At 40.4% G+C, this 143502-nt stretch overlaps 4 protein-coding genes and 1 long non-coding RNA gene across 19 annotated transcripts; 4 read left to right on the top strand and 1 right to left on the bottom strand.

Moving 5' to 3' along the window:
• The first annotated feature begins 25403 nt into the window (after nt 1-25403).
• On the top strand, nt 25404-51710 carry DDR1 (discoidin domain receptor tyrosine kinase 1). 11 transcript variants are annotated; one of them, XM_074264818.1, is made up of 19 exons: nt 25409-25574; nt 33245-33374; nt 33474-33576; nt 33860-34088; nt 34746-34893; nt 35548-35647; nt 36207-36393; nt 36553-36799; nt 37240-37335; nt 37540-37691; nt 39221-39386; nt 40477-40587; nt 41738-41982; nt 44406-44533; nt 45102-45320; nt 46160-46394; nt 47142-47291; nt 47482-47616; nt 51684-51710. In XM_074264818.1, exons 2-19 carry the CDS (start codon nt 33290-33292, stop codon nt 51693-51695), a joined length of 2748 nt encoding a protein of 915 aa, XP_074120919.1. In that variant the 5' UTR covers nt 25409-25574; nt 33245-33289; the 3' UTR covers nt 51696-51710. The 11 variants fall into 11 exon arrangements, with proteins under 11 accessions (XP_074120921.1, XP_074120919.1, XP_074120914.1 ...); XM_074264813.1 differs by lacking the exon at nt 51684-51710 and adding an exon at nt 48032-48591 and having other exon boundaries at nt 25410-25574; nt 33248-33374; XM_074264812.1 differs by lacking the exon at nt 51684-51710 and adding an exon at nt 48032-48591 and having other exon boundaries at nt 25410-25574.
• A 5078-nt stretch (nt 51711-56788) lies between these two features.
• Nucleotides 56789-64714, top strand: GTF2H4 (general transcription factor IIH subunit 4). The gene is made up of 14 exons (XM_074264839.1): nt 56789-57033; nt 58997-59139; nt 59555-59659; nt 59769-59900; nt 60169-60265; nt 60427-60515; nt 60786-60897; nt 61019-61087; nt 61281-61364; nt 62561-62693; nt 62829-62959; nt 63408-63455; nt 63584-63662; nt 64257-64714. Exons 2-14 carry the CDS (start codon nt 58997-58999, stop codon nt 64427-64429), a joined length of 1395 nt encoding a protein of 464 aa, XP_074120940.1. The 5' UTR covers nt 56789-57033; the 3' UTR covers nt 64430-64714.
• Nucleotides 64715-64810: 96 nt separating this feature from the next.
• On the top strand, nt 64811-78174 carry VARS2 (valyl-tRNA synthetase 2, mitochondrial). 4 transcript variants are annotated; one of them, XM_074264808.1, is made up of 31 exons: nt 64811-64971; nt 65297-65406; nt 66779-67007; nt 67092-67173; nt 67288-67388; nt 68584-68699; nt 68865-68931; nt 69027-69124; nt 69288-69369; nt 69551-69670; nt 69869-69980; nt 70663-70751; nt 71156-71246; nt 71660-71787; nt 71950-72053; nt 72243-72324; nt 72651-72727; nt 72827-72896; nt 73019-73124; nt 73341-73411; nt 73534-73659; nt 73851-73955; nt 74138-74206; nt 74347-74425; nt 74520-74647; nt 74742-74894; nt 75812-76018; nt 77020-77131; nt 77300-77475; nt 77672-77800; nt 77911-78174. In XM_074264808.1, the coding sequence occupies exons 3-31, from the start codon at nt 66810-66812 to the stop codon at nt 77998-78000; spliced, it is 3168 nt and encodes a 1055-aa protein (XP_074120909.1). In that variant the 5' UTR covers nt 64811-64971; nt 65297-65406; nt 66779-66809; the 3' UTR covers nt 78001-78174. The 4 variants fall into 4 exon arrangements, with proteins under 4 accessions (XP_074120909.1, XP_074120911.1, XP_074120910.1 ...); XM_074264810.1 differs by lacking the exon at nt 65297-65406; XM_074264809.1 differs by lacking the exon at nt 65297-65406 and having other exon boundaries at nt 64811-65262.
• A 10871-nt stretch (nt 78175-89045) lies between these two features.
• On the bottom strand, nt 89046-90204 carry LOC141540885 (uncharacterized). Of its 2 annotated transcripts, none has more exons than XR_012481602.1 (3): nt 89793-90204; nt 89432-89539; nt 89046-89290 (listed from the first exon to the last, which is right to left on the bottom strand). It is a non-coding gene; the product is annotated as an uncharacterized LOC141540885 (long non-coding RNA). The 2 variants fall into 2 exon arrangements; XR_012481601.1 differs by having other exon boundaries at nt 89219-89350; nt 89451-89539; nt 89793-90194.
• A 2704-nt stretch (nt 90205-92908) lies between these two features.
• LOC141540882 (uncharacterized) lies at nt 92909-97205 on the top strand. Its single transcript, XM_074264848.1, has 5 exons — nt 92909-92974; nt 93070-93990; nt 94262-94333; nt 96029-96141; nt 96440-97205. Exons 1-4 carry the CDS (start codon nt 92972-92974, stop codon nt 96095-96097), a joined length of 1065 nt encoding a protein of 354 aa, XP_074120949.1. The 5' UTR covers nt 92909-92971; the 3' UTR covers nt 96098-96141; nt 96440-97205.
• Nucleotides 97206-143502: the final 46297 nt, after the last annotated feature.

Here is a 143502-nt window from a genome sequence, read left to right as displayed (position 1 = left end):
TCTCTAGAGTAATAAACTGGGACTAGGATGTGATAAGATGCTGCTCTTTTCTGCATCAGCTTCTCCCCAGTGTCTTTCTTTAGGAAAATTATTGTTGTTGCTCAGTTGTGCTTGATTCTTTGAGAACCCATAAACCATACTATCCATGGAATTTTCTTGGCAAAGATACTGGAGTGGCTTGCCATTTCCTTTTCCAGTAAATTAAGGCAAATTAAATGACCTCCGTAGAGTAATACAGCTAGTATCTGAGGTTTACTGACTACAGGCCCAGTGTTCTATCTGTTGAGTCATCCATCTAACTGCCTCAGGGATATAAAGAGAGTCTAAAAGAGCTTGTCTTTTCTCTCAAAGCCAGGAAATGAAGCTCTCTTTTCAAGGACTCTTACCAATTCCATCCCTCACACAGATCAATGAATAATCAATATTCACTAATGAGGAGAGTTTCACATAAATGGTCTTTGGAGTCATGAGTTATAAATAAAAAAGAAATAATCAAATACTTAATATATGTAAAGAAGAAGAGCATTGTAGCTCTGTTATGTCCAAATGCAACAAATATTTGTGAGTTTTCATTATTTGTTTGGGAAAACTTTGGTCTATTCACAATATACTGATAGAGTACTCCTGGCAGAGAGATAGGACCAAATACCCAAACACCCTGACAATCTTATCATATAGAATCTTTTAGGAAGAAGAAGAATAAAGAACTGGCAAAGAATTCAAGGAGTCATTGACATCCCCCCTCTGAACACACAGACACACACCTCCTTCCCACCAGTTCAAATCTATTCAAAGATATTTGCCTTTGGAGACTTTCCATTATCTGGAGAAGAAATTCATCATAGGAACTAATGTGTTCTCCTTGCATGATAGTGTGAGGAATGCCAAAAGAGCAATGTGCACAATTCATTTCAACAATAATAACAGCGGATATTTCTATAGCTTTATGATTTAGAAAACTCTATACATCATTTGAGTCTCTTAACAACCCTGGGAGGTAGGTGATACTATAACCCCTCTTTTAGATGTGCCTCTAACTAAGGGGCAGCTAGTTGGTACAATGGATAGAGCATTGGGCCTGGCATCAGGAAGACCTGAGTTAAATCCAATCTCAAATACATACTATCTGTGTGACCCTGGACAAGTCACTTAGTCCTATTTACCTCAGTTTCCTCATCTATAAAATGATCTGGAGAAGAAAATGGCAATCCAAGAAAACTCAAGACTGAAATTACAGCAACAACAATAAACAGGCTAAGAGTTTAAGTAACTTCCTCACAAAGTCATAAAGTTGATAAATGTCTGAGACAGGATTTAAAATCATAGTTTCCAGGGTGTTTTCAGAGTAAGAAGAGAGGTCCAGAAAGTTAAGCAGGGGTGATCCAAGAGAAGACAGTACCAAGAAGGAAAGGTGGTCAACCAAGGCTAATGTGATAGCAAGAACAAAGAGACAGAGGATTGAAAAGAGGCCATTTGATCTGACAAATACTTCACACTGGTAAACTTGGAGGAATAAATTTCAAAAGAGTAGGAAGTCTAGGAGTTAAGGTTTCGATGTGGTGAAGAACAACTATATAGAAAACTTTCTGGAAGTTTGAAAGTAAAGGGGAGGCAAGAAGTAGGATGATTGAAAGGCTAGAAGGTTGGGAACAAGATAACTTTTTACTATAATTTATGTAATTAAAATAATTTATATAATTAAGAACAGATAAACCAAGTTAAATCTTGGAAATTTATCAATAACAGTATAGTCCATTTGGGAAAAGATCTAAGAACTGAAGTGTTTTTCTCCCCAGTTATCCAAGATTTCCCCTGAGAATATTAGATTAAGTTTGTGTCAGGTTTTCATCTAAATGTTTTTAGTCTCTTTTCAAGACAGAATAATGCTGTATTCAGACAGGTCTCAATGTGCCTAATGAATTGGACTGAAGTCGCTGAAAGAAATGGGGGTTTGTCTTTTTTCCAGCCCAGGAAGGAGTTGGATTATCACATGGCTTGAGGCTGGGAGGCAGAGTTCTGGTGCCTTTGAAGTTCTGAACTATTCTTCAAAAATGTGGAGAAAGAAGCCTGAATAGGGAGCTGAGCTGCCATAGTGAGAAAAACAATGGTGTTGCTACGGCAACTGGGACTGTGGACTAAGCATAGAAATTGGTTTCAGCAGTTCAGCTTCTACTTTATATAGAATAAAGAATGTAGGCTATAAATGCTGGGGAAAATCGAACCTTTAAGACTTGTAGAAAAATTTATTATCTCCAACCTTTCTTTTTCCTCCCTTTCAGTCTCAATGAATTGTCAAATAGGATAGAGTCGAAGACCTCTCATAAGAATGTATCCTTGATCTATGTCCTAATTATGACTTGAGACTTTGCAATAACAAGTTAAGCTATAGCTAAAAGCTGCAGGTGTTTGATTATCTTAGGTAAACATTTCCATCCTGTCTTTCTCTCCATTTTCATTAGCATTTAAGTACATAGCTGTTAGGGGCAATGAGGCATTGCTCTCTCTGAGAGCCTATAGGATCACACCTAAGTATGAAGGAGCACGATGACTCTCCCAAAGCCCCTCAGCTATGAATCATAACACACTTGAAAAAGTTGAGAACCAGCTTTTACCAGTTGCTTATGAATTGGGAATTAAATAAATCTGAGTCAAGAAGGAAGAGGAGAGAGGTCAGAGAATGTAACTGCCTCTCAGTCTCCTTTTATTGTTATCATCTTCTCACATGAAGGGATCTATTCTACTAGTCAGAATTAAATCCCCAGCAATCACTAGCAGATTGCTCTTGTAACAAATGGCGCCTGAACAGGGACACAAGAAGAAACAAAGAAGCAGCAGTGCCCCAAGAGCTGTTCATGAGTAGGATCTTCCCAGGAGAGTTCCTTCATTAAATGTCAAGGAAGGAAAGGGAGAAGAGACCCAGTAAGACTTTTTCAGTCAGGGTAATTAAATGGGCCAACACATCAAAGGGCTGAGCCAGGAGACTGATGAGAGACTCATGAAAAATGTCTGTTCTGACTATAATCCTCTTCCCCATTTGTCACAAAGTTTGCCTCCATGACATCTCACAAGATTCAACATCTACATGTCATATCACCTGGTAGGGCTGGTCCAGTAGGTAAAAAGGGGCTTGGCCTCTGAGGCAGGAGGTTGTATCTTGCAGGAGTTAAAAGAATAATAGGTTCCTTGAGGTGGCAAAGGTGTCTTCTTGCTAGATCTCCAAGTGCTAACTCCAGAAATCTCCCTTCTGTAATTCCACCTACACAGTACTGCTCAGGCTGAGCACGAGTAATTCCAGAAGAGAGCAAGCATAGACAGCTTTGAGCAGAACTCATTCTCTTGCTTCCTGCTACCCACAGAGAGAATGACTGAATAAAGACAGACTGTTTGCACTTCCCAATCATTTATCTCCTGAAGACTGGTATGTAAGATGGAGGCAGCCTAATAGTGTGCCTGGACAGTCCGACGCAAGTGGCAGTCCAAGTGTGGGGCTGAGGATAGAGGCCAGGGACCTCATGAACCAGCTGAACAAATCTAGGGAAGGGAGACAAGACCTTGAGACTCATAGTCAGTCTGGGAAGGAAGATGAGAAAGGTTTTTGTAAGAGTCCTAGATTGAGAGGTGCTGGGGAAAGAGGAGAAAAGTTTCTCTGTTGTTCCCTCTGCACCCCCTTATAGAGGCTTCCTAGATAGAGGTACTTAAGGAAGAACTTCTCATTTGTCAACATGAGAACACTCAGTCTTATTAATAAAAAAGGGGGAATTGTTAGGGGCAATGAGGCATTGCTCTCTCTGAGATACGCCATGTAGCCTGAATATTAAGGGACCAGCCTAAATGTGAAGGAGCAGGATGATTCTCCAAAACCCCCCACAGCTGTGAATCATAATATACTTGAAGGAGTTGCAAATCACCCTTTACTGACACAGATGTTGTTTGCGAATTGGGAATAAAATAAACTGGAAGCAAAAGAGAAGAGGAGAGAGGTGAGAGAATTCAATTACCTCTCAGTCTCCTTGTATTATCATCCTCTTACACCAAGGGATCTATTCTGCTGGTCAGAATTAGATCCCCAGCAGCCACTAGCAGGTGGCTCCGATAATACTTAATAGGTAAAATGTGTTCTGGGGTAAATATTTAGTTTCTGGGTAAATTATAACTTGCTAGGAAGGGGGTGGGGAGGTCAGGAGAAGGAGTGGGGGCTCCTGGATAGGATCTATATAATCTTGTGATATGCAGTTTGCACTCCTCTACTGACATCTTGTCTGTTGAGAGTTGTCCTTCCTCGTGAGATTGTAAAAAATCCCTTTTTGCTTTTTACCTTGAGAGTCTCTGATTTTAATTTGAGTAAGGGTGACTGTCCTACACAGTTTTGGGGGCTTGTTCTGGGATATTTGCTGTTTGTGAGGGGTTTCTCTGTATGGAATCTTTGGACATGCCTTCAGAAGAGTTTTCTTTGGACTTGGCAGGGGAGCTCCCACTCTGATTGTGTAAATTTCTGAAAAGAGACAGTTGGAGAAAACAAAATGGAAGTGGTCTAGCAAAGATAGAGAATTAATTTGGCTCAGGAGATAAGCTAACTGAAAAAATTTTGAAATCAGTCAGGTAAGTTGTACACAACCCAGGTAGGGCAATAAACTAGTGATAGGGCCCTCATCAGGCTAAGGCTTTTATGACCCTGAAAGCAAAACTGACTTCTGCCTCAGCATTAGCCTTACCTCATTTAGAAAAGCCTTTATTCTGTATGTTGATGAATGGTGGAGCCAGGGCTTAGAAGTCTTGACTCAGTCCTTTGGATCAGATTCCAGACTTCTCAAAGCAACTTAACTTGGTGTCCTTGGGATGACCTTCCTGCCTTAGAGCAGTGACTGCTACAGCCCTTCTAGTTGAGGAAACTTCCAAGCTCACCCCAGGCCAACCATTGGAAGTTCTACCTCCTCACAGGGTTCAGAGTACTTTTTGGAAGCCAAAGGCTTGCCAATGGGAAGCTTACCAGGTATTGGGCTCATCTGTTAGACACCCCTTGATTTGATAGCATACCACATTCTCAACCCTGTCATCTTGCTTCCTGATAGTACTCAGTCAGGTGACATCCACAATTGTGAGGAAGTTTATATTCGATTTACTCTAGTCGACCTGACTTGAGGAACATTCCTTTCAAAAACCAAGATGGTGAATGGTTTACTGAAGGGTCCAGTTTTCTTGAAAACAAGGAAAGGAAGACAGGTTACTTTGTGGTGAGCCTTAATAGCACCTTGGAGGCTAAAAGCACTCCCTCCTAGAACTTCTGCTCAGAAGACCAAACTAATTGCCCTCACCAGAGTTTTAGAATCGGGGAAAGGCCCTCTAATCCCTTGTGAATCCTAGGTGACAAGCTGGGAGAAATAATTTAATAGGTGTGTCAGGTCTGCCTAGTGTGTGCCCAGGTAAATCACGAAGAGGCTGTTAACCCCCCTGTCCCAAATCTTCCTCTGGGTGGGGTTCCTGGTTACTATCACTAGTAAGCTCCATACTAACACTTTTGTTTATTCTCTTTTTGCTCATTTTAGACCCTTGTATTTTTAATCTACATGTGAGATTTATTTTCTTCCAGACTCTAAACAATGAACTTCCCATTTCTTGGAAGCCTGAATATCACCTGCTACCTGATTCTGACATTCAGCAATCCCTGGATGCTACTGCCACCATCTTCAAGTCACGTGTCTCCCCTCCTCAGTCTAGACCTCATTAGGCAAGGCCAGCTCTACACACTTTAACAGCCTGAAATAGCTCCAGAAGATGAGACCTTCATCCCTTTGTCACAAATGAATTTGAGGCTCAACTATTTGAGGGGGGAATGATGATGTGCAGCTTCTAGAGGAAATGTCACAATAATCCTGAGACCCCCTGGCCTTAGGAATACTATAATATATATATATATATTATTCTCCCAGATTTTAGAGAAGATATAGTGATAATCCTGAGGTCCCTGGCTTTCAGAATACTATAGTCCTACAAACACTTCTGACTGTCAGATAAAAAAATCTGTTGGTCAGTGATAACAAAGTCCAGGAAACAATAGTAAAATAGACTACCCCTCAAACTTACCTATCAACCATGAAATTAGCAAATAAGTAACATGAAGCTCCTGGTCTCTCTAACTTTTTCCTATAAATTTATCATCTTACTCCTGGTTCTTTGCTAAATTCTTCAATTGGTGTTACAATTGTAATAAACTTTGCCTTTTAACTTGGAAATGGGTTTGAGCCTGCAAATTCTTTTCAGACACCTCATAACACCAGTTTGAAGCCCAACCTTCTGGGGTCTTCTTTGAACCCCAACAACTTCATTAGATAGTTTCCAATTACATGTACCAAAACTTTTTTAAAACAATAATTTTTTAAAAATTTAAATTCTCTCCCTCCCACCTGTTCCTTCTTACTCCTTGAGAAGGCAAGCAATTGATTTTGACAATTCATGTAAGTATTGATTTATTACCTTAAATAGAAAAGTTTGAAGTATATAGCTTCTGAATATAATGATTCATTTGCAAAGCCAGAATTTGCAACCAAACTAGATCATCTGATTCCTCGGTAGTCAGAGATAAAAGAGTGACTTACAGAGCTTATTTTTATAATTGGAAAAAATAATTTAAGATTATATCAATTTTAGAAAACTTGTTTTGAACATAATTCAACTGGAAAAGACAGATCATCCGATTAGTTTACTTCTCCCAAGCTTTCTGAACCCAAATTGGAATTATTGCCAAAATTTGGAATGTGGGCTTGTCTGAGACATAATGCGGTGCTTCTATATTTGGACAATTGCTATATTTAACATTTTCCTGGATTAGAACTCATGTCTATAATTCTATGAATTTTTTTGGAAGCATTTTTTAGTGGTCTCTCGAGGGTGAGGTAGGGGTAGGCTGTGAGTCTGTGTAGCTCATTGAAAAGAACTTAATAAAAAGAAGAATTTGTAGTAATTAAGATATAAGTCAAATTCCCTTCTCCTCAGCTGTCAGAAAGGGAACTTAATCTTCAGTAGAGTCCTATTGAAGAAGGTTGTGCTCTTTAAGAAATTGTATTTCCTTTTGATCTGTGATCCCTTTTAGAGTCTCAAACCATTCCTGGGAGAGGCATATCCTCCCTAGAAAAGTTATCTTTCCAGGATGCTAGAGCCTTTGATTCACTTAGAAATCCTGGTCAAATAGCACCCCTTTGAAGTGTTATTAATTCCAATAGGAGATCTGGCCTGTTCCAGCCCCTACTAGGTCTGACCTGCTTGGGCTGTGCCAGCCCCCCACTAAGACCCCATATAACAGCTTCCTTCAAGGAAAGTGTTTTGCAGATAGATAGCTCACTCAGCTATCAGGATCCTTCGGTCCACTGAGAACTGCATTCTCAGTGCAAAATTCCATTTTACCATAGATCTGCCACGATAAAAGTCACTGGTTTCTATCCCAAAATAAACTTTAATTTTGCAATTAATAATTCGGGAACAAGTGAATTCTTTCACTCCTAGAACCTGGGGCTGATTTAAAGGGGAATCTTAACAACTCTCTTATAGCCACTAACCTCTAGACTACCGGGAATCTAGATCAGGCAAATAGCATCACTATAAAGTCAAACTTAATCCTATGATTATTTTATTCCAATAAGGATTTATTTCCTATTGTAACTTCTCTGCTATCAAATCTTATCCATATATTCGCTAACTATAGGTAATTTAGGCATAAGGGAATATTTATGCTAATTTAGCTATTAGAGTTAGGTCTTCTTAGGAAGGGAAAATTAATACTAGAATAAATTAAATTAATTAATACCACCTGATTTTAAATCATCCTTTTCACAAGGTCATGAAAAACATTTCTACATTAGCCATACTGCAAAACAAACGAAAAAATAAAAAAATAAAGATAGTAAAAAAAAAAAAGTGTGCTTCTATCTGCATATAATTTTCTGTCTGGTGGTAGATAGCATTTTTCATGATGGAAGCTTCAGAATTGTCTTATGTTATTGTCTTGAGCAGAGTAGGTAAGTCAAAGTTGATCATCCTTACAATATTGCTGTTAATGTGTATAATGGTATCATGTTTCTATAATTTCCCTTTGCATGAAGTCTTCTCAGGTTTTTAAAAAAATCATCTTGCTTATCATTTCTTATAGTACAATCAAAATCTTAAGCCACAATTTGTTTAGTGATACCCTAATTCAAAGCTTCTTAAAATGTGCGTTGCAATACTATATGGGATCATATAATAATGAGGTAGTCACAAAATTATTACTTATTATCAGTAAATGTTTGATTTGTATATTTTACATACCTATATACCAAAATTTCTCAGGTGAAAAGGAGTTACAAGTGGAAAAAGTTTAAGAAGCCCTCCCCTAAGTGATGGGCATCATCTCAATATCAAATTATTTGTTACCACCAAAAAAAAATAACAAACTACTATAAATATTTTTGTATATTATTGAGTAACATTCTAGGAGGGATCTTATTAAATTCCTTTTTTTGGAGATGTCCTAGATGAGCCATACTTAAACTTTAAGAGATTTTTCTCAGTGTTTTACTCAGGGAAGAAGCATGATTCACAGAGTTAAAAGAAAAGCCTCATTTCCCTATCTTTAAAATCAAGCTTTCCCCGGGGCAACTAGATGGTGCAGTGGATAGAGCACCAGCCCTGAATGCAGGAGGACCAAATATGATCTCAGACACTTAACACTTCCTAGCTGTATGACCCTGGGCAAGTCACTTAACCCCAGCCTCAGAAAAAGAAAAAAGGAAACGAAAAAAATCAAGCTTTCCTAAGACACAGACCTGATTTAAGTAAGTGAACAAAAAGCTGAGATCCGTTTGTGAGAATACCTACTTCTGCAAGGCTATGAGGTGAGAGTTATTATTTATTGTTAGATCTGTTTAACCTCTTGTTGATGAAAAAAATTTTACTCTGGACCAAGAAACGGGGAAAGTTTTATAGAAGAAGAGGGTCTTAAGGAAGACCTTGAAAAATTGGTAGGATTTAGATTTGGTTAGGGCAAGAAAAACGATAAGAACAGGATAACCACAGTGATTGGGAAAGATTGGATGCTGCAAAACTAACATGGAAGAAAAAGTTAAGCAGAATTGCTCAACTTCTACATTTCTTTTCTCCATCAAAAAGGATATTTAGAGTAAAAAGACTTGAACCAGAAAGGTTAAGAAGTGAGTAAAGGGCAAGATAAATGAACCCATACTAAGCATTTAGTTGCTCTGTGGTTACGTAGTTGGAGTATAAATTACATCCCAGGATACAGCACAAATCTGCAGCTGTGATTGTGAATTTACTATCAATAACCAGAGTGAAATCAAGAATAAAAGAAGGTGTCAAAAACTGAGAAGGAATATCCCAATTTTTTTTAAAGATAAAAGTTGGTTCTGCAAAATGTAAAACAGCAAGTTTGAAGCCTATTCTTGGGTGAAAACCCCAAAGAATCTGTTATACAATGTTTAACAATGTTTAAACAAAAATCTGTTTAACAATAGTGATTGTATGACATTATTTCACTGGACATTATTTCACATAAAACACTTTTCTGTCTTAGTCTCTGTCTCTCTGTGTCTTTGTTTCTGTCTCCCTGTCTTTCTCTATGTGTCTCTATCTATTTGTGTCTGTCTGTCTATGTCTGTGTCTGTCATGTCTGTCTGTCTCTTCCTCCCTTCAGAAGTAACTTTCTGAGGAGTCATTGTCCTCACTGTTCTCATGGAGAGGATACTTTAGATCTGCTTTAGAAAATGGAACAATGACCCACGTGCGCACAAATGTTTGTGGCAGCCCTCCTTGTAGTGGCAAAAACTGGAAACTGAGTGGATGCCCATCAATTGGAGAATGGCTGAATAAATTGTGGTATATGAATGCTATGGAATATTATTGTTCTGTAAGAAATTACCAGCAGGATTATTTCAGAGAGGCTTGGCGAAACCTACATGAACTGATGTTAAGTGAAATGAACAGAACCAGGAGATCATTATATATGTCAACAAGAAGACCATAAGATGATCAATTCTAATGGACATGTCTCTATTCAACAATGAGATGATTCAAACTAGTTCAGTGATGAAGAGAGCCATCTATACTCAGAGAGAGAACTATGGGAACAGCATGTGGAACACAACATAGCATTCTCACTCTCTCTGTTGATATTTGCTTGCATTTTGTTTTCTTTCTCAGTTTTTTCTTTTTCTTCCTTCTTGATTTGATTTTTCTTGAGCAGCAAAATAACTGTATAAATATATTGGATTTAACATGTATTTTAACATATTTAACATGTATTGGACTACCTGCCAGCTAGGGGAAGGAAGGGGACATTTGGAACAAAAGGTTTTGCAAGGGTCAATGTTGGAAAAATTACCCATGCATATGTTTTGAAAATAAAAAAAGTACAAGAGAAAGAGAAAGAAAGGAAGGAAGGAAGAAAAATGGAACAATGAAAAGAGAAAGTTGCTTGGGTGGATTTCTCTTACTTTTCTTTACTGAGTTTCTCCCTCCAGAACACTACTGGCTCATTTGTATTTAAGATGATCAAGACTCATTTAATCTTTTTTCCTGTTTTACAGGTGCTTTAATTATACATTATATATATATATGTATATATATGTACATATATATATATATAAATAGAATCTCTTTGGATTGTCTTAAACCACTAGCTACTAATTATAGCCATTCAGAATCTCATCTTTGGAAGTAGCTGATCATAGCTTCTCTCTCAGCTGACTTTGGGTAAATCAAATACACAGAGATCAATAATACATTGGGCTAACTGTATTTCAGTTTTAATTCACACTTTTAGAGACCAGGTAGACATAAATGCAAAACAGACATTTAAAAAAAACAAAACAAAACAAAACAGAGAGGAATTTTGGATAAGTACATGCTCTCTAGGGAGGGAATGATGGGGGAAGGAAAAAATCTGTCACCATTATAATTTTCACAAATCAGAACATGTACATTCTTTCTGCTGTGGCTCCTTGTGTCCCTGAATTGTGCAACCTCATATTTTTCAAGCATCTCCCCTCATCCCTCACCCCAAATCCTATTCTGGAAGCAACCAGAAGAACTACAGCAATAGTGGTACTGAGTTGCCCACCCATTATGTAGCTCTCCCACCCTCTCTCATCGTTTTAGTGCACTATCATTTGGAGATTGAAGGTATGTGTCATAATGGAAGCTTTTTGAGTATGGATGCTGGCATTAGCCTCTCTATGACTTTTTCCTTCCCAGACACAAACACCTACAATTATTTTTCCCTTTGTAGCCTCTTGATTACTCCTCAGTGCACTTTTTTCTTTTGTCTTCATGGAATTCTGTTCTGCATCTTCCTTCAAGACAAGAAGAGAGGGAGACTGACTTTTTCTGGAGGTAATAATAGCCCCTAGATATCGTTGGATCTGTTCTCTATTCTCTGATGAAGGCATTCATCTCAGTTAACTCTGATCAAAGGGAGTATATTTGAAATTATGTCATAAGAGCATCAGTAAGTGTCACTAGCAATATTTAACTTGGAAAGACTTGGGAAGGGCAGAAATAAGAGCTGGTTTTTTTTTTAAGGAATATTAATAGTGATGACTCACATTTATATAGCAGTTTAAGATTTATAAAACATCCACAAATAGGTGGATGGAAGGATGGACTTGAATTCAATAAGACTTGAGTTCAAATTGGTCTTACACACTTTCTGACAGTTTGATTGTGGACAAGTTGCTTAACTACTGCCCATCTCAGTGTTTCCTCATATGTAAATTGGGAATAAATAATAACACCTACCTCTCAGGATAAAATGAAATATTTATAAAATACATCACAAACCTCTAAGTGATATATAAATATTATTATAATAACCTTGTGAGGTAAGCCATGCCATTATCATTCTCATTTTCCAGAGGAAAAAAAAAATGAGATTTAGAGAAGTTAAATGATATGTCACATAGATAGGAAATGTGAAACCAGGATTTGAACCTTAAAATTCTGCCCCAAATATTTGAAAGACAAGTCCAGTGGAAAAGTAATTAAATGTTCATTTGAGTGCATCCAGAAGGAAGAACTAAGAACTAAGATGAAATTTGCAATAGTATATGAAATTAGAGTGAACTAATGGAGGCCCTAGTGGAGGAAAGCAAATTTGACCTCATAAGTAGCACTGAGGCTTGGTGAGATGAGATTGGAATTTGATTCTGGAAAGGCAATTTTTATTAAAAAATAAAAAAGAGGGAAACAATGGAGGTACCATTGTATTTGCAATAATAATTGCATCTAATGGGTATTAAGGGTTCATGACTTACAATGCTAGAAGAAACTGCTAATTGATATACTATAACTTGGATTGTTAACCTGAGAAGTTTAAAAAAAAGTTTTGATAACTATGTCAATTTAACTGATTACCTTTATAATCCTTTGCATTTTATTTTATGTATTTTAAAGTGTTACCTTGAGAAGGAGTGCATAGGATTTAATCAGGCTGCCAAAGAACATGAGGGAGCAGCTGTTCTCTGAGGACTCATTTTATCCAGAAGGACATCATTAGAGAGTCTCAGATTTTTTTCTTTTTTTTAAAATAATAGCTTTTTATTGACAGAACATATGATTGACCCTTTCAATCACTTCTGTTCCAACTTTTCCCCTCCTTCCCTCCACTCTCTCCCCTAGATGGCAGGCAGTCTCATACATGTCAAACAGGTTAAAGTATATCTTAAATACAATATATGTGTACAGATCTGTACAGTTCTCTTGTTGCACAAGAAAAATTGGATTCAGAAGGTAAAAATAACCTGGGAAGAAAAACAAAAATGCAAGTAGTCCACACACATTTCCCAGTGTTCTTTCACTGGGTGTAGCTGGTTCTGTTCATCACTGAGATCAATTGGGAGTCTCAAATTTCTTGATAAAATTATGATACATGGGAAATCTTGGTGGAAAAAGGAAATTAAGTTATTTCTACATGAACTGTTTGGGAGAACTCACATGGAATCCAAGAACTCACCATTTTCCTTTCTAAGTGATCACATACTATTTGTTGAAAATTTAACATTAGGTTTGCTGCTTGGAGAATGGCCAGTAGATCAGTTTAGATAGTGTACCTGCAAGGTAAAATAGTGGATAAGGAGATCTTTTTGGACAAAACAATATGACTAAGTTCTGCTTACGTTGTAATATTTCGGTAAGAACCTGAGAGTCACTTAACTTCTCAATGTCTCAGGCTGCTCTCTAAGCCTCCAAATTGCATGCCAATTGTCTTTTTATATTGGGAGAGAACATTTCTTCATTGGAAATCCCTTACACTAATTAAATCACTGGTATATTTTTCTAATTAGCCACAATAAAATATACGTATATTAGCATAGCCGCAATTTTATAAAGTGTGTGTGTGTGTGTGTGTGTGTGTGTTTGTGTGTTTGTATACACATCAATGGATTTGTGATATGATTGGGCTGGAGAAAACTGGGGAAGGAGACATAATAATAGCTAGTATTTATACAGCACTTACTCTATGCTAGGTACTTTACAAATAATATCTCATTTGGTCCTCACAAAAATCCTCACAAAAATGGTGCTATTATTTTACAAATGAAGAAACTGAGGCCAGATGAGGTTGACTTGCTAGTGACATAATTAGTGTCTGAGTCTAGACTTTAACTCAGGTCTTGATTATAGGTCCAGCGCTTTATCCACTGGTTCACATAAGTGATAAATGTCTTCAAGTATTTGAATGTATGTTATGTGGAAGGATAATACTTTATCTTTTTGTTTGTTGTTTTTTTCTTTTAAACGTTTAATATGCTTTTGTAACACTGTATTTGTCTCTGTGTATCTGTTCTATAGAAAAGCAGGGATCCTGCCAGTACAGTGCTTTGTATAAGGCGATATGCTTAGCTTTTCGCTTTATTGCTAGATGTAGCTACCTAAACATTATTAGCTTCTCACTCGTTTCTTTTCTGTTACATTATTTTGCAAGAGCTGAAAAAGTTGCTTTGTAATTGTTCTCTGGCGGTTTCGTCGCCTGCACCACGCACAAAGCCATCTGAGGGAGATGAGTCAGCTCTTGGAGAACTAGAACAGAGCTGCCTCTTTTCTTTTGCCTAGTCCCAAACCGCGAAGCTCCATGGTCAGTCCGGGAGGCTGCTCGATATCCGACACGTTCTCAATATCCAGCCGAAGTAGCCACAGCTCCCCTCAATGCCCTAGCTCAGACCATGTTCAACCCATCTCAGAAGCAATTAATTTAAGCAAGGAGCAGGTTTCCCAGGAAACCTGAGATACAATGTATCCGAATCTTCATCTCCCCTTTCCAAACCCAGGCATAGTCACGTTCTATTTCCTTCTTCGCTTTGTGGGTCTCCCCATGCAAGACTCATTGCCTGGGAATTGCTACGCCATCTTGCGGCCGATGTGAGTTATTGCAGGAACCTCAAGAGTTAACGGTTCTGAAAATGTCAAATGAAATTGTTTTTCGGTCTTCGGACGCAGTTCCTTGCACTGCAGAACTATTCTGCGGAGTGGGGGGAAAACAAAGGATTGTGAGACAGAGGCGTACATACTCCAGGGAATCAGATAGGTGATCTACAGTTCTAATGTTAATTAAGGAACTTTCTTCTCGATCTGTGTTCTTCCCCAATTTTCTTCTTTATGAACTTTTAACACAATCCATTAGTATTAGAAGGCTGATAAAGAATGTCGAAGAGGGGCGATGGCACAGTGGATAGAGCACCAGCACTGAAGTCAGGAGGACCTGAGTTCAAATTTGACCTCAAACGCTTAACTCTTCATAGCTGTGGGACTTTAGGCAAGTCATTTAACCCCAAGTGCCTCGGGAAAAAAAAAAGAATGTAGAAGAAAGGGTGCCTTTTGTGTTTGTGTCACAGGATACTCCCATCTTCCCATTCCAAACATTTTCACTGACTGTCTTCCATGTCTGAAACTCTTCTCTTCACATCTTTGTTTCCTGGCTTTTTTCAAATACCTTCCTGCAAGAAATCTTTCATAGTCCTCCTTAATCTTAGTGTCTTTCCTCTGAGATTATCCCCCAATTGATCTGGTATATATCCTAAACATATTTATTTAAAGATATACATAGATAGATGGGTACATGTATGTAGGTATATCTATCTACACATGTATGTTGCAAAAATACAAGTATCTACATATATAGATATGTGTCAAATGAAATAATATTTTAAAGCACTTATTACACAGTGCTTGGTACCTACTACTCTCTTAATAAATACTGATGGACATTTCCAATAAAATGGGGGTGAAGTAAGATTACCCACTATCCCCATTACTATTCAATATCATATTAGAAATGCTAGCTTCGACAATATGAGAAGAAAAAGAGATTAAAGAAATGAGGGTAGGTAATGAGGAAACCATATTATCACTCTTTGCAGATGATATGATGGTATATTTAGAGAACCCTAGAGAATCAACTAAAAATTAGTAGAAATAATCCATAACTTTAGAAAAGTTACAAGATACAAAATAAATCCACATAAATCATCAGCATTTTTATCCATCACTAACAAAATCCAACAGCAAGAGATACAAAGATAAATTCCATTTAAAATTACTGTTATCCATTCCTATTAAAAACACTTGAGAGTATAGGAATAAATGGACTTTTCCTTAAAAGAGTCAGTAGCATCTATTTAAAACCATCACTAAGTATCATATATAATGGGGATAAACTGGAGTCATTCCCAATAAGATCAGGAGTGAAACAAGGTTGCCCACTATCACCATTACTATTCAATATTGTATTAGAAATGCTAGAGTCGAGAAAGAAATTAAAGGAATTAGAGTAGGTAATGAGGAAACCAGACTATTACTCTTTGCTGATGATATGATGGTATACTTAGAGAACCCCAGAGATTCTACTAAAAAGCTATTAGAAATAATCCACACCTTTAGCAAAGTTGCAGGATACAAAATAAACCCACATAAATCATCAGCATTCTCATATGTCACTAACAAAATCCAACAAAGAGAAATTCCATTTAAAGTAACTACTGATAGTATAAAATATTTAGTAATCTCTCTACCAATGGAAAATCAGAAACTATATGAGCAAAACTACAAAACGCTTTCCATACAAATAAAGTCAGATTTAAATAATTGGAAAAATATTAAGTGCTCTTGGATAGGCTGAGTGAATATAATAAAGATGACAATACTCCCTAAAGAAATATATTTATTTAGCACTATATCAATAAGACTCCCAAAAAACTATTTTAATGACCTAGAAAAAATAACAATAAAGTTCATATGGAAAAACAAAAGGTCAAGAATTTCAAGGGAATTAATGAAAAAAAAAAATTAAATGAAGGTGGCCTATCTATACAGACCTAAAATTATATTATAAAGCAGCGGTTACCAAAACCATTTGGTATTGGCTAAGAAATAGACTAGTTGATCAATGGAATAGGTTAGGTTCAAAGGGCAAAGCAGCCAATAAATATAATAATAATAATCTAGTGTTTGACAAACCCAAAGACCCCAGCTTTTGGGATAAGAACTCACTGTTTGACAAAAATTGCTGGGAAAATTGGAAATTAGTATGGTGGAAAGTAGGCATTGACCCACACTTAACACCGTACACCAAGATCAGGTCAAAATGGGTTCATGACCTAGGCATAAAGAATGAGATTATAAATAAATTAGAAGAGCATAGGATGGTTTATCTCTCAGACCTGTGGAAGAGGAAGCCATTTATTATTAAAGGAAAAAATGTTCCTGTCTTTCCATCTTTTTGACAATTTACCAGTTCAGAGGACATCAAAGCTTCTTTATTGCCTCCTACCCCTGCCTCTCCATTATTAGTTGAAGTCATAGGCCACCAAGGAGGCCATTGAGAAGCAGCCACCACAGTCCTATCAGCTCCAGTGTCTATTAATCCTTCAAACTGTTGGTATTCAAAGTAAGGGTCAATATTGGCTGAGTGAGTGTGATAGTCTTTGTAAAATAGGTTTATATTTGGACCTATCTGCGGGGCTAATTCTCAATTATTATCTTCTTTTTTTTTTGACTGTAAGTTCAGATGGAGTAACTGACTATTCCTTGAGCTACACATTGTCCCTTATTAAGATATGTTTCAGTATAGTCAGTGTTAATCATAGTTACATATTTGTATGACTGGGATCACTAATGAATACTGGGGTAGTAGAGGATTTATAATGAGGATTTTTAGTTGTTTCCCTTTTTGATACTTTTGAAAGGGCACTTCACAAACAGCATGAGGGAATAGGCGGTAATAATTGTTTCTGAGTTTTATTACTGTGAGTGTCCCTTGGTGTCTAAAGCTGCATATCTGTTCTTCTATTCCTGATTTATATCTGTCCCTACTTGAGCTGTGATTACCCAAGTTGGTTTTGGGACCTCCTGGGGTCCTCTGACCCCATTTTCCTGATTCTTGTATTCTGAAGCCCAATGTCCCATTGTTTTACATTTTGGACATGGTGTTTTAGGTTGACCCCAATTACCTGCTTTCTTACTTCAGAACTACAGGCTTTCTTAAGAGCCCTGGTTTTTACCACAAGTATAACAATTCCCTTTTGGCCCTTGAGCAGCAATCACATATTCTGACATCAAGTCATCTTGATATACTTGTGAGCCTACTCTGTCACTGCTCTGAATCATTTATTCTATGGTACAATCTCTTCTCAGTCCAACCTTTGCTCTGCGACAATCTGCATTACAGTTTTAGCCTTTAATATCCCATCTACACCTCCGATGGCCTTAGCTACAGCATCCTGTAATCAAGCAACAAAATCAGTGAAGGCCTCCCGTTTTTTGTCTTATTTGAGTAAAGCTTTCCTTTTCACCCTTTTCTACAGGAATTCTACTCCATGCTATTCTGACACATTGGGATATTTGGAGATATGTCTCTTCAGTGAAATGAATTTGATCTCTGGTATCTGCATGAGTCCCAGGGCTGCTAAGTTACTCAAAGTATAACTTCATGCTTACTCCTTGAACAACCTGAGCAGCAGTCAACCAAGTCTGTTCTAAAAATTGTCATCCAGAACACTGCCTGGCCTGGAGTCAACACTGTCCGTGCAATTGCTTTCCAATCTTTGGGGCACGAAATTGCCTGTTTCAAGTTGTAACATAACAAAAGGTGTGTATGGGCCCATATTTATGACCTGAGTCCTTAAGCTGGATTAGAACTTTAAAGGGAAGTGGTTCATGTCTGCATCCTCTCTGCCCTGGGTTATATCCTCTTTAACAGGATATAATTCTTCCCACTCCTCGGTGTGTTCTCCTTGATCTCTAGCCTGTTGCAAAACTTTTTGAAGTGAAGATAAAGAATATAATTGATTATCTTTTGCTTTTTGTTTGCTAAATGTTGCTGTGGTGTTAGGATTCTTACAAGGAATGAATAGAGACAATTGTTTTGATCCTACAAGGAGATATTATGGACCAGAACTTGAAACAAGGTACTGAGTGGAATTGAGGAGACAATGATTAAATCTAATTTAGCATTGATTTAATTCTACAACAAATAATGGTTTTCTAGTGATGAAATGATTGGTGTATGCTCAGTGTACAGCATATAAGCAAGGAGCTCCCACAAGCCCACAGAAGCCCACAATTGTACTCTCAGAGGCGGAGTCTGATTCATTCCCACATCTATCTTTGTGCTGGCTGGAGACATTGAGAGGCTGGAGGCTGAAGGCAAACCTTTGGATTCAGAGACATTGACATTCGGACAAGAGCTCATTGGGGAACCAAGGAGAGAAATAGGCCTCTATTAAAATTGGCTGGACCCCAGAAAAAGATTCAGGATTTTGAAGGATACAATAAACAATCTGAACTTTAATTCCTGGCTGCATTGGGATTATTGAACTGAATTGAAGCCAAGGCTGCCTCCAGAAGCTCCCCAAGAAACCTGCTCCCAGAGAATGATTACAACTTAGAGAAAAAGAACATTATACTGTGGTATTTGTTTTATATTTCTGCTTCTGCTTTTCCTCAATTCTTATTACATCTTTGGGCTTTACATTAGAAGAGCCTTTGAAAGGCTGTAGATCTAGATAGACACAAAAATAGGGCAAGGCTGAAGGTGGTGGTGGTGATGGTGGGGAAGGCCATTCAATATTATCCTCCTCAGGCTCAGGAGAGGGACATCTACTGCTAAGAGATGGGCCTGTCTATGCTCCAACTGTAAATTTCCTGACCTTTTCTGGTTCTGATTTCAGACTTTGTTTAATGAAATTGTTTATAGTAAAATGACATTTTTGTATTTGTCCTGGGCATTGCTTATCATAATTGATGAGCTGTCCACCAAAAACAATCCATCTCTCACAATTATAACAGCCCTCCTCAAGTAACCATGGAGAAACTTTGTAAGCAATGTCTAGAAATTTCCTAATGTCTCTTAATTGAACTGTGCACCCCTGCTCTTTTGTACAATGATATACAGTCCTGACATGCTTCCCTGTCTGAAGGGAGTAGAGTGCCTACTTTCTGCCCCATTAGGTTACTTATCCATCTCCACATCACTCTGCTTGGTCAAGAAACAGCACAGTTTGCAGTTCAGTGGGCTCTTCCTCTGGAGTCCTCTTAGAGGTTGTCTTGACCACAGTAGCAGTGCTTGACCCTGAAGTGGTCACTCTGGCGACATTCCAAGTCCCTGTGGCTGTCTTAAAAGCTCAAAGCATATGAGCCCTTTGATCTCAGAGGCGAGATGAATGAGGCAGGAGACTCATGGAATGTGAAAAGAGCTCCAGTTTGTTATGCCTTACACCCTTTTTGATACACATTTCTGCAAGTGTGATCAGTGTGTAAACAATAGGCAATCCCCAATCACTATTCAGAGAAACAGCTTGTGGGCTTTGAGTATGCATGATATTTGCCAATGGGAGGTGAGCCAATCCAGCAATCTAGCAACTCACTCACAGGCAAGAGGCTTGTTAAGGCATCCTTGCTCACGACATTCTAGCTGTGACCCTCAGACTCACACCTGTTCCCATGATTGCAAATCATTGTTCCTTGCTCAACAAGTGCATTTCTACAAAATGGCAGAAAATTTATTGTGCACCAAAGGTTGAGGTGGTCTTGGTACTCCTTCTCTGCAGAGTCCCATAGCCTAGCAGTTGACTACTTGGTGAATGAAATTAAGAAGGCTTGACTTCTCATACTGTTTGAAATGTGACTTCACATATAATTCTCTGGGCTAAGAATAAAAGAATACATGTTCTCAGAAGAATTAAATAAGATCATAATATTATAGCTGGAAGGAAGGAATATGGAAAATGTGAGGTGGAACCCATGAGAAAAAAAGAATATTGAGAGACTGAGCTAAGCAGGTTATAACAGATTGTTTTGTGAAAGAACCTATATAAAGGACATGATCCTGACATATTGGAAGTACACCATCTAGAATGAGCCTGAGTTATTGAAGGAAGGAAGGAGAGAAGGGAGAGAAGGAAGGAGGAAGGGAAAAAAGAAGCAAGTACTCATTAGATGTTTACTTTGTACCAGGAAAGTTTTATATGCCTAAGCTGTGAGATACTAAATCAACAAGAGAAAAGCCTCTGGTTTATTGAGTTAGCCCTATTTGGAAGATCTGTGGGGGGAAAATGAATAAGAATGACCACATTGAGAATGGATTCCTCAAAAACTGAACTCATAGATTCTACAACAGGAAAGATTCTTAGAGATCATCTAGTTTTAGAGATCACTTAGTCCAATCCTCTTATTTTATAGATCAAGAAATTATCCCAAAGAAGTTAAGTGATCTCCCTTTAATAATCAGAAATTAGGAAGATTGTCTGAGGTTTTTAGATGTAACCAATTCCTTTTCTGACCAGCTTAAATTGAATTTTTCTTGTATCAATCCTTAAATTTCACATCTGTAACTTTTATCCAAAACTTTGAGTCTACCAAAGAATTCTAGGATATTTTCAACATTATAGCCTTCAAATACAAAATCAGCAAATATTAGTTAAGTGATATCTGTGTGCCAAAAACTATGCTTAGGTATTGGGAATATAAAGATAATAGTGAAAGTTTTTTTTTTGGAAACAGAGTATGTTCACATACAGATAGGTAGATAGATAAAGCATTTATTTAGCACATATTGTATTTCAAAGAATATATAGAATATTTAGGGAGGGCTTAGCAACTTTGGTGTGAGAACCCTTCTCAGGGTTGCTCCCACCTTTCACCCAACTCTCACCTATAAATCTAAGAATCTGTAACATGTTGCAGTGGCCATACCTGTAAAGTCCTGATTGTCTCTCAGTTATAATCCTTCTTTGGGAAGAGGTTTCTTTTCTGTATAATTTGTTCCTCTGTGAGCAGGTTTCTTGGGAGGCTTCTGGAGCCTTCCCCTCCAAAAGTGTGGGATTGCTGGACTTGCAAATCCACAAGACATCTTCTCTTTGACTCAATCCAGGCTGCCATCCCAACTCAATGTCGCAGTCTAGACTGTTCTTCAGACTCAAAGTTGCCTTCTTTTATCCTCCAAGAGAATGGGCTTGTGAGAACTCAGGGGCTTCTGGGAAATACTTCAACCAATGAACTTGCTCCTTTTAAAGGTATAAACTCCTTTAAATATGTAAACTCTTTTTCAGAAGTCTAAAGGTGTAAACTCCTTTTAAATGTTTGAACTAAAGGTGTGAATTCTGTGCTAGAGAATTGTTTAGACAACCTGAGTTATCACCTTGTTATGCTAACACATACCTGGATAAAAGCTATCTTGACAGATGGGCTAAACCAGGTGGATAGTAACCAACTGGCCTCAAGCTCATGGATGAGTTAGGAGCATGTCTACTTCAAGCATATGAAGATATTCCCCAATGAAATGGAAAGATGAGAACAATTTATTCCAGGGGTCATGGAGGAAATTGAAGCAGGTGCTGCGGAGCTTGATCAGACACTGAAAATTCTAAGGTCATCCACTCCATCTCAGGCCATTGCCATTTGTCCTGACTTTTGCCTTGCCACTAGACTGTGATGATTCCAGAAGAGAGAGTGAAGTCATAGCATTTGGAACTCAAAACTTCTTTTTTGTTTGTTTATTTTTTCCCATTGGATTTCTCTGTATTTAATATTTTTCCCAGTTATATTTAAAACAAAAAAAATTTTTTTACATTTGTTTTTAACATTTTTGAGTTCTAAGTTTTCTCCCTTATCTTCACCCACAATTAAGAAACTACATGTGAAGTCATACAAAATATTTTCACAAAAGTCAAGTTGTAAAAGAAAACAGTTCTCCCACCCTAATAAAAATAAAAACTCTCAAGAAAAATTAAGCTAAGAGAGAGCTAGAGAAAGAGAGCATGCTTTAATATGTATTCAGACACTATCAGGAATTCAAAACTTCTTTTAAAAAGTTTTAAAATTGTTTTTTCATTTAATTGGGAAAAATAAAATGTTATGTGTGTGTGTGTGTGTGTATTTACATACATACATATACAATTGTATATATAGTACCTTAAATACTACCATATAGGGTTAGAAGGATGGGTTTGGGAGAAAAGAGGATGAGTTCTGGACATATTGAATTTGAGATGCCTGAGTGAATCTGATGCGGGTATAGCTCCCTTTAAGATTCCTTTTCTGATCTCTAACTTCCTTTGGGACTGACCTTTGATTTACAAGATCTGGTCAAAATCACCCTTTTGTATTCCAGCCCCCATTCTAATGATCTGCTCAGGTTTCCCAACCCCCTCCCGGTGGGTTCTGGTCCTCAAGGAATCAACCTGGAACTCCACCCTAGTCCCCTAAATAAAAGAGCCAAGCTGGAATCATCTCTTGGGAGAGAATTGAAAGATGCCAGCATTACAGACTCTCCGTCCCACCACCTCTGCCTGGTGTATTTCTTCCTCTATCTAATGACTTTCACTAACCAGACTTTAACCTTCCAAACCCTACAATAAACTTTTTTTTTTTTTTTTTTTTTTATCAATTTAGGTTTTCGGGCCTGTAAATTCATTTTCAGGGGACTCTCGTGCCGTCACTAGAACTCATTTAACTTTGTATCCTTGCGCCAAATCCAAAGGGGTTGCAGGGGAGCTCCATTTGACTCCCTGTACCCGGAATCTGCCACTAGACCTCAATTAATCCTAATTTTATTTAGGTATCCCTTAGCTAGACCTCAACATTTGGTTATACCTCATCAAATCCAGTTCTAAATGTCTCATAGGTAGTTTGTGATGTGAGACTGGAGCTTAGAAGAGAGATTTGGGGTGCTGATGAAGTCACCAAGTGAAAGAAAGAGAAGCAATAGAAGAAGATCTAGGACAGGGCTTTAGGGGTACACCTAGGGGGCATGATATAGATTAGTAGTTCTTTAATTTTTCCACTTGTGACCTCTTTTCCCCCAAGAAATTTTTATGTGACCCTGGGTATATAGGTATGTAAAAGAAATAAACAAATTGAACATTTACTGAAAATTATTATAATTTCAGAACCTCCGTATTCAGTTGTGAGAGTCCTATGAGGTCTCAGACAACAGTTTAAAAAGCTGGGATATAAATGATAACCCAATAAAGGAGACTGAGCAAAAGTGGTAGAATGACAAGTGGAAGAAAAACCAAGGGAAAGAAAGCAGTGGCCCAAAAATGCAAAGAAGATAGAATGCCCAAGAGTAGAGGGTGATCAAAAGTGTCAAATGCTACCTAGAGGTCAATGAGGACTGGGAAAAGACCACCACATTTGGAAAAAGAGCAGAAGACAACTCAAAGACAACAATCCTCCTAATGTTTCTACTAAGTTTTGTCTTCTCTGGGCAAAAGAAATAGGATATTCCATTGATACTTGGTTGGCATAGTTTTGAATACCTTTAATATAGTGAAATTTCCTTTTGGTCTCTTTTGTACATTTAAAAAATGTTTTTAAAATTACTTTTCTTTTTCTTTCTTCCTTTCTCTGTCTCTCTGTCTCTCTGTCTCTGTTTCTTTCTGTCTCTATTTTTCTGTCTTTCTGTCTCTCTCTTTCTCTGTCTCTCTGTCTCTGTTTGTCTGTCTCTCCCCTCTCTCTCAGCAATTCAATTACTAGCTTCCCTTTCCCTAAAAATAAAAAAATAAAAACACTTCCTTGTAACAAATAAGCATTATCAAGCAAAACAAATGTCCTGAAATATGTTTCATTCTATGCTTGATTCCATCACCTCTCTGTTGGTAATAGAAATAAGTGGTATTCTTTATCACTGATGCTTAAGACTTATGGATGGTTATTACATTAATCAGTCTTTTAAGTCTTGCAAAGTTCTGCTCACTTTGCATCATCATACAAGCTTTTCCAGGATTTTCAGAAACATCCCAATGATCATTTCTTATTGTATTACAATATTACATATACCATAATTTGTTTAAGCCATTTCGTTGGGATCAAGGATTAAGTTCAAAAAGAGATTTTTTTGGCAGGGCAATTGGGGTTAAATGATTTTTGCAGAATCATATAACTAGTAAGTGTTAAGTGTAGGAGACTGAATTTAAACTCAATTCCTCCTGAATCCAAGGCAGGGGCTCTATCCACTGTAGCTTCTAAAGAGCTTCAAAAAAATATTAGTGTACAGATAGACCCTTCTTCTTTAATCTCTTTGAGGAGGAGCTTATATTCTAATAGGGGAGACATCCTACATAGAGGAATAGTGCCTAAGGAGTACTTTTTGACTTGGAAAATACAGAAAACACAATTATAGTTAAAGATATGAGGATAACATTGTCTGTGGGCATTAACAAGTCTACTGTTGACCCCTCAGAATTAATTGACTTTTATCATCTTGTAGTCCCATTTTTCTCACTGTGGTTTTGGGGGCCATGCTTGAACACTATCCCATCTATGTACAATGGATGGATGTTGCAAAGATTCAAATTTTCAATTTAAAGAAAAACTTCCTAACAATTAACAGTTTAAAAGTATAATGGGCTGTCTTGGAAGGAGGAAGGTTCCTCATCCTTGGAGAGCTTTCATCAGAGTCTGGATGCTCACTTGCAGAGAAGTTAAACGGTCCTTTTCTCTCTGACAGTGATTCTGTGAGCTATTATCTCCACTACAAATTACCACCAAATCCAGTCTCTGCTCCTGGACAAAGGCTGCTTCTTTCAGCCTATAGACTAGATTCTTAGCTGCAACCTTATCTGTGCCAATCCTATAGCCTCCCTATCTTGCTAACTGAATAAAAAGGGCCATATATATTCTTAATGCTGTATTTTCCTATCTCTGGCTCTTAAAATATATTTCCCTTTGTCCAAGCTGTCGCTTTGTCTAGCTGTTCCACTCCCATTCCCCATTCAGCCTCCTTTTTTTTCCTGGCTTTTCTCCACCTAACCTAGCCCTCCCCCATTTTGCCTGGGTCTCAGCAGTACTTCTCTCTCCCTGCGGGGGCTGAGAAGACTTGGAAAAGGGGTATGGGACAGGCGTTACCATGACCACTGCAAAGCCGGCCGCAGCTGGTCGGGGCAGCTGCTCCCAGGATCCTGTGCTGGGACTAAGCACCGCCCTGAACCGACAAAGCCAGGGAACTGGGAGGCTCTGGGGCCCCACGGCAATCACCCTGCTTTCAAATCCAGAGTCCAAACAGAAAAAGCCCAGGGGATCCCTGAGCCCAGCCACAGGTCAGAGGTGGGGGAGTGATGGGGGGAGTGATCTGGGGATTAGAAATAAGGACTGCAATTTGGACGCCCCTCTCTAGGAGAGAGGGACAGAGAGTGACAGACAGAATGACTGCCTGGAAGAAAAGGGCAGAGGGGAGAGAAGACTGAGGATGGATAAAGAAGGTAGCAGGAGTGGGTGGGAGGGGAAATGGGACATTGAAAATAGGCACTATGGAATACAGCTTGGGTATGGGGAATTGTGTTGGGGAAAGGGATGGCCATCGTTGGGAGTCGAGGTGGGTAGGAAGCCACCAGGTTGGGGACTTTATGATCTGTGTAATATCATTCTCTACCTCAATATCCTTCATCTTCCTCCCTTTTTTCTCTTAGCCTCCCTGTACCCCCTTTCTTTTTCTAGCCACTCTTTCTAATTCCCCTTGTTCCTCAGCTTATGTTTCTGTATCATAGCTATTGTTACCTTCTCTTCTTCAGCTGTTGTTACCGTTTTAATATCTCTGTTTTGCAACACCCCCCCATTATTTTTCAGTCTTAGGCCCTTTTTCTCTGCTCTCCCTCCAATCATTTGTTTAAAGGATTGTTAAACTAACCTTGCCTTTACATTCCACGATTCTTCTTTGCTTGAAATCCTTCTGTGACTCCCTATTATCTATATAGTTCAATCTTTTTAATGTTCAAGAAACATCCATCTATCCATTTGGCCTTCTTTTATATTACTTCTTTTATATAAATATTATATTCACTCCTCCTAGGAATATTCTATGCTGCAATCAAATTGGCCCCACTCTACATGGCTTGGAATTTTCTACCTCTATGCTTTGATTCACAGGATACCCAGTCTCTTTAATGCATTTTCCTCCGATTAATTCTTCTTTGGCCTTTAAAGTGTAATTTAATTGTTGCCTCTTCTATGAAAACTTCTCTGTTTCCTCCTTTTAGTCCCTGTTCCTCACATCAGGGAGTATATCATATCTTTTTATTAGACTTGTAATTTCCATGAAAACAGGTGCTTTTTGTGTTTACCAGCACATTTCTGAAATTTAATATAATTTCCTTAGCCTTACCGTATTTCTCCATACCTATCTTTCTCAGTTCTTCCTTGCTCCTTCCTCTTTTAATTTCCTTACTTTTCTTTGGGGTCCTCAGACACGCCCCTTCCTTCTTTCTCACTTTTCTGTTCCTCAGCCTCTTCTTCTCATTTTTCTTTTCTTTTTTCTCTCAGTTTTTTACCTTCTCATTTTAGTATCCCTAAAACTCCTCTTCTGTATCTATGGTCTTTATTCTCTTTCACAGTAAGATCAGATCATGGCTCAGTGATTCCAGTATCAGACCTTCCAAGTTTGGTCACTACCACCCCCCTTCTGGCCCCCAAAATATCTTTTATATGAACGTTCCTTTGCTCTCTTGCCCCTCACCCCCAGCTGTTTTCCTACTTCTCCCCAGAGTCAGCTGCATCTTCAGAAGGAAATCTAGCCCATTATAGGAGGTCCATCCAGGCCAATCATTCCTTCTCCTCAATGTTTTCCAATAGGAGTTGGGTGGTCTTCTGATCTGAGAGTTTCCCCCTTCTATTGCCCCCTCCCCTTTAGCTTTTCCAGTTGCTCCCCCTGACACAGCTGTGCTTTGCCCTATGGGCAGTAAATTCATAATTTGCTAGAGCCAGAGGACAGCTTATAAGTCTTCTAGTCTAATCACCACCTAATTCCCCACCTTAGGTGGGGAAACTGAGTTCCATAGCTACTCTAGGTATGATTTACCCAAGGTCACACTGCCAGTTAGTGACAGAACTTTCTGCTACTCCGCATTGCCAATTGAAGCTCACTGCCTGGCAAGATAAGGATAGCCAAGGGCATGGTAACTCCTGGCAAATGAGTCCAATTGGAGAAACATAAGATCCTCTGGGGGGTTGAGATGATGACATCAGAGCTTGTAAGAGGCTAGGGGGACACTAAGGATGGAAAAGAAGACACCAAGACTCTCCATATGGGAAAAATGAAGTCCTGGGGCTCTACTCTGAAGCCATCTGTATTTCTGGGCTCTCTCCGCTCCCGCCCCTGGGAATCTCGGCTCCAGTCTTACATTCCACTTGGCTCCAGCCTCCTTTCCCTTGTCACTTGACTCCGCTCGGCACAGCATACTTCCCCTTCCTACTCTTTCCCCCACCTCAGGCTATCTGTCCCCAACCCCACCCCCTCAGCCTCTTCTGAGGCCCAAGTCTGGGGTATTCTGGAAGGAGTTACGAAGGTAGAGAGCAACTCAGTCCTAGGTCTGCTAGGGGACTGGGACCAGGCTGGGTGTGTAGACTTCCTGGTCCCCAGATCTTCCTTTGCCACCTTGACCCCAGTCTGTCTGGTACTGTCTTATCGTGAGCCCAGGGTCAACACTGGTCTGGAATAGCGAATGTCTCAATGGAGTGTGAGGGGCTCCAACTCCATTCCTGAAACTCTGGCTCTGGCTTTACATCCTTCCTCACTAGTTTCCTTTTACTTGCTGCTACTTCAGCCTGCCAGGTTTGTAGTAGTCATCACCAGTCCCTTAGAAAAGGAGGATGGGGGTGGAGCCTGAGGTGTGATTACCTATTCTAGGACCCAGCCCCTCTCTCCTGCTCAGGTCTTACCTCCCCTCCTCCCTGTCCCTCCCCGTCTGGCCTCTCTGGGAACCCAGTTTCCCCGTCTGCCTGCCAGTCTCTTCTCTGGATTGGTATGAACGCTTTGGGTAGGAAGGAGCTGTTCTCTAAGGGTCTGTATGTCTATTTGTGTTTGTGTATGCTATGGAGTTTGCATTTTGGCATGAGAGTGCCAGCCTTTTTCTGGCTTCCCGTCGGCTTTTCTGTGTCTGTTTTTGATTAGGACTTTATATTTATGTTTTGGGATTTATTATCTCTGTACCTCTTTGAATAGGTGTGAACTTATCTCCAAATACATAAGGATTGAGGGGAATGTGTCATGGTGTCTCGGTGGGGGGTGATATATGTCTTTGGGGTGAAGCTGATTAAGGTGATTGTCCCGGAATGAATCTTCCCCGTTTAACCCGTGTGCCTTTCTCTCTCACCTTTCTCTTTAGGTCAGTTTCAGAAGTTAAGAGACTGCCTTTTTTCTATCACCCTCCGTTCGAACGCAGCCCTTACTCTTCACTTTGTGTTGCTCTCTCCCCGTGCGCGTTTCCCTTTTCATTCTCTCACTCCCCTGGCTCAGGGCTCTATATTTAGACAGTGTTTTACTGGAGGTTGAAATCCTGGGACTACACCAGATACTCTCCCAGAAGCAGTGACTGTTAGGTTTGCTGGTTTCTGGGGAAGTTGAAGGGAACCCAGGGCATTTGGAACAGATACAGAGGCAATTACCTCTGGGTGGGGAATGGTGGCAGTGAAAGTTGGTAGTAGGAGAGTGGGAAGAGCCTATGGTTATTTGACTAGTAGATTGATACTTTTGTCCATAATGGAAGCTATGAGTATGAAGTGATGTTAATTGAGATTATACAGCTAAGGAGAAAGGACACCTCAGGTCCATAGAAGGCCAGGTAGCCAGAAAAGGGACAGGCAGGTGAGACGTTGTACTCCTCCTCTTCCACTGGGTACTTTTGGTGAGCTCAGTTCTAAGCTGGGCCTGCAATAACTTGCTTCTTCCCACCTGCCCTGGGGGCCCCTCCAGCTCTTACCCCTTTTTTGGAACTGAGCCCAGAAAAGAAGGAGCCAGAAAGAAGAGATTACCTCTTCTAGTCTGACTGCCTTTGACACCACAGCTCTAAGTCTGCTGTTTGGGGGAGAAGGAGTAAGTGGAAACAGTGAGAAGAGTAGCAAAGCTATAAACACAGAGTCTTAGAGGGATTGGGGTGAAAATAAATATAGGGTGTGGGCTGGAGTGCAGCAAAAGCCTACTGGAAGGTGGGGGGGGGGGGAGAGAGAGGAAGGGCAGGAAAGGGAAGTGGCCATTATGGCCGAGAAATAGAATCAGTGGAGTGAGAAAAGTGTCCTAGGGAGTCAGGAAAGGGGAAGAACAAAGTGAATCTTGATGAGAGATAATGAAAAGTAGAAAAGTAGGAAAAAAGATGTAAGGCAAGTGCAAAGAATTCTGGGGTGGCGGAGGATTGGGGAACTGCAGATAGAGGTATAAGAGAAAAGAGAGGGAAAGAGAACAGGAAGAAGAGAGAAGAAAAAGGAGGACAAAGAAGGGAGTTTGCTCCTTAGCTCCTGAGAAGCTCCAGATCTAGATACTCTCCCCAGAAAAGACCCCCTAATAGCTGTTCCAGGGAGCCACCTCCTGACACTAGGACTGGAACCTTCCTTTCTGGACTCCCTCTCTTTTCTCCTCCTCTCTCTCCTACTTGGCAGGGCCCAACTACAGAAGAAACTGGGCTGTCAGAAGCACAAAGCCTGGATCTTTCAGAAAAAGGGAGGTGAGGTAGGAAGTGATGGTGGAGGACATCTCAGTCCTGATGGAGAGAACAGAAGCCTGATAGGGTGGGACACCTGAGTTTTAGAAGGGAAGTGGTAGCTAGAGGGAAAGGTTAGGTTTGGGACAAAGGATGCTTGTTGTTTCTACTTGGTATAATTACACTATTTCAGTCTAGCTCTCCTATCCCAACCACTATCCTTCAGGCTAGTTTCCTGTCCTAGCCCTCTGGTGAGAATTTCCTAAGGGTCCAGTATTTGTGCCATGCCAAATAGGGTACATTCCACTGGAGATCTCCCATAAAATACCATTCTCCTTCCATTCCTTCAAGGTAAGAACGATTTTGCTCTCTGGCCACCGCTGTCATGGAATCATAGGATCACATATTTAGAGCTGGAAGGAAACTTGGGCAATGAACACATTAAAGATCATCAAATACAACCCCTCCCTTTTAATAGAAAAAAGTAAAGCATAGAGAGATTAAGAGATTTGCTCAGGATCACATAACTAGTAAGTATCCTAAGGAAGATTTGAAAGCAGGTCTTCCTGCACTGCATCCACCAAGCCACTTTAGGAATCATCTGCCAGGGAATGGTATTTGAACCCTTGGGAGCCAATGTAGTTATCAAATGATAGAGTAGAATGGGAAAAGAAGAGGGTTCAGGATAAAGACTTTAAGGTAGTGGTCCTCAAACTTTTTAAATAGGGGGCCAGTTCACTGTCCCTCAGACTGTTGGAGGGCCAGACTAGAGTAAAAACAAAAGCTCACAGTCTCCGCCCCTCAGCCCATTTGTCATAACTGGCAGCCGCATAAAAGTCCTCTGTAGCCGCATCTGGCCCGAGGGCTGTAGTTTGAGAACCCCTGCTTTAGAGAATGGACATGGCACGATGGCAAATCCTAGGGAGTATATGCTTACCGAAAACTCTTTTCCCTAAACTACTTGCAACAACTCATATACAAAAAAAATCCATATTGGACCTACACCTTCATAAGCTTAATAATATCTACCAATAGCCCAATCATGCTTCAATAATTTGTTTTAGGATGATGGTATAAGCAAATTGCAGTCTCAGAAGTTTCTATCCTCACCCCAAATCCTAGATAAATTATGTGTGGGTGTATAGTGTATAGTGGGTCACTGTACACATTGGCATTTCTGGAAGACTTGGGAATTATTAAAGCAGGAATTATTAGATTTGAGGGAAGAAACCAAGAGAAAAAAGTAAAAATAAGAAAAAAAATGAGGTTTAGTTACTTTTCTTAATCACTTTTTCATTCTCAGTTTTCTCTTCCTTCCCCACCTGTTTCTTGAGCCTATAGTCTACTGTACTGAACTTTATACTACTCTATAAAAGGATTAAAGCTCCTTATTCTTAGTCTTGCTTATATGTATACAAGAGAATACAGGTATTTGAGTATTTATATGTGAGATATTCTCTTGAATTTTATTGCTGTTCATGCATCTATTATTTTGTTATTCCCTCAGTATTTTATTAACTTATTAATGAAATAAGATTTGTTAAGAATATGATCTGTGGTCCATATGAGGGTGTAGGGAGGGGTGCAGTGTCTCTGGATCTGCATGGTTATGATTTATATGGTTATGAGAGGGTTGTAGTGGGGTCATTTTGTTTTTTGACACATGGGGATTGGGGTTAAGTGGTGTACCCAGGGTCACATAGCTAGAGCATGTCAAGTGTCTGAGGCCAGTTTTGGACTCAGGTCCTCCTGATCTCAGGGACTGGTGCCTGTCCTTTTTATATCGGTGTGCCATTGTTCCTTTTGTTAGGGTGATGTAGCAATGTGTCTGAATCTGCAGACCTGTATGCCTATGTCAGGGTGTGATGTTTTCCAGATTATATCTGTATGCATATGCAGATCCACATGTGATTGCCTAGGGTTATATCTATCCCTGTGTTTACAGTATGAATGTGGGACTAAGCACATGTGTGCATGCATATTTATGTGTGTAGAGAACTGTATCAGGGGGTGGATGGATAGGGTGGAAGATGGCAGGGTGTCCTCATCGTAGGATATAATTGGCTTTTGGGTTGATAGGAAGGGTTATTTTGGGGCAGTTCTGTCTGAGAAGATCTAGGTCTGAACTGGAATCTATTCTCTAGAGAGAGATGGAGATTTCAAGATTTTTTATTCTCTGTATATAAATCTGTGTGCCTTTTTGAATCAACCACTCTCTGTATCTTCTTGGCTTTTCATTCTGTGTATCTCTTGGTGTTTTTCTCTCTGCCTTCTATTTTGTGTCTCCCTATCTCTGCTGGGGGCCCTGTCTCAGTCTCTGTTCTCAGTGCCAGCGATGACTCACCCAGGGATGGGCATGAAGGTTACTCAAGGAAACAAGGGCTCTACTGTTCCCAAGGGATGGGGGGTGGAGAATAGGACCCAGGAATCCAATATACAGAACTTGTGGGATTCGAATGACCTGCTCTCCTCTCCTTCACTCTCCTTTCTCCTAACCTATGCTCACCTTAGGAGCCCAAGCATCCTGCTTCCTAGTCTCTGCCTCTGGCTCTCTTCCTACCGTCTCTTCCCCCTCACCCATCTCCTCAGCTGCTGTCTTAGAGCTGTGGGGTCTCAGCTGCCTCTTACATTCCTGCCCCAGGGCATTGTGGGAGCAGCTGAGGAGGGACAAAGGAACTGGGGAGTATCTCTTCTCCATTCCTCCCATCTCCTGGGGAAACTCTTTAAACCCTTCCTCCTATCTCTAGGACAACTGAATTTTCTTCAGTTCTGTATTTCTCCCTCAGAGACAGCTGTTTCTTAAAATAGGGAAGGGGAAATGATGAAGGAACAGGATGTCTGGATCCCAGAAAAAGAGTAAAGAACTAACAAGATAGAATTTTGGCTTGAAGGAAATAGAACTACTTGTGTTCCTAAGAGAAAAAGGTGCTTTCAAATGAGACAAAATACCTGAAGGGAGCAAGAAGCAGGGATCTGGGAGCTTCAAATCTGGGGACAGAATGTTTGAATTTAATAAAGGCTAGGAGTAGAGACTTAGAGGGATGGCTGTCTAGGATATAACAGAGAGCAGAGAAAGTGGGTTCCAAAGGTAGGGATTATATAAAAAAAATCTCACTCTCTCTCTCTCTCTCTCTCTCTCTCTCTTTCTCTCTATCTCTCTCTCTCATCACACACAACTCACACACACACACACACACACACACCACACAACAGAGTCTTTTGCCTCTCTCTCATTTTTGTCTTTTTTTCTTGCTAATTCTTTTAAAACCGAGAATCTCTCAATTCTTTTTCTTTTATTTCAGCAGAGATGCTGTTCTCTCCAACATAAATCTGTGAGATCTGGAGCCATGGAGCTGCTTATCCTGTTGTCTTTGCTGCCTGTGATATCGTTAGGAGTTGGAAATGCTGACATGGAAGGACACTTTGATCCTGGTGAGGAGGCTAGATAGCTGGATCTCTGAGGGGAAAGGATCTTCAGAGGGGAAAATTTAGTGAAATGTATTCCCCTTTCTATATTGTACATTCATCTAGCCAAATGCCGCTATGCCCTGGGTATGCAAGACCGAACCATTCCTGACAGTGACATCTCAGCTTCTAGTTCCTGGTCAGACTCCACTGCTGCTCAGCATAGCAGGTATTCTCATTTCTTGGGTCCGCCCAATCAGGAAACAGAAGTTTTTCTATGATCTTTTTTTGAATGTCTCTAATTTTCCTGCTCTAGACTCTTCTTTTCTTTTGGAGATCCATTTGAAGCTTAAAGACATTTCAGTTGCTTCACTGATACTAAAGATCTCACAGTAACATCATGGAACTAAAGGGCATTTTAATAACTATAACTCTATAACGGAGGAGCCCATCAATACTAAATCTATCCATAGGATTTCCAAACATTAACTCAATTTCTTCCTTCCTCCTAGATTAGAAAGCAGTGATGGAGATGGGGCATGGTGTCCTGCAGGGCCTGTGTTTCCAATGGAATCAGAATACTTGCAGGTGGATCTTCGACGGCTACATTTGGTGGCCTTAGTGGGGACCCAAGGACGACATGCTGGAGGGTTAGGCAAGGAATTTTCTCCTAGTTACCGACTGAGATACTCCCGTGATGGTCATCGCTGGATGGATTGGAAGGACCGATGGGGCCAAGAGGTGAAGAGAGGCAGGGAAATCGAATGTGATAGGAGGGAAACAGATAGTTAATGGAGGAGATTGGGATCATAGAGAGCATACATGCTATCTGGGAGCAAGAGGACAGATTCTGTGTAGGTAGGAGAGGTGGAGAATCAATTGAGTTAGGAAAAGAGGTGGAGTTGGGGAAAGGAATAGAGAATAGAGAAAAAAATTTAAAGTTGGAAAGATTTTAGAGATCATCTAGAGCAGAAGGATCAAACATATCAAACATGCAGGCCAATTGGCACTTCTCAGTTCAGTCCTACAATAGAGCAGGGATCATATTAATTTATGGTTTTCTAAGTCAGTATGCAGCCTGTAGGGATCCTTATGTATACTTTAATAATCTCCATTTCTGTTTGAGTCTGACATCACTGATCTAGATCAATATCTTCATTTTGTAGATGAGAAAACTGACATTGAGAGAGATGAACTGGTTTGCTCAAGGTCTCACAACTAGTTGGAGGGAGATCTATATTTCATCTTTCTATCCAGTGCATTTCTAGCTTGGAGATGGGGGTCAGTGAGAGATAGTATGAGGATTTGAGCCAAGCATCTAACTTTCTCTAACTTTCCCATCCATTCCATCTCTGAGCCCTATGCCTCTTCTTATCTCTTCTTCACCTCCTGCCCTAGGTGATTTCAGGGAATGAGGACACTGGTGGAGTGGTGTTGAAGGACCTGGGACCCCCCATGGTGGCCCGTCTTGTCCGATTCTACCCCAGAGCTGACAGAGTTATGAGTGTCTGTCTTCGAGTGGAATTATATGGCTGCCTCTGGAGGGGTGAGTTCAGCATCTCTCTGGGGAGATAAAACTTGAGTTTCTTTTTAGAGAGTCCCAAAATTATATCCTCAGGAAAGAAGAGTGGTACTAAACCTCTCATTCACCCCTGGGAAAAGGTTGAAATTACCAGTAGCCACATTAATAGAACAAATTGAATGGTTGTGGAAAAAAAAATTCAATTTGTCAATCAATGAGTAGTTTAAAATGCCAACTTTATGCCATTCTGCTATTTGTAAGTTATACAAAGACAAAAATGGACTATCCCACCTGCCTTCAAAGAGCTTATAGTCTTCCAGGGGAGACAACTTATACATATATAACTATTGTACAATGTAATGGGCTGGGCAGCTCTTGTACTTGGTGGGATCAAGAAGAGCTCATGTAGGAGGTGGCACATGGACTGAGCTTTGAACTAGGGATTCTAAGAGGCAGAGGTAAGGAGGGTGATCATTCCAGGTATGTGGGACAAACAGTTTGTGCAAAGTCAGGGAGATAGGAAATGAACAATTGTGTGAGAAGATGATAGAGGTCAGGACACTGGAAGTGTCAATAATGAATGAGTTGGAGATTTGACATTTTTCCCATTCTTGAGAAAAAGTTGTAAACAATGTAAATTTTCTCTCTTTAACCCCAGTTCCTTCCATTTTGTCTCAGATGGACTGCTCTCCTATACAGCTCCTGTGGGGCAGACTATGTACCTGGCTGAGGCTGTGCATCTCAATGATTCAACCTATGATGGACACACAGTTGGCGGGTGAGAGAGGCAGATTTCTAGAGATATAGAATTAGGGCTTTGAAGAACAGAAAGAGGGAATAAAAGCACACAGATGAAATTTAGGACCTACAATGCAGAAATTTAAAGTACTTGGCTATACATGTTTGTAACTGGGATTTTGTTTTTCTTTCATTCTCAGCGTGGGGGGATAGTGGGAAGGATAAAAGAGTTTTTTTGCATTGAAAAAAGTATGTAATTTAAAAAATATTGGGTGCCTGGTTTGAAGGTGAAGGACGAACTTATGGAAGAAGATGGTAAAGGTCAGAGGAAGCAGGGAAGAATATGAGGGTAGGAGGGCTAGGTCTAAGGCATGTGGAATAAAACCTGCCACTTTGGACAAGAGATGAAAAAGCTGTTTGGCCTGGGGAAAGCAGAGATAAGCGTTAACATTTGGGGGATGATGCTAGAATTGGAAATATGGAAATAGAGCTGTAATTTTGGGTTCATAGACTAAAGCTCAAAGAAGGGTGAGAGAGTTTGGAGACATCACATTCTTATTTTAAATACCATCCTCCCCCACTTTTCTCCATGACCCTAGATTGCAATACGGAGGCCTGGGCCAACTGGCAGATGGTGTGGTGGGGCTGGATGACTTCAGGCAGAGCCAGGAGCTTCGAGTATGGCCAGGCTATGATTATGTAGGATGGAATAACAACAACTTCCCCAATGGTTATGTGGAGATGGAATTTGAGTTTGACTGCCTGCGGGTCTTCCAGACTATGCAGGTGAGAATTTTGTGACTGAAAGCCCAGACAGAGAAGTGGGATAGGGAATGGGGGTGAAGAACATATTTAGAGAAATCATCACAGGTAGAGATATGAGGGATAGTATATGAGGGATCTCTGATTTTTGTTATTATCTTGTTTCCTTTCATTTCCACCCAGATCCACTGTAACAATATGCATACCCTGGGTGCCCGGCTCCCTGGTGGGGTAGAGTGCCGCTTCAAACGAAGTCCAGCCACAGCCTGGGAGGGAGAGCCAGTATATCAAGCCTTAGGAGGAAGTCTAAGGGACCCCAGAGCCCGGCCTGTAGTTGTGTTCTTGGGAGGCCATATAGGTCGATTTCTGCAGTGCCGCTTCCGTTTTACTGGGTCCTGGCTGCTCTTTAGTGAAATCTCCTTCCTTTCTAGTAAGTTATAATAACAACCCTTCACTCCCAGATCCATTTATAGTGGAGTAATACTTGCTGTTCATGCCCCCTGCCCACTGTCTCAGATCCTCAACATTCGGCAATTTCTCTTCCCTTTGTCCTGAGATTTTCTTACCCAATGACATCCCACACTGTCCCAAGCTTTCTGCTCCAATTCCTTTCCCCTCTCATTATCTCAGCTAGTTTTTTTGTATTCCTTTATAACTCATCCTATTCTGTGTCTCCTCCATCTCCACCCTAAACTTCCCCAACATCCTCTCTCAGCTGCTCCAGAATTCATTTCTGATTTTTATGTTTCAGAGGAATGTTTTATTTTCATTTAATGCTTCCCTGCATTTTTTCCTCTTCCTCTGTCCTCCCCATAATTACCCTTTTCTCTTTGCCCAACTCCCTCTTCTCTTTCTATTTGTTCTCCCCAGATGTTGTGAATGAATCCTCTCCAGCTTTGGGTAGCACTCGACCACCTGCCTCTTGGTGGCCTCCAGGTCCAGTTTCTACCAACTTCAGCAGCTTGGGTAATATCCCTGCCCTTCCTCCCTCCTTCTTCCTTGAATTTAATCCAACAAATGCTAGTAAAATGCCACTCAGCATTAGATTATGCTCTTAGGATATAAAAACCAAAACCCAAAAAGTACTCTCTTGCTGTAAAGAAGCTTACATTATGTAAGACCACCTTAGTGGTCCTGAACTCTGACTTCGTTCTACTTCTCTCTGCACAGAGCTGGAGCCTCGGGGACAGCAGCCTGTGACCAAAGCAGAGGCCAGCCCTACAGCCATCTTGATTGGCTGCTTGGTAGCTATCATCCTGCTGCTACTGCTTATCATTGCCTTCATGCTTTGGAGACAGCATTGGCGCAGGCTGCTTGGCAAGGTGGGCATGACTTTGGGAGTGTCAGGGATGGGGTTGTGTCTAGGAATAAAAGGGAATGAATGGAGAGGAAGACAAGACAAAAGAGAGGAATGATAGTAACTGCAAGTTTTTATAAAGTGCTTTTCATATGTTTCATTTGGTCCTCATAACAGCCCAGTGAGATAGATGCTATTATTATAGTCATTTTATAGATGAGAAAATTGAGGTTAAGGGACAGGTTAAGGGACTTTTTTGGGTCTTTTTTTTAATAGTTTTTTTATTGACAAAGCATATGCATGAGTAATTTTTCAACATTGACCCTTGCAAAAAGTTCTGTTCCAACTTTTCCCTTCCTTCGCTCCACCCTCTCCCCTAGATGGCAGGTAGTGCCATACATGTTAAATATGTTAAAGTATATGTTAAATACAATATATGTATACATATTTATATAGTTGTCTTGCTATACAAGAAGTATTGGATTTAGAAAGAAGGTAAAAATAACCTGGGGAAAAAAAACAAAAAATGCAAGCAAACAATAATAGAAAGAGTGTAAATGCTATGTCGTGGTCTACACTCATTTTCCAGTGTTCTTTAATTGGGTGTAGCTGGTTCTGTTCATTACTAATCAATTGGAACTGATTTGGATCCTTTCATTGTTGAAGAGGGTCACACCCATCAGAATCGATCCTCACATAGTATCATTGAAGTGTATTCCTGGTTCTATTCCTTTAACTTAGCATCAGTTGATGTAAGTCTCTCCAGGCCTCTCTGATATCATCCTGCTGGTCATTTCTTACAGAACAATAATATTCCATAACCTTCATATACCACAATTTACCCAACCATTCTCCAATTGATGGACATCCATTCAATTTCCAGTTTCTGGCCACTACAAAGACGGCTGCCACAAACATTCTTGCACATACAGGTCCCTTTCCCTTCTTTAAGATTTCTTTGCAATATAAGCCCAGTAGTAACACTGCTGAATCAAAGAGTGTGCCCAGTTCTATAACTTTTTGAACATTGTTCTCCAGAATGGTTGGATCCATTCACATCACTGCATCAGTGTCCCAGTTTCCCCACATCCCCTCCAACATTTGTCACTTTCTTTTCCTGTCATCTTAGTCAATCTGACAGGTGTGGAGTGGTATCTCAGAGTTGTCTTAATTTGCACTTCTCTGCTCAATAATGATTTTCATATAGGTAAAAATAGTTTCAATTTTATCATCTGAAAATTATCTGTTTATATCCTTTGACCATTTATCAATTGGAGAATGACTTGATTTCTTATAAATTTGAGTCAATTCTCTGTATATTTTAGAAATGAGGCCTTTATCAGATAGGTTAAGGGATTTGACCTAGTATTACATAGCCAGAAGGAATTGAGAAGAGTATGAACTCAACTCTTTCTGATTCCCACGCTTACTACTATGCCTAACTGATGGAAATGGTTGGTATGGCTAAGATATAACCTAGTGCGATAGAAAGTAGTAGAAGCCAGTATGTACTTTAACTCACAGGTCCTCTCATTTCACCCTAAATCCTGCCAGGCGGAGCGACGAGTATCAGAGGAAGAGCTGACAGTTCATCTCTCTGTCCCTGGGCATACTGTACTTATCAACAACCGTCCAAGACCTCAAGAACCACCCCCTTACCAGGAGCCTCGGCCCCGTGGGAACCCACCTCATCCTGTTCCCAGTGCCCCTAATGGCTCTGGTATGGCCTTGGGAGGGAAGAATTAATACCATGTGCCTCGAATCATATTCTCATTCTCAATCTCATTCCTTTTCTCTCTCTCTTTCTCTTCCTGTCCCTCTCCCTGTCTGTCTGTCTCTCTTTGTCTCTGTCCTTTCTGTCTGCCTTACTTTTTCTCTCTATGTTTCAGTCTGTCTGTGTTTCAGTCTTTCTCTGTCTCTCTCTGTTTTGTTTCTGTCTCTGTCTTCTCTTTGTTTCTGTCTCTCTGTCTCTTTCTCACTCTTGCTATTTTTCTCATTCTGTTTCTGTCTCTTTCTCTGTTTCTCTAACTCTGTTTCTGTCTGTCTCCCTCTCCCTTTGTCTGTCTCCCTCTCCCTCTGTCTCTATGTGTGTGCGTTTCTGTCTGTCTGTTATCCTTATTGTCTCTGTCTTTACCTTCTACCTTGCTTCTTCTCTATGGCCTCTTTCAGAATGTCAAAAGTCATCTCTTTATTTCTTAAGGTCCATCTGTGTTCCTGATCATGCTTTACACTCCATATTACACTCCCATCAGTATTTCCAATGTCTTCATTGTCTATCAGTTTTACTAGCACTTATCTTCTTCCTTGTGTCTCCTACTCAACTAATTGGGTTATACTGCTTGGTTGTACCTAATGTGTGTCTTTTCTCTCAGCTTGTCCATTCATTGTTCTTAGACTCATCCTATTCTGTGTTTTTTCCATCTGTTTGTCTTATTTTCTTGATCTCTACTCATCCCTTGTTTCCTCCAGAGTCATAACTAGTTTGGGGCAGCTTAGGCTTAGCCTCGGGTATCAGAATTTAGAGGGTATAAAAATTTTAACAGTGGAGAGGCCACATTAGTAATGAGTTATCCCTCCTGTTCAAGAGAATTTCTTATTAATTACTTAACATTATTTTCATATCATTAATTTTTTTTAAAATTATCTCAGGGCATTTAATTCATGCTGCTTACCGAGGGCACATGTAAGTGCTGCTTGTCCCTTGCCTCAGGCACTAAAAATATAATTAAGGCTCTGGTCTCCTATTTATTTGTCCACCCCCTGGTCTCACCCTATCCTGGTGTCTCCCCCATCCCTCCTTCTCCCGACAGTGATGCTGCTCTCCAATCCAGCCTACCGCCTCCTCCTGGCTACTTACGCCCGTCCCCCCCGAGGCTTTGGCCCCCCTACATCTGCCTGGGCCAAACCTACCAACACCCAGGGTAAGCCCCATCATCCCCTGGGCTCCCCACTCCAAACTGGTGTGGGAAAAATACTGACTCCTTATGCTTTCTTTACTCCCAACCATATTCTCTTCTGCTCTCCAGAGCATTGGGGAAGAAAACTCTTGTACCTTTAGCTCTACTGTATTATTTTCTGCCCTTTTTTGAAGTCTCTCTTTAGAGCAATAGAGGCAAAAAATCACTTGGATTAAGTTCTTGACTTTCTCCTTTTCTTTTTTTCCCCTATTAGTATATTCTTTTTAGCTTTTTAGAATTGAAGAGGAAAATGGTTTCACAGCCTTAACTCTTTCCATCACTTCCCATTCCTCATCCTTTGGTTTCTCCTTCTTTTCAAAGCTGCATAGGAGGAGGCTCTACCATCCCTGGCACTATTTTTCTTTCTCTATGTTTCTTCTCTCTGGAGTTTCAGAGATGAAGATTCTAAAATCCTACACCTTCTCTGTCTCCTCCTACTCCTCTGTGTTTGTTTTATTGTCTCCTCCAGGCTCCCTGAGCTTCAAAGAAAACTCTCTAACCTATCTACATTTCTTCTTGTGTCTAAATTCCTTGTTATAGGATTTGTAGAGGAAAGGATTCTTCTATTCTCTGTTTCCTCTTTGTGCCCCCCTGTCTTTGGGGAAAGTGGGTTGGGATGGGAAAGGTTTGGGAGGGACATTGAAATGGTAAAGTCAGAGTTGAGGGGATGGGAGTGGGGAGGACAATTGAATAAAAGGAAAATCTGTAGGGAAATTTAAGATTTAGAAAAATGTGGATGAGTAAAGATAGGTACAGGGAGATCTCTTATGCTGGAAGATCCTTAGGAAAAAATCTCTCTGGTCTTCAGAACTTACCCTGTTCATTGTCACATTTCCCATGTAATGAAGTCAGATTTTCACCCCACCTATTTTTTACTTTAGCCTATCCTTTATGGGTAGATGAAAAACAAGAAAATACAAGGCATAGAGAATGTTTGGGTCCTGTTCACTTGGGGAAAGCAGGAGGGAAGGGGGCTAAGATCATACGTAGGAACCTAGGTACCTTCGTGGGGAGGAAAAGTATGGCTACTTACCTCTGAACTGTGTCATTGGGAATCTGGGGCTGCTTCAGCTTCTCTTAATGCCTCTCTCTTCTGCCCCACCCCTACCTCCAGCCTGCCATGGAGATTACATGGAACCAGAGAAGCCATGTGCCCCGCTGTTGCCTCCACCCTCTCAAAGCAGTGTTCCCCACTATGCTGAAGCTGACATCATCACTCTACAGGGTGTTACTGGGGGAAATACCTATGCTGTCCCTGCACTACCTCCAGGGGCTACAGGTGATGGCCCTCCCCGAGGGGATTTCCCCCGATCCCGGCTCTACTTCAAGGAGAAGCTAGGTGAAGGCCAGTTTGGGGAGGTGAGGAGGAACTCAATTCAGTTCAATTCAGCAAACTTTTATTAAGTTCCTGCTGTGGGTGCAAGGCACTGGAGATATAAAGGCAAAAACAAGAAAAAGATTTGCTCTCAAGGAACTCCTGGGGGGAAAGAGAAGGTACATGGATAAGTAAATACAAGGTAATATGTGGAAGAAGGGAGGGTGGATAATTGGGAGCACTAGGAAAAGCCTCACAAAGAAGCTGACACCTGAGTTGGGCTGTGAAAGAAGTCAGGGATTCTAAGTGAAAGAGGTAAGGAGAGATTACTTCAGTTGTAAAGTAGACAGTTAGGCTCACAGATAGTGCAAGAGCAGAGAGGCCGGAGGTATTTGCCCAGTTTGGGGAACAATTACTAAGCCAATTTGATTGCTATATAGAGTGTCTTAGAAAGAGTAATGCTACCTAAGGCAGGAAAGGTAGTTCTCAGCCAGATGGTGGAGAGTCTTAAAAGAACAGGGCAAGGGGGTTGTATTTTTATCCTTTGGGCAATAGAAAGCCTCTGAAGCAGGGGAGTGGCATTGTCAGACCCATGCCTTAGGAAGGTTGTTTAAGAAGCTAGCAGAGGACAGATTGAACAGGGTTCAAGCAATGAACAAATTAGGGGGCTTTGCTTCAGCCTAGGTAATAGGTGATGAGGAACTGAATTGTGATAGTGGCTACGGAGAGAAAAACCAGATTGTCGATGGAGAGAAAAAACATGGATTCAAGAGAGATATCTGGTTAGAATGGGCAATATTTGATAATTGAGTAAATACCAAGGCAAAGAAAAGGGAAAAGTCAAGATGACTCTAACATTACTTTTTACCTTACCTTTGACTTCTGACCTCTAACCCAAACCTCCTTCCTTTGAGAGCTCTATAATAGCTTTTATTTTTCCCTTTCTTCATCTTTTTTTTTTCCCTTTTTTCATCCTGGGCAGTGGCAACTCTATGACAGATAATGGTGATAGCACCTCATGTTAGTATTGTGCAATTCAATTTTCTTTCTTTTTTAAAAAATAATATGTTTATTTTCAAAATCCATGCAATGATAGTTTTCAACATTCACCCTTGAAAAACCTTGTGTTCCAATTTTTTTCTCCCTTTTTCCCACATCCTCTCCCCTAGACAGCAAGCAATCAATATATGTTAAACTTGTGTAATTCTTCTATACATATTTTCACATTTATCATCTTACACAAGAAAAATCAGATCAAAAAGGAAAAAATTAGAAATAAAGAAAAAAAGCAACCAAACAACAATAAAAAAAAAAAAAAAGGTGAAAATACTATGTTATGGTCCACATTCAGTACCCACAATCCTCTTTTTCGGATGCAAATGGCTCTCTCCATCACAATTCTATTGGAATTGGCTGTTGAAGAGTCAAGTCCATCACAGTTGATTATCACATAATCTTGTCACTGTGTATAAAGTTCTCTTGGTTCTGCTTACTTCATTTAGAGTCCAAATCTCTCCAGACTTTTCTGAAATCATCCTGCTGATCATTTCTTATAGAACAATAATATTCCATAACTTTCATATATCATAACATATTCAGCAATTATCTAACTGATGAGCATTCACTCAGTTTCTAGTTCCTTGCCACTACAAAAAGGACTGCTACAAACATTTTTGCATATGTATGTCCTTTTCCTTTTTTAGGATCTCTTTGGGATACAAACCCAGTAGGATACATTGTTGAATCAAAGATTATACACGGTTTGATAGCTCTTTGGGCATAGTTCCAAATTGCTCCCTAGAATGTTTGGATCAGTTTACAACTCCACTAACAATATGTTAGTGTTCCAGTTTTCCCATATCCCCCCCAACATTCATCATTATCTTTTCTTATCATCTTAGCCTAGCTGAGGAGGTGTGTAGTGGTACCTAAGAGTTGTTTTAATTTGCATTTCTCTAATCAATAGTGATTTAGAGCATTTTTTCATATGACTAGAAGTGGTTTTAATTTTTTCATCTGAAAATTGTTCATATCTTTTGACCACTTATCAATTGGAGAATGGCTCATATTTTTATAAATTTGAGTCATTTCTCTATATGTTTCAGAAATTAGGTTTTTATCAGAACCCTTGAATGTAAAAATTTTCCCCTAGTTTTCTGCTTCTCTTCCAATCTTGGCTGCATTGGTTTTGTTATAATTCTATTTTTGATGAGTTTTGTTATATTTCCACATCTTTTTAACAGCCCAAAGAAATAGTCAAAAGGGGTACTTCTAAAACCATTTTACAGATTGTGATTCAGAAAAGTTAAGTAAATTGCTCAGAGTTACACAAGCAAATAGGTAGAATTAAGACCGTGGCTCCTACTCAGTTCATAATACCAATACTGCTTTTCTTGATTCTACAACCTTTTTGATCCCTATAGTACCTCTTAGTAACCTAGTTCTCTTCTTTTCCTCTCCATTACAGGTACATTTGTGTGAGGTGGAAAGTCCCCAGGATCTGCTCAATTTAGAATTCCCCCTCAATGTGAGAAAGGGCCGCCCCTTGCTGGTGGCTGTCAAAATTCTTCGCCCCGATGCCACAAAGAATGCCAGGCAAGATTCTTGCTTTTTAAATTTTCAGTAATATTTTATTTTTCCAAATACATGCAAAGATAGTTTTCAATGTTTATTTTTATAAGACTTTGTATTCCAAAATTTCCTCCCTTCTTCCTTTATTTCATGCCCCCTTCCAAGACAGCAAGCAATTTGACATAAGTTAAATATGTATAATTAAAAAATATATATCCCCATATTTGATATATTATACAAGAAAAATCAGACAAAAGGGAAAATATCATACACAAAGAGAGAAAAAAACAAATGAACAATAACAAAAAGGTGAAAATAGTATGCTTCAATGCAATCTCCATAGTTCTCTCTACACGCAGATGGCATTTTTGGAATTGCTTCAGGAAAGACTCTTGAATGCATTGTGAGGCTTGGGATGAGTAGGTAGAGGAAGGGCAGAGGCTGCAAGATGAGAAGAAGGAATTGATTCTGAAGAGAAAAGGGAGAATCTGGAAGAAGGAATTCATCAATTTGATTAATTCTTTTATGAGCAGGGAAGTGAAGAGGGGAGTGTCAGAAATTACCCTTTCTAATCTTCTCCTCTAATCTCTAGGAATGATTTCCTGAAAGAGGTGAAGATCATGTCAAGGTTGAAGGACCCCAATATAATTCGACTGCTAGGAGTGTGTATCCAGGATGACCCCCTCTGTATGATTACTGACTACATGGAGAATGGTGACCTTAATCAGTTTCTCAGTGCCCACCGATTAGAGGACAAAGCTATAGATGGCAGCCCAGGAGATGGGGGAGCCATTCAGGGGCCCACCATCAGGTAATCCACTCTAACACTGAAGCAAAAAGGGAACTGATGAAAGTTAGCACTTACCTTTGCCTTCCCCACCCTACCCCCACCATATGCATGCACACTTATACACACACACACACACACACACACACACACACACACACACACACACACATTAACCTTAGGCTATTCCCTAGAGAGGTCTCTGCTAGCACAAGGCAGGGATCACTGAATTAGTAAGCATTTATGATGTAAGGACTTAGAACAAGTTTCTTGATCCTTTCTGTGGCATTCTGGTGAATTCTGTGGACTCCTTTTTAGAATAATATTTTAAAATGATTCAAAGAAATACTAAATTTCAAGTAGAGGTTAATGAAAATAAAGATGTAATTTTTTTCTCATCTAATTTCACAGACCCTCCTCCCCATGTCTACCCCTTTGGAGTCCCTGAACTTATAATTTATAGAGAGTAAGTAGGGTAGAAGATCCCAGACAAGGCTGAGAGATAGTTAAGGTTTCAGGCTAGAGGTCTGCTCAGAAGCTCTTGGCATGGCAGAGAGAAGGGATATTTGGAATTACAAAGGTACTGGGATCTGACCACAGTATTTCCCTGTCATCCCTTTCCTAGTCTCATAACACAAGTTTAAAACTTATAAATAGCAGCCTTCTGTCACTGGGAGTAGGGAGATGGTTTGGCATGAAAATCTCATCTAACCCTTGGAGAGGTGTTAACAATGCTGGTGAGTAGGTTATACCATCTATTCCATGGAAGGGAATGGGGACTACATAATTTGGGCAATGCTCTTTATCCAAGCTGGGGCTTTGGGGACTTGGCTCTCTGATACTGGAATCCTGTTCCCTTCCAGCTATTCAATGCTGCTTCATGTGGCAGCCCAGATTGCTTCTGGTATGCGATACCTTGCCACACTCAATTTTGTGCACCGGGACCTAGCCACAAGGAACTGCTTGGTGGGTGAGCATTTCACCATCAAAATTGCTGACTTTGGAATGAGCCGAAACCTCTATGCTGGGGATTATTACCGTGTTCAGGGCCGAGCTGTGCTACCCATCCGATGGATGGCTTGGGAGTGCATTCTTATGGTAAGGAAGTCCCTTGGTAAGTAGGGAGAAAGTAAAAGGCTGGCAGGAGATGTGACAAAGGATGTGGATTCTGGTTTAGAGTCTGTCACTAATTAACTAAGTAACTTTGAGCAAGTAAGTTCTCTCTGGGCCTCAGTTTTTTCATGTATAAAATTAGGTGGTTCAAATAGGCAATTTCTAAAGTCTCTTTGAGTTTTAACATCCTATTTGTAAGTGTGTGTGATATAATTGGGGTTAAGTGACTTGCCCAGGGTCACCAGCTAGGAAGTATTAAGTGTCTGAGACCAGATTTGAACTCTGGTCCTCCTGACTTCAGGGCCAGTGCTCTATCCACTGTGCCACCTAGCTGCCCCTAATATTCTATTTTCTAGGGAATTAGAGAAAGGGGCTAATTATTGGGATTGATTACAGGGATAGGAGAGAAAAAGTGACAAGGAAGAAAGGAAAGATTGTGAGGCTAAAGTATAAAGCACTGAAGAGATAGAGAGAAGATAGAACCAGAGACAGGACAGGAAAATGGTTAAAAACAAGGGGGAAAGATAAGGATGATAGAAAGGGATGAGGGAGAAAGGATAGAATCCTTGGGAAAGATGGGCCTAAAAGTGAGCAAAGTTTTAGGAGAGAATGGAATCACAGAAAAAATCCTCTTCATGGTGAGAGGAATCAGAAAGATAAAGAGCTAAGTGTGAGGTCTTGGGATCTTCTGCACTAATTCCCATCCTGACTAATTCCTTTCCATTCCTACAGGGAAAATTCACAACAGCCAGTGATGTGTGGGCCTTTGGAGTCACCTTGTGGGAGGTGTTGATGCTGTGTCGAGCTCAGCCTTTTGGGCAGCTTACTGATGAACAAGTCATTGAGAATGCTGGGGAATTTTTTAGGGACCAAGGCCAGCAGGTCAGAAATGGGGTAGGAAAAGAAGACCTGAGTGATGATGGGAGGATGGGATTTATGGTAGAGGGGCAGAGGTTTAGTGGAGAGAATGCCAGATTTGGAGCTGGGCTTGAGACCCAGATTTGCCATCTTCACCTGTGTAATACATTTGCTCAAGCATTCCTTCCTCTCTCCATTCTCTGATATAATCTAGGTATACCTGGCCCGCCCTGATGCCTGCCCTTTGGGACTCTATGAACTGATGCTTCAGTGTTGGAGCCGAGAACCAGAGGAACGACCTTCTTTTCCTCAGCTACACCGATATTTAACAGAAGATGCCCTCAATATGGTGTGAATCTTGGCACTTACTCTTCATTTTCCTATCTACCTTTCTGGTATGGCTCAATGAAGGGGACAGCAGCTATACCTGGAGAAGAGGTTCTCTTGTTCCCATCACCTCCCTCCTAACTTTTTTGTCCATTCCTACATTTTCTGATTCCCCATTCCCATGATCTCTGCTGTGCCTCATCTTATCCTTTCCTGCCTCTTTTCTCTTGAGCACAAAGCTACCCCAATGGAAGCAAAGAAAAAGACCGATTTTAGGCAGGCTGTGTCTGCCGAGGGAGGTGGGGATTATATGATCTCTTCTCTTTTTGGCCTCTTTTTTATCCCCTTGTTTTTCTCCCTGTGTCTGTTTCCTTTTTTGTGGTCTGTCTCCCACTCACCCAGCTGGCCCTGGAATTGGGATTTCTTCTGATCTTTAGCAATCCTCAAAGTGAGGGAGGTCAACAAATTGGATGTGGTCCACTGGAAGACACTGGTTTCTGGAGAGATGGCACTAATCCCCACCAATTCCTCTCTATCACACACTGGACACAACTGGCAATTTGGTGGATAAGGAGGACAAGAATTGGGGATGGATATCCTCTATCACTTCCCCTAGAATTGTCCCTGGGCTCTGTTATTCACCTTTTTTCATCTCCCAAAACACTGGACATGGGGGTTGATTCACCCCTACTTCTCTAATTGTCCTAATTTCCCCTACCCTTTTCCCCCATGTTGTAAATAGTGCTTGTCTGAATCTTTAAGTTTCTTTGGAGTAAATATTTTGACTTTGAGGGAGTGGGATGGGGAGAGGGAATGTATCTGGCCCCTGGGTTAAATGTCTTTATTATTGATATTGCTTTGGGTTTTCTATAATCATTTGGGGTTTGTACATTGGGGGGTGGAGAGAGACACAGATTTTTACACTAATATATGAACCTAGCTGGAAGCAATTTTAATCCCTTGCAGTAGGCAAGCAATAAAGGTTGGATTTTCCAAATTGCTCCATGTCTGATTTTGGGAATAGCTAATCCTCCTAAATTCCTAGGCTTCATTTCCCACAATGTCATATATCTCCCATAATTTCTTACTAAGAGAAGAAAGGAAATAAATATCTACTGAGGCCTTACTATGTGCCAGATACTGTGCTAAACACTTTACAAATATCTCATTTGATCCTCATGACAACCTTGGGAGGTGTGTTATTATTATCCTATTTTACAATTACTGAAGCCACATGAAGTTAAGTGGTTTGTGCAGGATCACACAGCTAGGAAATGTTAGAAACTTCATTTTAATATAAGTCTTCCCGACTCCAGACCCATCACTGCTTTATCCCTTAAGAGAGTTTTTCATTTCCAAGGGACTAAAACTTTTGTGGGAGGGAGAGACAACAAGAAAACAGACTTTATAAAGGAAGATAAAAATCAGAAAATGAAATAATAGAGGGAGGTATAAGAAGCAAATCAGGGAGCTTCCTAGTAGTGCTCAACACAAAGAAGTCCTGTCCACTGTCCAAAGAAGTCAATGCCACTGACTTAACATGGGTGCCAAAATGTAATGTTCTTTAGTTCAGTTTTCTTGGGGTCCCTGGGAGCAGCCTTCCTTTCAGTTCAGTAATCACCGCAAGAATAGCCAGGGGTTAAAGTCCAAATCCTTTATTACCTCTTTGCCTGATGCTGGGCTTTCTGGAGAGCCTTTCAGTCTGGCCTTAGTCTCAGTGGGGGAAGTGCAGGAGGCCCTTAAGCTCCTGCTGCCAGTCCTTTGTCTTCTCTGCCTCTGCCAGCTTCTTGTGTCTTCTCTGCCCTCTGAATCACTCCAAATCAATCCTGGCTGAGGCTCCTAGTTTATATACTCCACACAGTATAAACCAATCATTATATCACTAGGAAACCATTTTTTGTTATAGGATTAAATCAATCATATTTTTTTATTCATCTTAAGTTGTTTAGTAGGACACTGAGAATCAGGATTTAAAGCCTGTGTAAGACTAAGACAAAGACCCATATCTCCCAGTTCCCAGTATAGTGCTCTTTCTATCACTTGTCCCTATTTCTTTTTGTCTTCTCTAAGAAATTGTTCAAGAGGCAGCTAGGTGGTGCAGTGGATAGAGCACCAGCCCTGAAGGTCAGAGGACCTGCGTTCAAATCGGGCCTCAGACACTTAATACTTCCTAGCTGTGTGAGCCTGGGCAAGTCACATAACCCCAATTGTCTCAGCAAAAAGGAGAAAAAGAAAGAAATTGCTCAAGTAATTATCCTGATTATGCTTTGTGATGATACAAAATACTCATTCTATTCTATTGGGCCTGGCATTTGCCTGCTTTTCCCAGGACTGATAAACCAAACCAAATCTTTCCTTGATCTTTTTTGGCCTATTCAAAGTAATAGTCAACATTTACATGCATATTTTTAGATTTTCAAAGCACTTTTAAAAAATTATTTCCTCTGCTTTATTCATATATTCCCTGTGCTTGAAATGTCACCTGCTGAGTTTCTATCCATCCTGTAAAGTCCAATTAAATATCACCTCTTTCAAGCATTTTCTGATTCTTCCACTCCATTTAATTCCCCTTGAACTTTGTTATGAAACATTTATCATGTACTGTTTTGTATTATAATCATCTACATTTGTATCTTGTTCCCCTACACAGTCTCCCAGAACTTGTTACACTTTTACTTTTACTCTAATTCACTGGTCATGGTGGAGGGATTGGAATATTATTATTGCTCCTTATCTTTTTCAGACTCTCTGTATCTCTGTCTCTGTCTCCTTCCCTCTCTTGACATCATACAGTAACTTTCTTTTTCTGTGGTTCATTTAATCCATATTTACTACCTAATCAAGATTCAAGTAGCTGTTAGCTTTCTACTTCTAGGATCCCTTTCTTTTTTCTATTTTTTTTTCTATTGATTACTCGAGTTTATCAAACTATTTACAATAGTTTGTTGTACTTAGCTGTTTATATGTTGTCTTCCTAATTAGACTGTGAACTCTTTGAGATCAGACCCTATTTAAAAAAAAAAAAATTTGTATCTCAGAATTTAGTACAATGATGGGCACATAGCAAATACTTAATAAAGTATCACAGTGGATAGAACACTGGCTCTGAAGTCTGGAGAACCTAACCTCTGACTCTTAAACCTTCCTAGCAGTGTGAGAAAGTCATTTAACCTCAACTGACATACACAACACAAAACAATCACACTGATTTGGTTCTTCCAGAAAAAAGGCTACCTGCATCTTTCCCTCAAAGTTCTCAAGGTACCTCGAAGGAGCTGAGGCATTTTCTGTAAAACAGAATTAAGCCCAAATTCTACTGTTATTCCCAAATACCCATGATTAGCATCCCAGTCTCATTTAACACATGGACAAACTACGCTGAGGGGCCTAATCTGACTGTAGCTGGTTTCTGTAAGATACCTCTTCCCCCAAAAATGGTTATTATGTATTTTGAGATAATAAAACTTCATTCAAAAATGTAAACATTCTTAGCTCAAACACAGTTCAAAAACAAGAAGAGGATCACGTTTGGTCCATGAGCTATGACCTCTGATTTAAACAATTAAGTAGTTTTTAAAAAGGCATATTTGCTGACAAGATATTGCAAAAATTAAAAGTAAAAAATATCTCTCTCTAAATTGTAGCATTATTCTTCCCTGTATCATCTCAGTCTCCAGAGAGGGTAGACTCAGCCATAAAATGTTGATTACAAAATAACACTGGACTTTCACTCTTTAGACCTTAGGAATTTCACAAGATCATTCCATTTCCAATACTCTTCCTAAAAGCAAAAGAGAATAGACACAACAAGGATAAAAATAACCACGCTCATGATTTCATGTCAACTTGGGTAGAGTGAGTAGGCTGTTATCTTTTTTTTCTCTCTTCCCTCATCCCTTCTTGGAGGCTTATAACAGTCCTTGTCTCCTAATTGGAACATAGCCAGGCAGAAAGGAGAAAGAAGCTTGCTTTTGTTGTGTTTTGGTGGTGGTGTTCAGTTGATGTGAGCTCTTCTTGAGCCTATTTGGGATTTTCTTAGCAAAGATGATGGAGTGGTATTGCCATTTCCTTCTCCACTTTGTTTTACAGATGAGTAGCTGAAGTAAATGTGGTTCATTAACTTGCCCAGGGTCACACAGCTGGTAAGTGTTTGAGGCCTAATTTGAATTAGAAGATCAAAGAAATCAGTGGAATAGGTTAGGTTCACAGGACAAGATAGTGAATAAAAATAGCAATCTAGTGTTTGACAAACCCAAAGATCCCAACTTTTGGGATAAGATTTCATTATTTGACAAAAACTGCTGGGAAAACTGGAAATTAATATGGCAGAAACTAAGCATGGACCCACATTTAATACCACATACTAAGATAAGATCAAAATGGGTTCATGATTTAGGCATAAAGAACGAGATCATAAATTAATTAGAGGAACATAGGATAGTTTACCTCTCAGACTTGTGGAGAAGGAAGGAATTTGTGACCAAAGGAGAACTAGAGATCATTATTGATCACAAAATAGAAAATTTTGATTATATCAAATTAAGAAGCTTTTGTACAAACAAAACTAATGCAAACAAAATTAGAAGGGAAGTAACAAATTGAGAAAACATTTTTACAGTTAAAGGTTCTGATAAAGACCTCATCTCCCAGAGAATTGACTCTAGTTTATAAGAAATCAATCCATTCTCCAATTGTTAAATGGTCAAAGCATATGATCAGACAATTTTCAGATGATGAAATTGAAACTATTTCCACTCATATGAAAGAATGTTCCAAATCACTATTGATCAGAGAAATGCAAATTAAGACAATTCTGAGATACCACTACATACCTGTCAGATTGACTAAGATGACAGGAACAAATAATGATGAATGTTGGAGGGGATGTGGAAAAACTGGGACACTGATGCATTGTTGGTGGAGTTGCTCTGGAGAGCAATCTGGAATTATACCCAAAAAATTATTAAACTGTGCATACCCTTTGACTCAGCAGTGCTACTACTGGGCTTGTATCCCAAGGAAATATTAAAGAAGGGAAAGGGACCTGTATGTGCCAAAATGTTTGTGACAGCCCTTTTTGTAGTGGCTAGAAACTGGAAAATGAATGGATGCCCATCAACTGGAGAATGTTTGTGGTATATGAATGTTATGGAATATTATTGTTCTGTAAGAAATGACCAGCAGGAGGAATACAGAGAGGCTTGGAGAGACTTAAATCAACTGATGCTGAGTGAAATGAGCAGAACCAGGAGATCATTATACACTTCAACAACAATACTATATGAGGATGTATTCTGATGGAAGTGGATATCTTCACCATAGAGAAGAGCTAATCCAATTCCAATTGATCAATGATGGACAGAATCAGCTACACCCAGAGAAGGAACACTGGGAAATGAGTGTAAACTGTTAGCATTTCTTTTGTTTTTCTCCCCAGGTTATTTTTACCTTCTGAATCCAATTCTTCCTTTGCAACAACAATAACAACAACAAAATTTGGTTCTGCACATATATATTGTACCTAGGATATACTATAACATATTTAATATGTATGGGAATGCCTGCCATCTAGGGGGTGGAGGGAAGGAGGGGAAAAATTCGGAAGAAGGAGTACAAGGGACAATGTTGTAAAAAATTACCTATACATATGTACTGTCAAAAAATGTTATAATTATAAAATTAATTTAAAAAAAGAAGAAGATCAAAGAAGCAATAGATTCACTGCTATATGTGCTATAGCACATAATTGTGAAGACCAAATTAGCATCCTGGATGCCTTAGAATCATCCAGAGTCAGACTAAGCAAAAGTCCTTGGTCTTTAGGGGGAGAAGTAAAGGAGATGGACGAAAACTCCACAAGCTCTCCACAAGCTCTCCACAACCTCCTCTCTCCTCCTTGTCCATAGCCAAAGTGACCCTGGCTTGTCTTACTCCACTCCCTAATCCCTCCTACAATTCTCTGTATACACCAAAAGATTGAGCCAGCACAGAATAGCGGAAAAGGCCATTTTCCAAGCATATGCTAATAGAGTATTGGCCAATTGATAATTAGCCTTAAGTGCTTGGTTGTCTGATTCCAATGCATCAACTCAGAGTTTCAGCCCTTTACACATAATATACTGTTTTATTTTGTTTTGTCCAGGCAATGGGGTTAGGTGATTTGCCCAAGATAACCCAGTTAATAAGTATCAAGCGTGTGATGTGGGATTTGAATTGGGGTCCTCTTGACCCCTTGTCAGGCTGGTGCTCTATTCACTATACCACCTAGCTGTTTCTCACATTGTCTTGTTAACAAATAATAAGAAGACAGACCTACTTTAATTTGACTTTGTTCATACATATGCTTTTCATCCAATGATATGCTCTTCAAGCTAAAAAGTTAGGGGGAAAAGTTGTAAGGCCAGGGTAGCTTTCTGGAGGAACTCTCTGGAGTCTGAGCTCAAGTCCATGCACACACTCACTCGAGTCTGCTTATTTCAAGTCTTCAGATCTTATATACCTTAGTACAATTACATCACTACAGCACACTGAGCATGTGCCAACTCTAGAACCATTACATCACCGTACTAAGTACTAAGTATATTGTGAACTAGAGAACCATTATCTCATCAATCACACTGAGTAAACACCCTGTTGTATCTTTGCTTCAGGCATAATTTTCTCAGAGTTCCCCAATATCTTCGTTTGGTCCTCTACAAAAGGTAGAGAAGAAAATAAAATCTAAGAAAAAAGGAGAAAGTAGCAGACTATCCCAACCTATTTCCTCATCTATAAAATGAAAGAATTCTAGTACTTTCCAGCTTTTTCATCTAGGACCTTTTGAAACGAATTTGTAGCTCCAGGCACAATGTGTCCAGGAACAAAATTCTTGGATAAGAGGGCAAAGTCACTATTAGTAAACTTTTTTAAAAATCAGGGATAGTGAGAGAGATGCCAGAAAACTTGGAATGGGCAAATATCTCAAGGGTTTTGTTTTTTTTTCAAACTTTCACCTATTTGGTGGATTTGGGGAAACTACAGACTAAATATGACATCATGAAGATTGCAAACTATTAGATTCATAAAAGGCCTTAGTTCAACACCCTAATTTTGCAGATAAGGAATGTTTTTAAAATTTTGAAACATTTTAATGATTTAACAAATTTTTATATTATTTCATTTCCAATTATATCCTTCTCCTTTTCCTTCCCAAAGAACTATTCCTTGTAATTAATTAATAAAAAAGAGAGGAACCAAAAGCATTTCATCAGAACCAACACATCATTTGAATTTAACAGTATATGTGATATTGTATAGCTGTAGTTCTCCCCACATTTGAAAAGGATTGAAAGTATATTTTTTTATCTTTTCTTCAATTATTCACTTTTTTGTTTCCTTTTGAATTGTTGTAGTCATTGCTTATGTTGTTCTGGTTTTGCTTATTTCAGTTGACTCCATTCATTCATTTATCTCTGAATTTTTCTTATTATTTTTGGGTAACATTCCATTGCATATATATGTCACATTATGTCTGGCTGTTTCCCGGTCAGGAGTCTCTACTTTGTCTCTAATTCTTTATTACTACAAGCAGGGCTGCTAGGAATACTTTGTCGTATAGAGAAATTTTCTTTCTCTCTAGCTCCTTGGAGTAAGTGCCTAGTAGTAGGATCTATAATTTAATTCTAAATTCCTTGAGAAAAAGGGGCAGCTAGGTGGCGCAGTGGATAGAGCACCAGCCCTGAATTCAGGAGGACCAGAGTTCAAATCTGATCTCAGACACTTAACACTTCCTAGCTGTGCGACCCTGGGCAAGTCACCAGCCTCAAAAATAAATAAATAAATAAAATCCTTGAGAAAACTTATTAAACTCATGAATTGTGAGCATCTAGAAAAGGAATACTGGTCCTTAGAAATCACTGGATTGTGGATTTAGAGCTGGAAGCGATTGTAGCTAGTCTAACACCTTCATTTTATATGTGAGAAAACTGAGGCTCAGTGAGATTAAATAATTCACTACAAAGTGTCAGAGATGGGATTAACAAAGTCTTCTTGGCTCCAAGCCCAGAGCATATCTCACTATATTATACTTTAAATTATGCCAAAGTTGTTTCATTTGCTTTTTCGATAGGGACAGTTTGTGGTGTGGTGGATAGCTTTAGACTTACAGGTAAGGAAGATCTGAGTTCAAATTCTGCCTCAAGACATTTTATTAGCTGTGTATTACTGGGCAAGTCACTTAATGTCTACCTCAGTATTTTCATCTGTAAAATGGGCTATAATAATAATATCTACTTCACGGAATTGGGAGAATCAAAAAAATGTAAAGTATTTTGTAAACCTTAACGTGTTATATGTAAATGTAGCTTACTTGACAGATTTCTAGACTGGTAGACCAGAATAATGTGTCTTGATTCTGGGAAGACTTTTGATAAGTTTTATCATGATGCCATTGTGGAGGAGAGAAAACCCCCTGGCTAGATTTGGGCATAGAATAGCCGAAGGGAGAAGAGAAGGGAGTCACGTGCCAGGGAATGTTGTCTCAGGTACTCCGCACAACACCCCTCCGAGGTGGGGGCAGCAGGAGAGCAGGTTCCACAGATGTTGTCGTATAAAGGACAGGAGGAAGCGGCGGAGAGGACTGGTTAGGGATACCAGGAGGGTATTTTATGAAGAAAAGTAGCGCTCCTGTCATCTAGGGGAGGGAGTGGCGGGAGGGAGGGGAAAATTCGGAAAAGAAGTGAGTGCAAGGAATAATGTTGTAAAAAAAAAATTACCCATGTACTGTCAAAAATTTATAATTATAAAATTAATAAAAAAATTTAAAAAAAAGAAAAGTAGAGCTGGGGGGAAGCGTTTTTTTTTTTTGTTTGTTTTTAAGACCTCCTCTCCAAGGAGATGTTTACTTTTTAATCATTGGCCAAATTTTGAGAAAAAACAAGGGGGGGGGGAGAGGAGTGATAGATGTCAAGGATTGTTATGTTTGGCGCCAAAATGCTTGGAACGCAGTGAAAGTTATAGAAAAGTAGTGTTAACTTTGATGTCAGGAAAAAACTTCCTAAAAAGTAGAACTAGTGAAAGTTCTGTCTGGGATGGCACTAAACGATTGGGACAAAGGGAAAACGGAACCAAAGGAACCTTCCTACAGTTCCCGGCCGGCCGTCCCAACTCACGGCCGCCCTAGGTCCCACCCAATCCTGCCGAGGGGCCTGCTGGGACTTGTGGTCGGAGGAGCTCTCTCTACGTTTCCAATGAAGGAGCCAGTAGGGTCTGGACTACGATAGTTCGGCAGCTCCGTCCTCCCTCCCCCTCGTCCCTCCTCTCAGCAGCCGACAGTCTCCCGGGAGCTCCCTGCGGTCTGTTTGGGAGTCTTTACTCGCTTTCCTTTCCCCGCCTAAGCCCCTCGGGTCTGCCTGAGCTCGGAGGCGGGCGGTGGGGACGCGGGGGAGGATACGAGGCCCAGGTGAGTGATTGCAGCGAGAATGGCGAGAGCGGAGAGAGCCGGGCCCCCGGAGGGCGTGTGTACTTGCGCGCGGGCGCGGTGTATACAGTGGGCGGTGTTTATGTGCTGATGCGGGGGCGTGTGAAGCGCGTTGTGTACGTGGTGTGTATTGAGGTGCATCACGGGTAGAGTATGTGTAATCTGGAGTTTGTTGTGTATGTGGTGACGAGTGTAATGCTTGAGGTGTCGCGGGGTGTGTGTGCTTTGTGTAACGTTTGTAGTGTAGCGCTGCGCGGTCGGTAGTGACACACGTGTAGGGTTACGTGGAGTCCGTGTAGTGTGTCTAGTGATGCTGGGGGTGTGAGGGGTGGACATGTACCCCACATATGTCATGTGTATGACACTAGGGGGGGCACCGTGCGCCGCCCCCTCGTTATCATTCTGCCACAATCTGAGGTTTATAAAATGCCTCCCTCACACTTCTTCCTTTAAAGTGACTCGTGGTAATACTAACCATGGAATTCAGACCCGGAAGGGACATTAGAGATCATTCAGACTTTATTTGTACCCAGGCACCATTTACGAAGCACCTGCGCATTCACAGAAAGGCCAAAACCCCAACAAAGCCCTGGTCCCGAGCAAAAATCCGCTCCCTGATCCCACAAAGCTCATGGTCTAAGAGAACTGAGCAAACCGGACACATGCAAGACAATTACAAGTAATCTGAGAAGTGATGAGGTGTCAATTACTTCAGGAATGATTACCTTAAGGTCCCCCAGGGGGAGTTAAGTGGTGGAACTGGGGGTCCAGCTCAAGAGACGGACCCATGGATCAAGATCAGTGATTCACTTTTCTCATTTTACACGTGAGGAAAAAGAGGTGGAGTGACTTGTTAGGGCTTTGCAGATAGTAACAGAAGGAGGATCTCCGAGCTCTCAGACTTCACGTGTAGCACTCCTCCTTCATGACTTTTTAAGTAAGGCCGTAGGATGGAAACGTCTTAGAAGAGAACTTTGCTGGGAGTTAGGGGTCCCATAACAGAAGGTTTTATCTGCCACTAACTGGCTGTGTGATTTTTGGGAAAGTCACTTTCCTGACCCTCATCAGTCAGTTGGACGGTGGTCTTCGGGTCTAAGAAATGAGAAGGAAATAAAAGGCTCAGATTCTAGTTTGGAAAATATAGTACAGTAGGAGTAGGGGAAAATTCTGCCATAAAAGTAGCAATGGAATGATAAGGAGAAGAAATGATTAATCTCAATTTGATTATTTAGGATAAGTCTTACAAGTATTTGGGGCAGGTAGATGGTGCAGTGGAGACAGCTTGGATCTGAGTTCTAATGTGGTCTCAGATACTGTCCAGGTGCATGAGACCCGGGGCAAGATACATAGGGTTCCATTGGCCTAGTTTCCTCATCTATAAAATGCTCATCTTACACATGGAAAATGAAAATCCTAAACGCCGTTGTGGAGAGTTGGACATGACTGACTCAACAACAAACACATGTATATCTTGTTTTTAAAATATTTCACATGATAATGAAAACATTTCTGAGAAGCTTGTAATGCAGGTATCCTTGTCCCCATTTACAGATGAGGAAATTGAAGTGGTTTGCCCAAGGTCACACATCTATTTAGGTCTGAATTCAAATCCATTGTCTATCTACTGTTCTTCATGTTACATTATATCATATCATATCATATCTTCTCAATTCTTTTTCCCAGAACAGTCAGAAATAGTGGTCTACAGAAACATAAGATATCTGGCAACTTGCTAGATGAGACTCAAAGAAGACAGAGACTACTGAGGAAGATGAGTGGGTGAAAGTTAGTTTTAACAGAAATAGGGGATAATGTGGAAAGGAGAATAATATGGGAGATGATAGAGATGATGATGTTTGAATGCTGGGCTGAGAAAGGTGATATATTGATTGTTGATCTTTATGGTGTTGCAAAGATTACTCACATACCTCTCCTCTCTTGTCAGATGATGGAGGGGACTCTACCTCGGACTGGGCTGAACCGGGGACAACTGCAGTGTCGTAACCTGCAGGAGTTTTTGAGGGGTTTGAGTCCTGTAGTACTAGACCGACTCTATGGTCACCCAGCCACCTGCCTGGCTGTCTTTAGGTAAGAGGCAACCTCTTTGACAGAGACTCAAAAACTACTAATTGTGAAGGATTCGGAGGCTGCTGCTGAATCACCATGAGAGAGACTGAAATGCAAATCTATGTTGTTGATAAATTAGTATGGGGATGGGGCAGCTAGATGGCGCAGTGGATAGAGCACTGGCCCTGAAGCCAGGAGGATCTGAGTTCAAATTCGGCCTCAGACACTTTACACTTCCTAGCTGTGTGACCCTGGGCAAGTCACTTAACCCCAATTGCCTCAGCAAAAAATAAATAAATTAGTATGGGGAAAAGGGTTAGGATACTATATCTGAGAAAGTGTTTCCAATGTAGGATATTGGAGAGACCTTTGTTTGTAGAAAAACAATTCATTTTTCTTGTGCTAATTCCTCATATCTTTATCCTACCTCCCACAGGGAACTCCCATCCTTGGCCAAGAACTGGGTGATGCGGATGTTGTTTCTAGAGCAGCCATTGCCCCAAGCAGCTGTAGCCTTGTGGGTCAAGAAGGAATTTAGCAAGTATGTCTCTCTGCCCTCTCCACATTCTTCTAGGGCCTTCTGTCTTCCCTCTTTTCAGGTCCCCAAAAATTCATGTCTCCTATGTTATTTCCACTGCTGCTTTTTTTAGAGCCCAGGAGGAAAGCACAGGACTGTTGAGTGGTCTCCGTATCTGGCACACCCAGTTACTCCCTGGTGGCCTCCAGGGCTTCATCCTAAATCCTGTTTTCCGACAGAATCTTCGTGTTGCTCTCCTGGGAGGGTATATCATTTTCCTTTTTTTAGTGCAAGATACTATCCATGGGAATGTGGGTGGAAGAAAGGCTCCCCAAAGTACTTCTTGTGACTTCCATAGTTTTTTGTAGATCTCTTCTCTTGCTTCATGGGATAGGTTAACCTGTGATATGATTTATTCTGGGTTGAAAAATGTCATGCTTATGTAATGCTGATAAGGAAGAGGGACAATATTGGTGGTATAAAGGGGAGAGGGAGAGGAAGCATATTTTTACTCTAGACCCATCTGGCCACAGGGGGAAGGCTTGGTCAGATGATACAAGTCAACTTGGTCCAGACAAACATGCTCGAGATGTTCCATCATTGGACAAGTATGCAGAAGAAAGATGGGAGGTAAGATTCCAAGGACATAGTCTTTGTGTTTCCAGAGATTTCCCCAAACTTGTTTATCTCAAAATCTGTATGTTCCCCTTAAATGCCTTCAGTAGGCTTCTATAAAAGCTCCTCTGTTCTCTGCTTCACCTGGATGAGACTCAGGCTTCCCCATCACTCAGGTGATCCTGCATTTCATGGTTGGCTCCCCAAGCGCAGCCGTCAGCCAGGACCTGGCCCAGCTACTCAGCCAGGCTGGACTCATGAAGAGGTGAGGCCAGGGGCTTGTGGGATTCCCCAACTTCCTTTCTTTCTGTATGAGTTCTTGCTGATGTGAGGGTTGATAATAGAGGGTTTCTTAGGGAAAAACTGTGGGGAAAGGTAAGAAAAAGTTCAAAAAAAGTTAGAAGTGTCTGAGGAAGCTGTAAGGGGAGGGCCTGAGAGTAAAGATCCACTGATCTTAATGCTCTTTCTTAAATCGACTGACATTAATGCTCTTTCTCCCCTTCTTTTCTCCCCCAATGACCTTGGTAATGCCTAGTTCTGAGCCTGGAGAGCCACCCTGCATTACGTCTGCTGGCTTCCAGTTCTTATTGCTAGACACACCTGCCCAGCTTTGGTATTTTATGCTTCAGTATTTGCAGACTGCCCAGGTAAGGAGGTTCCTTTTTTAGTATGGGCATCCAGCAGTACTTTTGTTTTTGATTCCTATTTTGTCATCTCTTCTCTGTTCTTATGACCTCTTCCCCTGTGTCTCTGTTTTTCTTTCCTAAGAGCCGAGGCATGGATCTGGTTGAGATTCTGTCCTTCCTCTTCCAGCTTAGCTTCTCTACTCTTGGCAAGGTTAGCAAGGAGGTGGGAGGTGGCACTTCAAATGGAAGGTGGGGGAGGAACAATGGGGAAGGAGATATTTGGGATTGTGGAGGCAGAATAGCTGGGACATAGAAAGATAAGTGATTTGGGGAATTAAGCAGAAGAGCTTGGAAAGAAAAACATTTGGACATCTTAGCCAACCCTTACCACCTCTATATCCTAGGATTATTCTGTGGAGGGCATGAGTGATTCCCTTCTTAACTTTTTGCAACATCTACGAGAGTTTGGGCTGGTATTCCAAAGGAAGGTAGGAGTTCTCATATACATTTATTAAATGCCTACTCTATACACTGTACTAATTGTCTCATTGTCTCATTTGGTCTTCACAATAACCCTGGGAGATAGGTGTTATTATTGTCTTTATTTTACATAGGATTTAGGCAGACATAGGTTAAGTGACTTGCCCAGACTTGCATGTGTCTGAGGCTGGATTTGATTTGTGTCTTTGTAAATTGATAACTAATTTACAAAATTGTGAAATTATAAAATAGGAGCAGCCATTCCAGTTCTTTGAGTACTCACTTGGAAAGACCATGATGGCTATGCAAAACAGGATGGCAGCCACACTTTAATAATCAAAAGGGTGTATGGGCAAATAGCACAGAAAATACAAAGACAAGTATTGAAAAGTGAGGATAGATATTGAGGCAGATGGCAACGTGGAAATAAGGGTTGGAATGATGAGGTAAGGCAGGCATCTCAGAAAAAAGGTTTGGAAAGGCAAAAGGCAGAGTGTCTCAGATAACCATGAATTTAGTTGAGAGCCTTCAGCAGCATGGACCAGATGGAAATGGAAGATTGCTGGGAAAGGGGGAGGGAAAGGCAGGAGTTTGAGGGGGGACAGACTAACTCCTCTCTGTTATCACCTTGAGGTTGGTTCATTAACATTCAGATCATTTCAAAGTTAGTGGCAAAACTTCAAAGTTAATATGTCCACATCCCCAAAGTTATCACCTTTTGATGTTCTGTTAGTCTGAAATTGTGAACTTCTGAAATGTGTCTAGTATTTACATCATAGGACCAGAACCCTGACAGTAGCACTTAGATTCACTATATATTGCCAGGATATAAATTTTTGTTAATATAATACAATTTGTAAATTTGATCTTTGATCTTTGGAATTGTTTGAATATGACTTTCAGGTTTCCTTTTGCAATTTCATTTCCTGATATTTATAACTAGGTGGTAAGGGGGGTGGTAGTCAAGGGGACTAAAACAAGATACAATAAAATTTTATTTCCTGACTCCAGTTCTAGCACTATATTCATTATTCTGCCTAGTTGCCTCAAAAGAGAAATGGAGTTTTTAAACAGTGAAGAGCAAGGGACTGTCTGGAGGCTAGAATTTTAGCCTCCTTCAAGGATTGCAAAGCTGGGTATTTGGTTCCCAGGATGGAAGAAGTTAAACATCATCAAATGGCCATCCTTTTTCCATGCTTCCTAGAGAAAGTCTCGGCGCTATTATCCGACTCGATTGGCCATCAACTTGTCATCAGGTGTTACTGGTGCTGGAGGTACTGCTCATCAGCCAGGCTTCATTGTTGTGGAAACCAACTACCGGCTGTATGCCTACACTGGTGAGCTTGAAGGGATAAAGATGAGAATGGTTAGATAGTTAGGGAAAGTATTAGAAGGAAGGAGATAAGGGGTGGTGGTGATAGAGGAGGAACTGAATTTTCTGTGGTCATCAATTGTTTTTTCTTTGGAGACAGAGTCAGAACTTCAGATTGCACTCATTGCCCTCTTCTCCGAGATGCTCTATCGATTCCCCAATATGGTAGTAGCCCAAGTCACTCGAGAGAGTGTGCAGCAGGCCATTGCTAATGGTATCACAGCCCAGCAGGTATTGTCAGCAGATGGATAGGAAGGTGCTGGGGATCAGGATAGGGAGATAGAGTGATGGATCTGTCAACTAACAATTGCGTTTCATTTGGGTGTGGTGGATATGGCAGCATGGCAAGTGGTTCAGGAGGGTGGCAGGGAAGGTGAATGACGGGACAGATCAGTGGGGATAGAGGTGGGGGAGGGAGATAGAATTAAATGCAAATATTGGAGAATGTAGACGTCAGGGAAGAAATGAAAAATATGATCAATAAAAGCAACAGCAGCAATAGCTGTGTGGAGAGAGAGAGGATTATAGGGAGGGATAATGATAGGCATGGATGTTAAATTGCCTATGGTGGATGAGAAAAAATATTGTTCCAGTAGAAGTGGGTTATAGATTTCAAGATAGCCAGAATTTTCTTCACCTCATGCTATAACCTTAAAACTATTCTCTTGTCTTTTTTCAGATCATCCACTTCATGAAGACGAGAGCACATCCAGTGATGCTGAAACAGGTCCTGAGTTAGGGGAGGCATTGGAATAGTGGGAGGAGAGTAAAGGAATGGGAGAAGACATTTGTCTGGACAAAAGACAATGTTCTGTCCTGGCTGAAGGTTCTCAAAGCTACTTCAATTCCTTTCAGACCCCCGTACTGCCTCCCACCATCACCGATCAGATCCGACTCTGGGAGCTGGAGAGGGACCGGCTCCGATTCTCTGAGGGTGAGTGACTGTTAGCAATCATTTGGCAACTGATCCTTAGGGTATAAGTTTTGTTATGTTAGACTCTAATTTTATCCAACTGATTTATTTTCCTCTCCTTTATCTTGGGATGAAAGAGAATTGTCTGGCGGAGCAACTGGGAGCAGTTCTCTGGTGCTTATATTCAAAGCTGGAAGGTTTGCCGCCAGTTTAAATAAGACTGGATTCTTTGCACCAGTAGGGAAAGAGCTATAAATAGCCCACATATTAGACTATTCCTGTCTGCCTCTGTTACACATATTAGGCCAGAAAGGTTCAGAATTGTAAGGGAGCTTTCATTTGACTGAAAATTGGTCCAATGAGGGACGATTTGTTCAAGATCACCCAGAGCCGGGCCAGAATTCAGGTTCCCTAATTGCAGGCTGTCTGCCTGGTTTGTGTCCCAGCACCCCATGGATTGGCCTCCCTCTGTAGTAGGTGTTTTCTCAATTGCTGTATTTATTGAACCTTATTATGAGCCAGCCATGTAGCTAGGCGGCTGGTGACGTCTAACTCTGGTAACTGGCTTTGAGTCTGCCTCCCCTCCCCCCTCACGCGTGTGCTGTCCCATCCCAGGGGTCCTCTACAACCAGTTCCTGTCCCAGGTGGACTTTGAGCTTCTGCTGTCGCACGCCCGGGAGCTCGGGGTGCTGGTCTTTGAGAACACGGCCAAGCGGCTCATGGTGGTGACTCCGGCGGGCCACAGCGACGTCAAGCGGTTTTGGAAGCGGCAGAAGCACAGCTCCTGAACCAGTCTGGGCCGGGAAGAGCAGCCGGCGCCGTGTGGAGCCAGAGACTGCTGAGGAAGCGGCCCGGAGCATGCAGCCCGGCCGGTCTGGGAGCCCCGTGCTCAGGCTAGTAATGCCGTGGGCAGCCGGGCCAGTGGCCAGGCTCCTGGCTGCCGGGAAGGGACGGTGGCCTTCCTTCCGACTGCGCTCAGAATGCCTGACCGCGCGGGAACTTTAGGCCTTGCAGGAGTTCTTTTTTCTAACAACTTCGAAACTATTCACAATCAATAAAATTCTGGAAGCATATCTCTTTCGAAGAGAGGGAGTGCTTTCAGCTCTCTTGTTTCTTTTTTGCGGGTGGGCGGGGCTGCAGGAAGCGCATGCGTTATTCTGGGAGTGGGGGTGGAGAGGGTGTTCGCCCTCTGTTTGCGCACGCGCGCTCTCTCTGCTCTTCCATGCACTCTCTAGCCGTAGCGCTCAGATGCCGACATCTTCCGCCTAGAGTCTGAGCCGGGAGTTGTTGAAAGGGCAGTTTGGAAGCCTGGCCTCTGTGGGGTCCTGCGGTAACCTCGTTTACTGTGGACCTCTGGGGAGACAGGCCTGGGCTGGGCGGCGGCAGGAAGCGTGAGCGGAGGATTCAGGGGCTACTTAGCTCGTTTTGGGGGCAAGCCTCCCGGGTGTAGGGAGAGCGGCGGGCGGGGCGGGCGTCCCGGGCGCGAATGCCGGGCAGCGTAAAGAGCGCGGCCCGGGATCCGAGGGGCAGGTTCGGCTTCTGACACATTTCCGGTGTGCGGAGGGTGCAAACTGCTTCCTAAGTAACGCGGCGCTGTCAGGACTGCGCAGCGCTCTGCTCTGTGAGTCACGCTTTTCTCCCCCTCGGGGAACCAGGTTTCCACTGCCACACGTGCAAACGTGTGCGTCTCCGGGACTCCGGACACCGCGCTCCGTGCGCATGACCGGGAGCAGCCCGCCGCTGCAGTTCTGACCGGGGCCATCTGGTTAGTGTAACTTTACAAAGGAGTTGGCCAGGATTCAGACCCAGCGCAGCGCGCTGTAGTTGGGGGGAAATTCAGAATCCGGCCCCTGTGCGCCGGGTCCGCTTCCCATGTGGTCTGGTTAATTTTGTGGGGCCCAAATCCCAGGTGGAAGAGCCGCTTTTGCTTTTAGATGGAGCATTTATGAAGTGCTTACTGTGTGCCCGGCTCTGGGGAATCAAGGAAAGTGGAGCGGCCTTGGTTCTCAAGGAGCTTGTAGTCTGGCATGGGACATAACGGGCACGCACGTTAATAAATACACATATTTATTTATACATATAAATAAATACAAGGTCATCTGCCCCCGACTCCAGATCTTCCTTCCGATAGCGTCAGCGTTCCCTTTTGGCGCGTCAGTGATGCTCATCCCCGCCAGGTGTCCCCGTCACCTAGTCCTCACCTGCAGGCCCAGAGGTTGTGCATGTGAAGCGGCTACACCTGGCTGAAACCGAGACCCGCCCCCTCCCCCCCTGCAGAAATGAATGCATGGGAACAGCTTGTTCCGGGGCGCGAGGCCGCTGAAGGAGGCACAGCGGAGTGCTTCTTGATCAGACCGAGCGCCACGCTCCTGCGCTGTGTCCTGTAATGTCGCCTCTTAGAAAAGGAAGGACAAAGAACAAGCGGCGTTATTTGCTTCAGTGGGTTAGATAAAGGAAAATGACATTCATGTAGCTCCCAAAAATCTTTGGAATGCTATCTAAGGATGGCTATGGAGCGGCCTGACAAAAGGTCGTTGTCAGTGAAATCACCGGTGGGCCCTGTGCCTAGGCAGAGGGCAGTGATTGAACTCTTTGGGACTGTACGAGTAAGAAAGTGACGGAAGTGGTTTTAGAAATGAAGTCTGTCCAGTTTTTAAAAAAAAAAAAAAGGAACTTTACAAGTTTACAAAACAAGCATTCTAGTTCAAGTCCAAGGAAAGATTCTTTTGGGCACTTTGGAACTAGAAGAGATCCAAGTGCAATGAAACAGGAATCCTGTATGTTCCTTGTCTTTAATCCTCATTGCTGTCCCGTCAACATAGACAAGATTAGTGTTTTTGTCCCCGTTTTGCAGGTGAAGAACCACCTAGAAAGTCATTCAAACAGGGAGCATTTATGAAGTATTTAAATCTGACTTAGTCAAGTCAATGGGAAATGCGGGACCATGAACCTGAATCTTTAGCTCTGAGGCTTTTTTTCCCTCGTTGTAGTCTGGAAATTCTAGACTTGAGAGGAAACTGTAAGGAAGGACTTGGTGAATAAATAAAATAGCCAGAATTAAGAAACGAGTGACTTGTTGCTGAGAAAATAGATGAAGGGGATTTTTGAGACTGATGGATGCCCTTTCTCCCTTCCAGGAAGAGAGGGCCTCTTGCCCATCCAGCCTCAATGTCCCACTTGTCCTTGGCCCCTCTTCGGAACAGGATTTGGAGTCTGAAACCCTTCCCAAGTGTCCCCTGGTCTCATCCTTTCTCCACTCAACCTTCTCATGGACCCTCTGCCCCCCAAAGGAACCGTGAACAGAAACAGAAGCGGCTTCAAGAAAAGCAGAGGGCTTTGGATGAAGAGATGGCAGTGAACAGCAAGGTAGAGGGAAAAGAGACTGTGGGTACAATAGAGATGCTCGAAGGGTGATTAGTTTCCCCAAATATTACCTGATTTCTTTTTCAGCTATCAGTAAAGCCTAGTAAAAGTTGGATTGCTAAAGAAACAGTGTTATATGAAATCCCTACAAAACCTGGTGAAAAAAAAGGTAATGGAAAGAGAGGAAAACCTTTTCTACTCCTTCCCCAGTATTTTGGCTGAATAGTAAGTAATATTTCAACAAGTTCGGGGAAAATAGAATGTTCTCTGCCATCTGTTCCAGATGTCACAGGGCCCATGCCTCCCACATACAGTCCACAATATGTTGAGGCTGCCTGGTACCCCTGGTGGGTTCAAGAGGGATTCTTCAAGCCAGAATATCAGGTCAGTAACTAATGTCTGTAGCTGTTGTGTTGTGTGCTTGTTGAGAGCAGGAACAAGATCCCACAGTGCTCACAGTCTAGGGTTGTAGGTTGAGAGGTTTACAGCCAGAACCCTATAGTTCAACCTTTTTGTTTTGTAAGTGGGGATCGAAAGCGTAGTGTAGTAAAAAGCATACAAGAAGGAAGTGCAAGAATTGGCATTCAAACCTGGATCCTTTGGCTTCAGATCCAGTCCTCTTTTCACTAACCCGGATGGCTTCTTCAGATAAAGGACCTAACACTAGCACAGGTGCGACACACAGTGTTACACAATAAGTACTTCAGGCTTCTTAACAACCCCTTTTCTATCAAGAAATTTCTACATGATCCTGGGTATATAGGTATGTATAAAGTAGGTAAATCAAACATTTACTAAAAATAAGCAGTAATTTCCAAGACCTTCACATTCAGTTACAAGACTCCATAGGGGGTGGTGACCCATAGCTTAGGAAAGAGAACCACAGATGAAAGGGAATCAGAAGATTTCTTATAGAAAATGGTATTTGAGTCGGGCTTCAGAGGTGAAGTAAAAAATCAGCTAGCTAAGGGGGAAGGAAGGACATTCCTGTACAAATGAGGAACCGAGGTCCAGAGAGATTGGAGGCTTACTCAGGTCACACCGGTGGTGAGGGACAGAGCCGGAGTTTGAACAAGATCTTGTTTCCTTTCCTATGCCATGCGCCGTTCCAGACTGGGTTGGTGGTGGAGACAGTGGAAGTGAGAGTAATTAGTAAGATGCCATTGCAGTAATGAAAGTCTGCATGAAGCTGATGGCGGGAGAATAGAGAAGTAGGCAAACGTGAGAGACTATGTGGAGGTGGAGTGGATGGGATTTGCTTAGACATGGGAGAACTACAAGTTTTATCCTTGGGAGACAGGTTGAATGGTAATAATTTTGAGTCAGAAATAGGGGAGTCAGAAGGAGGAGCTGTTTTAGGGCAAAAAAACAAAATAAATTTGGTTTTAGCCTGAGAAAAGCAATGAAATTAGGAGGTTTTGATCATCCCTTCAGAATTTTTTTGCTCTCTGACATTGAGAGCCATTTTCCTCACTCTAGAGACACTAGAGGTCTCTCTTGCCCTGGATAGACTCCCTGCCTCAACCTTTCTTTTCTCATCTCTCTGATTTTTGTCTTTTGTCGATTTTCCTAATCCCAGCTGCCTCAGGCTACAGGGGAGATCTTCTCCATTTGTATCCCACCCCCCAATGTCACTGGTTCCCTGCACCTTGGCCATGCTCTTACTGTGGCCATACAGGATGCTCTTGTGCGCTGGTAAGAAGGAAAGGGGAATGTGTTTGGTTCTGTGAGATGGGGTTGGGGTAATGGGGAGGTGAGTTTGGAATAATAGGGTGGGATTGGGCCATACAGGTATTGAGGGGTCATGGGGATGGTGGAGTGAAGTTAAGCAGATATATGAAGTTCTGGGTCCTAACACAGGCATCGGATGCGAGGGGACCAGGTACTGTGGATCCCAGGTTCAGATCATGCTGGCATTGCTACTCAGGTATTTTTTTAACCCTTTTTTTTCCATCAAGTTAAAGGAGATTTCCTTCTTTGAAGTCACTTAACCTTTCCATTTTTCCTCTTTCCCTATTCCAGGCTGTGGTAGAGAAACAGTTATGGAAGGAACAGGGTATAAGGAGACATGAACTGAGCCGAGAAGACTTTCTAAAGAAAGTATGGAGGTGGAAGGAAGAGTATGTATAGCTCTCTAATCCCCAGCCCTTTTTTCCCATATTCCATTCTCTCCAGGGTTATAACCTTCAAGCTTCCCTATCCTGGTCCTCCCCAATTTTCTTGCCTGACTGTTATACAGAGGAAATACTTGTACTTTTTTTTTTTTTTTTCCCATGGGAACAGAAAGGGTGGTGAGATCTGTGAGCAGCTACGAGCCTTGGGGGCCTCTTTGGACTGGGATCGAGAATGTTTTACTATGGATGCTGTGAGTGTTGGATGCTTTGATTCCAAAGGGAATGATGTATTAGGTGATGAAAGAATGAAAACTTGCACCTGAGAAGCTTGCCATATGCACCTAAGTTCCTGAGGGGGGTGAGAGAAATGGTGGGATGACAACATTATAGAGGGGAAGCTACTACTGGTTGTGAACATAGATCTTCTTTCAGGGTTCTTCAATAGCAGTGACAGAAGCTTTTGTCTGTCTGTATGAGGCTGGCCTATTATACCGGGACCAGCAGATTGTCAACTGGTCATGTGCTTTGAGGTCGGCTATCTCAGATATTGAGGTAAGTGAGGAGATTGGAGATGGGCACAATTTTCAATTCTGAATGCCAAACTAGGGGAAAAGGAGTAGTTGGACCTTTGATTCTCTCAGATGCGACTAGAGGTGGGTCAGAGAGAGGGTACGAAAGAAGGCGTATAAACTAAGTCCTTTGAGACTATGAACACAGAACAATGACACCAGTCTTTCCTGATATGCCCAGGTAGAGAGTCGGCCCCTGCCTGGCCGAACAGAATTCTGCCCTCCAGGCTGCCCCCACCCTGTCTCCTTTGGCCTCCTCTTTTCTGTTGCCTTTCCAGTAGATGGGGATCCTGGTAAGTTCCATCAGTTGTTCTTTTACTTGACTTAATGTGTCCTAGTCTTTCCTCATTTTTTCTGACTGTGAATGTTATATTCCTTTTAAAAGCTCCCACTTCCTAGCATAGGGAGTAATAACCTATTCTTTCCACAATTAGTTTCTTCAAATTAATCAGTAAGCTTTTTTTTTTGGCTGCTAATCTGGTATTGGCCACAAAAATGCCTTTTAACCCTTACCTTCAATATGGGGAGACAAGTCTGGTCCCTGTGAAACAAAATAATTCAATATCAAACTGTATTTTGAACTGTAAGTGCTTCAGGAGGTTAAAAAGAGCAATAAGTCAGGGTGAACTAGAGTAGTCATGGTCAACACCTTGGAGAATGGATTTGCACTGGGCTCTAAGAGATGAGTTGACTTGTGGTAAGGAGAGTGAAACACCTCTAGAATATCCTGCCTCCTCCATTTTACCTGCTAGGAATGCCATGGTTTATTTTGGTTCTAAATGCGATTTCCAATCTTATCTCCCACCTGCTTCATCTACTCAAACTACTGGCAAACCCCCTCTCCTTTGGATGCTAATCCCTATTTTACATAATTACTTTTGAAGAAGCTGTTATTTAGGATGGGCACCCATCTCCAGTTATTCCAGGATCTGGGAAATGGGGAATTGATTTGGGATTGGTTGTATGTTTCCCTAGACACAGAGATTGTAGTGGGGACTACACGGCCGGAGACTTTACCTGGTGATGTAGCTGTGGCTGTTCATCCTGATGATCCTCGATACATAGTAATTCAATTGGATTTCTTCACTCTCCTCTAAGATTCTTGTCATTTTTTCCTTGGCTCCATTTCTTTGTGTCTCAAGACCACTCTTTATTTTCTTGCTGGCTTTGCCCCAATTTTTGGAATTGTAAAATTGTACACTTTCTTAAAAAGAAGTAAGAGATCATAGATTCAATTTCTTTTCTTTTTCAGTAATGAATCTGAGGTCTAAGAGGTTAAAATTACAAATTAATACTAGGATCCTGATCTTTTGATTTTGTTTCTTAACTCTATTCCTTCCAGTTGTTCCCTTTCTTTTTCTCCCCAATGCTCTCATTCTCTCTCCCTTCCAATAAATATAACTACACCCGATTCATAAAAAGCACTTAAATGCTTGTTGAATAACTAATTCTTTCTTCCCCTTGTTAGCACCTCCATGGACGTCAGCTCTGTCATCCACTAAGTGGGAAGCCCCTTCCCCTCATCACTGACCCTACAGTCCAGCCTGACCTGGGCACAGGTTTGTGAAGACTATGAAAGAGGAAGAAAGCTAAAGGAAGATTAGGGAAGGGGGAGAGAAACAAGGGAATTTAGGAAGAATGAGGAAATTCACAAAGGAAGTCTGGGAGGATAACTAGGAATGGCAGCACTATACCTTACATTTACATAAACATTACCTATACATAACTATAGCTGCCTAGTGAGATAGACTAGATATATATTCATTTTCCAGATAAGGAAAAAAAAAAAAGGCTAATGCATGCTAAATAACAGCCATGTGTCTGGTAAGTGGCAGAATCAGGATCTGAGCTTCTGACTTGGTTTGTGCTTTTCCTTATGCAGAGATATAGAGAAGAGACTTGTGGAATTTCAGATGGGGCATAGAGAGGGAAAATGGAGAGTTTGATTGTCTCCTCACTGTTGTTCCTTTAGGTGCAGTGAAGGTGACCCCTGCCCACAGCCTTGTTGATGCTGATATTGGGGCACGACACAAACTGATTCCTGTGAATGTCATTGGAGAGGATGGGACTATGGTCTCCCCTTGTGGGGATTGGCTGCAGGTACTGTCACACTTTTAATTTCCTCCCCCTTTTTCTGGATCTTACCGTCTTTTCTTGGTCCCTTTCCTTCTCCCCTTTTTCTATCCCCTCTACCCCCTCCCATCCTTCAGGCTTCTTTTTTTTTTCTTTCCTTACAGCATCTTACAGAACTTTTTCTTATAGGGTCTTCATCGATTTGTGGCTCGTGAAAAGATTGTGTCTGCGCTTAAAGAAAAAGGGTATTTTCGTGGCGTTCAGGACCATCCTATGGTACTCCCTCTCTGCAGGTAGTTCTCTTCTTTCATGATCCAGATCTCTAAAAGATAATGGAAGTGAGAATATAGTTGAAAGCACTAAACTTTTATTAAAGTAAAAGGAGGGTAGAGTCATACCACTCTCAGGAGGATGTAGGGTATAAGATATAGAAAGAATGGCGATGAAAGAAAATTAATGGGGCCTCACTCTTCCCCCTGTAGTCGTTCTGGAGATGTGGTAGAATATCTTCTCAAAAACCAGTGGTTTGTGCGATGCCAGAAAATGGGGGAACAAGCTGCCCAGGTGAGAGCCAAATGGGGACACTATATAAGGGTGATGGGGCTTCTTGGAACTGAGAATGAGGAAACCTGGGAGTCCCCTTTCCTGAAGAGGCTTCTAGTTTATAGGAACTGGGTGAGGAGTATAGTATCTGGTATGGAGGCATGAAGGTAGATATAATGATCTGGGCAGGGCTCAGGAAAGAAGGGTTTATTTTATATCCTCCATCTCTCATTGACTTGGGATGCTAGCAGAAGAGACAGAGTTTTAGAATTATCTCATTTGAGACTAGTTTACCCTCTGGCACACAAGAAAAGGGGTCATTGCCTGAAGTCCCCCTTTCTTTGTAGGCTGTGGAATCAGGGGCCCTGTGTCTCAACCCTTCCTTTCATCAGAAGAATTGGCAACATTGGTTTTCTAACATCAGGCAAGTAGGAGCACTGGTGAGATTAGGGAAGAGAGAGAGAGAGATTTAATCATGCTGTAAAGTAACTTTTTTTTGGGGGGGTGGGGGTCTCATCCACAGTGATTGGTGTGTTTCCCGGCAGCTGTGGTGGGGACATCAAATACCAGCCTATAGGGTTTTTGGAAAGGAGGTAAAGGGGGAAGGGTGGTTTGGTTTTCTTAGGGCAATGGAGAGGATAGGAAACTGGGAAATTACTGTTTCAAATTATCTTATAAGTCTTGTCACCACCTATCCCAAGTTGCTCTTTTATAGGGAGACATTGAAGAATGTTGGGTAGTAGGTCGATCAGAGGCTGAGGCCAGAAAGGTAGCTGCAGAACTCATAGGGAGACCAGAGAAGGAGCTAACTTTGGAAAGGGGTAAGTAATGGGGCTGGACTGGAGGCTGATTCTTGGGTACCTGAGAGTAGATGCTGGATTAAGGAAGATGGAGAAGGTTGATTTGGAAACTAGGGTAGAGGGCCAGATGTAGGGCCTCTCTGGGACTCAGATCTGAAAAAATGGAAAGGGGAATAAAGGACTGGAGTCCTCAGAAAACTAGATCCCAATTATTCCTGTTCTTACTCCATTCTTCAGACCCTGATGTTTTAGACACCTGGTTTTCCTCTGCACTTTTTCCCTTTTCTGCTCTGGGCTGGCCTCAAAAGGTAAGATGGGTTAAAGAGATGTGAAATTCATGACAGTAGAGAAAGATGTCATGGAACAGAGATTTGGGGCATGGAAGAGAATGTTAGGGCCTGTGGTATTAGCCCTCTGTTTTGCATTTCAGACTCCAGACTTGACTCGGTTCTACCCCTTGTCCCTGTTGGAGACAGGCAGTGACCTTCTGATGTTCTGGGTGGGCCGAATGGTTATGCTAGGGACCCAGCTCACTGGACAACTTCCCTTTCCCCAGGTAACATTTCCAGTTCTTGCCCTCCTTTCCAGACTCCCTAGCTGAAGAGAGGCAGTGTTTCTCTACTTTTCCCATGGCTCTGCTCATCTTCTCTGAAACCTAAAGAAGGAAGATCTCAAGGTATCTACTTCCCAGACCTCTGACTCTGTTTCCAATTAACTCCTTCCATATGCCTCACTTCTCCCGCCTAGGTGCTTCTTCACTCCATGGTTCGGGATGGGCAAGGCCGCAAGATGAGCAAATCTCTGGGGAACGTACTTGATCCCAGGGATGTTATCAGAGGGGCAGAGCTACAGGTCAGAAGGATGAACCACGGATGTGCAAATGAGTTGGAGGAATAGAAATGGGTTTTGAGTAAGAGGGGAAGAACTTGTGATGGGGAATTTGGGCTAGGAAAAAGATTTTGTGGAGCAAAAGTTAAATCATTAGATAGAGGTCATTTTTTAATTCTTCCCTTAGGTGTATATTATCCCCTTAGGTGCTACAGGAGAAGCTGAAAGATGGAAACCTGGATCCTAGGGAGCTACAGATTGCTGCTGCTGGACAGGTAGAAACCCAAGTGTTTGCTGCTCATCGTTCCCCAAGTAGTATAGCCCCAACTGTCACTCCCACACAGGCATCTTAAACCTGTTCTCTTTGCCTGCCAGCCCTTAACCACCTTTTCTCTTTTCTTTTCCCTGCTTCTAGAGAAAGGATTTCCCTCAAGGAATCCCTGAATGTGGTACAGATGCCCTGAGGTTCACACTCTGTTCTCATGGAACACAAGGTAAGACCAGGATAGACAGATTGGGGGTGGATTCTGAAGATAAGACAAAGGAAATTGATGAAGCCAATCCTCTGAACCCCTCTTTACCGTACAGGGAATGACATAAACCTATCTGTTTCTGAGGTCCTGAGCTCCCGCCATTTTTGCAACAAGATCTGGAATGCCATGCGATTCATCCTCAATGCTTTAGGAGACGGATTTATACCCCATCCCATCGAAGAAGTGGGTGTTGTACTGGGGGAAGAGAAAAAGTAGGTGGTGGAGGGATCAGTAGTCTGGTTGGCTAAAGTTGTTGAGCCCTTCTTTTGTCCCATAGGTGTCTCCCTCATCTGCCATGGATACCTGGATCCTCAGTAGTCTGGCCTTCACTGTTGGGGAATGTGAGCGAGGCTTCCTGGCACAAGAGCTCTCTCTTATCACCCATGCTTTGCACCACTTTTGGCTCCATAAACTCTGTGATGTCTACTTGGTAAGACCAGGTGGCAGGAGGCACAGGAACAGGGTAGCATTTTCCTTTGTACTTGTTATTTTCCTAAGTTCATCATGAATCTCATGGTTTTCTATGAGGGAATTATTGTACATTGATGATAGAGGAGCACCAGTTAATATTGTTTCCTTTTCTCCGTGGATTGATTCTTGGGAGCCTACATAGGAGATTCCTTCCCTTCCATCTCCTATCTTGCCTTCTACCCCCATTGCCTGGGAGAGAGAGAAGAGAAAAACAGTCAAAAAGATGGATTTCTGAAAAAATTAAGGCAGAAAAGCAGGAGAAATATCTGAACCTTTCATCTTTATAAGTACTCTTCCCTGAGGACAGTGAGAGAATCAGGAAGTGTGCCCAGTGTGAGCCATTAGAACAATTGATATCTAACTACATATACTACCTAATTTTAACTGGTCCTTCAAAAACATAATTTCAGCCAAAAACAGCATGGGGAATTGTGCAGTTTGCCCATATAGGAAAATATTCTAAATTAATTTTTATGATTTGTGTAAAGTGACTTAATTTTTCTGGGCCTCAGCTAGAGGCCCAGCTCTATGAATCTAAGCTTTCATTATTGTCCAGCTTATAACAAGCAATCAGCAAGGTTTTGGGAACTAATGGTTATTAGTTATTATATACATGATGTTGGTTGTAAAACGGCTATGCTTTGCTGGAGGTAAGGGGAAGTGACCCTTAGCAGAGTATTCAGTGACTCTTCTCTGACTTAAGATCCCAGGGAATGGCTCTAGAGAAGGGAAGGGAACTAGGATCATTTGAGTTCTTTTCTTTCCCAAACCATGAAGTTAAAGTGGGGGACAGTGAGAAATAATTGGGTAGCCTAGCCAGAGGAGAGAAGTTGACTCTGGGGTCCTCTATAGCTGACATTAGCCCTTAACTTCCAGGAGTCAGTGAAACCTGTGTTGTCAAGGTCACCTCAATCCCCTGGATTACTGCAGACTTTATACTCCTGTGCAGATGTTGGACTTCGTCTCCTTGCCCCATTCATGCCCTTCCTGACTGAAGAGCTTTGGCAGCGATTGCCTCACCGACCAAATTATGCCCCAGCTCCAAGCATCTGTGTTGCCCCCTACCCTTGTGCCCAAAATCTGGTGAGTTATATCTGTCTTAGTGTGGTGCAGCGAACGGCCTAAGGTCTGAGCTACTAATTTATTGTCTATAAAGTGATGGGGATAGACTAAATTTTTAAGATCCCTTCTCTCCCTAACGTTCTGTAAAATAATCTCTTGGCCTCAATTTCCTCTTCTATCAATTGACAGGATTAGTTAGACTAGATGGAAGAAAGGAGATTCCTTTCAGAGGCCCAATATTCTGTGATTCTGCGTATTGAGGAGGGTCTGACTGGAGTGGGGGATACTGGATTTTGTGGAAGTGTTGTAGTATCATGTCATACACATTGAAAGCATTTTGTCAAGGCTAGTTTATTACTAGAGTAATAAATTACAGCCTTCTTTTAAGTTTCAAGGGAATGTTTTATTATCAGATAATATTGTGCTTTGTCATTGTGGAGCTTTCCAGAGTTTAATCTTTTAGATGCTCATTTACTGCTGTAGGGTGACCTTCTATCCAAAGTCACCGGATTATGGTATAGTAGCACCCTAGGGATTCCTTTACAGACTCGAGGATAACCGCACATGGTTGGCCCAGCCTAGGATTCTCTGATGGCCCGATAAGCATGGTTGGTTGGAAAGCAAGGTTTTCCTTGTAGTATTTGGCACAAAAGTTAGGGAAACGGGCAGCTAGGTGGCGCTGTGGACAGAGCACCAGCCCTGAAGTCAGGAAGACCTGAGTTCACATGTGTCCTCAGACACTTCCTTGGGTAAGTCAATTGTCCCAATTGCCTCAGCCAAAAAAGAATTTTTTTTTTTAATTTTTTAACGTTAGAAACATCTTAGTTTTCCTCAGTTACAAATCCATCAATTTTTCATTTAATTTCTTGAACTCAAAATTTTTTTAATGTAATGGGTTGTGAGATCTAGATCAAAGAGACAACCAGGTGAGACATAGTTACCTACCCTCAAGTAGGGAAATTTTTTATCAGACTCTCCCTGGAGCCCACAGACGTGATCTGTGATTGGCCCAACTCTTACAGAATCCTTGGTACCAGCCAGAACTGGAACAGCGGTTTGCTCAGGTTCAAGAGGCTGTGAAAACACTAAGGGGGCTCAGAGCCATGTACCAACTCAGCAGAGTCCGACCCCGAGGTGAGAAATGAGGTCCTTGAGGGGAGAAAGGGTTGTTGTGTGAAAGATGAGAACTAGAGATCTAGTCACACATGGGTTGCTGAAGGATTTAGTGGCTATGATGAAGGGAGGGACAAATGCCTAATGTTGTTGCTTTTGAATCTACTCTTTCCCCATCATCTTGCCCAGTGTTGTTGCAATGTTCAGAGCCCAAAGAGCAGCACCTCTATGAAGATTTCCTGGAGCCACTGGGCACCCTGGCCCATTGTGGAGCTGTGAACTTCCTACCTGACAATGAGGCATCTCCCCAAGGCTGGGCCCAGGCCTCACTCAGCAATACCACCCAGGTCTACATGGAGCTGCAGGTGAGTTTGGATAAGGAAGGACCGTGTTTTAGAGCAGTGTCAGTAAGGTGAGTAAGGAACTAGAAGGAAAAAAATGTTAGAAAATGGTTGGGTTAAGCAGAAAGAAGTGAAGAATGGAAGATATTATGGTTGGGAAAAAGGAAGATATTCTGGTAGAGGAGGTAGGTCTGAGAATCTAACCCTGTTCTCTCTCCAGGGCCTGGTGGACCCTTATCTCCATCTTCCTGTCCTGCTTACCAGAAGACAGAAACTACAGAAACAACTTGATAGACTTACTGCTTGGACCCCAGTTGAGGGGAGTCAAATGATGAATAGGGAGCATAAGGTGAATTCTCAGAAGAGTGAGCTAAAATACCTGTGATCCTTTGGGGGGGAGGGTGTAGGTGGGTAGAAAGGCTAGTTATTTAGATAATCACCTTTTCTCTTCTCATAAAGGTCTCTTCCCTTCTCATGGAGCTATCAAAGTTGGACCAGGCAACATCTTACCTCCAAAAGCTAATGGATACAATTTCTACAAAGCCATGAATTCTACCTGTATGTCTCTTCAGACCTATCTCTGGGTATTGCTGGGTATTGAGTGACTAAATCTTACGAGAATCCTGTGGGACATTCATAATTGTCATAGCTTCCCTCCACACTTTTTTTTTTTTTTTACATTCTCAGGATTAAGATAATTAAAAAAAAAAAATTTTAAGTCAAGCTTTCTGTCTTGGTGCCTTATTTATTGTTCTTTCCAAATGGTGTCTTCTTTGTGCTTCAGTTCCTTTAAAAAAAATTTGCCCAATATGGGGACTATTTTTGGTCCTGGGGTTTCTGATGAGGATGAGGATTGGTGTCCACTAATGTTAGGCTATAGTATCTCAGGCTTTGTCTTTCATAAGGTCAGAGGACTTGAATTTGTGTTGGTTTATCCAGACCTTTTCACCAGTCTTCCATCTAGTGGCAGATTAGTGGTAGTTCTTCAAACAAATTGCCTCTGGGGTCCTCTATAGCTGACATTAGCCCTTAACTTCCAGGAGTCAGTGAAACCTGTGTTGTCAAGGTCACCTCAATCCCCTGGATTACTACAGACTTTATACTCCTGTGCAGATGTTGGACTTCATCTCCTTGCCCCATTCATGCCCTTCCTGACTGAAGAAGAGCTTTGGCAGTGATTGCCTCACCGACCAAATTGTGCCCCAACTCCAAGCATCTGTGTTGCCCCCTACCCCTGTGCCCAAAATCTGGTGATAAGGAAAGTGGGTAGAGATTTTTCCAGATCTAGGGATTACAGTGAGGGTCAGATTAGAGAACAATTTAGCTCCAGGAGAGGGGCATAGAGCCTGGAGAGTCAACTGCTCCCCTCTGTCCCCACCACATTGATGTATTGATAGAAGAAATGTAGGACAGTGACTAGTAGGGATGGATGTATCAAGTAAGGGTGAAGACTAGTGTATTTGTAGGAAGCAAAGAAGGCTTCAGTCTCTCTAATGGAATTGGAAATGGGAGTTTTGGAATGATAGTAGGGGCATTCTGCTGGAGAAAACAGAAAGGTGATGGAGCAAAGAGAAAAAGGACTCATGCAAGGAATGAAGAACAAGGTGAGGGAAGATGCTTAAGTGATTTGAGAAAGGGAGAAGTTCGAGGTGAATGACCTCAATTTTTTTTTTTTTTTCAGTGAAGTAGATGTTTAGGTTCTCAGCTGACAGTGTATGGGGGGGAGGATCAAGGGAAGCTTAGGGAGAAATCAAAAGGTTTGAAATAGTCATTGTGGTGAATGGAACAGTGGGTTGATTAGAAACAGGATTAGGATAGAATCAAAAGATTTTGATCAGATAAAGGAATGATAAACTTCATGAACTTGGCACACTTAAGAGTGAAATGTGATTATCTGTGGATAACTGAGGTGAGATGAAGTTAGAGGTAGCATTAGTATATAGACAAGTTTCTTAGGATAAGAGGAGTGGAGGGCGGACAGAGAAAGCCTGTGAACCAGGCACTAAAACAGCAGAGAATGTCCTATGGGTTGAACATAACTGCTACCAGGACCTGTATTGGGTAAATAAATTTGAGAAATATGAACTCCAAAAGAAGTCAGATTGCCTTTTAAAGACAAATTAATAATGGTGGTAAAGAAAGAGTTTGGAAGCAGCCATGGAGGAGTCTCAAAGTGGCCATCATGTATAAGGAGTATTTTGATTTCCCAATCATAATTAATGATTTGGGGGTAGGAGAGCACAAGCAGAAAGAGTGGCCAGGGATGCTTTGTCATCTGGTGGAAGCTAGGACTTTGTAACAGAAGATGGGAGAAGTGAGGAAAGAAAAAGTTTTAAGATACAAGAAATTATGGAGCAGACATCTCAGAGAGCTTAGTTGAAGTAGTGGGCTGATCCGAAGTGAGACGTTGCAGGTATGAGGTTAAAGAGGCTGGACAGCTGGAGCTGGGCAGTGGACTTTGGACACTGGTGTGAAAGGGCCCAGAATCGCTGTGACGGGAAGAACGTGAAGGTATGGTGGTATGCTAACAGCTGAGGCATGAATCCAAGCTATTGATGACTGAATAGAGGGCAGACATGCCCATTTGTAGCGAGCTCCCAGGAAGCTAGTATGCACTGTGTGACCCAAATGCCTCATTGGTAAAATGACGGACAGTGAGTTGTGTTGTGAGTGTTGTGAGGATCAAGTGAGATACTATACGTAAAAGCACTTTGCCAATCTTAATCCAGTGTGTACACATTAGTGATGATTATTTATGCAACAGACAACATTGCCCCACTCTTGCAATCCCGTTCTTTTGCCTCACCTTTCTGGAACATCACCTTACTTATTCTAGTATCTCTTCTCTAATATCAACCCTTGGAAGTTAGAATATTGAGGGAATTAATCATTTCAAAGAATCCTGCTGTCACTTGCAAATATAGTCCAGGAACTAGTTATCTAGTTCTTCAGTCCCTGGCTCATTCTCCCAGAATTCTAGTTCTCTGAGAGTCATTCATCCATCCCCTGCATAATAAAATAGATCAAATACTGTACTTAGGAATCAGGAGACCTAGATTCAAGTTCCAGCCTTGCTAGTAATTAGTTGTGTGGTTGTTGGCAAGTTCCTTGAACTTTATGTACCTCATTTTCATGGAAATGCAGGTTTTATATCTGGAAAAGTCCAGGCCAGTCCAACCTTTTCATTTTATAGATTGGGAAACAGACTTTGGTGGTTTATTCAATATCACAGAAGTGGTAAGTAATGGATCCTGGGATTTGAACTCAGGTTTTCTCAAAATCAGACCTTTTTTCTTTTTATGCTGCTTTCTCTAGGAGTCAAAATGTTTTAATTTTTAAGGAGAGTTGACTCCAGAAAATGAATTGAATTTCTTATCTATAAAATAACAGGATTGAACTGAATATGCTCTAAGGTTCTTTCCATTTGTAGAAATCTAAATTTAAGCTATTTTCAGGGATTCTGGCATTAAACTTTGACCCTTTACTGTTGGCATGCGGCAAACAGGAAGGTTTTTTTCAAATATGGAATAAATACAGTCAAATACAGTTAAGCAAATGATATGGAGAATACAAGATTCCATTGTACTTATTTATTGGCTAAAAATAAAAATGCATTTGCTTGGGTAGAGAAAAGGATTGCCTTAAACTTTCTCCTACAATAAGATATCTTCCATGCAAATATCAAAAATATACAAAAGATATAACAATAATGACCTTGTTCAATGGCTTTCTGATTATAATCAACTGAAGTATAAAATAGGGTGAGATGTGTTTAACTTATATTGGATTATATGGAAAGGTGGGGAAGGAGGGAGAAAAATTTGGAACATAAGGAACATAAGGTTTGGAACATAAGGGTGAAAGTTGAAAATTATCTTAGCATGGGTTTTGAAAAATAAAAAGTTATTATTGATTTTAAAAATAAAATACGGTGAGATAGCCTTGTCAATCTGTCCACTCAAATAGGTGGATCATGAAATAAGTTTAGAGCTGGAAGGATCCTTAGAGGTCATCTTTTTCCACCTCTTCATTTTTCAGAGGAAGAAACTAAGGCCTTTCCTAGGTCACCCAGGTAGCAAATAGCAGATCAGGAATTTGAATTTAAGTCTTCTTGATGCCATATCTAGCATTGTTCTCACGCTTTCTGTTCTCCAGATATTACTTGCTGCAGATATCTTGTTCTGACTTACCTAGCTCCAACTCTTAAATGAGATGCATAATCAAAAGAAAAAATTATTTTAAGTTCTGAATTTTTTTCCTTTCCCTTCTTCTACTCAATGAGATGACAAGAAAAACAAAGTTTTATTTCAAGTGCATGTTTTTGTGCAAATTAAATTACTTATATTGGCATTCTTCCCCCTTTTCAAAAAAAAAAAAAAAATTGAAATGAAGGAAGGAAACATCTTGTTTGACAGTGGATATCACATTTCATTATGAGGTTTTGGTCATAGTGTTGAGGAGAGTTCCTAAGTTTTTCAAAGAGGATTATCTTTATTAGTTCTGACATTTATTTTTATAAGATTTTGATTTCCATTTTTTCCTCTCTTCCTCCTCTCATCCTTCCCTAAGATGGCAATCAATCTGATATAGATTATGAGTGTATAATCATATTAAACACATTTCTATATTAGTTATGTTGTGAAAGAGGAATCAGACAAAAGGGAAAAAATGAGAAAAAAATTAAAAAATGAAAAAAATATGCTTTCATCTGCATTCAGACTTTATAATTCTTTCTCTGGACATGGAAGCATTTTCCATCATGAATTTTTTATAATTGTTTTAGGTCATTATGTTGCTGAGAAGAGCAAAGTTTATCACAGCTGATCATCTGTACAATATTGCTGTCATTAAATATATTGTTCTATTTGGTTCTATTCACTTCACTCAGCATCATTTTATGTAAGTCCAGATTTTTCTGAAATCTGCCTGTTAATCAAATCTTATAGAACAATACTTCTTACATTCATATACCACAATTTGTTTAGCCATTCCCTAATTGATGGGCATCCTCTAGATTTCCAATCAAAGATGATTATCTTTATAATATTATTGTTTTTGTACAAATTGTTCCCATTTTGCTCATTTCACTTTACATCAGTTAATATGTCTTCTCGGATTTTTCTGAAGTCATCCCCTCATTTCTTAATATAGTATTTTTTCACCTTCATAGAACATAACTTGTTCATTCCCCAATTTCTCATTTCTTTGCTGCCACAAAAAGAGGTGATGTATAAATATTTTTATATATATGGATCCTTTTTTCCCTTTGATTCTACTAGTTTATAGCCCAATATAATAGTGATTTATCTAGGTGAAAGGATATGCAGAGTTTAATAGCTTTTATGGGCATTGTTACTCAATCCAATGGGTATGAAGTGGAATCTCAAAGTTGTTTTAATTTACATTCCTTTTGTTATTAGGATATTTTTTCATATGGCTGTTGATAGCTTGGGTTTCTCTCTTTGAAAGCCGCCTATTTATATCCTTTTACTATTTATCAATTGAAAAATGATTCTTAATATAAATTTGACTCAATTCCTTATAAGAACCTTTATCAAAGAAACTTGATGCAAATTCCAGTTTCTCTTCTAATTTTAGCTTTATTGCTTTTGACTGACACACGAATCTCTCTTAATATTTTTAGTTTAAGTGTCTACACTATAAAAGCCAAGTAGATGAAGAATGGCTGCTGTAGAACTATGTCATATAGTTGGAGGAACAACCTGTAGAATCGGTCCAACAATATATACACCCTAAACAGATATGTTAATTATACCTTAATCTTAAGACTCAAATAAAAAATCCAGTAGTCAGTTGCTAAGCATTTTAATAAATAGCACCTATGTGTCATGCATTATGCTAAGAACTGAGGATACAAAAACAGTTCTTAAGGATTATTCATAAGGAGTTCATAATCTAATAGGGAAAGACAGTAAACAAATATGCCTGAACACACTTTACATAAATAGGACAAATAGGAAATAAGTAAGAGAAAGCACCGAAATCAAGAGAATTTGATAAAAGCTTCCTACAGAAAGTGGGAAGTGGTGGTGGTAGTAATAAATTGGAATGGGAAAAGACTTTTTTTTAATTTATGATTTTTATTTTCCCCAGTTACATGTAAAGCAACTTTTTTTGGGGAGGGTTATATATGTACATTCTTTTTTTTTTTTTTTTTTTAAACATATTTCCATATAACTCATGTTGGGAGAGACAAATCAGAAAGAGGAAAAATTACAAGAAAAATTAAAAAGATGAAAATAGTATATATTGATCTACATTCAGTCTTTATACTGGATGCAAAGACATTTTCCATCCAAAGTTTATTGGGATCACAAGGCTATTAGATTATTGAACCGCTGAGAAGAACCAAGTCTATCATAGTTGATCATCACATAATCTTGTTGCTGTGGACAAGCTAGTTCTGCTTGCTTCACTTGACATCAATTCATGTAAATCTTTCCAGATCTTTTTAAAATCAGTCTGTTCATTTTTTTAATAGAACAATATATTCCATTACTTTCAAATACCATAACTTATTCAGCCATTTCCCGATTGATGTTATACTCATTTTCCAATGCTTTGCTACCACAAAGAACTGCTACAAATATTTTTGCATGTGTGGGTCCTTTTCTTTGGAGTACAGACCTAGTAATGGCACTGCTAAATCCTTTTGTATGCACAGTTTTATAGCCCTTTGAGCATAGTTCCAAATTGCTCTCCAAAATAGTTGTATCGGTTCACAACTCCACCAATAATGTATTAGTGTTCCAATTTTCCAAGTAGGAAGAAATTTGAGGCAGGCAGATGCCCCAATAGGCTATAGGGATAGCCCTGTAGAAGGCAAAGGGATCAAAGAACCAGGTTAGACAATTAAGTAGATCCAGAAGTGACCACTAGAAGAATTGGCTGGCTTACCTTTGCTTTTAAATGACTCCCAATCTATACCTCAATCAACAGTATTGATATAAACTGATCTTTGGGGGAAGGATGGTCCTGAATTAGAAATCTCAAACCCCTCCTGACCTCTGGGAGGGGCCCCACCCTCCTGTTCATAGGGGGAGCACCCAGATAGTGATCTCCTCCTACAATCTAATTGGAGATCTTGGCCTGGGGAATAATCACCACCCTTTATAGAGTTGAAAATTAGTCCCTCAAATTTATCTGGAGTTTGGTTCCTAGCTCCAGGCAACCAAAAAACCCAATATAATCAAAAGTTGTACCCCAAACCTGCACTAAATTCCTTTTGGAAGAGCCAGATGAGTTATTTCTCAGTGTAATAAACCCTTTTTTTTTTTTTTTTTGCCACAAACCTCACTCAATTGGAATTGCAAATCCTTTTGCAAAGAACCTGTGGCACCCACCAGGGGTTCTCTCAACCCTCATTTTTCACACCTCAATAGTATTATGCCAATAGAAAGGCAGTGTGATGGGAAGACAGTTGTTCTTAGAATCAGGAAGACCTGGGTTCAAGTTTTGCCTTTGTCTCTGGTTGTGTTACTCTGGACATGTCCATGATCCTAGGCTCAGTCCTTTAAGATGTAAATTGTTTGGAAAGTTTTTCACCAGGAATCCTCTCTGTTGATAATCATAATTGCTTTAAAAGTTTACAAAGCCCTTCATGTAACATCCCATTTTGATGAGGTTCAGCTCCCCTCAATTCCCGATCAGGGAACCAAAAATGATGAGTTTGGCACAGAGCAGGGAGTTGTGAGAACTCCCTTCTGGTCCGTGCAGATCCTTCATAAATGAATTTACAAACCCAAAAAGTTAAACTGGCAAAAGAAGTTTATTATTAGAACTGAGAAGTGAGCTTTTGCAGGCTGACTTCCTTAGTGGCAGGGTCCTGACAGAGAAGTAAAGATCTAGCAGAGAAATCCTGACAGAGAGGTAAATAAGGTCCCGTTAGGGAAATAGGTGAGAGAGATAAAGAGGCAGTAATTCTGAAAAGAGAATGTCCTCCCAGTGGGCAGAGGTCGCAGCTATGCCAGGGAGAGAGAGGCTCCTGCTTCTAAGTCTTCTGCAAGGGATTGAGCTGAAGGAAGCTTGTTATATGGGTAGCTCCTGATGGGGGCCGGGAGCAGTTTGAGTTGGAATCAGAAAAGAGAATCTTCGAGTTGAGTGTCCCTGGACTAATCTCCAACTCAATAGAGGTCGATAGAAATCTCCAGCTCAGGCTAAGTAGGAGTTGTCCTGGACTCAACCAGTCCTGCCCAGGTAACAGAATGAAACTACTTTATTTTGATTCCCTGGGGGTGGGTCTCTCAGGGGAGAGCTTTTCTGAGAGAGTTTCCCAAGTTTTCCCCCAAAATCCAAGAGAAAGAATGAGAGTTTCAGGGTTCCCTTCATCCTTTCGATCCTCACTTTTGCAATAATTGCAAGTGTGATTATTTTCCCATTTTACAGATGAGAGAGAGGTTAAGCAACTTGCCCAGGATAATTAGTTCAAAGTACAAAAGAAACAGTCCATGTCCTCAAGGAGCTTACAATCAAATGGGGAGAGCCCACAAAAAGGAATTTGAAGTGAGGAAGAGGGGACTAGATATGCTCCTTAGAACTGAAGTTAAAGGGAGCAGCCTGTGGAGAATGGGATTGTTTCTTTTTTTTTATTTTTATTGAAAACAAAGTCACTTTATTTTAAATATTTTTTGACAGTATATATGCATGAGTAATTTTTTTTATAACATTATACCTTGTATTCATTTTTCCAAATTATCCCCTCCCTCCCTCTACTCCCTCCCTTAAGATGACAGGCAATCCCATATATTTTACATGTGTTACAATATAACCTGGATACAATGTATGTGTGCAAATCCAATTTTCTTGTTGCACATTAAGTATTAGATTCTGAAGGTATAAGTAACCTGGGTAGATAGACAGTAGTGCAAACAGTTTACATTCACTTCCGAATGGGATTGTTTCTGTCATGTCTGACTTCTCATGATCCCATTCTGGACTTTTTAAAATAAAAATTCTGAAGTGACTTGCCATTTCCTTCTCCAGCTCATTTTAAAGATGAGGAAACTGAGGCAGATGGGGTGAAGTGACTTGCCTAGCATTACATAGCTAGTAAGTATCTAAGGATGGATTTGAACTTGGGTCTTTCTGACTCTGAGCCTGGCACTTTCCCACTGCCCTGGAGCAGTAAAGCTCTAAGTAAGGCTTTGAGAGATGTTTAATGCTCTGTTCTCCAACTTCCAGTCAGAGGAGAGAGGCAACTAATGGTGATATAAGGCAAAGTTTCTTAACCTATAGGTCATGACTTCATATGGAATCATGTAAACTGAATGTGGACATTATGAAAATTTTGGCAAAGTGAAGAGTTTCTGAATGCAATGACGAAAAATTCAGAATCAACCATGAAAGGAATTAGAGGGATTTCTGGCAGCACTTACCTATGTTGCATCTGGAGACTTCACTGCAGCTTTGATTCCGAACACAACATACACTCTTTACACTGCACATGCATAAACTGCCAGAAATACTTTTGTTCAGATTTGAAATGGGATTGTATAAAATATGCTTAACAAAAAAGGGGTCATGAATGGAAAAAGCTTAAGAAGCCTGAGTTAAGATAATGTTGCATATCAAAAATATCAACTAGTAAGAATCTGGGGCAGGATTTGAGCTCAGGTCTTTCTGAATCCAAGAAGTCCAACACTCTATGTTCTATTCTACTTAACTGCTCCTGAAATTCCTCATGTGGTTTAAAAAAAAAAAAAAAAAAAAAAAACTTCCAGTGATATTGTATGGCTATAAGATATGCAATGATAATAATAAAAAAAATAAAGCTAAGCATCATTCTAACAGGTATGGTAAGATGAATGGGCTGCTGACCTTCCTGGAAATATAAGGAATTAGGCAGAAGTTGTGGAAAGTATGTCATCAGAAGAAAATATAACTAGAAAAAATTTTAAAAGGATGGATTGTTTATGAAGTAAAAGCCAGGAAAACTAATTAACTGCTCATTTACTCCATTAATACATACCACAAGGGCACTAGGAGGTGTACCCTGTGGTGAATTTATGAGAGGATTAAAAGAGCCTCAGAGTGGTCAGGCATAGGTGAGTTATACTCGGCATCATTCATTGGAGGGAAAATTCATATAAATGAAGTCAAAGACACCTGGGAATTTGCCATTTAGATCCCCAGACTCTGTTTCCACTTTTCATATATGTTTAAGTGATTTGATAAATGTATTCACTCCAAGTTATGAGTGTGACTTACTATATTGCCTCTTCCAGGGGTATTTGCATTTTAATGTCTAATTGTAGAATTTCAATAGGCAGGAAAGACATTTTAGAAGATAAGAAGCCTTTTTAGGGCCCCTGAAATAATTCCAGGAAACAGCTTCCATTTCTATAATTTATTAAGTTAAGACAGGTGGAAACTTGTATTTTGGGGGGAAATAGGAATCAAAATGGGGGAGAAGCTGAATAAGAGAGCTTCCCAGGTTCCTAAGAGAAATTGAGGGACTCATTCAAGTTCGCATAGGTAGGAAATAGTAGAGCCAAGATTTGAACCCTCATCTTCTCCCTTCAAACTTTTTCCCATACATCCTGCTCATCCAAGGAGCCAGGAAAGAATGGTTAGCTGCTCTCTTCTCCTTTCTTCTTCCCCAGTTGTCTTTCTCTTCCAATGAAGATGCTTATACAACTCTCTAGGCTTGCTTTTCCAGAATCTTGTGTTCTTTTACCCTCAAATGTCACTCTTCTCCCTGAGACTTGGCTCTGTTCCTTTTTGGGTGACCCTATCTTGGAAGATGACTGAAGGGATGTTAATATCATTATCTTGAATTTACTCAGCACTCAACTGTACCTTGGAGGCCCTGGAATGAGGAAATGAGAATACAATTTTTTTCCAAGCTAATGTGTTTTTTACTTCTTACTTCCTCTACTTTCACAGCTTTTGATTTTTCTGTAAAGGGGGAGATGGAAGAACAGGGAGGTGTAACTCCTAGCACACAGGCATCTTGGGGATATTCTGGAGAGAGAAAGTGAACTGCCTTAGGTTTATGGGATGAGGCAGGATGTCACTCTATCCATCCCCGGATACATAAATTCTGCCTGATCCTAGAGCAAAGAGGCAAACTATAGATTGTCTTCTCCAGTCCTTAAGGTTCTTGTTCCTGTCCATTTCCTAAACAAGATACTAGGAGAATAAAGGAGACAAAATCCCTTAGATTTGGGGGGAGAACAACATGGTTAGGAGAGTTTTAGGAACCTAGGGAATCAAATGATCATTGTCCCCTCTTTCCAATTCCCCACACCCCCCGGCCAGGTGCTCATTATGTCTACGAGATTCTGCTTGTCTCTGTGTTAGCTCACAAGTTCAGTGGTTCTGAAATTAGCTATATAGACTGCTAGACCCTCATATGAGGAAATAAGAATAGAAAAAGAAAATTCCCTTCCCCAATTATCACACAGTGATACCCCTAAGTGAGTGGCACAAAAGGGGCTCAGGTCTCCTGACTCTAGAGCCTGGGAACATTTTAGAACATTAGGAGAATTAGAGGTTTTCTGGTCTACTCCAGTTTTCCAGCCTATCTTCCATTTCCCTTCCCTGCCCACTGCCCAAGAATATACAGACTCAAATCAATATCCACATCTTTATTAAGATGCCCAGCAGGGCTAGGATCTGTGAGGCGAAGTCAAGTATCTATCAGCCCCCAAACTCCAGTGTCTGGGTGTGTGGATATCTGAGGAGAGAAGTTTTGATGCGTGGGTATCATTCCTGCATGGCACTGCTACCCCCTGCTTTAGCAGGTGACGTGATGAGGTGATCCTGGGCTTAGGAGGGTGATATTGGTCCCTAACGGGAGTTTCAGGAAATGACAGGCCTGGAAAAAAGGGAAAGGTGGTGGGAGGTAGAGGGAGGATGGTGTCCCCAATTCCTGATCCTAAGAGACAGATGGATAAACATACTTTAAACCCGTTTTGTCCCCCAAATCCATTTTTCCCACCAAATTCTTGCTCCTTACCTCACTTTCTAGACCATACCTTCTCAAGAAATTCCTGGAAATGGGAGGCTACTGAGAGGTTCCCAGGAAAAGAATCCTGCAATTTCAGATGCATGATGGTCCTGGGCCCTAAGGGACCATGAGCATAGTTCATGATTTAGGTGTCTGGCCCCAAAGTCTATGAGACATAGACTTTGGTTTGCCTCAGTTTCCAAGTCCTGCTTTCCTCAGGGATCCAAATGTCCAACTTTCCAGCCCTTCCAGGACCACCCTCTAGCTCCTAAGTGAAACAAAGACATCTGTTCCTCTCGCTCCTTTTAGGACCTCAGGGGTCCCTCCCCTCAGTTCTTTTTCCCATTGGGGACCAGCTCTCCACTCTTACCTGTCCCTTGTGGCTTGCTGGGCAGAATTAAAAGGAGGAAAAGAAGCATCCAGGGTTCCATCATGGCAAACTGATGACTGGGAGGAAACACGTTCCCTGAATTCTAAACCAAGCCTTTCTTCTCCTTGTCTTTCCTCTCTCCCCTATTCCTTATCCTACCTATACCTGCCCTTCTCTGCCCCAACTTTACTCACATACTTAAATGTACACACTTCTGTTTGGAAAATGGAAGGGGGAAGGCTACTTAACTGGATTTTCTAGTTTTCCTAATAGAGCTATGAGAGCAAATCATTTGAGTTCTGAAGGAAAGCAAAAGGGTAGGAGATTTGATGTTTGAGACTTGAATTTGAAGAGTTTGGAAGGAAGTCAGATTTTATCAATTGCAAGACATTTGGAAGGGACTGAGGACTAATTGAACAAGGGTGGGAATGGAAGTGTAGACACAGAGGAGAGGAAGGCTGAAGTTTTCTTGTGGGCTGTTCCTGGGCTCCACCCCAACATAGCCTCTAGTTCCTTCTTCGGGATTATGTATTAACCTCAATTAATCCCATTATTCACAACACTAATGGTTTTAGGAATGTGAGCCCAAAAAGGAAGGGGTGTGGTAGACCAGTTTCCTGAGGCTCTAATTTCCCTAGCCCTGGTGGCTCCTGGACTACTAGGAGAATTCACTTCTAAATATTTTCTTTCTATGTGTTCTAACACAAAACAGAAATCCATACACAGAGAGATGTACTTATTGAGCCTTGGGCATTCACCAAACATTCTCCTTCTACTATTCCCCTACCCCTGCTCCAGCCCCTTTTTACACTTAAATTCAGCATGTTCAGCTCAGCAGTAGACATACCAGGCACTCTTACACCCTGATTTCTTAAAGATGTGCACACATAAACACATAAAGTGGTTTCCCCATCACCTTTCATCTTGTCTCTAAACATCTGGCTTCCAAAACCCAGATGTAGATAGCCTCCCAAAACAAAACAAAACAAAAAAACACAACATATTTATACACTGGACAAGCAGGTAGCTACAGAAAGAGAAAAGAACATATCGGTATAGACACAGTTGCAAAAAAAAAGTCAGAAAGAGTACAAAAAAGATACAGCAAGTATCATAAAGGCCTAACCTAGAGACTATTGGTAATAGAACATCCAGAGAAGCCCCCTCCTATATAATAACTAAGATTTACAGAAGTGTCTATGTGCCAAATCCTATACTAAGTGCTTTAAACTTTTGCTCTATTTATTTGATTCGCAGAACAACCCTGGGAGGCAGATGTTGTTATTATCCACACTTTACAGATGAGAAAACAGGCAAGCAGAGAAGTGATGTCCCCAGCATCACACAAATGCCAAACAAGTGTCTAAACCGCTTTGAACGCAGATCTTCCTGACTTCCTTACTTTTTTTCTTTTTTATTTGAAATTAAAATTTATTATCAGTATAGTTAAAAATAACAATACACACTTGCACAAACCTGGAGGTTTTCTATTCCTCCATTTAGAGGAAACAGTTACTTTCCAGTAAGACTTAAGCCCCCATGCTCAGAAATGCTAGCTCCCTTTCTCTTTGCTGCCACCAGTCCTCATCTGACTTTTGAATTTCCTAAATTTCCTTATCTCTTATGGCCTAATGGAGAACTGACAAATTTTTCTGCTTTTTATTCCCTGGAGACAAGTTTCACAAGGGTTGAGAAAAAAATAATGCTCATCATTTGTAAATTAACAGTCTTAATCTTTTATGTTCTTTTACTTGAAATTGCTTTCTCTCAACTATAAATTCTTTCAGAGTAGGGATTGTTTCATTCTTTGCTTTTTTAAAATCTCCATCACCTAGCATGCTGCTTGATACCTTTACCTAATGGCCCCATTAGCTCTCTAGTTCAGGGTTTAAATCCCATTTCATCGATGACACTTTAACCTTGCTGTACCTTAGTTTCCTCATCTGTAAAAATGAAGGAGTTGGAATAGACAGCCTTGGAGTTTCCTTCAGCTTTAGATCCCATTCCTAAAGGAATATAAGTAGTCAGAAATTAAGCTAGAGAAACACCAAAGGCATCTCACCAGATGATTCACCAAAAAGAAGATAGCGTGCATAAAACATATAAAGGTTGCACCATAGATAGGGTACTGTATTTGGAGTTGGGAACATGGCTCTCTCTGAGTTCAAGTCCAGCCTCAGACACTAGCATGACCTTGGCCATGGCACTTCATCCTGTCTGCCTCAGTTTCCTCATCTGTAAAATGAGCTGGAGAAGGAAATGTATCCGGTATCTTTGCCAAGAAAACCCCACAATGGGGTCACAGAGTCAGACATGACTAAGAAACAAGATTGAAACACATTAGAATGGAATAGGATAATATCATTCTTTTGTCTCTCTCCCAAAGGGTGAAATTCCTTCTTTTCAGGATGGGATTCTGGGTTAGTCGGGGCCTATACTCTCAGCTTCCACATACAGGCCTAATATCTCCTATCTGGTTTCTGTTTTCCCACCTCATCTTTATTCTTATTACACTAGCCCCTTGACCTACCTAGCTTTCTGAGCTCTGGCTACAGGCAGGAGAGATAAACCCTTAGTTTGGGCTGCTCAACATTGTACCAGTCTTCAAAGTCTTTCCTTAAGACCCATGATTTCTTCAGTATCAGGATTTCACCTTTATCAGGCTTTATAGTCACTTGTCCTGCTTCACTCAGAGATTTCGATTTATAGTCAATCAATCAACTCACAAGCACTTATGAAATGCCTATTATGTGCTAGAGAGTTAGTCTAAGGTAGTCTCCAACTGCTCCTCTGTCCAGGTGTCATCGAGAACAGCCTATCTGGGTTACCAAGGGGAAATGGGTCTGGGAATGGACACTTGAATTCTATGAGAAACTGGAGGGCCAGGAAAAGGGAAGTCTAAAAAACTCTTAGTCAACCTCTTGCCCGACCTGTGTTTCCTAGGAACTTGCTGGGATAGTTTAATCTTCTGGGGACAGAATGGTGACATCTCCCTGGGAATGGAGATCCTAGTGTTGATGGAGTCCCTGGCACACCTGAATTCCCCTGGAATCCTTAATGAAACTCAAAACTTTATAAAGGGTCCAGATGCAGCCAGAGGTTGCCATCAAAGAGCTCTGAATCCAGCATCATGGAGGTTGCTTTTGCCTTGCTTGCTGGCTTGTTGGCCTTGTCTGGATATGGTGAGTACAGTGAGGGGCCTCGTTTTCTGAGAGGGGAATGAATTCCTGAGTCATGAGAAAGCACTGAATTCTTGTATTTTTGTTCTTTCCAACAGTTCAACCAATCCAATCAAATACCTATGGGACTATCTCTGAAGGTCTCCCCCGTATCTCCGGAGGTCTCCCCAGTGTATCTGGAGCTCTTCCCAGTATCTCTGGAGATCTCCCCACTGCCTCTGGGAGTCTCCCTGCTATCTCTGGAAGTCCCAGTATCTCTGGGAGTCTCCCCAGTATCTCTGGAGGTATTCCTACTGCCTCTGGAAATCTCCCCGGTATTTCTGGAAGTATCCCCACTGCCTCTGGAAATCTCCCCGATATCTCTGGAAGTCTCCCCAGTATCTCTGGAGGTATTCCTACTGCTTCTGGAAATCTCCCTGGTATCTCTGGAAGTCTCCCCAGTATCTCTGGAGGTATTCCTACTGCCTCTGGAAATCTCCCTGGTATCTCTGGAAGTCTCCCCAGTATCTCTGGAAGTATTCCTACTGCTTCTGGAAATCTCCCTGGTATCTCTGGAAGTCTCCCCGGTATCTCTGGAGGTATCCCCACTGCCTCTGGAAATCTCCCCGGTATCTCTGGAAGTCTCCCCGGTATCTCTGGAAGTATCCCCACTGCCTCTGGAAATCTCCCCGGTATCTCTGGAAGTATCCCCACTGCCTCTGGAAATCTCCCCGGTATCTCTGGAAGTATCCCCACTGCCTCTGGAAATCTCCCCGGTATCTCTGGAAGTCTCCCCAGTATCTCTGGAGGTATTCCTACTGCTTCTGGAAATCTCCCTGATATCTCTGGAAGTCTCCCCAGTATCTCTGGAAGTATCCCCACTGCCTCTGGAAGTCTCCCCGGTATCTCTGGAAGTATCCCCACTGCCTCTGGAAATCTCCCCGGTATCTCTGGAAGTCTCCCTGGTATCTCTGGAGGTATCCCCACTGCTTCTGGAAATCTCCCCGGTATCTCTGGAAGTCTCCCTGGTATCTCTGGAGGTATCCCCACTGCCTCTGGAAGTCTCCCCAGTATCTCTGGAAGTATTCCTACTGCTTCTGGAAATCTCCCCTGCATCACTGGAGGTTTCCCTAACTTTCCCTGTGGGCCTTCCTGAAGGTATCTTCACTCTCTTTGGGAATTTCCCCACTATCTTTGGAGGTCTTCTGATTGTCTCTGAAGACCTTTCCCTGGGAGTCTTCACTATCTTTAGACCTGTTCCTCTACTAACTCTTATCCTTATTTTTCTAAGATTTGTCCTTTTCTTCTCAGGATCCTCTGGAACTACCACAACAACTTCTGCATCTGTTCCAGCAGTCTCTGGAAGTACTTCTTCTACAACAGGTAGAACCACTGTTATCTCCTTAACCTGTAATTCACCATCCTCATTCAATGACCCTTGTCAGGGTCATTTTCAAAGAGGGTGGTGTTGGTACCCAATGATTACTTCTCTCTTAAGCTCTAAAACCATCCCTGAGAGAATCCCGCCTGGGTTCCTGCCTAAAGTCAATCCTATATCATCTGATTATATCCCTCTTCTCCCCTCCCCTCAAGCACTCAGTCAGGCTGGTTAGTCAGTTAGGGGCTGACTATGCATTCCAAAATTGTTACAATTTGACTTGCACCATCCTTCTTTTGTTTGCAAAAGTGTCAAATTTCTCTCCTGTCCTTTTCCATCTTCTTACCACACATATTATTGCTACCTTGAGGTAACCAGGGAATCCAGTGGACATAGTGCTAGATTTTTGAGTCAGCAAAACCTGAATTCAAGTCCTACCCCAGACACTTACTTAAGTCTGGGACTATTTTCCACTTTTTGTTTGTGTCAGTTTTCTCATCTGTAGAATGGGATATCCCCAAAGAGTCGTTGTGAGGATCAAATGAAATAATTTGATGCATCTAAAGTCCTTGATAGACCATGAAATGCTAGGCATCATAATGTAATCAAAACTGGAAGAAACTCAAGAGATAAAAATTCAATTCAGGCCCTAGCTAAAAAGGCCTAGCATCTAGCTAAAAGATGAGTTCCCATTAAGTTCATTCCATTTTGGGGTGGCTCTAATTGATGCCTTGAATTGAAATTTGCCTTCCTGTAACTTGCAACTATTGGTCCTAGTTTTCTTCTCTGCAGTCACACAGAATAAATCTAATCCATCATCCACTTGACAGCTTTTCAAATGTTAGAATGCAGAACAGGGATCACGTCCTTCCCCTTAGTCTCCTTCCTCACTCATCCTTGCCTTTATTTGTAGTTGGGAGAGATGGGGAGGCCTTTCTCTCTGATACAGCAGGTGAATGAAGAGGATATCTTCTTGGTCCTTTTTGTCAAGGATCCTCAAGGAGGAGATAGTAGTGGGAGAGTGGTCACTTCTGGGTCTTTTGGATAAAATCAATTTCAAAAACAGAAAAATAAGCCCTAGACTTCATTTGTAGTAGGTGCTCAATAAATATGGGCTGAACTTATTTGAAGAGAAAATGACCTACATAGAAATACTTATAGGGCAATGAGAGATTATTACAAAATTAGTTTTGGAATTGAAAAGGATCTCTTCCTCATTTTATGGGTGAGAGATCTGAGGCCCAGGGATTGTCCAAGTGACAGAGAACTCAAATCTCCTGAGTCCTGGGCAAATGCTCTTTCTGTGACACCACTATTCAGAGATGGAGAGACACATGGAAACAGAACTTGAGAAAAAGAAACAAAGGAAATTACAGAGATGCAAGATCTCTTGGAAATATTGTTGGTAGAAACACACAGACTAAGGGATCCACAAGGAGACACGAAATCAGACATAAACAAAGAGAGATATCAGAGGCATATATATATATATATATACATATGTATATGTATATATATATATACATATATATATATATATGTCTATGTATATATACAGACACAGAGGTTCATGCACATGCGTACCTGTGTGCACGTACACACACCCCAGAGATTAATATACTGGCATTAGTTGAGGAGGGGATGTCCCTTAGAGCCTCTGATCTTCGGAGTAACCAATTATTTGTCTTTCCAATCCCCAGCCCAGAGCACCACCCTCAAACCCCAGAGGAATCCTTTCCCAGACTGGGCCATTGTCCTGCTCACTCTAGCAGCTGTGGGAGTTGCCATCCTTTTGATATTTGTTTTTTGCAAGGTGAGAGCCTGGGGGCCAGATACTTGATCACTAAAAGAGAATTGGGAGGAGGGAGGTGAAAGCTAAGGGCTCAGTTGTAGGTTGAATGCCTGAATCCTATAGGGAAAAGGAGAGAGGGAAGAACTAGATGATGGACAATTAGATTTCTGAGGAAAATGACCCTTGGGGGACAATTTGGGATTTGGAGACCAGATTCTGGAGTGTTGAAGGGAGTACAAAATTCCATAAAGATAGCTGGGGGTTATCAGGGAGAGGGCCAGACTCCTGGGTTAACCCTTTATATTCTCTCTTTTTTCAGCTTTGTTTCCACCTCCGGCAGGATGTAGACTTTGTGTCTACACTCTGCTGCAATCCAGAGAGAGCAGACCAGTGCTACAACACTAAATAGAGGTGTTGGTACCAGGACCTTTGAATCCGTGAGCCCTGAGACTTGAGAGATAATCTGAATTCCCTAACATTTGTCTCTGCCCCAAACCTCCCCCTGTTCTCCTTCAAGGAGAACCACTGTGGACTCTACAATTTTCACTTCATTGGTGACCATTAGGTATCTGGACATGTCTCTGGCTCTTTGAGGGAAGAGTTGAGCTCGATTGCCTCTGGATTTAGATTACTTCAGATACCTGTTTCTTTTTAATCTGGGAGCACGAGAACCTCCTCAACTACCTCCTACCTTGTGCACAAATAAACACTTTTACTTCCATCCAGTTTCTGGGGTCCTGAGAAAGCTTCCTCCCCCAAAGACCCAGTAAGTTAGCACACTGTCACTCAGGGCCTTGGGGCATAAACCACCTGTTTCATAAGTCACTCTCTAGGGAACCTCTTTGACTGGTCTCCGCCTGCCCTCCTCTGCTCCACATCCCCTTCCTTTCCTTTTGCAGGCTGGTGATAAATTCTCTACTGAAATGACTGATTACACCACTTTAGATGGGAAGGGAGGGAAGAGGATGGCTGAGAACCTGGAGAAACTATAGATCAGCAGAAATCAACCTCTCTTTCCTACTCTTCACTTTTGCCTGTGAAACTCTTTCAGTTCCATTAAATAAAGCATAAAATTTGAAAGTTTTCTTCTGTCTGTTGTGTTTCTATCTTACCTGAGTTCAATCCTAGCTCCCTTCAAGAACAGCTTTTTTTTTTTTTTTTTTTTTTTGCCACCTTATTCCTGTGTAATAAAAGGGTTGTGTGTTTCAAGGGAAAGCAATAGAAATCTATGTGATTAGGTTTTCAGAACTACCAGCCTAATATTCTGGGGAAAAAATTAAAAGAAAAAAAAAGAAAGAGAAAGCAATAGAAGGCCAGATAGGACAGAGTCATCAGCTAGGTGACCATTCATTTATTCATTCAACAAATATTTATTAAGCTCTAGGTCCCTAGAGAGAATGGGTGCTGAGGTGAGCAAACTAGTTACCTGAATTCAGGGCTTGTAGGGCTGAGATTGTCCACTTTTCCACAGCAGTTTCCCTGTCTCCAAAGGGCTGGCTGGGAGACAGGATGTTTGGGTTCTGGGTGAATCTAATCCTGGCCTGCCTCTTAAAAAGTCTCATTAATCTCTTGTTAGTCATTCTAATGAGTTGTTCACCCTCTCACCCTTTTCCCACCCAGCCCTGCCCTACCTAGGCTTAGAGGCTGGTCACACTAAACAAGAAGAAAAATCTGTGTGCCCAGCTCCTAAGACCTACATGCAACCTTTCTATTCTTTATTTCCATCACTTTGTTGAGTTTGGGAAGGGGGACCCCAAAAGTTTGGTGTCTCGAAGTGTCTCAAAAAAATTTGTAGGCTTGAACCCATCTCCAAGTCAAGGGGCAACATTTTGATGCAATAGTAATTAAAACACCATTACAAAAAGCCGGCTGGAATTCTAAGGGGAATCTCAGCAAAGAAACAGAAGCAACGAGATACTGTTAAAAATACTACTCGAAAATCAGATATCAAGGAAAATTTATTAAAGAAGAATCTTAAGGAACTGTCTTAATGTTTCTAGCCAGAAGTGGGCTCCACTCCTCTTGGGGAAGAGGTAGCACAGAGTACAGAAATGGGGGAACCTTATACCTGCTCAGTGACACAGCTCCTTTCAGAGAAGGGATTGGTTCATCCTATCCAGGTTACAGTCTTTCTGATATGCCCACTACATATTTCTCCTTAATATGTATAAAACATGTCCCTCCTCCCTCATCATACATCCCATATTAAAAATGGTGGGAAACTCCTCCTATAAGGTGTGTTGTTTAATATTCAATTAGCCTATTAAGCAGGCCACTCTAGTGATTTGGTCAAGTCAGATCATTAACCCCAACTAGTTTGGGCTGGATGGACTATTAAATTTGTGGTTTTCTGAAAACCACAAGACTCTTTCTGATTGGCTGCATCCACCTGTGTCTTCCTAGCCCCTCCAGTTTTTTGTTTGTCAAGGTTTCTACTGATCACTTAATTGTTTTGTGAATCCTAATCTTCCTTAACCACACATTCTGAAAACCTCTTGGTCAGTGGTACCCACTATCTCAATCCCACCGAACCCTCAAAAGCTTTCAACACTGTGGAAACCCAACTTTTCGGCATTTTTCACAATTTCCCCATTTCCTTTTTAATAAGGATTTGGTTTTCACATCTTTTCTGTTGCCCCTTCTTCAAACCTTTTAACATCATTTTACATTCCTCATCTATATTTTAATCTTCCTCAAAAGTAATTATTCTATTTTAACATTTCTCTCTAAACTGAAAACTTGTACAATAAATTGGCCTCAAACAAGAAGATAAAACGATAATTATATACATGGTTCTGAGTAGATACTTAGCTTGAACCCATCATCCCCCTTTTTTCTGTCCTTTGGGGGGATAGAATTCTGGGGACAAGGGATGGAGAGCTCAGTCTTCTATAGGAGTAATGACTACTTCAAGGTAGAAAGGGGGGTAGAGTTGACTCATTTTTTAGGGTAAACCAGGGGTTCTCAAACTACGCCTGCGGGCCAGATGCAGGCTGAGGACGTTTATGCGACCTCCGGGTTATGGCAAATGGGCTGAGGGGCGGAGACAGTGTGAGGTTTTGTTTTTACTATAGTCCGGCCCTCCCACAGTCTGAGGGACAGTGAACTGGTCCCCTATTTAAAAAGTTTGAGGACCACTGGGGTAAACCTTTCAGGACTTTATTTCATACAGATTTATGCAGCTATCAAAACAGATAGATTGAGTAGGCCAAATATTCATTTATTTTTTTATTTGGATATAATGACCTTATTTTTCAGATTGAAAATTGCAAGTTCAAGATCACATTCCTCTGAGTAGATAGTGGTACATTTTCTCATATGGTGGATTACTGACTTGATTACTTTATTAGGCAATCATACCTGAATTCAAAACTCTAAATATTTTCAGCTATAGTCCCAAGAGATTTTATCTCAAATAGCAAGTCTCATCAATCAAGTGAATTTAGTTCTCAAGGATCATATATCCCAAATAAGTATTGACTACAATCCTACATTAATAACAGTAAGAGATTCATTCTAGAAAGTTCTTACATTTACCTGTAGAGGATTTCCCGTAGAACTCCCCCCTCAGTTATAATTTGTTTGGTTTCTCCATTTTCTCCAATTCTCCTGGTTCAGAAACAGGTCCCTTAAGTTTGGTGTAAACAGTCCAACCTTATTCAGCACTTCTTACAGCAGTCTCAGTGGTTAGCAAAATCTGGAATGGTCCATCCCAATTAGGAAGCAGCCTTCCTCCTTTCCAAGATTTCATCCGTAACCAGTCACCTGGTTTGAATGGATGTACAGTGAATTCAAGAGGTGGAGTCTGAGCAAGGAGTCCTTTTCATCGAAGTACTGCCAGGATATAGTCTTTGGGAAACCTGTCCTTTGTCTGAAAGGGTCTCTCCTTCCCACCCTGGGTAAGACATTCTGTACATTTCAAAGGACAGTAACTCAATATCCCGCCTAGGGGCTGTTCTGACTCTGAGAGGCATTAATGGCAAACATTTCAGTGCTTAGTTTAATGATCTGTTATTTCAAAATTTGATTCATTTGGTCTACGCTTCCTGACAAAGGTGGATGCCACGGGTATGGAATTCTCATTTAATTCCTAAACACATCATGACATTCTGTAATACCCTAGCAGTAAAATGGGTTCCACTGTCTGAGTCAACCTTTTTCCCTAACCTAAACTGAGGAATGAGCTTTTCAAGGAGGATTTTGCTGACTCCAGCTGCTGTAGCTAAGCTCAGAGGATAGGCTTCCACCCATCCAGTTAAGTGATTTACAAGTACCAGTAAATGTTTAAGTTTCCCAATTAGTGGCATTTCAGTGAAATCCACCTGAATACTTTGGAAAGGTCTTAGTGAGATTTCTTTTCCCCCTTTCACTTGTTTCCTCAGGATCTTTTTATTAACCTTCTGGCATCTTTCTGTGAATTAATTTGCCACTGTATAAATCTAATATACCCAAACTGTTTATCACACAGTGCCTAGGTTCCCTAGTGACTCCCCCTATGGAGAATTCCCCTCTGTTCTCTTGTTTTCCCTTTGCTTAATAGTTTTCTTCCATTTGGGGATACCCACCATCCTTTCTCATCTTACTATTTATGAGGCCCCATTCCTTCCAAATTTAACATGGGGTTTTTTCTCTGTCACTTAGCCCAGCTTGCCTTGCTTACTGATCAATCTTTCCCATTTAGGATTGCATTACTGATGCAGTGGTAGTGGAAAGATGTGAGAATTGAGGTGGGGAATCCCCTCTGGCGGGAGCGGGTCCAAAAAGTCTGAGTGGCAGAAAAGGGAAGTTTTTTTTTCACTAAGAAGGAGCTCTCTTAGTGAGAAAATTCCTAATGAGGAATTTGGCCAAAGTGTGTTTTACAGACCCCTGGTTATATGGGCAAAATGATGGCCTGGGGCTGGGAGCTGTCTGGGTTAATCAATAAAGAACCATCAGACAGAGATCTCCAATTGAATCAAAGGCTTTTCCCCCTGGGAACCCCTTGAAGGGAATCCGGGCCACCCCCAAAAGATCTCGGTTTCGATGGGGGATGATTTGACCAAGACCTCCGATTGAATGAAGCCACTTAACTTGGGAAGGGCTTGTCTGGAAAGATGCTTTTCCCAGGAGAGAGCCCAAGACCTCGAATCTCCTTTCTTTTACAGATTAATGGGGACATAGTTTCAGGATTCACCCCTGTCATAGCCATTCCTCCTCTTTCCTTCAACCACTTGTGAAGGCCCATCTATAAACAATCATTCTCCTGTTTTAAAAGGAATATTACTCAAATCTGATTTAACTTTGGTTTGGAAGTCTCTTACATTCAGACAACTATGTTCAGGTTCTGCCTGACTTGATTACAATTCTCCGTGCTTAAAACCAAGTCATCTTTTTCCAACAATAATGATTCATATTTTAAAATTCTTGAATCAGTCAGCCAACGACCTGCCCTTTGGTTTAGGATGGTCCTAACTTGATGTAGGGTATTTACTGTCAATGTTCCCCCAAAAGTCAATTTTTGACTTTCTGCTACCAGAAGGCAGTTGCAGCTACTGCTTGTATACACTCAGGTCATCCCCTCCGAGGGGGATCAAGTACTTCCAGATAAGAAGGCAACTGGTTGCCTTTCTCTAGCCCACAACTGAGTTAAAACCCTCAAGGAAGTTCCTTTATCTACAATAACAAACAAGATGGGGGGGGGGCACTAGCACAAACTCCAAAAGAATACAGACCAGTAAGATGAATGGATGTCCATCAGTTGGAGAATGGTTGGGTAAATTGTGGTATATGAAGGTTATGGAATATTATTGCTCTGTAAGAAATGACCAGCAGGAGGAATACAGAGAGGCTTGGAGAGACTTACATCAACTGATGCTGAGTGAAATGAGCAGAACCAGAAGATCGCTGTACACTTCAACAACAATACTGTATGAGGATGTATTCTGATGGAAGTGGATATCTTCACCATAGAGAAGATCTAACTCACTTCCAGTTGATCAATGATGGACAGAAATAACTACACCCAGAGAAGGAACACTGGGAAGTGAATGTAAATTGTTAGCACTACTGTCTTTCTACCCAGGTTACTTATACCTTCGGAATCCAATACTTAATGTGCAACAAGAAAATGATATTTACACACATATATTGTATCTAGGTTATACTGTAACACATGTAAAATGTATGGGATTGCCTTTCATCTAGGGGAGGGAGTGGAGGGAGGGAGGGGATAATTTGGAAAAATGAATACAAGGGATAATGTTATAAAAAAAATTACTCATGCATATATACTGTGAAAAAAAAATATTAAAAAAAAAAAAAGAATACAGAACAGTGAGGGACACCAGCCTAACCAACCTATCTAAGATAGATTTCACAAGCCTCTCCTCTCATATGGCATCACCTTCTGGTGCCTGGTTCTTTGTTTTTTCTCTCCCTATGAGCTATAAGTTTGACACAGAGGCCTTTTCTTTCTGTTTCTGTTTCTCTTCGCCTCAAACTTCAACCTCCATCTTCTCAGAAACCCAAGTTCACACTTTGCCCCTATTATTTCCCTCAGGTAGCCCTTTCCTTCTTCCTGGGAGAAGCCATGATGATACCCCCAATAATGGGAATAGGTAACATCCTGAGGGATGCTGGGACTTTGGTGTAGAGCACAGTGAGAAAAGAAAGGGAAAATTGGGTTTTGAGAGTGAGGAGATGTGAAGAGATCCAGACCCTATGTCTTTCTGCATGTTTTTTTCTACATGTTTCTGGATCATGTCACTGTCTTAAAAAATATTTTATTGATTTTTAAAATATCATTATTGCCTCCATTAGGGCTCGTCCCCCTGCCTTTGAAGCTCTTCCTTATAACAAAGAGCAAAATGAGCAAGAAGAATAAAATAATTGACTAGGTCTAATAGCCTATGCCTAGTTTCATACCTGCAGCTGACAAGAGTAAGGAGTCATGCTTTCTGTTAGTCTTCTGAAATTAAGAGAAAAGCCTCCCTTTCCCATTTTTGTGACTCTTGTTGATTGCTTCCTTGCTTCTGCTGACTCTGCCCTGCATTAGTTTAGAGTCTTGTCAAGTTTCCTGGAATTCTCTGTATTCATTTCTTCATTTCTTATGGTTTTGTTGTTGAGTCATTGCAGTCATGTCCAATTTCTCATGACCCCATTTGGGGTTTCTTTGGCAAAGATGGTGACATGGTTTGCCATTTCCTTCTCTAGCTTATTTTATAGATGAGGAAACTGAGGTAAACAGGGTTAAGTGACTTGGCCAGGGCCACATAGCTGGTAAGGTAGCTGAGGTCAGATTTGAACTCTGGTCTCCCTGACTCCAGGATGAGTGCGCAATTCACTCTGCCACCTGGCTGCCTAAAATATCATGGCCTCTGAGGGTCATTTCTTCGTCCATTGTTCCATGGCATTAATTTACCTCAATTTGTTCAGCCATTCTCCAGTGGTACTCACTTCATTTCCAGGTTTTTGCTACCAAAAATTCTCTTTTTAAGTAATGATTTTATTATTGTTATATTTTCTTCTTATGGCTTAGAGATACAGAGGTGACCTTAAAGTCAGGAAGACTTGGATTTAAATCCCATCCCTGACCCATGTCTCTGGGTCATATCTTGGGATATTATATCTCACTATTCTAGGCAGCTCTTTAAGACTCTAATGGAAGACAAGTACTTTGATGTATTGGGAGAGGGGATTTCCTCACCTTGGACTTTCTCATATCAGTGAAATCACAGCTCTAATCTCTATCCCAATCACTTACCTACATTTCCCAATGAGTCCCTTCAGAGCCACCTTCTATTACCAAGAATGGAAAAACAAAATAGAGGTTAGCAAAATTAACCAATGATAAAAAGGTCTTACATTATTATAGGCCATAGTCCCTGGCTTCTGCAAAGAAGGGAGAGAAGTGCCTTCTCATAGGGTTTTGTAGGGGTCAAATTTGGTTATTAGCGTTTCAGAACATTCAGTTTCCATTGTTTCCATTGTTTTGTTGTTGCAGAAGTTCAGAAGTTACTATTACAAAAAAATATCCCCCTCTTCCCGAGCTCGTCCCTCCTCCCTCCCCCGCCCCGCTGCCTCCCCACTGGCACACTGAGACATTTCCTTCTGTTTTTGACCTCTTTTGCCCAGAGCCTGGTAGCATCAATAGGTTGGGACTACTTTCTCCCCTAAATAGCTTATCTCTATAACTTTCATCAGGCGCGGCCATCCCTTAATCTCCTAGCTCTCTCTCTTCCAGAATAAGATCCCTTGAGTACTTCTGAGGGGAGGGCTGGAATCTCAGGGGAATGGCCACTCTCTTTCCCAGCATGGTTGTACCAGACATGTTCATCAGTCTCTGCAGCAGCTCCTCCCAACTGAACTGATCCCAAGTGCAGCTGTGGTTACTTGTATCTCTAAAGCGTCCCGTGGATGGGGTGTGAGAATTGAGGGTAAGAGATCCCCTCTGGTCCATGTTACAGGTTCCTTGTGAAAGACTTCACAAATCCAAAGTCTGTGGCAAAAGGAGATTTATTTGCACTAAGAAGAAAGCTTTCTTAGTGGGCAAAGAATCCTGGCAGGATAGTTTTGCTAAGAAGACAGATTTCTTAATGGGCAAGGTCCTGTCAGGACTACTGAAAAGATGAGTTTGCACTGAGAAGAAAATATCTTCACCAGTGGGCAAAATCCTGTTAGGACTTCTGCAAAGATGTCTGGGCATGGCTAGATATATTGGGGCGGCTTTGATCTTTGGCCTGAGCCCAGGGGAGGGGGCAACTCCGGATGAATCCAAGACACTGATTTTCAATTCAATTTAAAATTGAACAAGATTACTTATCTGGATTGTCCTTATGGACAGAAGAGTATGTCCTTTCTAAAGGAGGGCTCCTTCTTCCATAGATTAAAGGGGACACAGTTTCAGGATCCCCCCCCAAAGGTTAAAGGGGACACAATTTACATCACTGTCGCTTTGGATAGTCTTCAAGTTAGTTCGGTTATTTTCTTTTAATTATCTCTGTCACCAAGTGTCAGTTTGTGACTTTTACTATATTTTTGATCTGTTTCTGAGTGTCTTTCCTCCAAATGTCTCTGACTTTAAATATTTTGGATTGTCTCTAAATGACTGTACAAAGGTGGTTTCCTCTATAAGCTTCTGCTTCTAACACTGATACATCTGAGCAACTCCACCCAGGACAGAAATAAAGACCATGTGTGAACAAAGGGTGTGGAGCAGTTCTAAGTGGGGATAGAGTGGGGGGGGAAGTAGGTGAACAAGATCATTGGAAAAGGATTAGAATATTACTCTCTATCCAGAAACTAGACACTTGGTTTCTCCATTTTGTTCTCTCTTACTGCCCAGTTCTCCTCCCCAACTCATGGCACCCTCCAAGGCCCAGGCTCTGCCCTGCAGACACCACCAGGGATCTAGATTTCTTCTGGTTGCATGATGTAACTGCAGGTGTGGTTACCTCTTATCAGGTGCCCTCTCCCTCTCTGTGTGCTCCCTCTTGGAGGTGGAGCAGGAGCGTTTGTTTAAGATTTTAGGCCTGAAAGGCCTTATATAAAGAGCAGAATTCTTGGTCCTAGGGCCCCAAATATTGACTTGAGTTCAACACGGTCCAGATGGCCCACCAGCTCTTCCTTGGCTTTAGCTGCCTCCTCCTCCTTCTAGCTTCCTGGAGCGTAGGTAAGGAATTCTAAGAAGATGCAGGGATGGGCACTGAGGGTTATGTACATCATTAAGAAAACACCCTTAATTTAACTGCTCATGGGGACTCAGATGGGACCAGTAGGTGAGCATTTCCTAATCTCACCAAAAACAGAGATTATTGACTAATTAATGATGGAGGGTCATGATCTGTCCTTAGAATATCCTATTTTCTCTACTTCCTCACCAGTCCTTTTCGTTTCAGAGATGCAGACAACCAACTTCTAATCCATCTTTTTTCCTCTCTTCCCATCAAATTTCTATTCTCCCTATGGACCCAGGTATTAAGTCTTCTATATTTACTGGGGGCAGAAAATTAGTCTTGCAAACCATGTTAATCCCAGTTCAGAAACCAGTTTGCTAGATGACTCTAGTGATGTTAATCTCTGCAGTCTCTGTCAAAGAGCGATTACAATGCTCAAATGATTTAATGGGGATGAAAGAGTTTTGGAAAGAAGAAAATCCTCTAATGTAAAGTATTAATTCAATTTATTTGGGAAGGAAGAGATGCATAGCATAGATTAGTGGAAGATGTCTTCCACCATGGAAGGAATTGTGGGGAAGAGGAAGAGCAGGAGAACCAGGACTGTATATGAAATTTCAGTTTCCACAAGTTCCCACAGGTCATAAGTGTCTGAGGTGGGATGCAAACCCTACATCTTTCTGACCTTAAGACTTGGGTCCTTCTAATTTGAAGGTCATAGAACCCAGCTCTAACATTGGGCAAGTCACTTAATATGCTTCAAGTTCTTCATATGAACAATGGGAATAATTCTACTTTTCCAGGTTGACCTTACATAAAATGAATCTAATCAATATAATTTTCTTATAGTATCATTAAAACTTGACAAACCAATCTGTGGTTGCACCCTTACCTTATTCATCTAGAACTTAGTATTTCCTTATAATGTTGCTTTATCAAAGTTATTTTTAAAGAAACATTAATTTAATTTAATTTATTGCATTGTAAAATCATAGTATTTATATTTGGAAGTGATCATAGAGAGCATATTATCTAGTTGTGCACATTCAAAGTTTAAATGTATGTTGCTATCCACAACAGTGTTATATTACCCTGTCAGATGCTTAAATGATCACTAGTCTATGAAAGGTTCTAATGGGCACATTTCCTCTCAGATCAGGAATAGGCACTAATCCATCTTTTAATTAAAATAATTTCTGGGACTATTATTAGTGTTTTTAAAAGGGATTTAATGGATATAAATAGCTGCAAGTAAATATTAATAACTACAAATTACAAATTAATGGTTACAAATGAATATTAATGGCTAAAATACAAATTAACAGCTACAAAATACACACTTTTCTATATTAAAAAAATTTTTTTTTATCATAAAAACCTGCATGTACTAGCATTAAGAACATCCTTGAAGGCTTAAGAAATAAATGATATATCACAAAAAACCTTCTTTAGAAGACCATGTTATTAAAGTCATGTAAGTAACTGAATACAAGAATACTCCCACAGTACTCATTCTTTTTGGTTATAATAAAAAAAAAAAAGTATTTGATTAAACAAGATATATGCTATGAATATGCCGAAATCATTCAAGATCCTTTGAGAAAGGTAGCAAATGAGACAATACTTTTCAATTACCCTTTGATCATTAATAATAATGATTAATAATAATTATGAAGGGAACAAACAGAGAGATATACTTGATGTAGAGGTATGCAAATAGTGTTTGCTGCTATTGTGAAGGGTTAAGGCATGATCCAAAAAGAAGAGAGAAGAGGTTGGGATACTTGAGAAATTCCTTTTTGCTGTTGACAATAGTTTATTTATCTCAGTCCTTGCAGAGCCCCTTCAATAAGATCCATAACTAATCAAAAGAGGTTTTTCTAATTGCACACAAAACTATATGGATAAAGAATGTCTATTTTCCAAGAATCTGTGTAGTTGGATGGCCAGGCCATAGAACTGATCCAACAATTATTATTGTTGATTTATTCTTCTTCTAATAAAATATTTTTTTGATTGCAAAAAATCTTCTTGGAAAATAGAAATTCTTTAACTGTGTGTGTGTGTGTGTGTGTGTGTGTGTGTGTGTGTGTGTGTGTGTGTGTGTAGGAGAAATAATGTGTATGGGTAACAAACTGGATCTGAAACAAGATGAGAACATTAGAAATTTATGCATTTCGTTTAATGGCTCTAAGTGTCTTTCCAAGACAAACACCCATCTTTTCAAAAAAAAAAAAAACAAAAAACAAAAAAAACCCCAATAATGTTCTTTTAGTGATGCTATATGGTTTCAGTTCTTGGATTTCTAAAACCTTGGGAATTAAAGTTGAGGGTCACCAAAAGAATAATAGAGAGCACATGGTAGGAAGGAGTAAGTTGCAACACATCCAAGAATTGTGGTGAGAAAGGTATGTTTAAAAATGTCACCAGAGGGGCAAGTAGGTGGCGCAGTGGACAGAGCACCAGCCCTGAAGTCAGGAGGACCCGAGTTCAAATGTGGTCTCAGACACTTAACACTTCCTGGCTGTGTGACCCTGGGCAAGTCACTTAACCCCATTTACCTGAAGGGTGGTGGTGGTAGGAAAATAAGCATTTATTAAGAATCTATTATGTGCCAGGCACTTTACAAATATTATCTCATTTGATCTTCTTGATTTGATCTCCCAATCCTGGGAGATAGGTATTATTCATTTTACAGTTGAGGAAACCAAGGCAGATCAAAGTTTAAGGAACTTATCCAGGATCACATTCCTATAAAGTGTCTGAGCCTGGATTTGAACTCAGGTAATGGATGGATTGTGATTTGTCATCAATGAGATCATAAATCAATCAAAGTATAATATAAGAGAAGAAGGATGTCATTTTCTGATTCAGTTTCTCTGTATATGTAGCTCACTTTTCTTTTTTTTACTTTCTAACAGACAGGGAATTTTACCTCCTTGTCTCTGTCTAACATTCTGCCATATTGGTGAATTTCTCTTAGGAAGGCTAAGAATAAGAAACCTGGAACTAGGAGGGAGTTGGGTGGGGGGCAGAAGAGAGAATGAGTAATGTTTGTTGTAGATAGGTAGTGTGGTATGATGAAAAGAACACCAAAATTAGAATTGAGAGTCTTAAAATGGAATCCCCCATCTGATCCTAGATGTGCAAGTTCCCATTTCCTCATCTACTTCACAGAGTTATTATGGGGACCAAATAAGATAACATCAGTAAATTATTTTGTACACACCTTCAATTATCTCAAATTAATGCCATCTAATATATATATATACTCAAAAGCTTGTTAATTAATATCTATTTCTCCTCCATCTTCTCTTTTCCTAACACACACACACACACACACACACACACACACACACACACACACACAGGTGAACAGTGCTAGAGAGAATGGGGTAGGGAATCAAAATTTATTAATCAGCCTCTATGGTGAAGTCTGTGTGTGGCCCATTTGTGGATTGTAGCTCCAACATCATTATGGGAGTAGATGGTTTGGGGGTGGGGAAGGGAGGAATACTCGCCTAGTGGAAAGCAGGAAAGAATATTGATAAGAAATGAAGAAAATGGAGGCTATGAAACTTTATGATTGGGTTGTTCAGGGAACAGAGAATAGACTGGGATTAAGAAAAGAGAGATCCCAGGACTGAAAGCATAGATGTTGGAATCCTTTTGGGAAACAAGAACTAAGGTAAGGGGTGAGAAGAGCAAAGGCCTGGATGGCCCTGGATGCTTCGATCCCTGAAGGAAGTAAATGAAGAGTGTGAGGTGAAATTTAGGGATTTAGATGTGTGGATATTGAAGGGAAATGGAATTTGAAGTGAGGTCAGGAATGAAGTGAAGGCATGTAGGGAACTGGATAGACAAAAAGGTAGTTTAGAGTTGGTAGGGATGGTTCTGGGTAGAGCAAGGTCTGTAGTACTGAATGCCAGGGTTACTCCTGAGAACTGAGATAAGAATTGTTGATTTGAAAAGTACATAAGAGTAGGGGATAAAGAGCCTACCTTACAATCAGGGTGACTTAGGTTCAAGTCCTATCTTAGATACAAATTGGCTGTGTGAACTTTTGGCAAATCATTTAATCTCTCAGTGATCCCAGATAGTTACCTGAGGCTAAAAATAGCAAAGTTTCCTAATCTGGAATCTCCCTAGATTGAAAAAAAAAAATCAAAGGAAAAAGAAAGAAAGAAAGAAAAAGGAAAGGAAAAAGAGAGAGGGAAAGAAGAAAAGAGGGAGAAAAGGAGGGAAGGAAGAAGAAAAGAAAAGAAAAGAGAGAGGGAAGGAGGAGGAAGGAAGGAAAAGGGAGGAAAGGAGGGAAGAAAGGAAAAGAAAGAAAATAAAGTACATAAAAACAATAGAAATTCTATTGAATATTAATCCTGACTCTGACAGAGGCACCAAAGGATGATTTATAGAAGATAATGGGATTTGACTGTTGCAATGTTAACCTTTTAAATAAGTAAATGAAGCAAATGGAAAACTCAAAAATCTAAGTGATATTGGTGATTCATAATTAGTTTACATTCTACAAACATATTCCATATCTAACTGCCCTCTAGAATACTAACTTTCCTTTATTCTTTTGTAGACTTAATCTTCCTGTTCCTTCCTCAATCCTCCTCCACCTCCAGTCATCACATTTATATTTATCCTTGAGAATTGGTTGAACCATATTCTACTTTTGTTTCATCAGAGGTGATTCCCACATTTGTTGGATGCTGTGATTACTTTGTGTAAGGAATTCTAAGGAACTCTTTCTGCCAGTGCTAGTCTGTTCTGCAATTTAGGGATTTAGAAGTTGCCTGGACATACTGTTAAATTAAGCACTTTTGAAGTAAATAACTATTTTAGAATCACCTTTTCATCACCATTATTTATCATAACTAGCAGTTATATAGTCCTTTAAGGCTTACAAAATACTTTACGAATATTCTCTCATTTGATCCTTACAACAATCTTATAAAGCAGATGCTATTATCAACTCATTTTATAGATAAAGAAATTGAGTCAGGGAGGGGCTAAGTGACTTGCCCAGGGTCACACAGCTAGGAAGTGCCTAATCTATTGAATCACCTGGTTGACACCACTTGTATCCAAAAAGGACTTGAATCTAAGTTGTTTTGCCTCCGCGGCTGACTCTCTATCATGTTGCCTTTTACATTGGAAGCATTTGATGAATACTTATTAATCAAATTCTCATGCTATTATCCTAGTAAATACTGCTCATACCATTCATATTTCACAATTTGACTCCTGGGGAAATTAAATTACTGTTAATGGCAAATATTATGAAGAGGATAGATGGTCACCTCTCTTAATGATCAATGAATCAATAAATCTACAAGCATTTATTAAGCAGCTACTATATGCCATGTACTGCACTTGAATTGGATAAACAAAGACAAAAGTCAAAGTCTTTGCCTTTGAGGAGTTTACCCTCTATCAAGGGGAGGAACATGATATTGTATGATAGATAGGTATATAGAAAAGAGTCATTAGCTATTTTGAGAGGGGAAGGCAATTGGGGTGAGCTGGGAATCAGAAAAGGCTTCAGGCAGAAAAATAAGACCTAGCCTAAGCTAAGTGATTTAGTTACTCGTGCCTGGAAGTGGGGGGCCTAGACCATATCATTTCTTGATGTTCCTTTCTACTTACAAGATTCTATGATTTTTTGCTTGCATGTTCATGATTTTGACAGTGATTGCAATCTCATTCAGCAAATATTTCTAAATACCTATTGTATACAGAGCTATGCTGCGCACAAAGTTTCTATGATGCTTGGTTCTTGCTCTCTTGGATTTTATAGCATAATAGGGGAAAAAAGAGGAGTAAGAAAAATATACTAATCATTATAATGCAAAATAAAATAAATACATGAAGTACAAAAGTGCTTATATGAAATTCAAAAGGAAAGATCATCACTGACAGGGCCTTGAGGAGGTTTCTTGGAGCAGGTAGTATATGGATTAGGACTTAAGAACTTAAGAAAAAGTGGAGATGATAGCCATATCAAATCTAAGGAATAGGTGAACAAAGGACTTTAAAGAAAGTTGTAAATACTAATATTCTAGAAGGAAATATTATGTAAGGAAGTGGGAAACGATATCAGTTTTTCATGAAAAGCTTTAAATGTCAAAGTTAAGAACTTGAACTTAGAAGGCAATAGGGAGATATTACGATTATTTTGGTAGTTGAATGGAGTTGTATGAAAATTCCCAGACTAGAGATTATTATTACTATAATAGTGTAGATGGATGGTGGCTCTATTCTGGGCCCTCTCCTCTTCTCCCTTTGAGCTTATGTCACTTAGTGATCTTATCACTTCTCTAGGGTTTAATGATCATCTCTATATTGAGGATTCCCAGATCTTTACATCTATATAGATCTATGCATTTATATATCTAGCCCTCATCTCTTTTGAGGTCCATGTCACTAACTGCCTTTTGGACTTCTTAAATTGATTGTCCCATAGGCACCTCAAACTCAGTATGTACAAACAAAACTCACCTCTCCCTAAAACCCTCTCTAAACTTTTCTGTTACTATTGAGGGCACAATCATTCTCCCAGGCACTTATCCAGGCCCCAAATTTTGAGGTTTGTCACTTTTACCTCTTTCATATATAGTACATTGTCAAATCTTGTCATTTCTACCATCACAATACCTCTACCCATACATATCTCCTTCTCTTTACTCAGAGAGTCACAACTCAAGTTCATCACCTAATAACCTCTTCCCTGGACTTCTGCAATAGCTTTTTCACTAATCTCTCTCCACTCTAATTTATCCTTCATTCAGCTGCCAAGGTTATTTTTCTAAAGGTAGATTTGGTCATACACTCAGCTGGATAAACTCAGATTGACTCTCTGTTACCTCTGGAGTCTAATTTTAAAATCTTGGTAAAATTCTGCATAATCTGGCCCCTTCTTACCTTTCCAAATCTTCTGATCCTTGACCTTTTATATAATCCACCTATGCTGGACCACTTGTTATTCTTTGAACATGATGATCCATCTCTTATCTTTCTGTCTGTGTAGTAGTTATCTAGCTAGCATTATAATGTTCTGCCTCCTCACCTTGAGCTCTTAGTCTGCCTCTATCACTCCAAGTCTTAGCTCAAAGCCCACCTTCTGCTGAAGACTTTTCTTGGTCTCCAGGAGGGAGAGAATGGGATAGAGAATTAAAATTTATTAATCAGGCATTATGATCCTACCAGTGTGTGGCACAATAATCAACATCATTATGGAAAGGGTGTTGGGGGATAGGCAAGATAGAGACTCTCCTAATGGTTACAGAATATTAATGTCATCCCAGCTAATGCATTTCCCTTTTAGATGATTTTCCATCTATTCTATATATATCTTATATTACCTAGTAATTCATATGTTGTCTTTCCCATTAAAATGTATTATTTTTGAGGTCAGGGATTGCTTTTTGCCTTTCTTTGTATCCTTAAAACTTAGCACAATGCCTGGTATAGAGTAAACACAGTAATTGTTGACTGTGAGGATTCACGCTTCAGTAAAGCAGTAGATATGGAGAAAAGTATATAAACACTAGAGATATCTTGGCAGTAAAACTAATAACAGCACTTGATTAATTGGATATGAAAGAAGATGGAAAATTCAAAAAATTACTCCAAAACTTCAAAAGGGAAATTAGAGGAAAAAATAAGCTTAGTTTTGTATATGTTAAGTTTCAGATGTTGATGGTACATATAGATATAGAGATTTGTGTCTGAAATGTCTGTGTCTGTATCAGCAGAGAGGTCAAGACTAGAGATACAACTTTGGGGGACAGATAGAGGTGGTGTAGGATTAATCTAAGTTCAGAATTCACATTCAACAGGCACAATCTTAAAGAGGGTGAGTATTAAACTTGTTAGTCTTCAGAACCTTGATTTAAATAAGATATAAGAAAAGAGAAAATTTATAGCATAAAAGTAATGTACAATTAACAAATACGGTGATTATCAAGATAATATAAGAAACAAATAGGCAACATTTAACATAACATCATCACTACTATGAGGAAGCAGCAACATCTGAATTCCTTAGCTGGGAGAACCCAGGTCACAGTTATTCAGACTTTGTTGGGAAAGTGGCACTAAACTTCCTGAATTCTCAAAGTTTCTTTCCATTAATGGGTTTTAAATAGGCTGAGAACAAAGAGGACACTACGCTAAATATTTTCTATAGATACATGACAGTTGATATAGAGCAGCCCTGCTTGGGTTACAGGGATGTTCTATTACAAGAGGTCCATCAAAGAGAATATTTGTTTATTCCTTTAGGAGAACTATATTTGCTCCACAAACTGGCCAGGTTTCTGGAGTTAACATAAACCTGCCATAAAGGATATTCATTAATTAAGGTGTCAGGAGAATGGCTAGTCCTTCTAATATTCTCCGAGACTTTTATCAGATAACTAGGAGGACATTTTAAAGTTCTCAGCAAAAAGAAGTTACAAAGAAGACATGGCTGAGACTTACTTAAGATTCCTTCCTCACTAGGATTCCTTACAGGTGATAATTAAAGATGTAGGGGAAAAAAAAAAAGAGGGAAAATGAAGAACAAGCAAGTGAAACAGAGATAAAGTAATGGAATTAGGAGAATGACATTGTGTTCTGGAAGCCAAAGAAAGAGTATTCAGAAGGAGGGGGATAATTAACAATATCAAATGCATTTAAGGAGAACGAAGAGATTAAGATATGGATGATATGGAGATCCGTGATCAGAGAAAAAGAGCAATTTCACCTACTTACTGGGACTAGATTGCAGTGTTGAGTGGGTGGTGAAAAAGTAGGGGTATTGTATGTACACTATTTCTAAAAATATATCCATGAAGAAGAGAGGAAATAGTAGCTTGATGGGGTAGAGGGGTCAAATAAAGACTTTATGTACATATGTATTTATATATAAATATACAATTTATTGTGAAATAACTTTTAAACAACAAAACTAATAAGTTATTTACAACTTTAGGTGTTGTTTCAAAATAAACTTCCATGATGTTTTGTTTTGTTTTGTTTCTAAATCTGAAAAATCTGGGGATGTTTGTAGGTACAGAGGATGTGGAAGATACATGAAAAAGAAGGGATATTTGATGGAGTAAGGTCCTGGAAGAGATGAAAGGGAATGGGATCAAAGGCCCAAGTTATGAGATTAGTTTGGGTAAGGAATTACCTTAATGATTCCATGACTATAATTTTAGGATTTAATAACAGTAGCTTCTGTGTGGTACGGAAATGGTGAGGGGTCACCATTTAATAAAAAAAGCTGGAGAGAGTTCTAGAGAAAAGCAAAGTTTATTGTACATTCTCACGAGAAGGGCGTCCCACCTTTCGAGCAGACATTCGAAAAGAGGAAGCGCCTCCTGTGGGCAGGACAGCACCTTTAATCCCTAATGCAAAACACCCCCTCCCACCACTGACCCTCATCCTCATTGGCTGAGAGTCTTGAACTTGACCAATAAGTACATAGTTGCCCATATTTGGCTGAAATAGGGAGATGATATCATGGGAAGGGAACGCAATTATGCCCTAGACTCGATGTTTAGAGTCCTTCAGGCCTACTCAAACTCTGAAGTAGATGAAGCCTTACTCGATTTTCACAACTGTCTTGAAAGATCTCACCTCATCTCATTCACTTCTTTCCCTGCCTACTTCATCTCCAAATGATATACTGGAAACACTTGATTATCCCTAAATGGACTAATCTAATAATAAAATATACAGGGAAAAAGTAACTCTTTTGCCCCTCCGTCTCTAGAAATATATAAAAATATTTTCATAGTGTAGGGGAGTTCCCCACCCCCCAGCCATGAAGCATATGTAGACACTATTCCTAGTTCTGGATGATCATAATAGGATAATAGAATTGTAAGAGACCTTAAAAATCCCTTCATTTTGCAGATGAGGAAACTGAGACCAGAGAAGTTTAGTTACTTGGCCAAGATCACACAAGAAAGCTGTGTCCTTTTTCTTTTTTAATCACTTTGTGATAACTGGAAAATTGGTGATAATACTTTGTAAGAGAACTAGTATGGTTCAGACAACAATCCAGAGAGCTACCCTGAGTTGGGGAGGAGGAATAAGTATAGAGGAAAGAAGGCTTGGTAATGAAGAAAGTTGTGGAATGGATTTCTCCCTGAGTAGTTATGATCCTCTATTTGAATTTGGGCAAATTCCTTCTGCCTCTGGATCTGTTTCTTCCTTGGAAAAATGAGGAAGTTGAACTAAAGGATTTGCCAGTTCTAATATTCTCCATATTCTAATGTGCTTCACACTCTATGACAAGAAAAGTAGATAGCAGATGGTGTTTAGAAAGAGAGCCAGAGAGAAATCATCTGATACTGTAATGTAAAGGCTTGGGGAAAGCTAGGAAAGCATGTAGACTCCTCCCTGCCACCTTCATCCCAGGCTATCTATTACCATAGTCCTTATTCTCCTCAGAAACCCAAAAGTTCAGTTCTCCAAACCCATGATATCTGTCCTCTCTACTGTGGACTTCCACATACATCTTTTCCCAGAGTCCTATTTCCCTAAGGTACGTGTTTATCCTCCCCACCCCACCCTCCAGGACCCAAGCATCTGCTTTTTAACTCAGGCCTCAGCTCTCTCCCTCTAGATGCAAATAGGGAAGGATTGGATGTTTTCTGAGACTTGGAATAGAGCCAGGTACTGCCCCACCATGAGCTAACAGGGATTAGAAATCTCAGCTGCAGATTGTTAATCTCTCTCTCCAGCTCTCACTTGTTCTTTTTCTCCCAAGGAGCAGAGACATTTCCCCAGTCACCACTGACTGTTTTCTTTGGGGATTAAGGTTATATCTGGCCCAGTATAGCCATGGTTTCCCTAACACCCTATCTGTAAATACAGCCAGATCCCTTCACAGAACAAAACTGTCTCAACTCCCAGCCCAACTCCCTTATTACCCTTATCTTTCCTTTCCCTACAATCAAGGAGACCTTCATTTCCAGTCAGACTTCTAGCTAGTGGCTCCCGAGTTCTAGACTACTTATAGAAGGAAGGGGAAATTCAACAGAGATGGAACTATAACCAAGGTAGGGACAGAGTAGCCTTTTATCCAACCCCCAGCCTCCTCACTAGAAGTATTGAATCACTCCAGAGAAGAGGTTTGTGCACCAATACTGTGTGTTTTTACTTGTCCTTTTTAGGGACTTTTTCAAGGTCTAACCTCCACTCCTCACATTCCAATGACTAAAATGGTATGAGAAGGATGTTAGATGGGGGCAGCTAGGTGGCACTGTGATAGAGCACCAGCCCTGAATTCAGTTGGACCCGAGTTCAAATCTGGTCTCAGACTCTTAACTCTTCCTAGCTGTGTGACCCTGGGCAAGTCACTTAACCCCAGCCTCAACCAAAAAAAAAAAAAGAAAGAAAGAAAGAAAAGAAGGATGTTAGATTATAGGAAAGAAAGTAAGAATGGTATTTCCCTTCTTCGTACTTTCCTTTCTTTCCTACTCTCTTCCAAGGAGAGAAATGAGACAGGCTCAAGATGCAGGGGTACTCAATGGAGTATCAAAGGAAATGTGTGAACTTCTGGAGGGCTGGTGAGAAGAATTGGGGATGAACTTTTCTGTTTCTCTAATTTGCAGATACTGCCCCATCTGATGAATTCTTGACTACTCTTGAGTCTACAACATTTAATGACTTCATCCACCTCACTCCAGATATCATTTATAATACCACCCCTAATCCCCCAAATCTTGATATAAAATCTACAGTCCTCCTCAAGTTCACAGAGCATGGCAGACCTATCCATCAGTCTCAAGGTGAAGACCACCAAAGCTCTGTAACTAAACTACCTCCAAAACACCATGCTAAGAATGAGGCACAAGATCCAATTATCCGGAATGGACGGTCTGTCTCTTCCTCTGAGAATAAGAAAACAACCCTTAAGCCTAAAAGCACAACCTGTACAAAGACTCACACCACGACAGTTCTTACGACGACTTACACCACAACTCCTACAACAACTCACACCACAATTCCTACAACAACTCACACCACAACTCCTACAACAACTCACACTACAACGACTCACACCACAACTCCTAAAATGACTCACACCACAACAACTCTTACAACGACTCACACCACAACTCCTACAACAACTCACACCACAACTCCTACAACGACTCACACCACAATAGCTCTTACAATGACTCACACCACAACAACTCTTACAACGACTCACACCACAACTCCTACAACGACTCACACCACAACTCCTACAACGACTCACACCACAACTCCTACAACAACTCACACCACAACTCCTACAACAACTTACACCACAACTCCTACAATGACTCACACCACAACTCCTACAATGACTCACACCACAACTCCTACAACAACTCACACCACAACTCCTACAACAACTCACACCACAACAACTCTTACAACGACTCACACCACAACTTCTACAACAACTCACACCACAACTCCTAAAACGACTCACGTCACAACTCCTACAACAACTTACACCACAACTCCTACAATGACTCACACCACAACTCCTACAACAACTCACACCACAACTCCTACAACGACTCACACCACCACAACTCCTACAACAACTCACACCACAACTCCTAAAACGACTCACGTCACAACTCCTACAACAACTCACGCCACAACTCCTAAAACGACTCACGCCACAACTCCTATAACAACTCACACCACAACTCCTACAACAACTCACACCACAACTCCTAAAACGACTCACACCACAATAGCTCTTACAATGACTCACACCACAACAACTCTTACGACTCACACCACAACTCCTACAACAACTCACACCACAACTCCTACAACAACTCACACCACAATTCCTAAAACAACTCACACCACAACTCTTACAACGACTCACACCACAACTCCTACAACAACTCACACCACAACTCCTACAACGACTCACACCACAACTCCTACAATGACTCACACTACAACTCCTACAACGACTCACACCACAACTCCTAAAACGACTCACACCACAACTCCTACAAAGACTCACACCACAACAACTCCTACAAAGACTCACACCACAACAACTCATACAAAGTTCTCCTCGAACACTTTCCCAAACACCACAAAAACCTCAAACATTCTAGGAACTTCAAGAACATCAAATTCAAGCCGCACTACCCACCCTAAGGGCTCACCTACTAAGACACCTTCCTTCAGGGCCACATCTGTCTCACCCAACACCAAAACTACCCATCATGAGGAAATGGGATCCTCAAGCCAAAGCACAATTATCTCATCCAAGACCATAACTATGTTCCATGAGGGAATGGGAGACTCAGACAAAACTACAGGAAACATCCCTAAGGATAATGGAACCTCAGCAAGGCCGACATCTCTCTCACAGATCACCAGAACCTCACATGAGGGCATGGGAGCCTCACCCAGGCCCATATCTGTCTCCTCCAAGATAACAGCCTCTTCCCCAAGAGAAATAGAAACCTCCTTCAGGGCCACATCTGTCTCACCCAACACCATAACTACCCATCATGAGGCAATGAAAACCTCAGACAGAACCACATCTGTATCATTCGAGAATAAAACTACCTCTCATGAAGACATTGGAATCTTGGACAGGACCACAACTGTCTCACCCAAGACCATAACTACCTATTATGATAGGATGGGAACCACATCTATGTCATCCAAGAACAAAACGACTTCACATGAAGGCATTGGAACCTTGTACAGGACCACAACTGTCTCACCCAAGATTACAAATACTTCCTCCATTATAGGAGATCTGAAGAAAACCACTCAAGCATCAAATAGGATACCTGTCTTTGAAAAGACCACAGATTGGATTACAGCTGTTTCAGACAAGGTAACTGAATCCTTAGGAATTTCATATAAGCCTACATCTGCTTCTGACAAAACCATAGGAGCCATGGAACCAACCACAGCCATGGGAAATTTAGACAAAACTATAACTTTTGGGGAAACCTCAGAAAAGATGACTGAGTCCTTTGAAAGGACCACAGGCCTTTACAAGACTAAAATTTCTTCGTATCAAACTCAGGGAGCTTTGGACAAAACTACCCAAATTTCAGATAAAACCACAAAAGCTTCAGGAGGCCCAGGACCCTTGGACAAGACTACCCATAAATCTACATCTACTTCCTATACTACTTTAGCTTCCCTTTATCCATCACTCCAGGTTACTAGTGAGAAAACCTTTGCACCCTTCACAACTCTCAACTATAGACAGGAGTTGAATTCTACAAAATCTGTCAATAATTATTGGCCAGAACAGAAAACAGATAAATCAAGAGGAGGATCCCAGAATGGAGCAACCCAGGGGATGCTGGAGGAAAATTCATTTCCTGCCTGGGCCATTGTCATTGTGGTCCTGGTGGCTGTGATCCTCCTTTTGCTAGTCATTGGCCTACTCTTCATGGTAAGAACAGAGGGAAGGAAGGGAATGACATATTATGGAAACAAAATTAGGCTTAAGATTAGAGGCAAGCCTAGAAAAGAAAAAATGGAGGTGGTGGAAGGAATATAGAAAAATAGAGAAATGAAAAAATCTTAAATATGGAAAATGATTAAGGAGAAGAATGGAATTGGGATAATGAAGAGATAATGGGAATATGAAAGGACTAAAGAACAGAACCATGAACTTGGGTTATGAATTTGGGGTGCTGAAGTACAGTAGAATAAATGGTAAAATATGAGAAAGATGAACCCAGGAATCAGGGATAGAGGTGAGATACATAGCGTTGGGAGATGCAGTTAAGAGAAAGGATCAAAACACAGATGAAAAAATGTGTAATTGGGATGGGTTTGGGGTGGAGAATCAGAAACCAAGAGAGTTGAGGAAGTAGACTAGGGAAGGATGATTTCTTAAAATAAACAGGGTGTGTGTTGTATAGTGGAAGTCAGAGAAGGGATGATGAAGGAAAAAAAAAAACATTCAGTCTTTCTTATCACCTTCTAGGCTACCTACATAATCCGAGCACATAGGATGACTACAGATCATGAGGAAAATGATGGCGAGGATGACATTGGTCCCAATTCTTATCCTGTCTTTCTGATGGAACAGCAAGCATTGGGTTCGAGCCAGTTGCCATTACCTTAGTAGTCCCCTACAGGATCCCAATTTCAGCTCCTCAATGACTTACCCCTTCTAGTTCAGGAATAAGAATTTTCTTTTCTGTTTCCTAGATTCTAGGAAAGCTAAGACTCCTAGAGTTAGCAGCTTCAATCCTTAATCTGGAGGGAGGAGTCTGAAATTGCTTGAGCAGAGTAAAGGAAAAAAACAAGCCTTCAAATACAGTTGAGAGATTGGGAGGGTAAGGAACTACACTGGACATTTGAATTTCAATAGTGAAATAGTTTCTTTTGATCTATTTGGCAGAGAAAAAGGGAAATTCTCCTATGTAGAAGCTCTACAATAAAATCACTAGAGGTTGATTCTTAAACTATATTCCTTTCCCTTCTCCCAAGAGTGAACTCTTACTACTGATCACATCCTCCACCCCTCTCCACCTGACCTACCTGGGCCTTCTCCCTGTTCTTATGTGTTAAGTTATTTTGTTCCTCATCACAGCTCCTACCAATTAGCTCCCCTCTCTCTAGCTATGGCTCCTTCCTTATTCTCAGGTGACCTAGATCTTTTCCTCTCTATTTTAGATTCTTCTTCTTTATACTTAGGGAAGATGCTAATGTTACAAACTGAACACCTGTTCAATATGGGGGGAAAATGGGGAGGAGAAATGTCTAAAGAAACCAAGGATCACTAGTTTCCTTTTATTTATCTTTTATAATAAAAAGTCAAATATTTTAAATGAAGATTATGGGGACTAAAAAAATAAGATGTCCTTAATATCTTGATCTTGACATGAAAGATTATTTTAAATGTCAGAAACCTGAAGGACAAAACCAGTTCTTTTTAATGGGGACTGACAGAGAAAGAATTTCTACCATTTGGTGTATCCGATGTTGCTTAGTGCCTAGTTTCATTAAGGTCTTTCCTCCTCTTAATAATGGCCTTGACATGTCAAGTTATAGCAAACATGTACTGAGTGCCTGGTATATGCATGACACTATGTTGGACATGGAAAAGTGTTTAGTGGTAGTTGGGAGGTGGAGTAGCCAGCAGAAAAAAAATATTATACATGGCCCCTGCCCTATTCAATAGGCTGAATAGATTACAACCTGTTTGGGAAATTTTCACACATGAAAATTAAATAAAGATATGAGATAGCAGGAATCAGGAACATGGAAAGCCTTATAGGTGTGGATGTGAATGCAAATATATGCCTATGTTCAGCTTTGCCCTGAGTTCCAACTTGAGCTTAACTTCAAAACCATTTAATCAGTTAAGAAGCACTTACTCCGTGCCAGGCACTGGGGATATGAAGACCAAAAAATGAAGTATTCTTTGTCCTTAAGAAGTTTACATTTTATAGGTGGAGATAGCATGTACAGTAAAGTCACTTTTAGTAGTTTTGTCTGATGCTTTCTTGTGTTATGGGTTGAGTTTTTGAAACTTGTACCTGCAGAATTTAAGATCTAGTAGGTATTACTAACATGGTAACATAGGTAATATTAACATTACTAACATTTGTGAACTTGAGGAGTGACAGGCCACTTAAATATGTAGAAGTTTGTCACTAAAAGCCACTTGAACAATGATCAAAAACTCATGAGAAATATGAAAAAAATTATCTCATGAGAAATAGCAAAAACTCATGAAAGTATAAAAGGGTTATGATCTGTATTGGTAAAGGAAGATCCCACAAATCACAAGATGAAATCACAAATCTTTTGAAGTGTTAAAATGTATGTATGAAAGACACTTTGAAGACCTATAAACTTTTTTGGTTCATTTGTTCTTAACCAGCTGAATCCTAAGAATGTAAGTGTATGATGTTTTCAGCCCTTAAGGATGACTATCAGTTTCCCTAACAAACACCAAGCAAGGCTCACAAGGCATCTTATAAGTTTTAGTTTCACAGTAAGACATTAAAGAATTCAGTTGCAAATCCATAGAGAGTTGAGAACCCTGTTCCCCCAATTGCAGAGATCTATATAGTTCCTATGACCCAGTATCATCGTAGGTAAGGACCCCAGAAAGAAAGAAGGTCTTAGAGCCCTATCACTCATTGAAATAGCTCCACTTTCAGAAGGCATTTACAATTTGTCTCTTAACAACTTCTATCATGGAATCTACAATTCATATTTTGAGATTCACAATCTTTATCACAATACATTTCCACAATACATCTCAGGCTCCAAAATGTGGCATGTAGCATACAGTGCATCATTGCTGCCTCTCAGTATGTGCTTGGGACACCATCTCTTCAAATCCATTAGATCTTCTTCCAGGAAGGCTGATGGTAGAACAACTGTGCTTTAGCAATGCAAAATCTGGAATGAAGATTGGTTTTCCTGACTTTTCTTGATCCCTCCCTAGAATGGATTCTTATGTATGATATTTTAGCTACCAAATCTTGCTGTTTAATCTTGTCTTTTTTTTTTTCCCCAGTGATTTTTTAATTCAACTTTCTGAGTCCAGTTATATATATATATATATATATATATATATATATATATATATATATATATATATATATATATATATATATATATATATATGCCTATAATGTTCCCTCATTTGTTCCCTCATTTGACTAGATCATTAACCCATAATAGTCCAGATTTAAAGTTACAAACAAATGAACTCAATAATTAACTTACCTTTTTCACTTGATATTTTCTTATACACAGATAGCCCAAGAACCTATTTGAGGGTCTTTGAATACAAGTTTGGTTTTGGTTTTTTTAGCTGATAGTACATCACTATTTTTATAATAATATTTCTATTGCCCTAATCATTACTTTGCCTTTAAAAAAAAAAAAATCCTACTTCCAGCCTTTTAAGTTGATTTTTGCATATTTGTTATCAATGTTCAGGGAGGCTCTTATATCTTTTCCTAGGTTCTTGTGTTCTTTATCTCTGTGCATTATCTTTTTTTTGGTAATAGTTTTTTTTTTAAATTTTTCCAACCACACGAAAGGATAGTTTTCAACATTCACCTTTGCAAAACCTTGTATTCCAAATTTTTCCCCCTCCTTTCCTTCCTCCCCCCTCCTCTAGATGGCAAGTAACCTACCACAGGTTAAACAGATGAAAAGATAGTTTGAACTATTTTTGAAGGATTTTCCGAATAGTTTTGTCTGATACCAAGATGGAATGTCTGGGGTCCAAGACAGACTCAGATAAATAGCAATAATATTTCAAGGATCTATGATTTTCTTAGTGTTATATGATGTGTTTTAAAAGAACAATTTTGGCACTTAATAAGGAGACTGATGTAGGCACCAAATGTTGGGATTTGATCATGAGTAGAATTCACAATAGTCATTCTCTTTGGTAAAAGGTAGATTTATTTAGGAGGAGAGATTATAGACAAAATAAAGAGGTAAAATATAAACCAGGGATGCTAAATAGAAATAGAATTGGGAGAGCATATAGTTTGCAAGGAAAAGGGTTTTAACAATTAATAGTGGAAAAGAGAAACTCCCTATTAGTTCTTATTCAGGAGAAAGGGAATGCTCCACGAAGTGGGAGCATGCCCTTAATTAGTGAGTTAAAACCCAAAAAGAATTTAGCAGATTAAGAGTTAGCTATAAGAAGGAGAAAGATTCCATGAAGCATGGGGGAGGGGGGGTAAGAGGAAAAACACTACATGGCCCAGGAGGGAGGGCAAAGACACTATGAGGCAGAGTACAGGCTATAACTCCAAAAGGAATTCAGCAAAGATGGGATGGACAGATTTACAGGGGAAATTTGACCTCATACGTTTGACATAACTCAGATTTCTTACTGGACATAGCAAAGTGGGACTACCCACAACCTCCATAGCAAGTGGACTGTAAGATTGAATCCATTAGTGCAATTGCTCACCTCAGTAAGTAATTTTATCAATATTTCAGGCTTTCTCGGTCAACCCAACCTCATTACTGAGGACCTCATCACTATGCATTTACATTGTCAGCACAAATGGCAACCCCTCACCACAGTAGACCTGTTGATGAGCCTTTCTAAACTTAGCCCAAAGAAGCTATATCACCAAACCCCTACTCAGGGTCCATCTTGGTAGGGAGTGTCCCATTAGTATAGCCCATGAGAACTTAAAGTCAACTCTATAGCAATAAGAGACGACTGCAACGGAGGAATACCTAGAATGACCAAAACTCACATTTTCACTTCATTTTCTAGTTTTAAAAATCCTGTCCTTCCAACAATCTTTCGAAGTTCCAGGTTGTGCTCAGGAAGTATCAAACTTGTATCTTCCTGAGGACAATGGAATGTCTCTGTGAGATTCATTGTCTAAATCAGGAATAAACCAAGTTAAATTCAGCAACTATTAATAACCTACTGTGTGCATAGCACTGCAATCAGCACTGAGAATATAAAGTCTGACTCCCCTGGCCTTCAGAGAACTTACAATCTAATAGGGAGTTTGTAAGGGTCCAGAGAGGAATCTCGCACAGTGCAATCAGGAAGTAAAGAGGCCTGAATTTCTGAGACACCCAGATGTAGTCTCTGTGATCAGCATGGACCGCCTTGTGAGCAGAAGCTCTGGTCCCATGGAGAAAACGCATCATCCACAGGACGTGTTTCCTTCTCTTATTGGCTATGCAAGTGACCTCATGGAGTGGGGATCAGGAAGGGGGTGGAGTTCATTAGGCAGTAAGAATGCAGGAGAGAGGGGCAGCTAGGTGGGGCAGCTAGGTGGCGCAGTGGATAGAGCACTAGCCTTGAACTCAGGAGGATGACAGTTCAAATCTGGTCTCAGACACTTAACACTTCCTGGCTGTGTGACCCTGGGCAAGTCACTTAACCCAGCCTCAGAAAAGGGGAAAAAAAAAAGAATGCAGGAGAGGCTAGGACGGGAACACATGGAATAAAGACCTGAGCTTGTGAGACACTGTCTTAGGGTGCTCTGTTAGACAACCACTGCTCCCAGAGGCCGTAGCTAGGAAAGCTGACCGATGATAGGGTAAAATTCCTGAAAGACTGATAACCAGTAACCAGGGAGGTTACAACATGGAGGCAGCACTTTAAGGGATATTAGGTCCCATAAAAGGGAAAGTTCTACAGCTTCGTCTAGAGAGACTAGAAGGCAGGGAAGTGTTATGGATCTGGGTTTAAGTTTACCCTTGATCATGCTCGAAGACACGTGCAACTCAAGTATATAAATTAGAGAGCCAGACTTCCGATTCTCTAGCAGAGAACATGTTTAATAAGGAGCAGGGAGCTTATTCTAGAGCTCTGAGGCATTTACTCTCCCGCCCATTAAATACAGCTCAGCAAGAAAAAAATCAGGTGATCGAGGGGCTTGAGCAAATAAAACAAAAAAATACAAGAATTACAGATTGAGCTAGAGAAAAAACGAAAAATCACTTTACAAAAACTAAAATAAGAAATGCAAACATTACAGATTGAGTTAGAGGAGAAACAAAAAGTACAGCAGCTAGAACAGAAAGAACAAGGGCTCAGCCTCCTGGCTGAGGCAAAAAAGACCAAAAAGCTACTATACGGCAATTAATAATGGGAAAACCGAGTGAATACAATGGGTAAAGAATCCCACAAGTATTAAAACGAAGGAAGATTTTAACTCGAACAGCCAAACCAGGAAATATGAAAAAAGCAAGCAGAGAGTTGGTGACCATAGCCCCAGAGAGTATAGCATGTGGGACATAGCTAAAGAAATCCTTTTTAGCATTTTGTTAATTTATCTAGCCTGCTGCAGCTCTAGAAGATCTGCAGGTTGTAGTCATTTAATAGAGAAAAGAGATAAGTACTTTTATTACCCAGGTGAGTTGGGCAGAAAAGGAATCAGGTGTGGCAAGTATAATGGGAAGGGGTGTGGTCCTTTTCACATTCAAAGCTCTGTTTGGCTTACAATTCTGCCTAAAGCCAAGCACTCCCTCTTAGAGTAAGCTTTATCTCTTGACCCTCAGTTGTGAGATTCTAAGTTCAAACTAGCTATCACAAATGACATGTGTATTTTAAAAGCCAAATATAAAAGAACTTTAACAATATCTAAAAGCAGTAAAGAATAGACCTTTTGCAATAACAAAAACAGCATATAAGGATAATAACTAAATACACTACAATTATTAATATAATAATTAGAGTAGAAGAAAAAGAGAGAGGAAACATCACCAATTTGGAGAAGCATACACTCTAATTCGCTGTGGTGGGGAGTCCCATGTTCAGCCTGAGTCCCGAACTGGGAACAGTTCCAAGGCAGAGCATCCTCTCTATGGATGAGACTCCAATGAGCCATTTCAGAGCAGGGACTTTTATGGGGTTACAGAAAAGAAGGTTTTGGGCCAAGGATCTGGGCTATGGATGGGCTTTGGGCTTTGGCCCACCTTCTGATTATTAACCATGGGAATACAGATGTGTTAGTTCATCAAGGAGATAACCATGAGGGGCTGCAAGGGTGTAATTAATAAATGACATACATGGGAGATTAGCCATTTTTTCCCAAGTACAGTCCTTGAGTTTCAGGAGGGGCTAGTTCCTGCAACACAGATAAGCAGGCCAATGCATACATGATACATTCCTTGAAAAGTCGAAGTGAACTTTCCTTGAGAAGTCAACTAAAGGACAGAGTGAAAACTTACTCACCCTCCTCTCAACTCTGCCTCAATTCTAAGGGAAGAGGGGAAAAGGAGCAGAAGGAGGAAGAGGAGGAAGAAGAGGAGGAGGAGGAGGAAGAGGAGAAGGAGAAGGAGAAGGAGAAGGAGGAAGAGGAGGAGGAGGAGAAGGAGGAGAAGAGGAGGAGGAGGAGGAGGAGGAGGAGGAGGAGGAGGAGGAGGAGGAGGAGGAGGAGGAGGAGGAGGAGGAGGAGGAGGAGGAGGAGGAGGAGGAGGAGGAGGAGGAGGAGGAGGAGGAGGAGAAGGAGGAGGAGGAGCAGGAGGAGAAGGAGGAGGAGGAGGAGAAGGAGGAGGAGGAGGAGGAGGAGGAGAAGGAGGAGGAGGAGGAGGAGAAAGAGGAGGAGGAGGAGGAGGAGGAGGAGGAGAAGGAGGAGGAGGAGGAGGAGGAGAAGGAGGAGGAGGAGGAGGAGGAAGAAGAGGAGGAGGAGGAAGAACTCCCTACAAGAGGCAGGGCTAGGCTTTAGAGCCCCAAGAAGAAGGCACTAGTGGTTTGATGACAACTATTATAATCAGAGAGTTTTTAAAAGTTCAGTGCTTCAACCTGATCGGTCAGTCTTTAAGCAAGCCTGTGGGGGAAGGGGATTGCAGTTAGGGAGAATAAAGCTGTATGCCTCTGGGACTACTGAGAGGTCCCTGAGAGCTGAAACCTGTCTTTGTTCACCTTACAGATCTTTTGCCTTCACATACAATTAGCTTGACCATTTCATCCCCTGAGAGTGCTTACAAGACAGTGTTTATCCGTGTGGGATAGACATATGATAGATATGATTTGGGAAACTGAGGAATGTGTAGCTGTTGTCCCAATCATTAATATAGGTAGACAGTGGGTGATCTATGACCAGGAGGGGGAGTAGCATCAGGTTTATTGATTCACACTCCTGAAGTGCAATTTGGTGATAGTTATTCAGACTTCGATTCCCGGCAACAAAATCCAGGAATATTAAGGGACTGTAGCTGTTACAGCTGAACATCCTTTGCTCACTTGTACCATTGAAAAGGTTGGTAGGCACAGGTGCAGATAGTACAACTGTTAGAGGTGACAGTTGGCCTAGTCATTGGCCAAAGATTACAGCAAACATCTATTTGTCTGGCTTAAGAGGATCCATAACAGCTGGTAGTGCTACCCCCGTGAGATGGGAATTTGAAGGTAGAACAGGAATTTTTATTTCTTTTGTAGTTGAAAAAATCCCCATGAATCTGTGGGGAAGAGACATCTTACAAAGTGAAAAAAAATTCAGGCCTTATTATAGTACAGGAGCAACTTGACCAAGGATATTTACAAGTTTTCTAAGTCATTAGAATTCCCTTGTATTTGCTATAAAAAAGAAATCTGGAAAATTGAGAATGTTGATTGATTTGAGATGGAGACAATGGGAAGTCTTCAGCCTGGATTTCCATCTCCTACTCAGTTGCCTAGGAAATGGCCTCTTTGAATTAAGGATTGTTTCTATTTTATCTCTCTAGATAAAAAGGACATGAAAAGATTTGCCTTTTCAATGCCCAGAGTTAACTTAGCTGAGCCTTATAAAAGATTTGGACAGGGAATAAAGAATAGCCATACTATGTGTCAACTGTAAGTGGCTGCTGCTCTTACTTCTGTAAGAAAAGCATTTCCAAAAGTTATGTTGTAACCACCATTATATAACATTTTAAGGGGAGACAGTGCTTTAAATTCACCACGACAGCTTACAAAAGAAGCTCAAGAGGCTTTAAGAGAAGTTGAACTGGCTTTATCCAATGTGGTTAAGAGTCACTCAAAAAGCCTTGGAAATATCAGTTTTTGCTACATAAGAGGCAGCCACAGCAGTCCTTCATCAAGAACACAGTGTGATGAGTGGGTGAACCTCTCAACACAACCAGAACAAAGCCTTACTCCTTACCCAGTGCTTGTGGCTAGAATTTTATTAAAGGCCACTAAACGAGCAGTACAATTATCTGGGATAAGAACTGACAAGATATACACCTTTTATACTAATACACAAGCTAATGTGTGCTGCAAAACCATCCCAGAGTGGCAAATTTTATTGGCCATGGCTCCAAATTTTACACACAGGTCTCCATTAAAGATAACCCAGCTATTACATAATTGGCAATGGATTTTTGATGTACATATAACATCTGATTTGGCTCATTCAGTAGGTGTGGTACAAAGAATTGCCACAGCCCAAATAAAATTTGTAGCCTCTAATATATATCAGCTCTTTAAGGAGCTTTGAGGGGGGGTGGAGCCAAGAAGACACAGGCTTCATTCTGAGTTCCCTTCTACCCTCATTTACATAACAAATAAAAGCTGCATATATTTGTGACTGTTGGTTATTGTTCTATGTTTATTTCTCTAGTGCAGTGGCTAACTAGGCATGACTCAGCCGAGGCCATAGGGGCTGGCAAACCATGCCCAACCCAGCCATGGCACTTTGCCTTGCTTGATATCAGGTTACTTAACTTCTCACTAGGGAAAGTAGGTTTCATTATTCTCACATTCACTGGCTCTTTACCCGAACTCTGGCTATTCTGGAGGATGTTAGTTACAGATCTGCTAATTATAAAAATGGGTTATGATCTACTATTTTCCTACAAATTTTAATCAGATTTGGAACAAGTAGTTTATTCCCACACAGAAAAGGTTTAAAAAAAAAAATAGACAAAACCAAATCCAATTAATTTCTCCCTATTATGTACAATCAATTGGGAAGCCTTTTTTGGAACACAATATCTGTAAGGCTATTCATCTCACTTCTGCACTGACATTGTGCAAACACCAAGCATGACCTTCCTCCCTCTCTAATATCACTGGCTTTCTTTATTAGAGAATTGGACAAAATTACTTTTCCCCAAATGAATATCAGAGACTGACCAGCAAATTTCCTGAGGCTAGAAGCTTCCAATGAGCCTCCTTGTATTACCATCCACCTGGTATTACACCATGAATTTTCCTGACATGGTTGTTAAACACATAGACCATCCCCTACTTAGAAACAGCCCTACTTCGAGGCAACATAGCTGCCATTTTGCTCTAAATGACTCCTACTGAGTTGAACACAGCTGTGGCAGCTAGTGTCTTTCAGTATCTCCTTTTTTGCCTCTTGTCAGTAGACAAAAACGATTTGGCTGCTGAAGGTAGAAGATTCTAGCATTCTGGGAAAGTTCTAATTTAACCCAAAAAGCAAATTTCTTTGATTTAGTGAGAATAGCTCTACTCAGATAACTCCCTTCTGTAAATAAAAATATCCATTTTTCTTTTTGTATAGCAACGTATTTTATGAATAACCATTTTTCTTTCCTTCCCCTCCCCTACAATGTTATTTTGAATAATTTTTAGCTTATAAATGCTGAGCTAAATAACTGTATGTAAGAAAACTCATGTCGGGTCTGGGTAGATGCTGTTCATCTTGATATCTACCCTGGCCAGCCAGCTAGTCAGAATAAATAGCCACTTGCTTCACTCTTAATTGAGTCTTTATTGTTTTTATCTAACCCGAACTTCAAAAATCCAGTCTGGTGAGTAATAATCCTCTTGGGTATCCCCAAAATTCCACCACACCTTGTATCGAGACCAGTCTAGCTACTAAAACTGTAATTGTAACTGAATTGAGAAATGCCTTGCATTCCAAAATCTTTTGAAGTTTGCAAGATCAGTGCTAGAGGAAAGGAAATTCCAAAGGACGAGCAAGGCAGATAGATCCTCTGATACAGGCCTCGTTAATTGAGTTCACATTACAAATAGCCTTGACCTGGCCATTATGCTGGAGGAAGAGAAGGCGCTATATATTCCTCCACCCTCTCTCTAAAGTAATAGCTTTTGACTGAAGTCAAAAGCCACTTCCTGTCAGCCAACAACTGGCTCTTTTACCTGACACCAATCAGCTCTTCTGGCTTAGCCATCAATGTGTGTGTGTGTGTGTGTGTGTGTGTGTGTGTGTGTGTGTGTGTGTGTGTGTATTGGGGGAGTGGAGAGGGAGGGGAAGATTCAATCCAGAGATCATTCAAACATAGCTGAAAACCTGAAAAGGATATTTGTACCAATTCAAGTTTCTGACGGTGTTTGAGGTTGGAAGAAGGGGAGAGGTAGGGAGGGAAAGAAATAAACAGCATTTATTAAGCACCTATTATGTGCCAAGTGTTGGGGTTCCACACCAGGGTGGGGGGTGTCTTAAAAGAATTTGTAGGCTTGGACCCGTCTCCAAGTCCAGGGGCAAAGTTTATTATAATTGTGACTTCAATTAAAGCAGGCTAAATTCCAAAAGAAGTTAGCAAACAATAAGAAGGTAAATTTATAGGAAAAAGAGAAAGTAGGTGCTTCTTGTTATTGATGTGCTAATTTTATGATTTAAGAGTTGGATTTAAAGAATGGTATGGTTCTGACTTTGTACACAAATCCAGTACCCATAGTTCTCTGAACAGAGCTAGGGGGAAATGCAGGGGAGACAGACATCTTCCAGAAATGTGTTTTTAGGCCAGAAATGTCACTATGGTAAGTGGCAGGCACCCAATTTTGTTCTGTGCTTGCATTAATTTTAAGGACCTCATTATTGTTGCTCATTAGTTTTAGAAACCCCATTATCACTAGCCAATATGTTGTTATCTGACAGTCAGCAATCTTTGTAGGCTCAGTATCTTGAACTTATAGAATAAACTGGAGCAGTACAGCCTAGGGGAGGAAAATATATAATTTCTAACTATATCATAATCTTGTGGTCATTGCTACATCCTTCCTAAGGGCTATAACGCATCACTACGGCATCATGCTAAACACTTACATATATTGTCTTTTCTGATATTCACAATAACCGTGGAAAGTAGTTGTTATTATTATCCCCATTTTACGTTTGAAAAAATTTCTGTTGAATTACTTGTCTAGGGTCAAATAAACAGTTAGTGTATAAGGCCGGATTTAAACCCAGGTCTTCCCAAATCCAGATTCAGCATCTATCCACTGTGCCATTAGCTGCCTCTAAAAAAAGGGAATTAGATTAGATGATTTCAAAATTCTCTATACTATCTATGAATATTTTATTGATCAGTTCACAGAATCACAGGATCTCAGAATTAAAAGGAATCTTAAAGACCAGCTAGTCTAATCTATCCCTGAATAAAAACTCTCTTCAAAACAAATCTGACTTTTCTAGGTCAAGAGACTAATTATCAGAAGTTGATTTATACTTAGTTCCTGTTGTAGTTTAACAATGAAGTCTTATTTTTTTATCCAGATTTAAAGGCTTGGGGGAGGGGAAGAATCAGATGATTGAGTTTATGGACATTCTATATTGATTGTGCTGCTTAATTTGGGTACACATTTTTTTTAAATTTTAGTTATAATTTTTTTGACAGTATATATGCATGAGTAACTTTTTTTTATAACATTATCCCTTGTATTCATTTTTCCAAATTTTCCCCTCCCTCCCTCCACTTCCTCCCCCCATGACAGGCAATCCCATACATTTTAGATGTGTTACAGTATAACCTAGATACAATATATGTGTGTAAATACCATTTTCTTGTTGCACATTAAGTATTAGATTCCCAAGGTATAAGTAACCTGGGTAGATAGACAGCAGTGCTAATATTTTACATTCACTTCCCAGTGTTCCTTCTCTGGGTGTAGTTATTTCTGTCCATCATTGATCAACTGGAAGTGAGTTGGATCTTCTTTATGTTGAAGATATCCACTTCCATCAGAATACATCCTCATACAGCATTGAAGTGTACAGCAGTCTCAGCATCCAATTGATGGACATCCGTTCATTTTCCAGTTTCTAGCCACTATGAAAAGAGCTGCCACAAACATTTTGGCACACACAGGTTTGCGCACACATTTAACTACTCTGGAGAGTTATTATTATCTCAGGGTGGGAGACTTTGGAGACCTAAAACTGACCTTGAAAAAAAGAAGGCACCGGGTTATCTAGTAGAAGAAGGGAGGGGAAATAGTCTACAAAGTAACACTTCTCACAAAAGTTACAAAGAGGACAAGTATTCAATTTGGATTCAAGTATTTAAATTATTCAGTATCTTGGTACACGGTTCAATGTACTCATCCAGAAAGTACAACTTAGAGAAAATCATGAATAGTATATGAAATAACCCTATCAAAGCTTGATTCCTTTCCCATTATAATTCAAAACAAAATATCAAAAACAGATTTTAAGAGATCATGTTTGAGTTTTGATTTCCTGTGTATTAGTACATTCTTATCTTAATGTTTCAATATAGTCTTATTTGGAATGTAAAGGATTTGAATGGTAAATAAATGTTTTCCTCTCTCTTCCAACTTGTCAGGTGGGGATGATGAGGTCATCTAGGTGGGTAATGGGCATTAGCTGAGAAAGTCTGAAAGCTATTTCCTAAGGCAAGACGGGGAGTTAGGGGGGCAGAAGGAGGAGCCACTGATTGCATCATGTCAACCTTTAGTGAGCTTTTTGGTTAAGCCAACTTTTGGTTGGCTTTTAGCCTTTTCAAGTTGAAGAATTTACCATCAGTCTGGGAGCTGACTTTGATTCCATGTTTGTCTTCATCAAAGGCAACATAGCTGAAAACATCATGAGCAAGCACATAGCCTTGTTTCACTCCATTAGTGACTGTCCATTGTCCAGAACCCGGGCAAGCACGCCTTCATTAAACTGACATACTATACTGATGAATTTCTCTGAGCAATCAAATTTTGACATAATTTTTCATAAGCCCTCACAATTGGCAGTATCAAAGGCCTTGGCCATATCTACAAATGTTGTATACAGACCTATGTTCTAATCCTAGAATTTTTCCTGGAGTTGTCAGGCAGTAAATACTATATGGACTGTTCCTTAGCCCCTTCTGAATCCATACTGGCTCTCAGGTAGATGACCTTTTTTTAGATGTAGGGTTAGTCTGTTAAAGAGGAGTCTGGCAAAAATCTCGCCAGTAAAAAATGGAAGGACTGTTGATGCATAATTTTTTTGTTTGCAGATAATTGTACTTTCAACAGCAGCCTCCAAAGCAGAGAGGTAACAAAGTATGGATCAGTTCTCTGATGCTAATTTTGGCCTAACAATACCAAGAAAACATGTCCTTCATCAGCCAGCACCGTGCCATCCATATGTGGAACCATCAATTATAGTAAATGGTGAATTTTGAATGCTGTGGTTAAGTTCAGCTACCTTGGCAAGATACTTTCCAGGGATGTCTACATTGATAATGAGATATTGACATAGATGCCAAAGCTAGTTCAGTGTTTGGCAGGTTCTGAAGGAAGTGTGAGAGCAGAGGTATTACACTGATGATCAAACTAAAGGTCTACAGAGCTATTGTGTGGACCTCATTGTATGCCTGTGAAACCTGGACATTATACCAGCACATGCCAGGAACCTGAATGGCTTCCATTTGAATTGTCTTAAAAAGATTCTGAAGGTCACCTGAGGTTCTTTCTCAAATTAAACTGCCAAACTTTTTTTCCCCCCTGAGGTTGGAGTTAAGTGCCCAGGGTCTCACAGCTAGGAAGTGTTAAGTGTCTGAGACCACATTTGAACTCGGTCCTCCTGAATTCAGGGCTGGTGCTCTATCCTCTGCACCAGCTAGCTGCCCGGAAACATTTCAACTCTATTACAGAGACCACAACCCCACTGGGCTGGCCACATTGTTCAAATGCCAAATGGATGCTTGCAAAAAAAAAATATTTTATAGACAACTCACACAGGGTAAGCACACACAAGATGTTCAGAAAAATTGATACAAGATATCTCTTAAGAACTTTAGAATCAATTATATGACAAGGGAGACACTGGCACAGGAACATGCCCTCATCAGAGAATGTGCTGTGCTCTATGAGCAAAGCAGAAGTGAATTAGCCCAAAGGAAACTCAAGATGCACAAAATTAGAGTAGCTACCTCAAATGTTCATATGGGCTATTTATGTCCATATAAATGCAGAACATTCCAAACTCACATCGGTCTGATCAGCCACAGTAAAGATACACTGTAACTTTTTAAAAATTAATTTTATAATTATACATTTTTTGACAGTATATATGCATGAGTAATTTTTTAATAACATTATCCCTTGTATTCATTTTTCCAGATTTTCCCCTCCTTCCCTCTACTCCCTCCCCTAGATGACAGGCAATCTCATACATTTTAAATGTGTTACAGTATAACCTAGATACAATATATGTGTGTAAATACCATTTTCTTGTTGCACGTTAAGCATTAGATTCCGAAGGTATAAATAACCTGGGTAGATAGACAGCAGGGCTAATATTTTACATTCACTTCCCAGTGTTCCTTCTCTGGGTGTAGTTGTTTCTGTCCATCATTGATCAATTGGAAGTGAGTTGGATCTTCTTTATGTTGAAGATATCCACTTCCATCAGAATACATCTTCATACAGCATTGAAGTGTACAGCGATCTTCTGGTTCTATTCATTTCACTCAGCATCAGTTGATGTAAGTCTCTCCAAGCCTCTCTGTATTCCTCCTGTTGGTCATTTCTTACAAAGCAATAATATTCCATAACATTCATATACCGTAATTTACCCAACCATTCTCCCATTGATGGACATCCATTCATCTTCCAGTTTCTAGCCACTACAAAAAGGGCTGCCACAAACATTTTGGCACATACAGGTCCCTTTCCGCTCTTTAGTATTTCTTTGGGATATAAGCCCAGGAGTAGCACTGGTGGATCGAAGGGTATGCACAGTTTGATAATTTTTTGGGCATAATTCCAGATTGTTCTCCAGAATGGTTGGATTCTTTCACAACTCCACCAACAATGTATCAGTGTCCCAGTTTTCCCACATCCCCTCCAACATTCATCATTATTTGTTCCTGTCATCTTAGCCAATCTGACAGGTGTGTAGTGGTATCTCAGAGTTGTCTTAATTTGCATTTCTCTGATCAGTAGGATACACTGTAACTTGACTCTAACATAATGATATCATTTTGGTCCTCATCAAGAACAAAGGATAACAACCAATCAATTTTTGATTACAATCTCATCCCAGGTAGAGGTCTCTAGAAACCATATCTTTGCTATATCTAATCAGAAATCCAAGTAGTAAGGAAGGAGGAAATTTGAAATTAAAGCCATCTATATATAAAAAAATGTTCTAAATGGCTATTGATTAGACAAATGCAAATTAAAACAACTCTGAGGTACCATCTCGTTGAGATTGGAAAAGGGGCACCCCAAAAATCACAGACTGACAACATGAGGTGTCTCAATAAAATTTACAAGCTTGAACCCATCTCCTAGTCAAGGTGCAAAGTTTTATTGAACATAATGGTACACCATTACAAAGCAGATTAAGGGAATCCAGTAAAGAAACAGAACCAAGGAAAGTCATTTTATCCAGCTTCTACTATAAAATGCTAATTGTGTGGCTCAAGGGCTAGGGAGTCTATCAGTGCCATGTTAATTCTATAGGTCAAGGGTAAGGCTAGGAAGTAATCTCCAGATGAATTGAGGATGGTCTCCGAAATTTGATTATCATTGACCAGATCATCAGTCAGCAATGAACTGAGAAGTAGTCTATTCAGAATCAGACAGGTTGAATATAGGCATTTACTGAGGCGGACTCCAAATCCAAAAGTTTTAGGGTTTCATAGTACATCATTCTCCCTCCTCAAGCAGTCCCTCCAAGCATAACCGGAACAAAGCCTTACTCCTTACCCAGTGTTTGTGGCAAGAATTTTGTTAAAGGCCATTAAGCGAGTAATACAATTATACGGGATAAGACCTGACAAGATATATACCTTTTATACCAATGCACAAATTAAGATATGCTGTGAAACCATCCCAGAATGGCAAATTTTATTGGCCATGGCTCCAAATTTTACACACGGGTCTCCATTAAAGATAACCTGGCTATTACATAATTGGCGATGGATTCTGGAAGAAAAGGTTTCTAAAGTTCCTCTTAAAGGACCAATTATCTTTACAGATGCATCCAAACATAACATTTGTACTGTATACTCTCATAACTTAATTATAAAGAGAGTAGTCACAATTTCCTTTTAGTCCACTCAGGAGAATGAATTGTATGCAATTATGCTAGCTCTTAATTATTATCCAAGACATGTAAATATCTGATTCGGCCTATTCAGTAGGTATGGTACAAAGAATTTCCACAGCCCAAATAAAATTTGTAGCTTCTAATATGTATCAAAAAGGATACTTCAAGAGAAAATGAGAAAGCATCCAGGTAAGTATTGTATCTTACATGTCCATGGAAATTCAAAGGCAGATTGTCTTCTAACCATGTTGGCCAATATTTCTTTACTTCAGACAGCCCAAGAATCTCATTCTAAATATCATCAGGCTGCTCGAGCTTTATGTTTGCAATTTGGGATAACAAAAGAGGAAGCTCGGAGCATAGTAAAAAGCTGTACAATTTGCCTTCCTTTCCATGCTCCTATATTCCCTCCAGGGAAGAACCCTTGTGGCTTGAGACCCAATGAAATTTGGCAAATGGATGTCAGCCTTGTTAAGAGGCAGAGCATCCATGTAACCATGCATACACATTCTCAATTCCTCATGGCTTCACTCCAATCTTGGGAAGCAGTTAGACATGTGATCAGCCATCTTCATCATTGTTTTTCCATTGCAGGAGTCTCAGGTGCACTTAAGACAGATAATGGATTGTCTTATACATCTTCTGTCTTTCAGGTTTCTGTACTAAATTGGCACTGCCCATTTCATTGGCTAATTTTACCCTCAAGATGCTCCTATCTAAACAAGCAAAGGGAGTATTGGGGTTCACATGACCCTTTATCTGACCCACAAAGGCTCGCTTAGATCCAGCAATATATACATACAATTACCTGCAATTTTCATATTTTATGAATCTTACCCCAGCAAGGCATTTTTGGCACATGCAAAAGGCACAATTGAACAATAAACTGGCTAACAAGGGCAAGAGCCCTCTCTCCATAGTGATGAGGAAGGGCTTAGACAGCATCTGGAAGGGCCTGGGTTGGGTCAAGGGCTGGGAACCCCGGTATGCTCTTGTCGTTCCAGAAGCAGACCCAACAGCAGAGGAATGGATCTTAACCAGGAACATCAGGGACCTGGGGAATCAAGAAAAGAAGGACCAGGTGATGGACTTGGGCACTTCTCTTGTGGCCTCCCACTATTCATATAGTGAACTGGGGGGAGGCTTCACCCGTTTTCCACTTGTAGGCAATGCCTTTAAATGAGTGGGTTGAACACCATGTTACCTTTTCTTGATTTTGGTCTCTGTTGGGCCCAACTCTTATTATTTTACTTTTTGTTTACCTTTGTCCTGTTTTTATATGCAGTATAATCTCACTGATTAAGCAAGCTGTTGTTGTCAAAGCTAGTTTGATGCTATGAGCAGTAGGTGCTAAATGAGAAAAGGGAATTGTAAGGGTCGGAAGAGGAACCTCTCATAGTGCAAAGAGTAAGTAAAAAGGCTTTCATGCCTGAGGCACCAGGATGTGATCTCTGCAGCTAGCAAGAGCTGCCTGGTTAGGGGGAACTCTAGTCTCATAGAGAACACATCAATGGGAGAAGTATCCTTTTCTTATTGGCTGTGCGTGTGATCTCACAGACCCAATATAAGTAGTGGGGACCAGGAGTGCAGAGGAGTGCAGGATGTGATTGCATACAATAAAGACTCGAGCTCTCAAGCTGCTGTGTGTGCGGTGCTCCGTTGAACAAAGAACCACAGTCTCAAGGAGATACTGACCCGAGATGTCTGAAGATCTGGGATTAGGTAAAACCGGCAGTCAGTAATCTCGTAGAAGGTTACAAGTTTATATATACAAAAATATTTATAGTAGCTCTTTCTATGGTGGCAAAGAAAGAAAATTGAGGGGATACCCATCAACTGGTTCAAGCCAATTGTGGTATTTGATTGTGATGCTATACTATTGTGCTTTTAGAAATGATGAGCAGGATGCTTTCAGAAAAACCTGGACTTACATGAACTGATATAAAATGAAAAGAGTAGAACCAAGAACATTGTACATAGCAACAGCAATATTGCATAATGATCAATGACTTAACTATTCTCAGCAATTCAAAGAGCCAAGATCATTCTGAAGGATATCTAATGAAAAATGGTATCCATCTCCAGAAAAAGAACTAATGGAATCTGAATGCAAAACAAAGGATACTAGGGTTGTGTGCTTTGTTTTGTTTAACTTTCTTTGTTTTTTTTTGTTTGTTTTTTTAAACTGTTTTCTTTCACAACCCGGCCTAATGTGGAAATATAGTTTGCATGACTGCACAAATATAATCTATATCAAATTGCTTACTGTCAGAATGAGAGGGGAAAGGAGGGACAGTGGGATAGAATTTGTTAAAATTAAAATTTAAATTTAAAAAAGATTAAAAGTTATTTTTATATATAAAAATATAGTTATCAAATATAGTAAGGACACATTATTATAATTCTGGTGTTCTTTTTAGATCTGGTTGTGTTAATTGATTCCCTTTTCTCCAGAGACAATAGTGGTACAAACTGCCTAATGTGGAAGACTAAATAGACTTGAAGAGGGTAAATGATCATTAAGGCCCCTCCACTCCCATCCCACCTTTACACAAACATACTAGAAGCTTTTCTTTGTGGAATTGTCAGGTACCATATCATTCATTCAAGGCTGGTAGATGACATAGTGGATATAGCACTTCCTCAGTTCAAATTTAACTCAGGTACCTACTAGCTATGTGATCCTGGGCAAATCACTTAACTTGTTTGCTTCAGTTTCCTTGTCTTATAAAATGAGCTGGAGAGGAAAATGGCAAACCACTCCAGCATCTTTGCCAAGAAAACTCCAAATGGGGTCATGAAAAGTGGAACATGATTATGAAACAACTGAACACATACCATTTGTTATAAAGCTTTCATTTATATTTACAACAAACAAATCTTTCCTATATAGCACTTCACACAGATTTGAAATACTATAACCACAGTCTAGAGATTTCATCCTTGAAATATTATCTGCATAGCAGCCTAGGAACTACTCCCTTGAAATTCTATCTGCTCCTCAGGGACTGCGCATTACAGTATATATTGGTCTGGTCATTACCTACCAAAGTTAGGAGTATTCATGGTAAGCAATAGAAAGAAAATAAAACTATCTTGAAACTCACCCAACCAGTTGCTCATTGTTTAGGTAAAAGCACCAGATACATGCACACTTAGCAACAGCCTCCTGTTTAACAGCTGAATTCATACATTCCTTCAGAAGTAAGTCAAGCAAATACAGTTGTTCCTTTCACTTTTCAGAGGATTAAGCTAAGGCTCATACAGATTAAGCAGCTTTCCTACAGACACAGTGGTATTGGAAATTGATAAAATGAAGAATCTGATAAAGAAAAAAAAAAAACTTCTACATATTTACATAAGCTGATGGAACATGAAGTGAGCAGAAGTACAGAGTACAGAGTACAATGTACAGAATAACATCAATTATTATAACAGTGATAAAGACACTGATCCATAATAATTCCAAAGATTTGTGATGAAAAATGCTATCTACTTCCAGAGAGAGAAGTGCTGAACTCTGACTATGGATTGAAGCATATTTTTTCCACTTTATTTTTCTTGCTTTGCTTTTCTTAAAATGGCTAACATATTTTGCATGACTTCATATATATAGTGGGTACCATATTTCTTGCCTTCTCAGTATGGATAGAAGGAGGAAGATAATTTGGAATGAAACTAAGTAGATAGATAGATAGATAGATAGACAGATAAAGAAACTTTCTCCACAGAAACACATTGGCAATAGCTAGGAAACCTAGAATTAAGTCAACACTGGTACATTATTAATTATGTGTCTCTTTGTCTCACAGTTCCTACATGTCAGAAATAAGACTTGAACCCAGACCTTAGTGATGACTAAGCAGATTCTCTCTCTATCTGCCAAGATTGTGGGTAGTAAAATCACAGTGATCATATTTGTGAGGTGATGGGGAAGGGTGGGAGGAAGTTTTGCAATGTCAGAAAGGTTGCCTGCTGATACTATCTCTATATGATCACCTGGAGAAGAAAGATTCATAAAATAGTTGAAGGATATTTTTTCTTATTTGGAGCTAGAGAAATCTGAGGTCCCTTCCATTTCTCAACATTATATGCAACTGAGAATTGTTCTTAACATTTTGAAAAGAAAATACATTCTGATATTTGGTTTCTATTCTTGAGCACTTTATATTCACTATGAATTTTAAAAAGCAAATACTTAAGTCTTCACTAAAGTGTTGCTCATCATAAGATACAGGTGACATTCCATGCCCACCCTCTAGGCTCAAGAATGACAATTTCTATCTTTTTTCCACTTTATTTTTCTTCCTAATTTTTTTTTCCAACATGGCTAACATGGAAATACACTCTGCATGACCACATGTATATAAGATATCACATTGCTTGCCTTCTCAAAGGATGATAAAAGGGTTGTAAGAAGGAAGAGAATATGGAATTGAGAATAAAAATTTTTTAAAAAGAAAAAAAATGGCAAGCCCCAGCATATCCCTAATAGGTTTAAAGATCTTCAAAAAGTAGGCCAGTGATGGCTAGCTGACCATGGTAGCAAAATTATCAGTTTAGCAACTCTTGAATATCACCCACTAATTTATAAAAGGTTGTAGTCTGTGTGACTTGAAAGAATACCCCCTCAATTCCTATAGACTTGGAATGGAAAATGTCATCCACATCCAGAAAAAGAACTTTGGAGAACAAATATGGATCAAAGCATAGTATTTTCATCATAGTATTTGTTTGTTTCTTTCTTTCTCATGGATTTTTTCTCCTTTGGCCTGATTTTTCTTGCACAACATGACAAATATGGAAATATGTTTTAAAAGAATTGTGTATGTGTGTGTATATATATGTATATATATATATATATATGTATATATGTTAAGTGTCTGAGGTCATATTTGAACTCAAGTCCTCCTAATTGCAGGGCTGGTGCACTATCCCCTGTACCAATTAGCTGTCTTAAGAATTGTATATATTTAACTTATATCAGATTGCCTACTGTTTTGGAGAGGGAAGAGATAAGGAATAGAGGGAGAAGATTTTTACAGTCTTACAAAAATGATTGTTGAAAATTACCTTAACATGCATTTGGAAATTCAGTAAGTTCCTGTGGTATTCTAGAAAATTTCTTAGGTTTTCTGGACTTTCCCTTTCCTGTGACAGGCTAGCTCTGATCTAAATGTAGCTTTCTTCCTCACCCTTATAATTTTCTGTAATCCTCCATATCTGGAATCTTTTGTGCTAGAATCATCTCTGCTGGACCTTTCTATCCCATACTGATCTCAGCCAGACAAAGATATGATGGAACCATTGTTGGAGTCTAAGCCAACATTGTTAAATTTTTAATGTTAGCATTTATACTTATGAAATCAGGCTCAATTTATTTGTTTTGATGATCATCTATACCTAAGAAAGTAATGAAGAAAATGCTAATACTGTATTTTCTTAATGTGTGTCTTAAAACTTAAAAGTATGTCATGAGAACATATCCCCTCCCCTTTTCTTTCCCTTTTCCTCCTCCCTTCCTCAAGCAACCCCCATACTTGTTAAACGTTTACTAACATACAACTGCAACCAGGCCTTCTTGGCTGTTCCTCAGTGGTTCTCCAGCTATTAGCAGAGCTGGGAACCATCCAGCAGGTCTTGGACAAAATTCCATTCTTTCCTGTGAAAATAATAATCAATTAATTTTAAAAAACATGCATTTATTAATCACCTATAAAGTGCCAAACACTGTTAAGTTCAGGGAATATAAATACAAAGAATGAAACAGTCCCTGCTTTTAAAGAGAACATTCCAGTTGTAATGTTTTTGTTAGTGATCTAAGGTAGTGACTACCTTAGTGTGGGCACTATTCTCCTATAGGCTAACTTTTCCTTAAAAGGTAGTAATGGTTTGACTCAGGGACTAAGGACTCAGGCTGTTAATATCACTTACTGTTAAAAACTTATTCTGAAAAAGGCTAGACTTCATTAGATTGCCAAAAGAGACCATGACACATAAAAATGTTAAGA

The sequence above is a fragment of the Sminthopsis crassicaudata genome, chromosome 4 (genome assembly GCF_048593235.1).
Source record: "Sminthopsis crassicaudata isolate SCR6 chromosome 4, ASM4859323v1, whole genome shotgun sequence".
In the NCBI taxonomy this organism is placed as follows: domain Eukaryota; kingdom Metazoa; phylum Chordata; class Mammalia; order Dasyuromorphia; family Dasyuridae; genus Sminthopsis; species Sminthopsis crassicaudata.
The sequence above is the reverse complement of the archived record's forward strand: the minus strand, read 5'-3'. Positions and strand labels throughout refer to the sequence as shown.

Coding starts and splice junctions, on each gene's coding strand:
- DDR1 (XM_074264813.1), top strand. CDS start 33,290: ATGGAGCTGCTTATCCTGTTGTCTTTGCTGCCTGTGATATCGTTAGGA. Junction 34,089..34,745: donor AGGACCGATGGGGCCAAGAG/GTGAAGAGAGGC, acceptor CTCCTGCCCTAG/GTGATTTCAGGGAATGAGGA. Junction 45,321..46,159: donor ATTCAGGGGCCCACCATCAG/GTAATCCACTCT, acceptor GTTCCCTTCCAG/CTATTCAATGCTGCTTCATG.
- VARS2 (XM_074264810.1), top strand. CDS start 66,810: ATGTCCCACTTGTCCTTGGCCCCTCTTCGGAACAGGATTTGGAGTCTG. Junction 67,174..67,287: donor AAAACCTGGTGAAAAAAAAG/GTAATGGAAAGA, acceptor CATCTGTTCCAG/ATGTCACAGGGCCCATGCCT. Junction 71,788..71,949: donor CTTGTGGGGATTGGCTGCAG/GTACTGTCACAC, acceptor TTTTTCTTATAG/GGTCTTCATCGATTTGTGGC.
- GTF2H4 (XM_074264839.1), top strand. CDS start 58,997: ATGATGGAGGGGACTCTACCTCGGACTGGGCTGAACCGGGGACAACTG. Junction 59,901..60,168: donor CGTGTTGCTCTCCTGGGAGG/GTATATCATTTT, acceptor ATCTGGCCACAG/GGGGAAGGCTTGGTCAGATG. Junction 61,365..62,560: donor GGCTGGTATTCCAAAGGAAG/GTAGGAGTTCTC, acceptor CATGCTTCCTAG/AGAAAGTCTCGGCGCTATTA.
- LOC141540882 (XM_074264848.1), top strand. Junction 93,991..94,261: donor TCTCCCTGGTATCTCTGGAG/GTATCCCCACTG, acceptor TTTTCTTCTCAG/GATCCTCTGGAACTACCACA. Junction 94,334..96,028: donor AAGTACTTCTTCTACAACAG/GTAGAACCACTG, acceptor TCCAATCCCCAG/CCCAGAGCACCACCCTCAAA.